Source organism: Hypomesus nipponensis, chromosome 21 (assembly GCF_054491055.1).
Source record: "Hypomesus nipponensis isolate SF chromosome 21, ASM5449105v1, whole genome shotgun sequence".
NCBI lineage: Eukaryota > Metazoa > Chordata > Actinopteri > Osmeriformes > Osmeridae > Hypomesus > Hypomesus nipponensis.
Genome location: NC_140381.1, coordinates 7,323,943 through 7,461,267, shown reverse-complemented (window position 1 = coordinate 7,461,267; position 137,325 = coordinate 7,323,943). Strand labels below are relative to the sequence as shown.

The 137,325-nt window shown below is 48.7% G+C and overlaps 11 protein-coding genes and 2 long non-coding RNA genes across 28 annotated transcripts; 3 read left to right on the top strand and 10 right to left on the bottom strand.

Annotated features, from left to right (window-relative positions):
• Nucleotides 1–218: 218 nt before the first annotated feature.
• znf207b (zinc finger protein 207, b) lies at nt 219–5,884 on the bottom strand. 3 transcript variants are annotated; one of them, XM_084685942.1, is made up of 12 exons: nt 5,729–5,884; nt 5,139–5,265; nt 4,891–5,029; nt 4,582–4,767; nt 4,284–4,359; nt 4,099–4,160; nt 3,655–3,794; nt 3,122–3,217; nt 2,061–2,306; nt 1,521–1,677; nt 877–1,072; nt 219–572 (listed from the first exon to the last, which is right to left on the bottom strand). In XM_084685942.1, exons 1-11 carry the CDS (start codon nt 5,767–5,769, stop codon nt 921–923), a joined length of 1,422 nt encoding a protein of 473 aa, XP_084542068.1. In that variant the 5' UTR covers nt 5,770–5,884; the 3' UTR covers nt 219–572; nt 877–920. The 3 variants fall into 3 exon arrangements, with proteins under 3 accessions (XP_084542068.1, XP_084542067.1, XP_084542069.1); XM_084685941.1 differs by having other exon boundaries at nt 219–1,072; XM_084685943.1 differs by lacking the exon at nt 3,122–3,217 and having other exon boundaries at nt 219–1,072.
• Nucleotides 5,885–7,370: 1,486 nt separating this feature from the next.
• Nucleotides 7,371–44,577, bottom strand: rhbdl3 (rhomboid, veinlet-like 3 (Drosophila)). 3 transcript variants are annotated; one of them, XM_084686060.1, is made up of 10 exons: nt 43,491–44,577; nt 42,635–43,241; nt 42,155–42,178; nt 24,796–24,954; nt 21,358–21,582; nt 20,925–21,073; nt 17,240–17,352; nt 11,798–11,898; nt 10,042–10,102; nt 7,371–8,982 (listed from the first exon to the last, which is right to left on the bottom strand). In XM_084686060.1, exons 2-10 carry the CDS (start codon nt 42,752–42,754, stop codon nt 8,711–8,713), a joined length of 1,224 nt encoding a protein of 407 aa, XP_084542186.1. In that variant the 5' UTR covers nt 42,755–43,241; nt 43,491–44,577; the 3' UTR covers nt 7,371–8,710. The 3 variants fall into 3 exon arrangements, with proteins under 3 accessions (XP_084542186.1, XP_084542187.1, XP_084542188.1); XM_084686061.1 differs by lacking the exon at nt 42,155–42,178 and having other exon boundaries at nt 43,491–44,575; XM_084686062.1 differs by lacking the exons at nt 42,155–42,178; nt 42,635–43,241; nt 43,491–44,577 and having other exon boundaries at nt 24,796–25,163.
• A 1,524-nt stretch (nt 44,578–46,101) lies between these two features.
• Nucleotides 46,102–56,495, bottom strand: rhot1b (ras homolog family member T1). 2 transcript variants are annotated; one of them, XM_084685449.1, is made up of 20 exons: nt 56,133–56,495; nt 55,158–55,216; nt 54,920–55,001; nt 54,721–54,764; nt 54,550–54,603; nt 54,336–54,388; nt 54,079–54,187; nt 52,897–52,998; nt 52,692–52,790; nt 52,506–52,614; nt 52,289–52,409; nt 51,644–51,728; nt 51,285–51,430; nt 50,918–51,018; nt 50,694–50,824; nt 50,428–50,511; nt 50,154–50,276; nt 49,683–49,885; nt 48,198–48,320; nt 46,102–47,172 (listed from the first exon to the last, which is right to left on the bottom strand). In XM_084685449.1, exons 1-20 carry the CDS (start codon nt 56,167–56,169, stop codon nt 47,055–47,057), a joined length of 1,983 nt encoding a protein of 660 aa, XP_084541575.1. In that variant the 5' UTR covers nt 56,170–56,495; the 3' UTR covers nt 46,102–47,054. The 2 variants fall into 2 exon arrangements, with proteins under 2 accessions (XP_084541575.1, XP_084541576.1); XM_084685450.1 differs by lacking the exon at nt 48,198–48,320.
• A 222-nt stretch (nt 56,496–56,717) lies between these two features.
• On the bottom strand, nt 56,718–58,499 carry rnf135 (ring finger protein 135). 2 transcript variants are annotated; one of them, XM_084685776.1, is made up of 4 exons: nt 58,162–58,499; nt 57,918–58,004; nt 57,694–57,814; nt 56,718–57,403 (listed from the first exon to the last, which is right to left on the bottom strand). In XM_084685776.1, exons 1-4 carry the CDS (start codon nt 58,462–58,464, stop codon nt 56,865–56,867), a joined length of 1,050 nt encoding a protein of 349 aa, XP_084541902.1. In that variant the 5' UTR covers nt 58,465–58,499; the 3' UTR covers nt 56,718–56,864. The 2 variants fall into 2 exon arrangements, with proteins under 2 accessions (XP_084541902.1, XP_084541903.1); XM_084685777.1 differs by having other exon boundaries at nt 57,918–57,992.
• A 49-nt stretch (nt 58,500–58,548) lies between these two features.
• On the bottom strand, nt 58,549–62,930 carry LOC146237706 (arf-GAP with dual PH domain-containing protein 2-like). 2 transcript variants are annotated; one of them, XM_084685128.1, is made up of 12 exons: nt 62,435–62,930; nt 62,278–62,315; nt 61,688–61,818; nt 61,448–61,539; nt 61,050–61,138; nt 60,795–60,907; nt 60,290–60,436; nt 59,969–60,052; nt 59,793–59,855; nt 59,607–59,684; nt 59,006–59,234; nt 58,549–58,915 (listed from the first exon to the last, which is right to left on the bottom strand). In XM_084685128.1, exons 2-12 carry the CDS (start codon nt 62,300–62,302, stop codon nt 58,887–58,889), a joined length of 1,080 nt encoding a protein of 359 aa, XP_084541254.1. In that variant the 5' UTR covers nt 62,303–62,315; nt 62,435–62,930; the 3' UTR covers nt 58,549–58,886. The 2 variants fall into 2 exon arrangements, with proteins under 2 accessions (XP_084541254.1, XP_084541253.1); XM_084685127.1 differs by lacking the exon at nt 62,278–62,315.
• A 133-nt stretch (nt 62,931–63,063) lies between these two features.
• Nucleotides 63,064–64,732, top strand: tefm (transcription elongation factor, mitochondrial). Its single transcript, XM_084685129.1, has 4 exons — nt 63,064–63,198; nt 63,348–63,814; nt 63,901–64,050; nt 64,139–64,732. The coding sequence occupies exons 1-4, from the start codon at nt 63,156–63,158 to the stop codon at nt 64,571–64,573; spliced, it is 1,095 nt and encodes a 364-aa protein (XP_084541255.1). The 5' UTR covers nt 63,064–63,155; the 3' UTR covers nt 64,574–64,732.
• Nucleotides 64,733–64,904: 172 nt separating this feature from the next.
• On the bottom strand, nt 64,905–70,563 carry atad5b (ATPase family AAA domain containing 5b). Of its 3 annotated transcripts, XM_084685123.1 has the most exons (13): nt 69,181–70,562; nt 68,984–69,089; nt 68,739–68,911; nt 68,551–68,650; nt 68,387–68,469; nt 67,980–68,125; nt 67,427–67,586; nt 67,013–67,293; nt 66,834–66,927; nt 66,669–66,733; nt 65,486–66,585; nt 65,187–65,339; nt 64,905–65,100 (listed from the first exon to the last, which is right to left on the bottom strand). In XM_084685123.1, the coding sequence occupies exons 1-13, from the start codon at nt 69,740–69,742 to the stop codon at nt 65,019–65,021; spliced, it is 3,105 nt and encodes a 1,034-aa protein (XP_084541249.1). In that variant the 5' UTR covers nt 69,743–70,562; the 3' UTR covers nt 64,905–65,018. The 3 variants fall into 3 exon arrangements, with proteins under 3 accessions (XP_084541249.1, XP_084541247.1, XP_084541248.1); XM_084685121.1 differs by having other exon boundaries at nt 68,739–69,089; nt 69,181–70,563; XM_084685122.1 differs by having other exon boundaries at nt 68,739–69,083; nt 69,181–70,563.
• Nucleotides 70,564–72,707: 2,144 nt separating this feature from the next.
• suz12b (SUZ12 polycomb repressive complex 2 subunit b) lies at nt 72,708–80,662 on the bottom strand. 4 transcript variants are annotated; one of them, XM_084685124.1, is made up of 17 exons: nt 80,085–80,662; nt 79,640–79,784; nt 79,244–79,290; nt 79,094–79,158; nt 78,877–78,945; nt 78,717–78,766; nt 78,528–78,613; nt 78,061–78,292; nt 77,646–77,751; nt 77,293–77,398; nt 76,963–77,140; nt 76,609–76,697; nt 76,179–76,322; nt 75,874–76,031; nt 75,332–75,530; nt 74,794–74,882; nt 72,708–74,554 (listed from the first exon to the last, which is right to left on the bottom strand). In XM_084685124.1, the coding sequence occupies exons 2-17, from the start codon at nt 79,767–79,769 to the stop codon at nt 74,248–74,250; spliced, it is 2,055 nt and encodes a 684-aa protein (XP_084541250.1). In that variant the 5' UTR covers nt 79,770–79,784; nt 80,085–80,662; the 3' UTR covers nt 72,708–74,247. The 4 variants fall into 4 exon arrangements, 2 of the variants coding, with proteins under 2 accessions (XP_084541250.1, XP_084541251.1); XM_084685125.1 differs by having other exon boundaries at nt 74,803–74,882; XR_014740556.1 differs by having other exon boundaries at nt 74,486–74,554; nt 74,803–75,021.
• Nucleotides 80,663–80,816: 154 nt separating this feature from the next.
• On the top strand, nt 80,817–86,507 carry utp6 (UTP6 small subunit processome component). The gene is made up of 19 exons (XM_084685126.1): nt 80,817–81,051; nt 81,283–81,367; nt 81,455–81,496; nt 81,605–81,697; nt 81,784–81,831; nt 81,957–82,020; nt 82,119–82,237; nt 82,409–82,486; nt 82,645–82,726; nt 82,817–82,898; nt 83,060–83,238; nt 83,431–83,510; nt 83,630–83,707; nt 83,807–83,986; nt 84,634–84,714; nt 84,950–85,059; nt 85,250–85,316; nt 85,771–85,843; nt 86,114–86,507. The coding sequence occupies exons 1-19, from the start codon at nt 80,960–80,962 to the stop codon at nt 86,266–86,268; spliced, it is 1,788 nt and encodes a 595-aa protein (XP_084541252.1). The 5' UTR covers nt 80,817–80,959; the 3' UTR covers nt 86,269–86,507.
• Nucleotides 86,364–89,327, bottom strand: LOC146237701 (uncharacterized). The gene is made up of 2 exons (XR_014740558.1): nt 89,129–89,327; nt 86,364–88,380 (listed from the first exon to the last, which is right to left on the bottom strand). It is a non-coding gene; the product is annotated as an uncharacterized LOC146237701 (long non-coding RNA).
• A 734-nt stretch (nt 89,328–90,061) lies between these two features.
• On the top strand, nt 90,062–101,978 carry LOC146237700 (uncharacterized). The gene is made up of 2 exons (XR_014740557.1): nt 90,062–90,471; nt 97,740–101,978. It is a non-coding gene; the product is annotated as an uncharacterized LOC146237700 (long non-coding RNA).
• Nucleotides 101,979–117,867: 15,889 nt separating this feature from the next.
• LOC146237699 (uncharacterized) lies at nt 117,868–122,637 on the bottom strand. 3 transcript variants are annotated; one of them, XM_084685774.1, is made up of 3 exons: nt 119,925–120,151; nt 119,398–119,832; nt 117,868–119,160 (listed from the first exon to the last, which is right to left on the bottom strand). In XM_084685774.1, exons 2-3 carry the CDS (start codon nt 119,819–119,821, stop codon nt 118,994–118,996), a joined length of 591 nt encoding a protein of 196 aa, XP_084541900.1. In that variant the 5' UTR covers nt 119,822–119,832; nt 119,925–120,151; the 3' UTR covers nt 117,868–118,993. The 3 variants fall into 3 exon arrangements, with proteins under 3 accessions (XP_084541900.1, XP_084541898.1, XP_084541899.1); XM_084685772.1 differs by lacking the exon at nt 119,925–120,151 and adding an exon at nt 120,228–120,540 and having other exon boundaries at nt 117,869–119,160; XM_084685773.1 differs by lacking the exon at nt 119,925–120,151 and adding an exon at nt 120,911–122,637 and having other exon boundaries at nt 117,873–119,160.
• Nucleotides 122,638–122,657: 20 nt separating this feature from the next.
• Nucleotides 122,658–133,773, bottom strand: rab11fip4b (RAB11 family interacting protein 4 (class II) b). 2 transcript variants are annotated; one of them, XM_084685770.1, is made up of 13 exons: nt 133,750–133,773; nt 133,044–133,232; nt 131,300–131,437; nt 129,594–129,629; nt 127,474–127,573; nt 126,891–126,994; nt 126,561–126,701; nt 125,809–125,890; nt 125,182–125,319; nt 124,668–124,826; nt 123,773–123,814; nt 123,156–123,299; nt 122,658–122,970 (listed from the first exon to the last, which is right to left on the bottom strand). In XM_084685770.1, the coding sequence occupies exons 3-13, from the start codon at nt 131,386–131,388 to the stop codon at nt 122,854–122,856; spliced, it is 1,152 nt and encodes a 383-aa protein (XP_084541896.1). In that variant the 5' UTR covers nt 131,389–131,437; nt 133,044–133,232; nt 133,750–133,773; the 3' UTR covers nt 122,658–122,853. The 2 variants fall into 2 exon arrangements, with proteins under 2 accessions (XP_084541896.1, XP_084541897.1); XM_084685771.1 differs by lacking the exon at nt 123,773–123,814 and having other exon boundaries at nt 133,750–133,771.
• Nucleotides 133,774–137,325: the final 3,552 nt, after the last annotated feature.

The following is a 137,325-nucleotide window of genomic DNA, read 5'->3' as shown; positions in this document are numbered from 1 at the left end:
CCCAGAGGACATGAGTAATTGATGTGAAGGCCAAATCTAACTGTATGGTCTCTCTGTCAACCGCACTAACATGCACGGTGCAGCATGACAGCCAGGATAAACTATCGAGATGGTGCATGAGCCCCAAATTCTACGGGTCATTCTCCAGTAGATCTCAAGTCTAATAACGGTACAAACCTTCATGTCGACTCCCATCCACAGGCCAGGAAAAACCAGCATTGGATTTTAAGTGGGTTTTATTACAACAGAAGAGTTTTAAAACAATACAGAAGACAGCACACATGTTTTCTTTTACCCTTTTTGATCATGGAATAATAAACCTGAAAAAGGAATCGAGCTAGAGGCTGGAACAGGGATTTGACTACCTAAACAGTTGGAATCATCACAGTCATCAGAGACCCTCACCAACCATAGTTGGGGACTTGGAGTCCAACAGCACCTAAACATGCTGTGAGGGCCTCAGCCATTTAACAAACAAAAAAACTAAAACAAAAAAAAAAGAAAGAAATAATCATATATTTACAGGAACTTGCCTTTCGTAAGGGGTTGGTACGATCATGTTACTCCAGCAGCTTCAAAACAATACGAACCATATTTTAAACACACATCTACAAACCTGAGTGAAACATGAAAGAATCATGTACATGCGTCAGATTATTTAAGTTGGCGTCAAAAGTTGTGTGGTGTTTGAGTTACTTCCCCTACCCCCAATAAAAGATGTAAATGTTAATGTCCGTGTGTTGCAAACATGTATTTTTTTTTTACGTTCTTCACCGTCCCTGGTCTTTAAAGCTCATTGGCTTGGGCTAGGTTTGTTTGTTTAAAACAAAAAAAAACAAAAAAGCAACAAGTTGAGAAAAGGTTTAACCTCCAAACCTAGTGAAGGGGGGGGTCGGGGCGATGGTGGTGTTGCTGGAGTTTCAGTAGCGCCCAGCTGGAGACATGACGGGAGGCCTCATGCCCATGGGAGGGCCTCCCTGGTAGGGAGGCACCATGGGAGGGCCCTGCCCATACGGGGGCATGCCTCCAGGCATGTAGCCCTGCATGGCCTGGGGGGGAGCCCCATACTGACCTGGGGAGGACAGAGACAACACTGTCAGACACGCTCAACTCGAAACACAAATCGAAAAACGGGTGTCAACGGCTGCACCAATCAACAACCATGAAAACGCATGATGGCAAAGTTGGCGAAACGGACCAAAAACGGACCAAAAGCTTGGCATCTTTAAGTAATCGAGTATCTCAGAGCATCTATTGGGCAGTATCGAATATCTTAGTATCAAGTAACTTGGAACATTAAGGCCCAGCTTTCCAGACATGGATCAAGCCTAGTCCCAAGCCCAAACACCTTTTCAATGGAGATCTTCAACCTCATCGCTCTCTCTTACTTTAGGCCTAAGCTTGGTCCATGTCTGGGGAAACTGGCCCCAGGTAACCAAGTAAGCTTGTGAACTTGGAACCCAGTGTGGACCAGGCCCGAGGTCACTTCCTTCCAGCCGGCGTGCAGCTGAAGCTCTTACCATGCATGGGGTGCCTCATGCCAGGCTGCTGTGGGGGGATGCCCTGCTGAGGGGGCATCATGCCGCCCACGGCCGCCACGGGCGGCGCAGACAGGTGTACCTGGCCGGCCCGCGGGAGGTTACGCTGGTACCGGGGCAACTGTGCCCGTCTCTCTTCCTGTTGGGAGGGAGAGACAAAGAGCCGGGGGGGGGGCACGCTCAGACTGAGGGCTACGTGGCTGTCTCCCTTGGCAGTGCAAGGACAAACACCAAGCAAGTACATGCACCTAGTTCTAGTTGACACATTAACCCTAAACCTTAGTCAAAAAAGTAGGGTGCGTTCAATTTGAGCTCACAATGCACTCCGGGTGGGTGGGGGGTTCATTTTTACCGTCCCATTTTTGGACCCATGGACATTATCAAGACTATAACAACCTCACCCATTCGGTGTACCCAGTGATCTAAAAATCCAGCAACGACTGTCTAATCACAGGAAAAAGGTAAACCTTGTCATACATTACTTACTGTGAAAGGGCAAAACGCAACGCTCAAGCAACTTACCAGCGAGATATCCTCATCAGGGTGGATCAACTTACTGGTTGCACTCGTGGTGGTGAGGGTGGCAGGCTTACTAGACACTGTGGCCGGGGGCTTGGCCACAGTGCTGCTAGAGGGGTTGGAGGAGGAAGAGGTGGAGGAGGAAGAGGCAGAGGGCTGGGTATAGGCGGGGAAGGTGGCTTTGGGAGGGTCGGAGGCGGCCGCGCTGTGGGGGTTGGTGCCCACCGCTCCTGGGGCAGTCTGCTGGGCCTGGAGATGAGAGGGAAGGAGGGGAGAACCGTAAGATGGCTGGCTGGGGTTGCAACATCACCCAGTTGTGGGCAGAGCTCTGTGCTTGCATGTGGCCCAGAAATGGTGTAAAAAGATGGTTTTGCACTTAGAAAACACCTTTTTTGGCAGTGCAAAGCACGCTGCAAGAACACTATTGTAAGCACCATGGATCCTGTTCTACACTCAAGTGAGTGGGAAGCCACGGAAAGTTTACAGATTGCCACAAAACCGTTAGTTATCATCACATCGCCAGTTAACCTTTTTCTCATTGGATCAGGTGGGGGGGCAACAAAAAAAAAGGCCTAAAATCCTAATGTCAGCCCTTTGTGAAGTAGAGAAGGGCGAAACACTTGGATGCCTGCCAGTTTGCGTAACGCAATGAAGCAACCAAACCCGGCTGTTACACAAGACGAGGAAACCGTGATGAAATCAGGTGCAGAAAATACAGGGGAAATGTTTGTGTGTTGGGGTTTTTTTTTTCTTCTTCAAAAAGCTAAATGCAAGTCATGCCAGAGATAAACAGATCAAACAAGTCTGCCATCTTACTCGTGTCTTAGTAGGATTAGGTAACGCAAAAAATAAAACACCAAAAAAACAAACATGCACAGGCCACTCGACAATTACGAGGCCTTCTTTGAGGCGCGTCAGGGCAGTCTAGCCTGTGTGAAAACACAGGTCATTAACACATGTCATCACGACATCTCCGTTAAGCCTCTACACCCAGGCCGAGTTCATTGTTAGCTGCATGCCACGAGAGCCGTGCGGAGTAGCTGGGAGACCTCCTGCCTGCGTACTTGTGCCAGGTTTGGGAACAGAGAAGGGGGAGACTGAGGGTCTGCAGACTGAGAGTCTGCAGGCGGAGGTGTTGTGCTTGGAGCATGAGAGCCCATCTGCAGCAGAGAGAGAGAGAGAGAGAGAGAGAGAGAGAGACAGACAGAGAGACAGAGAGACAGAGAGAGAGAGAGAGAGAGAGAGAGAGAGAGAGAGAGAGAGAGAGAGAGAGAGAGAGAGAGAGAGAGAGAGAGAGAGAGAGAGAGAGAGTGAGAGAGTGAGAGAGTGAGAGAGTGAGTTAGTGTGAGAGGAGGAGAAAAGGTGTGAGCGAGTACGTCCACACCGAGGTCAGGGGATAGGAGGTGAATTTGAGGAATGGGGAGAACATTTCAGATCCATGGTCGTTTTTTGGGGGACCTGAGCAGTCGGTTCAGTTGACCGACTCATTCAGGAAGCGCTTTGTGCCACAAACAGGAAGTGACTGGCGCCAAACTGCTCGCAACAGACAGGAGTTAAGACATGGGTGAGGCCCAAGCAGTTCCTTCTCCACGCCCACCTGTACGGCGCTAGGGAACAGGGGTTTGGTGACGGCGGGCTGTGCGACGGCGACGGGCGGGCGGGCCGGCATCCCTGCTACCGTGGGCGGCTGGGCCATGTGGGGCATCCCAGGCCGGTGGGCCATGTGGGGCGGCATTCCTGGGGGAAGAAGGACAAACTCAGGTTAAACTCAGGTTAAACTCAGGTTAAACTCAGGTTAAACTCAGGTTAAACTCAGGTTAAACTCAGGTTAAACTCAGGTTAAACTCAGGTTAAACTCAGGTTAAACTCAGGTTAAACTCAGGTTAAACTCAGGTTAAACTCAGGTTAAACTCAGGTTAAACTCAGGTTAAACTCAGGTTAAACACAATAACGGCGTTAAGCAATTAAAAGGGAATAAAACCCACTATGCTTAAAACTTGGAAAAAAATACATTAAAAAAAAAACGTAGACCAGCGCTCACCTGGAGGCATGCCGGGCATCCCTGACATCATCGGGGGCATCATCCCTCCCATTGACATCATCCTACAACAACACGGCACGCCCAGTTTTGAGAACACGCCCCTGACTTGCTATATGCTGGCAAAGAATGTCACATGTACGGATCCAAAGGGACGGGCTTCCCCAGGAGGTCGGCTCGGTACTCACCCGTGAGGCATGCCGTGCATCCCAGGGGGCATCCCGTGCATCATGTGGGGCATGCCTGGCATCATGGGGGGCATGCCTGAGCCAGGAGGAGGATAGAAGGGGGAAGTCATTAGTGCCAGAGTTCATTTACCTTCTTCCTTTCCCCAACTGATGCACGAGGAGCCTGTTCACTGAGGAGCGTGGACGTCAAGCGTGATTCTCTACTTCTGATTAAGATTCTGATGCGTACACACACACACACACACACACCTTCCCCAGGGAGCAAGCCCTCGGGTGGGAAGCGAGCGACCGTGTGTACCTGAGTAGTTCCCTGGCGGCATGCCCGGCCCCCCAGACCCGAGGGGCATGCCGGGCTGGCCCATGGCCGGAGCGTAGCCCGGCTGGGGCTGAGCGGCGGCGGGCTGCTGGAACGAGGGCCCCGGTTCGTCGTCGTCGTCAAACTCGTCCGAGTCGTCCGCGTTGTTCTGTTTCTTCTTCTGGCTCTCTGGGGGGGGGGGGGGGGGGGGGTTCAATGAGGAATTGACACGTTTGGCTCAGGGTGCTGCCCCCCCCCCCCTCTAAAATCTCCCTATGTGAGACGTACATGAGAGGTTAGCGTTTAGCGTACCTTGCGATTTCTGTTCCAATGTCCGTCGTCTTTCCTGCATGTCTTTTTCTGGAATTCCCTCCATGCCGTAAATCTCCAGCTCTATGTCTATCCTTCCAGGGATGGCATTTGGAACCCCGTCAATAGTTTCTTTATGAACCTGAAATGTCGAACAACGTCACAACCATGTTAACAGCGCTAGTGTATGAGCAGCGTATAGGAAGGCTTCTTGTTACACTGAACTAATAGAATTTCAAACGTATACCAACCTGCATGCAGTGAATAGCCAGACCTGGACCCGTGTACAATTTCTTGTGACATATGTGGCACTTGAAATGTTTAGCCTTTTGGTGTTGAATGAGAATCTTCTCATCGTCAAAATCTCGGTTACAATACCTAGGAAATTGAGGTCAAGGATATAAACTAGGTCTACATTAGCAACATTGGTTTAAACATGTTTAATCGATACTTCAAATACCATTACGACATAAACTCCACTTGAACAATGTTTGCCACAAACAGTGCTTAATGCTAACTAACGTGTGCGTGGTTGTAGTAATGCTAACTAAATTGCTAACGGTATGTTTTTCGGCTTTTTGAAGATTCATAATACCATCAACGCATGTCTTGAAGGACTGATATACGTCGCTTGAATAAACAATAAATAACCTTTCATTTGTACAGTGGGTTAAATTGTTAGACAACATGGATTACCCTTCTCAAACAATAACGCTAGTTAGCTAAACACAAACTGTCCAATGAGGCCTAGTAAGAGATAGCAATCCACAATAGCTAGCTGTACGACATCCTTTTCCATTTGATTCCTATTTGAGTTTTGTTCAACAAATCCAAAGGATACCAGCACCATGGCTTCATCTGCTTCTTCTTCTTCCGTCCCATTTTGGAGAGTATTCAAGTAGTTGGCGAACAAATAAACACTAAAATCCTATCGTATTATCTGGTGAAGAATAGCGACATGCTGCTTGTGACAACGCCGAAAATGGCGCTACCAGGATGAAGCCAGCCTCAATAAGGAATTCAATTTCCGGTTGACTTCTCGAGAGGAGTTAGACTTTTAAAAAACACACGGCATACTCTTATAATAACAGACAAAATATGACAAGATGTATGGAACCACACCTTCAAGTCTTTTAAAATAATTTATATTTTGACTTTGTCTTTATTTAAATCTTTATTACCGTTGTCCATTTTCGGGGACAGAAAAAAAGGAAAAACAATTTTCTTTTAACTTAGTCGTTTTTGGGTGTGTGTTTGCGTGTGATTTTTTTGACAACAGTGGGTTAAGTTATAGCACGATGTATTTACCCCTGAGAAATCGTTCAATCCAACCTGGAAGTGGATTCCGCCACTACTGGCACATTTCTGTCATTTTGATGGCATTCAAGGCTAATGTAATACCCACACATCCCACACGAGGGCGACCGCGTGTTACTTTTCATGGGCATAAGGTCCACTTTTCTGTACTCATGTTTTCGTGCTAGTTTATAAACAAATATTCAGCTGTGCCACTTTTATAATCGTATTACGTTCCTATTGTTGGCCATGCCTTCCCTTTGTCTAGTACAAAGGACAGCTTTTCACACTCCCCTTTTCCCAGGTAGCCTAAATGATGGCTGTGACATGTATGCCGGGAAATAGAAGATTTAATGCCTTCCGATGCATTTTTCATTTCATGCATTCGAGGCTGCTGCTCTTTATGAGTGACATAGGCCATAATAGCTACTGTGACAGGATCGCTTTGATGAGTTACAGCCGACTCGTGTCCACACGCATTTCATTGATCACCTTTTGATGTCCCGTTTGCGTTGCAACAACCCGTGACAAAAGACATACCTAAACAGTACTTTCAAGTTAATCTTGTTTTTGGGGACAAAACCTGCCTTATAGCCTACAAGACTTTACTTTCTGCAAAAGGCGGGTAAGACTGTCCTCGACCACAAAAAAGACCGGAGGAGATCATGACTTGTGAAGGAGGGTGAGTTTGTTTTGCCATCTTCACAGCTAAGGCTGGGTCCTGTTGGATTTTGTCTCCCATTTTGTTGTAAACAAAAAACTTGACTGCAATTTACTGAAGTCAGTTGTACTTGAAGTACTGTAGTGTGTGGTTGTGCAACAATGTTATTGTCTGGTCTAAATAGCCCCTCTGTAATAAAACAAAAGGGGATTGTGGATAAGAAAACAGGCATTTCAATAAGACAGACACTTGTCAAGAATAAATCACACTTTGTTTCATTATAAAACTGTTTAATGTATTCCAATATTTACATATCAAATCTACAAAATATGCACATGTTAAAATATTATCGATGACTCATCTTTTGTGTTTTTTTTTTCTTCTTCTTCCTTATAGCCCTTGTTATATACAATCCCAAATCCCCTTCAATCAACGTTTTAACAGGATACAAGATCACAACATCACAACGCAGACCGACTGAACACATTACAGCTAATACCGATAGGCCTATGTCCATGTTAGGAAAATCACCAGCTATTGCATGTTAAAATATCAATGTTGTTATCATTAAAGTCTTTTAGCTTGTTTTGTGCGAGCAGTTACCAGTGTACTGTACGTGTACGTTAAGGAACGGTGCAGAACAGTGAGTGGGGGGGGGGGGGGGGGGGGGTGAGGTCTGACTTGTTGGGATTTATGTGATACGAACACAGCATCCAATCCAGGAAAACGTCAGTGTGGTATTAATAGTTGCCGCTTCGTCTTGCTTTACTCCGGTCATTGGTCTGATGGTTGGAGTGGGTCAGGCAAACACCCTGGAAGAGGTTAAGCCTTCCATTCTTTCACCTGTGGATCCATGTCCGACCAGGGAAAATGATGGGTTGGAAAGCCATTTCAGACTACAGGAATGGATCAAGGGATATTTGAACCCCGTAGCTTAAATTCATTTCGTGGATGGAGGGCAACAGACTTGTTGAGAGCTTAACGAACCGACTACAAGTATCCATTTTGTCTCCCATATGCAAATGCAGGGACCAAATTATATTTGACCCAACCGATACAGGACAGTCAAAAAGGCAATAGAGAGAGCTTAAATAACACTTAAAACAGTCCTCCACTTGTGTTTTTTTGTCACTTCGATGCTAAAGGCTGTGAGATCATTTGGCAACATCCTGGAAAACAAAGGCTGAACTGTCTCTGTGTTGGTTATTTCAAAACCAAATGATTTCACAAAGTCGTTTAAGCATACCAGCACCGCCTACCACGGCGAACTGTGCATTCACAGACAGTACACACACCATACTCTACACACACATACACAAGGGCACACACACATTTGAGGTTACGACAGCGCTCAACACGACAATGTTTCTTTGAGCCAATGGCACGCATTAACCAGGAGCATCATGAACGAAAGGGCCAAATCTGGCTGCACAGACCCAAAGACTCGGCCAAGCGATATCAACTGATATCCTGTTCCACTTCTGCTATATAACACTGGTCATCTTCAGACTCATCCTGTTGTGGTACATTAGAAGTATATGGCACCAAACCCTGAAACCATATGATCCTTGGCTGAGGCTAGGTCTCCTAATCAGCTCCAGATTTGGAGAGTTTTCCTCGTCAATAGGCACCACTGGGTTGGGGGGGGGGGGTGAGAGGGGTGCAGGGCGAATGGCGCCACATTCGTATCAATCCAGTTAAGCAGAACCATTCGGAACGGAGGTACCTCGTCCTCCCTAGACTCACCAAGTGGCGGCCATCTTGCCACCCTTGCTCTGGAACGATGGGAGAGTGTGTGTGTGTGTGTGGGGGGGGGGGGGTGAGGTGGAGGGGGGAGTGTGCGGCTAAGAGAAGCCAGTCCGGAGCTCAAGGAGACGGGGGGAGCCGGACATCCAGCAGGCTGTAGGCGAAGACGTTCCAGAAGACGGCGCAGAGGACGAACAGGGCGTACACGCAGAAGAAGATCCAGAAGAGAGACTGCTCCTGCAGCCGCTGCTCGTAGTTCTGGAGGACCACCACGCCCAGGGTCAGGCCCACCGCCACACCCCCCAGGTGGGCCACGAAGCTGGGGTTGGGGCAGGGCGGGAAGGCCGGGGGGTAGAACCGGAGCCACACGGCCCGGCCGAACTCGACACTCACTGAGGGAAGGAGAGAAAGTGAGCGAGAGAGAGAAGAGAGAGAGAGAGAGAGAGAGAGAGAGAGAGAGAGAGAGAGAGAGAGAGAGAGAGAGAGAGAGAGAGAGAGAGAGAGAGAGAGAGAGAGAAAGAAAGGGAAAGAGGGAGAGAGAGAGAGAGAGCAGAGAGAGAGAGAGAGAGAGAGAGAGGGAGAGAGAGAGAGAGAGAGAGAGAGAGAGAGAGAGAGAGAGAGAGAGAGAGAGAGAGAGAGAGAGAGAGAGAGAGAGAGAGAGAGAGAGAGAGAGAGAGAGAGAGAGAGAGAGAGAGAGAGAAAGAAAGAAAGGGAAAGAGAGAGAGAGAGAGAGAGCAGAGAGAGAGAGAGAGAGAGAGAGAGAGAGAGAGAGAGAGAGAGAAAGAAAGAAAGAAAGGGAAAGAGGGAGAGAGAGAGAGAGAGAGAGAGCAGAGAGAGAGAGAGAGAGAGAGAGAGAGAGAAAGAAAGAAAGAAAGGGAAAGAGGGAGAGAGAGAGAGAGAGAGAGAGAGAGCAGAGAGAGAGAGAGAGAGAGAGAGAGAGAGAGAGAGAGAAAGAGAGAGAGAAAGAAAGAAAGGGAAAGAGGGAGAGAGAGAGAGAGAGAGAGAGCAGAGAGAGAGAGAGAGAGAGAGAGAGAGAGAGAGAAAGAAAGAAAGAAAGGAAGAAAGAAGAGGATAGCTGCCCACGACAACGTTTTGTCTATTTGTACATTCAAAGGTTGGCGAGGCAGTCCATCGCAAATGTCAGGACTATTTTCCTGAAAGAGGACATCCTTATCATCTCCAGAAATACCATTAGCACCGCTGATAAAATCCTAGAAGAGCCTATTTCTTTGGCATCTATTCATTACCAACCCACAAGGCCAGACCACTTCACAATCTAGGTCAAGATCAGCCCGTTTTATGTACAAGGTTGATGTACTGATGGTCCCACTGGCTACTTTCTTTTTCCCCCCGTAATGATCCACATAAACCAGAAAGTAGGGAGGTTCCCCAGTGCAGAGGAGAACTGACTGGAGGGGTTTACACTTTGAAAAACCCCAGGCAGGACTTACTGCACACCAGAGCCATGGCCATCCTGAACAGCTTAAACTGGCACTTCATCCCCGACCAGTTCTGAGGAGAGAAGGAGGGAGAGAGACCGAGCGAGAGACAGAGAGGAAAAAAGAGAGAGGGGGTGAGACAGAGCAAGACAGAGATAGACAGAGAGAGACAGAGAGAGAGAGAGAGAGAAATAAGTGAAGATATATGGGGGGGAGGGGGGAGAGAGGGAAGAGAGAGGGAAGAGAGAGAGACATCAGAGATGAGGAGGTTCACACTGACAGAGGAGCGCCCGGCTCCACTGTGGAAGAGAGATACGAGATGAGCCGAGGAAGAGAAAGGAAAATGGACTAGACGAGAGGGACGGCGGAAAAACTTGAGGATTGGACACCCAGATATGTTCCTCATCTTCCCCCGTCTCCTCGTGGCCTCACCCAGCACAGCCCGGCGGCACCAATATCTGAAATGATGCTCTTTGAGGAGGTCAGGGGTGAAGTGTATCCTGACCCCTGTGTGTTGAAGATCAGTGGTTCTCAACCCTGTTCTCAGGGACCCCCTGTCCTGCATGTTTTATAAATAAAAGGGGCGTTATCTAGCTCTGTAGAGGCCTGGTAACGAACGAATGCATTTGAATCAGGTGTGTTGAAGCAGGGAAACATCTAAAACAAGCAGGACAGGGGGTCCCTGAGGACAGGGTTGAGAACCACTGTTGCAGATGAACCATAAGTGTAAATATTTGACGAGGGGGGTATATCCACTTATACAGACAGAATCCCCCCCCTCCTTAGGGGCCTTTGCCCACTAAGGTCACGACCCTGGGAGTTTTTTTCTTGTGGAGGCGAGACCTCAGCTACAGTCAAGGGGGAGCAGGGAGGATAACAGGGATGCGAGGATGCAACGATGCTGAAATCAGATTCGAGGCCGATGATGAGATTCAGAGCGGGACACGCCGAATGTGCTGAACACTCGTCATCAGTATGCAGCACGCACACACACACCCTTCAGATATGCCCACACAGGAGCAGTCCTGTCGGCTTACAGGGGGGAACGTGTACCATATAGGCCAAGGCGTTAACGCAGCAGCCCGGGTTCGATTCCAGCCCAGGCCGTTTACATCACGCTCTCTGTCTCTCTGTCTCTATGTCTCTCTCTCTCTCTCTCTCCCTCTCTCCCTCTCTCCCTCTCTCCCTCTCTCCCTCTCTCCCTCCCTCCCTTCGGACTCTCTCTTTAATCCTCTGGCAGTTCCATCTTCCTCTGCACCTCCATATCCCCTCGTTCCTCTTCTTCTCTCCTCTCTAGTGGCACCACGTTTGGGAAGTGTTGACCCTCCTCATTGTCAGAGCTGTACCTCCCCCCCCTTTTCTATCATGCTGAAACGCAAGTACACAAACAGCCTCCGTCTGTGTGCAGAGTAACTGACAGGAGGTATGTGTGGAATGTGTAGACCCCATAGCACCTGCTGGGCAGAAGGCAGTGCTTTGATGCAGCCCTGCTCCTCCATGAGACAGGAGCACTGACTGATGTGATATTCATCTCCAGACAAGAGGCTTCTGCACGCACACACACACACACCTAGCACACACGCAATATACGCACAAGAAGAGAAACACACACACAGGCAGACAAACAAACATGCACACACACTCACAGAAACACAAGACACACACACACACACGCAATTTACGCACATGAAGAGAAACACACACAGGCAGAAAAACAAACATGCACACGGAAACACAAGACACACACGCGCCCACACATAACTCCTACCATGACGACGTTAGCCAGGTGTGCAGAGACCAGGGCGTAGACCCCTCCAGATGACCCCACCACCGGAGCGGTCATGTCCGTGACAGACACTGCCAGGGAGCCTGCAGGAGGGTCACACAGGGCGGAGGGCAAAGGTCAACATCAGCATTGAGCCGGCAACAGCCACGTTCGATGAATCAATGGAGCAATTCATGGCCAGCGGCCGGGGCACCATCAGTAGGGGTGCTTCAAATTCAATGGAAAGCGATTCATTCATACAGCAATGCGCCTTGTACAGTTACAGCCGTTGTTATGTTCAATAAGCACAAAGATGGCGCTATTCAGTGTGTGGGTGTGTGTGTTTGTGTGTGTGTGTGTTTGTGTGTGTGTGTGTGTGTATCTTTTGAGCAGCCAATACAAAAGCGACAACAAAAGTTACAGTGGCGCACCAGTTTAAAGGAAGACCTCTAATGGGTTGTTTATTGTATATTTCATTTTCATTTTCTCCCACTTTGTATTGCTAGTTTATGTACCCCTTAGTATAGTTAGACCACATATTTAAACGTAAGATTCCTATATGTTTATTGTATGCACCTTCCTGCCAGAGCAAATTCCTTGTCTGTGCAAACTTTCAAGGCGAATAAATCCCTTTCTAATTCTGCATGAGACGGACTTCTGATTCTGCCCTGTCGGTCCGGCCCGTGATTAGATGTCACTGAAATGAACTGGCACCAACTCTGTTTGACAGACAGTGTCACCAGATCCCTCCCGGGTGTACAAAAAGGCTCAATCAGCCCCCCGTGAAAGAGGGGAATACGGGTGCCCAGACAGAACCAATACGCAGCTGGGATTGGCAGGTAATGAGCACGAAATGTGAGGAAGACAGGGACTCTGAGAGAGAAAGAGAGCGGGAGATAGAATGAAAGACAAGAGTGTGGCGGAGATTGAGAGAGAGAGAGAGAGGGAGAGAGAGAGAGAGAGAGAGAGAGAGAAAGAGAGAGAGAGAGAGAGAGGGAGAGAGAGAGAAAGTATTGAATTACCCGCATAGAATCTTCCCAGTGTTCTTAGGGAGTGCAAACAGACAAATTCCTCGCACACTCTCCCACAGATGGACAGACACACACACACACACCCCCTGGGTGGGGGGTGCATCCCCAGTATATCCTCCCGACTCCTTAGCTCAGCGCCTGAATGAGGTGAATTATTGATGCCAACTACATAGGACACACCTGCCTACGCAGCAAAGGAACCATGAGGTGGTCAGTGACTTCTCTCTTTCACACACACACACACAAAGTGTTGAAGAAGTCTCTTTAGTACAAAGACAGACCTCTTCAGCATGCGTAGACACACATACATGTGTGCTGGGTGTTAGGAAGTAAATAAGTACTGGGCTGGTGTGGTAATCTAGCAGGCCTGTGGCTGACAGCGAGAGGCCTGCATGAGTTGTACGATGTTCAATCACTCCCTGTTGTGATGATTGGATAAGGCATCTTAATCAGGGGCGGGGCTATTTATAGCTTGGGAGACAGCTTGGGGTGATTCTACACACTGCATGAATAAGCACACACCCAGAGACACACACACACACACAGACGTACACAGAAACAGACAGTCACACAACTGCAGACACACACATGCACATAGAGGAAGAAACACACACAGACACAGAGAAACAGACACGCACACACAAAGAGCCAGAGACAGATACACAAACACACATGCCGAGTCAGTTAGCGCACAAAGGCCTTTGATTTAGTTATTCCCGAGGTGCTTCCATATTTCCAATGGCCTCTTTCTGTCAGTAAATTGAGCGAGATGAAGGAGATGGACCGACCCTGCTCTGTTCTAGAGACTTCTCTAGACTGAGAGACCAGACCAGGAGAGCACACGGAGGACCTCAAACTCAAGGACTTTCCAATTACTTTCCGAACCCGAACCCATCATTTTCGAAATGACTCGACAGCACAACCCTTTGTGAGGGACATTGTCTTTCGCACAATGTACTTTTGATCACTCTTTGAACACGGCGGGATCTCATACGTAGCACCGCTCCTCTATCTGGAAGTCGGTGAATTCTAAATGAAAAAGGGAAGACTAACAATAGTGCTCGACAAAAGAGAAAAACGCAAATGGAATCTCTTCAGGTTAGTATTCAGTAACGTTTTCAAGCACCTTCAAAGTACCACTCACATAAACGATTAAGGCCTTCATGCTTTTCTCTTCTTACAATATATCAACTGTCAAAAAACAGGCCTTGCACTGTGTGTAGACTTGTGTGCAAAGTGTCCCGGAAACTCGAGTGTCCAAGACTATTCTCGTGTGTCATTGAAATGTGTGTCGGGTGAAATTGGGTGTGTGGCCTGAGAGCCAGTGTATGTGTGTGTGTCTAATTAGTGCTATCGGTCACTGCCCAACAATCTAAGCTGATGATTACACACTACCCAGGAAACGCACGTGAACACACCCTATTTCCTGTGTCTAAGGTGCTCATGTATAAATAGACCATATCTTAGTTACCCCTGCAATTCTCCCTGTTAATATGATTGTTTCAGCCCCCCCCCACCAGCTAACACACACACCCTCAATACTCTGAATAAATCCTCAATTTTCCAGTCCCATCTCAACCCTCCCCGGGGGTCTGTTTTTGGGTTCTAAACCGACAGCTCGTTTGTCTTGCTTGTTGCGTGTTCTTTCGAACTAGGCCACAGAGGGGAGCCTGGACATGGGAGTGAGGCTGAGGCAGTCAAAGGTGAGGCTTTTCTCAAGCTGTGTGTGTGTGTGTGTGTGTGTGTGCGCGATTCTATGTCCACGTCATGCATTTGCGGATGTACATCATTGTACCGGCCCTTTGAGCAAGATTGAGTATGAGTGCGTTGGATCATTAGCGTGTCTGAGAGTGGTTAGGGTTCGACCCCTCCCCGGATCACCTGGGTCCCTCGTGACCCTTGACCTGGACCCTCCGCCCAACCACGGCCTCGCCAGTCAAAAGGAACGCAAACATCCCAGCAGGTACACCATAGCTACCGACAACCATCTAGGAGGTTACAGACACACAGAGCAAAAATAGGTTACACACACACACACAAACAGACAGACTAACACAGTTAACCCCTCCCCTGCAGTGGGTCGATATCTAATTAACACAGCAGTCCCCTGGAGACTCCCTCCTCAGTCTGATAGCTGATGTATACATGTGTGTGTGTGTGGCCCTTTTCTTGGGGGTGTCAAGCTGCAGGCCACCACAGCTGCGGCTACCAGGCTTGATTTATACACACTTGTGAATGTGCACACACACAGACAGACGGACAGACAGACAGACAGACAGACAGACAGACAGACAGACAGACACACACACAGACAGACAGACAGACAGACAGACAGACAGGCAGACAGTCAGAAAGACAGACAGAAAGACACACACACAGACAGTCAGACACACACACACAGACAGACAGATACACAGACACAGAGCCACAGGGCATCATTTCCCTGCCCAAACTTTAATCTCCCGACCCCCCTACACACACCGTTCCTGGAATATTTCCTCTCCAAATCCCCTCTAATCTGGAACAGAGTTCCGGAGGGGACTGTAAATCTCTGCCATGTTTGTTTGGCTGGAGAGGTAAAGTGGGATTAGGCCATGATATCTTACATACATGTCCTGTTTACAGCCCAGGGTCACATGATTATCAACTGAGCCGCGCTGAGCCGAATCAGGCTGGGCCAGGTCGATCCGGGCCAGGGACGCAGCCCCCCCCCCCCCCTCCTCAGGCTGCACACTGGAATGATATTAGCAGCTAATGTCACTATTGAGTGGGTGGTGACATTTCTCTTCTTCAGCTGCTCCCTCTCTCTCTCCCCCTCGCCCCCCCTCTCTCCCTCTCTCCCTCCCTCCCTTCGGACTCTCTCTTTAATCCTCTGGCAGTTCCATCTTCCTCTGCACCTCCATATCCCCTCGTTCCTCTTCTTCTCTCCTCTCTTGTGGCACCACGTTTGGGAAGTGTTGACCCTCCTCATTGTGAGAGCTGTACCCCCCCCCCCCCCCTTCCCCTCCCCCCACCCATCTGAACACAGGACCATCTGTCCCAGACGTGAGTGTTCCCTCAATGACTGGTGCCCCCACACAGTGGGGGTGTAGTCTGATGGATATGAACACACACACACACACAACACACACACACACACACACAACGAAGGAGACATGCACAGACCCAGTTCACAGATTCACCCCACCCCCTCACTCACACACACACACACACACACACACATGCAGATTGAGTGTTGTCGCGTGGGCACTCTTATGGAGATGAAAGGCTGTTACTCCCACATTCTGTGTGTGTGTGTGTGTGTGTGTGTGTGTGAGTGAGGGGGTGGGGTGAATCTGTGAACTGGGTCTGGGCATGTCTCCTTCGGTGTGTGTGTGTGTTTGTATGTGCTGCATGAGTGTATGCAAAAGGGACGGTAACATCCTCCGATTCTCAACGGTGCACCGACATTAAAGTTCAAAATGCAAATGACCGTTCAAAAAAGTGTATGTTATACTTATTATTGGAGGTATACCTGGAGGTATTCATATTTAGAAATATGAATAATAATTTGTGACCAATAGTTTGATAGTCTGAAGACTGATCCTCTCTAAACTGTTTCTCAAGTGCATTCTCTCATCGCCACAGCTGTTTGTAGCCAGTTCTCGTCAAGTGTCTTGGGCAAGTTGGAGGCGCGTTTGGGCCAGTCACAGATTATCATGGAGATGAAAGAGACACACATTCCACTGAACACCTGAGAATCACATTGATGCTACGTTCGAATTTTCAAGAGAACTGGACAATTTGGCAAAACGCAAGAAATTAGCAAAATATGCTGTGCCGCAATAAAAATGCACACGAGAAAACAAATATGTGAGGAACAATGTGCACTTTTTAATGATTTGGATGTCTTCTTCAGAAAAAAAGGCAAATGATTACAAATCTAACTATCATTCTGTACTATATTGAATTGCATGGCATCATATTATGCAGCATCACATTGCATTGCGCCAAATCACATTGTGTTGAATCAAATTGTGTCAAATCAAATTGTGTCGAATCACACCACATCAGATTAGCAGTTACTTCATTTGTATCTTTAATTTATCGGATAGTTGGAAACACATGGAGATATAGCATCAGGCCTCAGAGAAGCAGATGCACATCCTAAGAGTATATGCCTGTGTCTGTCTGTGTGGGTGTGTGCATATGACTGTGTGCATGTGTGTGTGTCTATGCCTGTGTCTGTGTGTGTGTGTGTGTGTCTATGACTGTGAGTATGTGTGTGTGTGTCTATGCCTGTGTCTGTGTGTGTCTATGTCTGTGTGTGTGTGTGTGCATGTATATGTCTTAGTGTGTCTATGTCTGTGTGTGTGTGTGAGTGTTTGTGTCTGTGCGTGTGTGTGTGTCTTGTCCTAAGGAGGCCGTCCTGTACCTGCCAGAACCCCACACACGTAGACCAGTCCGATCCTCAGGGCTCCGTGGACCATCTCCAGAGGCACGCCCACCAGCAGCTGCATGGCCATGTTCAGACCCAGGTGTTCTATCCTGCCACACACACACACACACACACACACAGACACAACATCAAATATTGTACAATGCATACATTATACAGTTCATCCGTCAGATAATTCATTTTCTACCGATGTGTTTGCAAACCCAGCACTTGGCAATATCCTGAGGACTGATATTGTCATGTACAGCCATGAAATCAGTCTGCTTTGAAAGGTTGTTCATATGTTCGTATTGATGTTTGGAGGTACTGTATACTCTACATAAGCACAAAATCCTCAGTGAGACAATCATTCTGGACCTGGCTTTATCCTCTCTCACACACACACACACACACACAGATGATGGGATTTGTATTATACTGTATATCACCTGTCCTCCCACACGGACACAAACGCACAGACACACACAGTCTCCCTCCGCCAACACATTATCCCACACACACACACACACACAGGATAGAGAGAGGTGGCTGCTGGGAGTTCACCCAAATCCCACAGCTCGCGTTCCAGGGAGAGGTCTCTTTCACACACGCACGCACACACACACACACACACACACGCTGTCTACGCAAGACCCTGTGAACACACATACACACCATCGATACATCTAAGCCTGGGACTCACAGATTCCCACACAAGCGTGCTGTACACACACACACACGCCCTTTATGCCCACACACGGTCAGCATTGTCACATTTGGGTGCCACAGCAGAATCTGAAAAATAGGAGTTAGCATATTCTCCTGCCAGTCCCTACCCCAGTCTCTCTTTCTCTCTCTCTCTCTTTCTTTCTCACATCCTTTCTCTTTCTCTCTCTCTCCACACTGAGAGCTTTAAGCTGACTATTTACAACATGAAGCGTGTAAAGGATGCCTGATCTAGACCAGAACCACCAAGGCCAGATCTGTCTCTCTCTGTCTCTCTCTGTCTCTCTCTGTCTCTCTCTGTCTCTCTCTGTCTCTCTCTCTCTGTCTCACACACACACACACACAATGAATGAACAAACACACACCAAAAACACACAAACACACTGAAACACACAGAACAAATCAAGCCTACCCATGTCGCTAGGCAGAGAATCCCCATATGGACGCGGATAACAATAGGGGATATTGATTGGCTGAAAAAGGCCTGTCTAAACACACAAGGCCGCTACACTCCAGATAACAAGAGCCATCTATTTCCCTCTCTGCTAACGAGGACATGAGGGATACTCTGTACAGTACAGGCGGCTGCTCTCCTAAGAGACCAGACATGCTACTGTCTGAACACAATAGCTAAGAGAGAGATACAAGACTCACTGCCTGTACACACAAACAACAACAAATGGATTTAATGGTGTTTTCCCACAGCGTCCTGTTTGGTTTCTGCGCGTTATAAGACTTCTTGAGCATATAGTCTTGCTATTTCTATCATGAAGTATTTTGAAAATACTTTCGTAAAGTGCCAATTTCTCATGATTTTCTAGAATTTGGCTTTAAACATCTGTTTGGCTTTAAATACTGACCATTTGAAATGGTCTGACTGTGTGTGTGTGTGCATGCACAAGTGTGCAAACATGTGTTCATGTGGTCGTCTGTGTGCGTGTGTTTAAGGGGTCGCTGGACACCAAGGTCTGTGTTTGTGGACCAACATTTGCATTCTGTGGGTGTCGTGGATAGGAAGGATCAGTGATGCTGAGCTTCTGAGGGGATTACATAGTGTAGTGTGTGAGTGTGTGTGTGTGTGTATGTGTGTGTGTGTGTGTGTGTGTGTGTAAGAGAGTGTGTGTATTGTGAGTGAGTGTGTGTGTGTGAGTATGTGTGTGTGAGAGTGTGTGTATTGTGAGTGAGTGTGTGTGAGTTAGTATGTGTGTGTGTGTGTATGAGAGTGTGTGAGAGTGTGTGTATTGTGAGTGAGAGTGTGTGCACACTCAAGTCAGTCTGATAAGTCCATGCTAGTCAGACAGATAGACAGACAGAGAGAGTGAGAGAGAGAGGCAGACGACGTATAAGCCTGTAAGTGGTCCAGCATCGTGACTAAGGATGTAGAGAGAGAGGGAGGGGAAGACAGAGAGTGAGGAATGGGGAGCGGGGATGGAGGGACAAAAGAGAGAGCATCAGAGATGTAGGAGAGCCAGTAAGAGAGACAGAGTGAGATAAATACACAGAAAGAGACAAAGAAGAGAAAGAGAGGAAGACAGAAAGAGACAGAAAGCAGGGGGTGAAGAGAGAGGGAGGGAGGGAGGGAGGGAGGGAGGGAGGGAGGGAGGGAGGGAGGGAGGGAGGGAGGGAGGGAGGGAGGGAGGGAGGGAGGGAGGGAGGGAGGGAGGGAGGGAGGGAGGGAGGGAGGGAGGGAGGGAGGGAGGGAGGGAGGGAGGGAGAGAGAGAGAGAGAGAGAGAGAGAGAGAAGGAGGGAGAGAGAAAGAGAGAGAGAGAAGGAGGGAGAGAGAGAGAGAGAGAGAGAGAGAGAAAGAGAGAGGAAGAGATGGAGAGAGAGGAAGAGGAGTCATCTGATGAGCCAGCGACTCAGTGCCAGCTCACGGCGGCTGCAGCCAAACACTGATTCAATATTGAGACATCATACTGGAGAGGCTGGAGGGCCGCAGGGGAGCGCGTCTCAAGCGCTCCCTCCATGTAGCATCCCCGAGCTTCAGAGGCTGTCGTGTGCAGGCTGGGGTTTGGGCTGGTTCAATAGCAGGCTTCGGGTTATCATAGCCCCTCTTCATCCTTTTGCATGTGTTTGCATTGATAACGGTATGTGTGTGTGTCAAATACTTTGTAGTCTGTCTGCCTGGCTAATGTATATGTATGTGCATGAGTGTGTGTGCGTGTGTGAGTACGTGTTTTGCTTACACAACCGGCATGCATGTGCACTCCCATCTGTTCTAAGTCCCCTCGGGCTCGTGATGAATGACAATTCGTTTGCCGGTGATCAATGCACATTACACATCCATCTAACCCCCCCCCCCCCCCCCACACACACACACACACACACACACACACACACACACACACACACACACACACATCCCGAGGCCAGTTTATCTTTCAGCAGCACATTGTCCATCCATCCATCCATCCATCCATCCATTCCTCTGTCGCTCACACACAGTCACTCACGACACGACCACCTGGCCCAGTCTAATTGAATTAGCATTTTATGAAGGTGTTTTACAGCCAGAGTCTCCATTTACTCAGCAATGTGATAAAACACTGACCTGGGCCATAGTGATAATGAATAGGTTGAGGTTTACTCTAGGAGAGGCTGGATGTAATGACCTTCTGATTCAATTACTGCTGATCTAGTTCTATGGCTCTCGTCTTCCAAATGGGAACCTTTTCTACATGCCTTTGGGAGCAGAGTCCTTTAAAGGATAAATACTGCGGTGCTGGTCATCCTTCCTGTTTCTCGTAGGCCCCACGGGTTCGAATCTCATCCGTCCGCGTTGGGCATTGGGCTCAAATCCCATGTCCTCAAAATAATCATGAATACATATCCTTACAATTCCCTCTCTTCCCTTACTGGTGAATCCCCCCCCCCTCCCCCGTTTTACTTTCCCTTCACCCAAAAGGGATTCGAACCCACGACCAACCCCAGCACCACGGCCATCAAGACACTCACCCTGCATGCATGAAGGCGTAGCTGAGGTAGCGCCAGGCCTGGGCTCTCAGCTGGGGGTGGTAGGGCAGAGGGCTCCGCAGGAAGGACGGGCTGGACACCTGGAGCACCCAGCGGTCCAGCTGCAGGCCATAGTACATGAACACCGCCACCTAGGGGATGGGAGGGGAAGGTCACATTTTATGGAGCGTTTATTGTAGAGTCCAGGGTGCGTACAAGCGGATTCACAGGGCATCTTCTTGTATGATCTTATGTCAAATGAAATGAGAGTTCCTGCAAAGGGAATGCTACTTTGCTAATTGCCGTCCCACCATGGATATCACAGAAATGACAAGAGACCTTGACATGAGGAGTTTGACAAACATTCACCCCCCCTCCCCCACCCAAACTTCACCATCTCTCACCCAACCCCCCGACCCCGACCCCCACCCCATACCTCAGCGATGGTGATGGCCAGGATGATCCAGGGAGGGGGGCAGTAGGTGTAGCTGTCAAAGTACCACTTGCGGTCGATCTCCCGGGGCAGGGTCTCGTAGGCCACGTGGCGCACCAGCCTCTGGGACAGGCCCAGCCCCACCTCCTCCCTCAGCCCCGCCCCCTTCAGGTGACGCCCCCCCTGCAGGATGGCCCGACGGAAACTGTTGGAGCGCTTGTTGCTCATCTGGAGGGAGGGATGGATGGATGGACAGGGTTGGGCGGAGAGAAACAGAGAGAGAGGATGGAGAGGGTGGGCGAAGAGGACGAGAGAGAGGGTGAGAGGGAAAGAGAGAGAGAGAGAGAGAGGCTAGCATTAGTACAAAAGCGATAGGATTCTATATCACAGGTTGATGTGTGTCACTGACACGCTTGTTTATGTGATGCAGCTGTTGTCACTCTCTTTTCTTGAATATAGGAGCATATTGGCTCCGCTCTACCCAAGAAATATATTTGGTAAAGAACGTTTTAACGTTTAATCTGCGACGTTTATATACAGTCTATTTCTATTTACAAAATAACTACAACTTACAAGAAACACACACACATATGCCGGCCAGCCCGCACCCACACACACACACACACACACAACTCCTCATTCTTAATGTGACAGCGACCACGCTGCAAGACCCTCCCACCTTGCCCTGGCAACAGAATGCCTCCGTCATCACCTAGCAACCGCTGAGCCCTTCTCCTCGTCCCAAACACTGCTGGCAGCTGCTGTCTAAACACAGAGTCCTCCTGCTCTCTCACACACACGCGCACACACACACACACACACAGTTCTGAGACAGTCACTCACTCACACACCCTCTTGTCTCAGACACGCACACAAATACACGCACACACCTCACACAAAGGAATGCCTTCTTCCCCCATGCTAGCCCCCAAGCCGAGCAAAATTCACAGAGCTCCTTAAGAACATGGACCGGGGATGATGTCACCACCGTTGGACCAGGATACCGCAGAAACACTACAATACCCTGGAATCTCCCCTTGACTTTCAGACACAAAGATTGCAAAAGGATGACATAGTCAGAGAGGGGAAAAAACACCCTACTAAATATCCATGGAACTATCGAAGACAGAGGAAAACGAAGCGACGGAGAATGATCCGCTCGACTGAGCAAACTAACAACCTTTGAGAATCACATTACGCCTGTCAGGAGTACAATACAGCAGAAGAGAGACTCCACGTTCGGAGGGGAGAGCGGGAGCTGTTTGGAGGCGGACCAGATGCTGGTCTCTCCTGGAGGAGACGTCTACGTCTGGGTCCAGCCTGTCTGAGTCTCTTCATTTCTTCTCTCCTCGAGTCGTTCGGCCCAGCGCAGTACCCCCTCCCTCCCTCCCTCCACCTCCCCCCATCTCCGGCCTTCCCGCTCCATAACTCCGTCTTAATGTGCTGCTGTCTGCTGCCAAACGCGACTGTTTTATCTCTGCTATTTAGAGATGATGAGACGGCTGATTGAATATATTTATGTCTGGAGGAGGTGAAGGGTCGATGAGTAACAGATTGTTTGTAATGAATACGGATGGATTGACCTTTACAAACTGGAGGGAGGGAGGCTCACAGTACACCCTCCACCGGCAGCAACAATTGTAAACAGCGTTTTTCTAATCGATGTTGTGCCCCACAAACTGAAAGGCTTTAATCTTGCCAAAACATCAGTTGCCGCTTGCGAGTTTTCGGATCAGACTGATTGAGCCTGATATATTGACATAGCTAGGGACTGAAGTTCACAACTCCGGCAAGCTGATATTTCTGATAACTCTTCTTCTGAGATAAACTTCACACAACCCCAATTACTGAGGCTGGGGAGACAGTTATGAGTGAGAGACTGTAGTTTCCATGGGCCCTCCCGACTCAGAGCCAAGCAGAGCAAGATCAAACAGTGGCACACACACAGTCTGTACTTCTTTAAACAAACACACACACATAACAACATCATATACAGTCTGTATCTCTCAAACACACACACACACACCGTAATACATAAACATACACACACACACAGAAGCCTATCAACACACACACACACACACACACACACACACACACACACACACACATTCCACTACAGACATCCCCCTCCGGGCTTCTCCACCCAGGCCCATAAAGACACAGTCTGATTCCTCTGGCAAAGCACAATTCTTCTTCTATTATCCTCTGTTCAATGAAGAAAAGAGAGAGAGAGAAAGAGAGAAAGGGAATGACGTTCTATCTATTCACCCACCGCAGAGAACAGAGGCGAGGAGAGGGGTGGAGAGATTGGCATTCAGCCAGCAGGGACAGAGTAGCGAGGACAATCTCTTTGGCTGGAAGATAAAACCAGAGGAAGGACAGAGAAAGACACAGAGAGAGAGAGAGAGAGAGAGAGGGAGCGAGCGAGCGAGAGTGAGAGGTGGGAGAGAGAGCAGAGGGGGGGTAGGAAGGAAAGAAAAAAGAGACAGGGGGAAAGAGTGAGATAGAGAGAGAGAGAGAAACAAAGAGAGAGAAAAAAGATGGAGACAGAGAGAGAGAGAGAGAGAGAGAGAGAGAGAGAGAGAGAGAGAGAGAGAGAGAGAGAGAGAGAGAGAGAGAGAGAGAGAGAGAGAGAGAGAGAGAGAGAGAGAGAGAGAGAGAGAGAGAGAGAGAGAGAGAGAGAGAGAGAGAGAGAGACAGAACCCTGGCTATTATTAACAATCTCACTGTCAGCTGCGGTGCGAAGTAAAGACAGAACGAGGCAAGAAGGCAGACTGGCTCTGTTCGTTTCACTCCTTCTCTCCTCCTCCTCCTCCTCCTCCTCTCTCCATCCGTCAGATTTCCTCCTCCCTGCTTAACTTCTGTTGTAACTGACAGTGAATGAGAGCCACAGGGGGTAAGGGTGGGTGGGTCCTACCAGGAACAATAGCCCTATGCTAAATACACACACACAGTAAACACATGCCCCTCATTCCTCGCTGTCCCACTTCCAGTTCCACGCCCTAACCTCTGACCTCTCATGTGACAGGGATCAGCCAATGGCAAACAAGCTCTTTTACCAGCTTCTGACTGCCCACAGGCAGGTTCTCAGCCCACTGTGCCAGACAATGGCTCACTCTGAAGGAAAGAGGGATAGGAGAGATAAGACAGACAGGGAGAGGAAGGAAACGAGAACATGAGAGTGAGACTCTCTTCTCACCGTTTTCCCATCAACGTAGCTTGATCTTCGTTTGTTTGTTTGTTTTTTTACTCCAACTCTCTAGACCATCTTATCACCTGGTACACTCACTCCTAAGTTGCAACTCGCAAGTCTATATGCCCACAAGTCTAAATATATATCAGCCAATCACTGAGCATTATCCATAACCGCGACGAATCACAGTACAAGGATTACATCACTTCCACCCCAACAGAGAGGAAATGACCCGAGTGACCTACCAGGTTGACAAAGTCCTGGTAGCAGATCTTCCCGTCGGCGTTGCCGTCGGCGAGGGCCAATAGGACCTCCAGCTTGTGGGGGTCGAGCTCTGAGCCGTGGGCATCCAGCAGGTCCTTGAAGCGCTCCGTACTGATGAAGCCTGAGCTCTCTGGGTCGTACTGTAACACACACACACACACATTGCTCATCGTTTAAGATTCAGCATGTGATTATAACTGTGGGTAAACCCAAAACTGATATCATTCTCGACATACAGTAGCGGTTTGAAACCCCAAAGATATTTTGATGTTACTGAGGGTAGGATATCTCTCTCCCACACACACACACGCACGCACACCAGACAGAGAAGAGCTTCTATTGTGGCTCCTTGTGACTGCGTCCTGAAGCCTTGCATTCCTGCCTTGGGGTCCCACCCCTGACCTTGGTCCCACCCACACCTCCTACAAAGTGCATCCTAGTTCATGCCCTCCCTCCCTCCCTCCCCTCCCCTCCCCTCCCCTCCCCTCCCCTCCCCTCCCCTCCCCTCCCCTCCCCTCCCCTCCCCTCCCCTCCCCTCCCCTCCCCTCCCCTCCCCTCCCCTCCCCTCCCCTCCCCTCCCCTCCCCTCCCCTCCCCTCCCCTCCCTGACATCAAGTCAGTCACATCCAGCCAGATCAACCCCACAACCCACACCCCAAATTCCTCCCACTCACTCTTTCTCTTTCTCTCTCTCTGAAAACACAGAAGGCTGCCCACCAACCAAGACAGACATCGATTTCATTCCACAGCCGGCGTCGACGGCTACTCGACTTCAGAATCGAAAAGCTTGGAAAAAAGGATTCAAGAGTGTCCATGGCATTCTTTCAGGGGAATGTCAGCCACGAGCTGCAGGGAGGACGCGCGGAGGAACCGTCTCAGCCGTCCTCGCTACGAGAGGCAGGAAGCCCTCTTGAACTCCCAACCCAACCGTCCCGCCAAGAATTTCAAAAAGGCCCACATCTGGGTCTTTGAGTTTGAAGTGTGGGCGTGGGTCTGTGCGTGTGTGTGGGGGTCTGCGTGTGGGCATGTGCAGTTGTGTGTGTGGGTCTGTGTGTGCGTGTGTGTGTGGGTCTGTGCGCGCGTGTTCAACTGACTGTGAAGGGGCCGTCCCCGGGCGTTCTCCATCCAGTCTCCTCTCTCTGTTGGCTGTGGGTGTCAGGTTGTTTGTGAACAGAGGCTGAAGACAGCTGCCGCGCGCCTCTGAGAGGTGACATTCAGACTCACTATGGTGCACACACACACACACACACACAACACACACACGCAAGCACACATACATGTACACACACACACACACACCCTCAGAGTCTTTGTGAGTGGTTGTTTGCCTTCTCCATATGCCACAGCGGGCTGGCAAATGGCTGCCGGCCGGCTGAGACAGAGAGAGTTTAGAGGAGAGACGCGTTGTGCTACTCAGAACCCAAATGTCACGGCGAGAGATAATGAGACGTGGAGGACGGCAACACGGCCACGCTTCCCGTTTCAGGAAGTCTGCGGTTAGGACCGCTGCATTGGGTAGAGCTGAGACCACGAGAATGCCTGGAGGTAAGATTTTCATGACCCCAATGACGTGCCTTATCACATGATAGCATATTATACGTACGCACACACACATCAAAACTGAAAGGGAACTAACCTTCTCCTGGAGGACCCGAGCCAGTTTCTGCCGGGGACACTTTGTCATGGTGAGCGACACACCAACTGATCCAACCTTGGTGCTCTGTGTGTGTCCTTCTGTGAGTGTGTGTGTGTGAGTGTGTTTGTCTGTGTCTCTCTCTCTCTCCGTGCTTATCTATCTGCATCAGGCAGAGGAGGTGTTATTGACGACCCAGAATGGGGGATTACAGCCCCCCTCCCCTCCCCGCCACCAACCAAACACAAACACAAACACACACCAGTCCCGCCCCCCAAACCCCCCAGAAATGAACCCCCCCAGACCCCCCCGCCCCAGCCTGAACGCCTTAGCCTACATTCAGACGCCCATCTGTGTGTGTGCGTCACTCTCTCCTATTTTCTCTATGACTCTCTCTCACACACACACACACACACACACCATTTCTCACTCGCTCGATCGCTCAGTCACACGTTCTCACCAAACACACCCGCAAACATTCCCTCGCTAACTTTGCTCCCTCGCACACGCAGTACCTTGTTGACACATACTTTCTCGACGCACACACACATTCCCACACACGCTCCCAGGATGCAGTCTTCACAGTGGAGTGCACACCCTCTGCAGTCACCAGGCGCACAGGCAAGGCGCTCGGGGGGGGAGACCCCCCTCCCCCTCTTCACAATGGGCACCGAACTGCAATTTCATGCAAGGTTTCCTCGATCTCTTTTCCCCCCCAATTAGGCCCTATTTCCCCTTCCCTGAACTAAGGACTTCCTGATGAGATGGCCAGGTTGAAGATGAGAGCGAGACAGGCTATCGGCCATCGGTCGTTCGGTCACATCTGCTTTTTTTCCAGAGGGAAATCCAGCCTGTTTTCATGCACCCACGCAGAGCGAGACCGTGTGACCGTCCGGGGGACGTTTGATTTCACTCTCTTCTGCTGACCGCAGGGATTGTTATGGGTAGAAACCAGGAGCTGTGTGAACCGAATCAAACAGCTTGAGACGGCCATCGCTTCCTGGATTCTTTGTGTAGTAGCCTGGTCTGAGGGGGCCCGCTTAAGACAAAGGCATCTATTTCACACACACACACACATTGATCCCATGATAATGGTGCACACAGGCTTTCAGTGGGAACGCCTTCATAGCTTAGTTTTAAGGTTAAGGAGAAGGGGGAGAGGGAGAGAGAGAGAGGGAGAGGGAAAGAGAGAGCGAGAGAGGGAGAGAGGGAGGGAGAGGGCGAGGAGGAGGGAGGGAGGGGTTCATTACAAGGTTCCATCCGAAGCCCACATTTCCATACTGCTGCACACGAGGAAGCTTGAGTCAGCCAAGAGAGTCAAGAGGACTCATCTAGCAGGACTGCAGCAACACAACACTCGCAACACAACACTCACAACCCCCAAGATCAGAAGGGAAACAAATCCCCCTTTTTTTTTACGTGTTAAAAAAAGACGTGTTCATCACGGAGGTAATCCAGCTCGTCTAACTACCAGGGGTGACTGAGTGTGCACCTGAGGGCGTCTGAACAAACAGGTCTGTCCGACCGTGACGGGATGGCTTTCGTGACTCCCCCCCCAACCCCACAACCACCCCCGGAACCCTTCCACTCTCTGAAAGGGGACTTCTCCTTGGTGATCCACCCCTCATTCCTCTCCTCCCCTCCTTGGCATCCGCGATTCGACAGCAAACGAGACGACATCGCATCGCAGCCATGCTCGTTCGCCCGGCTGGTTCGGGTGAAGGAGAGGGGGCAAGGAAGCCCCTCTACCCCCCCCCCCTCCTCCCCCTGCAATTCTCTACAAGGTAGCGCCGACCTTTGACCCCGAGTCGCTCGAGTCACCATGCAGACATCCAAGGGCGGCGGGGTCTTCACCGGATGGGTGAGCGCCAACATTCTCCAGCTAATTGGTTTTAACCTCCAACCCTCCTCTCTCTCTCTGAACCGCTACATTCTGCATCCCAGCAAAACTTGGGTTACTTTTACACAAAAAAAAATGGCGATACTGGCCCTGGAATTTGGTATTTCTTTTTTAAAACAGCAAGTCACATCTAACAGCACAGACACGTGCCGGCTCCTCTGTGACACCAACGGGTCTGAGCGGTAACGAGCGCAACGGGGTCCGTCGGCACGGTAACATGCGTGACATGAGATGATTGTGGTTGGGGGGAGGGGGGTGCCGGAGCCCCTCAGACAAGACGAGGGAGGGAAGCTGTGTGCTGGGGGGGTTCTGAAAGATCCAGCATGGTGACATTGACGGACGCTGTTGAAGGCAGAGGGGGGGAGGGACATTTTTGTATGGGGCTACTTCACGGTTTGGATGGTGACCATGCAGTGTCACCGACGTCTACGAAGGTCGTCTGTCGCGCGCGCGCACACACACACACACACACACACCATCCCACACACTCCATACAATTTGCATGATGGTTTCACGCATCGGGTGGCTCACCATGCAATCCCCCCTCAACCACCCACGCTCTGACATACAGACTGGGTCGATCTGTCGCCTTCTGCTCTCTGACTACATGCTAACGATACGAGTACCACCCCATCACTATACCTCTACACTCTATACACACACACACACACCATCGGCTCATCGTTCCCATAGTTGTCCTCACACCAGTCATTTACTAATTGGGCAGCTGTAGGATTGGTTAGCGCTTGAACCCAGGCTGTCAGGTCACACAGGAGAGTAACTCTCTCTCGTGTCGATCTGCGGGCGTGTTCATTGGTCTATTGACTGAGCCCATCCTCGTTAATGAAGATTGAGCAGGGCCAGGGTAGCTGTCCTGTAGGGTCGTGGAGGTCAACTCCTCAAATGCGCACACACACACACACACAAAATACACACATACAGATACACTCAAAACAATGAATCACAGACACTGTCGCACACTCTCGCGCGGACGCACACACAAGGAGGAAGTGCTTCCCTGACAAAGTCCAATTAGTGGGTCTAATTAAAAGCTACTATTACTGGGGGACGTGCTCGTTTCTCTCTCTGCTAATTACACGGGAAGACGAGAGCGTGTCAGGCCCGGTTCACTGGCCCTCGCGTGCAACACCCTCTTAAACACCCCGGCACACACAGACTCTCGCACACACACACGGGAGAACACACACACCTTCCTCTCGTCCCCTGAGCGATTTGTACAAAAGCGGTTGTGTCTCCTCAACAGGCATGGGTGTGTGCGGACGGCGGGATGGTGCGCCGCGGGGGAAAGTGAGCGGAGGGCATTCCAGTGGCACACAGCTCACACACTGGCTGCCCATCAGATCACTGACTGGAGTCATGAAGAGGTCTGTCCTGGCTTCAGACTTAGCTGGGCAGTCGTGGTGGGGGGGGGGGGGGTGAGCTGGCACCCTCTGATTTGACAGCTGGGAAGTGGTCTGGAACACATACACGGGGGGACACACGCGCCACACACACAGACAGACACACACACAGACAGACACACACACAGACAGACACACACACAGACAGACACACACACACACAGACACACACACAGACAGACACACACACACACAGACAGACACACACACACACAGACACACACAGACAGACACACACAGACAGACACACACACACACAGACACACACACAGACAGACACACACACACACAGACAGACACACACACACACAGACACACACAGACAGACACACACAGACAGACACACACACACACAGACACACACACAGACAGACACACACACACACAGACAGACACACACACACACAGACACACACAGACAGACACACACAGACAGACACACACACACACAGACACACACACAGACAGACACACACACACACAGACAGACACACACACACACACACACGCACTCACTCACATCGGCTTTCTCATGCTAATTCAGTAGTTCAAATCCACGACCTTGACACCAGTGAGGAGCCTGTCCAGGGAGAGATATAGGATGGATCTCCCTCTCTCCCTCTCTCCCCCTCTCCCCCTCTCCCCCTCTCCCCCTCTCCCTCTCTCCCTCTCTCCCCCTCTCCCCCTCTCCCTCTCTCCCTCTCTCCCTCTCTCCCTCTCTCCCTCTCTCCCTTTGTGTCCACATCAATATCGCAAGCTGCAGCTGAGAAAACACAAACGTTATCTCTCCCACACCACAGGTCAGCACCAGGAGCGAGGACTTACCAGGGTTGTCTCTTCCGGCTTGAATCGCGGCACGGCGAACCCCCTGTTCCAGGTCGTCAAGGCGACCGGGTTCAGCTGGAGTGCGGGGCAGCAGCTTGGGAGCGGGCTGGAGGGTCGCCCAAACGGACGGGGGAGGGAGCTCAGGAACCGCCGAGGGTGAAAGGTCAAAGGGTCGTAACCTCCGACTGATGTCTGACACGCCCCGCAGACAAGACGGAGCGACAGCAGGGGTTAGGGAAGGGGGGGGGGGGGCATCAGCATTCCCCTTAATCTGTAATCCCTCTCAGCCGGGAGTTCTGACTCTAATCCATCCAAAACACGACCTCACAAACCGTCTGGGGTGATGGGAACAGATGAGCAATGGATCCCCACCTCCAGGCCCAGGTTAAAAGACGGTTTTTCGGAGAAGACACGCTGCTTTGAATGGGACTCGGGGACGAAGGGATGCAGGCGGGGGGGGCTTGAAGCGGACCAGGTGGTGAACGGTGTGAGAACGTTCACCCGGAACGATCCGAGAGTGCTGCTTGGCGAGTCCGGGCACAGGTGGGCCGGCGTGAACAAAGAATCTGGACACGGAAGGACGACTACAGAGAAGGCTTTCAGCCCGCCCGCGTTTTGGACCCGCAGGTACTTCCTGTTCACTGGTGCAGAACTGTAGCACACAAGGGGCGCAATTTGAGACTACACGTGAGGCTGACGGCTCGTTTCTCCCCCCCCCCCCCATTGTGATGGACTTACACGAAGGGAGAGGGAGGGTTTCCGGTTGAAAGGCTTTTAAGAGCTGTCAGCAGACTCCATTCGATGTTTGGGTCCTGTCGGACCTGTCAGAGCCGAGCACCAAAGGAAGGGGATGGGGGAGGGTGTGCCTGTGGGCACAGCGCTGCTGCAATCCTTCAATCGGGGAAAATTACACTGCTAAAATCAAGCACGTCAGTCATCGACTTTTATCAGAAAGTCGTTTGTCTGGGGCGACGGAGCCGAACTTTGCACTTGCCTCTGCTGGGAATAGCCAGGCAGACCGTATCGATGGGCTGCCCTGTCTGGATGATCGACAGACGAGTGGCGGAGTCGGGAAGCGAGGCGGGGCGACAGGGGGGGGGGAACCGTGATGAGACACGGTCGCGGGGTCGTTAATTACCCAGACAACATCTCTCATCTCTCCCCCCCCCCCAAAAAAAAACCCTCCCCCGGTAAAAGGTCACCGTCTGGCTCTGTTCGAGATGGTTTCGGCATGCGTGTCACGGCCTGGCGGGCGAGCGGCCCACGCCGCCGGTGAGATCGATGACTAATGCTCTGACGGGACGTCTATTAGCCTGAGAAATGCCACGCCGAGGTCCGTGAACGCAGAAGCCAGCCCACACTCGCAGCAGGCGCCAGACCCCCGAGACGAAAACAGCACGGGGGAAACGAAGGGACTGGATTTAAGAGAGGGAGAACCAGATGGAGCGATGGAGGGAGGGTTCAGAGAGAAGGAGGGAGGTGGATCGAGAAGGAGGGAGGGAATGACGGAAAGGTGGAGAGATGGATGGAAGGTGCTGACGGAGAGAGGGAAGAAGGGAAGTAGGTAAAGAGGGTTCAGTAATGTGTTGTTAAGGGAGACGGGGTGAGAAAAGAGGAGGCGATGAGTGACTGGGTCTCTGTGCGACGCCTCCCCCTGAGCTCCAGAACCCGAGGGGATGGGGGAGACCTTCATAAAGAAAGAGGGAGGGAGGGAGGGAGGGAGGGAGGGAGGGAGGGAGGGAGGGAGGGAGGGAGGGAGGGAGGGAGGGAGGGAGGGAGGGAGGGAGGGAGGGAGGGAGGGAGGGAGGGAGGGAGGGAGGGAGGGAGGGAGGGAGGGAGGGGGTGGAGTGAGGAGAAATACAGTGTGGTAGTGTTGTTTGGTCAACCTAATTGGTAGCTAAAGAGGGTGTGTGTATGAGAGAGAGAGAGAGAGAGGTAGGGGGAGTGAGAGAGAGAATGACAGGCAGTCCCTGCTATACACATCCTTCTCTCTACCCTTGGATGGGAAGTGAAAAGAAAACAGATTAGCAGCCTCGAGTGATTGCTTTCTCACCGGAGGAAAACTCCCTCCCCCTCTTCGCCGACAGACCCGCTCGTTCCCCCCCCCCCCCGCCTCTGGTTTCCACAAACAGCGTCGACGCGGCTCCAGAATCTACCCTCGGCTTGTTCCCTGAGCACAAATGATGTTTTTTCCAAATCGTGTTCCTTGTAGCACGGGCAGGTGTATGTGTGTGTGTGGGGGGGGGGGGGGAGAGACACAGGAGTGAGGAAAAGGGAGCTCTGGTCATTCCCACCGTCCAGCATCCCATCTGAATGGGTCCTGGACGGTGGTGTTTCCGGGGTGTTCCCTGTCACAACGCCGGTGCTTCACCGCCGCCGAGGCCGCTGAGCGACGCTCGCGCCCCCGACTCATCGTTGTCGGAGCGAGCCACGCCTCGCAGGCCCCTCGTTCATCACGCTTGCCGCTTCCCCGCCGCAAATTAGCCTGTCGCCGCCGCCGCGCACTCCCTTGCCTCGACCGTGGCAGGTTACCAAGCAACGGGAGCATGTGATGATGTCATTAAAAGGGACAGGTACGGCTCGATCAGTACAGACGGGGGAGGGGGGGGGGGGGGGGGTCGGACGGACGGACGGACGGACGGATTTCAACGGGGCTTTCTGGTGTTACCATGGATACCAGGTCACGTCATCCCATAATAAGTCGAGCCTGGAAGGAAACACAATTGAACAAGTCATACCCTTACCTTGACCAATCCATAAAATAAGGTCGGGGGAAACGCATGACATTCTCTGACCCCAGAGGGCTTTCAATCTGAGGACGCTGTTGAGGCCCCTGCTGCACAGCCCACAGTCACTAAGCAACCAACAAACAGAAAGACATTCAGCAGCCACATCTGGATTTCAAAAACCTGGATCCCAAACCGGAGCCAGTCCATCACCGGACTCCGAAGAAGGCTACATGGATCCATCAATAATCAGGAACGAAGCGTCTCAAACCCACTCCTTCTCATACATACAGTATCTAACACACACACACACAGTATCTGACACACACATGCCGCATGCCCACACACACACAAACGCAGTCGCACACACACACACCCAGACACACAGGTGCACACACACACACAGTTCAGCCACATTCTTCCTCCAGTCTGAGGGCTTCAAACAACATCTCCCAGCTTCCTCTGTGCCTGCAGCCCTGCGCTGCACAAAGAAGTGATAAAGAAGTGTCATGGAGGGGGGAGGGGAGGTGATGATGTCGCCAGGGGCTTTGACCAATGCTGCATCGGGAGCACTGGCAAACACGAGGAGTTTGACTGGAGCATTTATCATGGGAGAGAGCTGTAATGAACTGCTGTCTGAGCGTGTGTTGGTTTAGTCACAGGGGTGCCGGTTGGCTGGTTGAGTCTCTAGGCTGCGGGGAGAACAGTTGGAGGAGAGGGCTACATGCTGAGGTTAGACAGGATAGAGAACAGAGAGGTGGGGGGAGAGAGAGGTACGGGGGAGAGAAAGAGGTAGGGGGAGAGACAGGTAGGGGAGACAGAGACAGAGACAGAGAGACAGAGAGAGAGAGAGAGAGAGAGAGAGAGAGAGAGAGAGAGAGAGAGAGAGAGAGACAGAGACAGAGAGAGAGAGAGAGAGAGAGAGAGAGAGAGAGAGAGAGAGAGAGAGAGAGAGAGAGAGAGAGAGAGAGAGAGAGAGAGAGAGAGAGAGAGAGAGAGAGAGAGAGATCAAAAGAAGCACCGTGTTGCCCCCGGGGCGGAGACAGTGGTGATGTGGGGAATCCATGCTGAGATCTGGCGGCCCGCATTGCGCTCCCCTAGCAAGTGTGCAAATAAACACCCCCCATGGCGGGTTACAAAAACCAGCACACGCAAGGGGAAGCACCCACACACACACACACACCCCAAACACTTGAGAAAGCCTGAGAAATCTTTACGCAGGAGATAAATCGCACAGAATGTACGCTGAATGCAACTAGACACAATGCACATTGTCTTTGCCAAACACACACACACACACACACAAAAGAGTAGAGGAGGAGAAAGGCGAGGTGATGGAGTGTCCATGTCGCCCAGGCATGGGGCACGGTCAGGTCAGCGTCGAGACAAAACAACGAGGCCCTAACCTCCTTCCCAGAAACAACCACATTACAGAATGTCACTCCCCCCCCCCCCACTCCCCCTCCCCCCCCCCCCCCCCACACACACACGCACACACACTCCTTCCACATAAAACAACCTTTTACAAGGGCCATCATTTAGGAGCCTCGGGGGTGAGACGAGGGGACAAAAAGAAGTGAGAAACATTTGTCGCTCACGGGGGGCGGGCTGCTGCTGGCTGTCTCTGTCCCCCATTCACGGTCCCTCTTTCTGGGGCTCGCCCTACGGTGACCCTGCCTCTCCTGGAGGGGGGGGCGGGGGGCTGGGTCCTTTCACCCAGGAGATTTATGGTCTTTGATGGAGGGGAAATGGACCCAGGGCCGGGGTGCCCAAGAGGGGGGCCTGATTTAATTTCTGCAAATCTCTGGACAGAGGGCCGGGATTGATATTGGAAGGGAGGGGGTCGAATGCTGCCTGAGATATTTTCAAGGCTGACATCTGGGGCGGGGTGGAACCCTTCAGCTGTCGGCGGGACTCAACACCACCCGCCCCCCTTCAGGCGGCTCCGGGGGAGGTTCCCAACGCACCCCGAGCACTGTAAGCGGACGGTGGGGGGAGTCGACCCCGTCTGCGTTCCCCTCGGCGTTCGGGGTTCCCTACGGGCGCCCCCTCCTTCTCTCCCGCATCACAAAGGCATCCTAGGTCTCTCCGTGCTGTTCCGTTGTCGCCGTGCGACCTGCCAATCACCCTGCTTTAATAATCCTATTTCCATAATCCTAAAGGGTCAGGAACCATACACAACACCACCTCCATCCCACCGAGGGCCCCGCGGTCGAGAGAAACTTCTAGAACCGAGTCTTCAGCGGAGATGGGTGGATATTCCCCTCTGAGACTCTAACAGAGATATAATGATGTAGTACAGCTGTCGGCGAGCAACATGAACTGTATCGCCTTGGCCAATCTGCTTCCACCGAAACCCCAAGAAACCCCGTAGGAGTCCGAGAAACGATCAAGATGGCCGTTATTCCCGTGCCCAAAAAAAAGATCTTACTTTAACCACTGAAACATTTTAAAGAGAGTCGGTATTTCAAAGACGGGGGCTATTTCACACTCCCATATCCCCACCAGACGTATACTGAGGAGCCCTCCAGCATCAGCCAGTCGGTTCATTACATTACATATAGTCATTTAGCAGACGCTCTTATCCAGAGCGACTTACAGTATGTACAGGGACATTCTCCCGAGGCAAGTAGGGTGAAGTGCCTTGCCCCAAGGACACAACATCCTTTTGCACGGCCGGGAATCGAACCAGCAAACCTTCTGATTAATAGCCCGATTCCCTTACCGCTCAGCCACCTGACCCCTTGTTCCTCAAAGAAGAAGGAAGCCTATTCTGATGATTCTAGCCACAGGTTAAAAAAAAACTGCAAAGAGGGTGTCTATAATCCTCACTTTGGCAGGCCTTCCACAAGAGGCGAGCATGCAAATCATCCTGACACTTCGAAGGAAACACCTTGACAGGCTCCTTAATGAGGGTGCCACAAATCACGCCCTTCGCGTCAACCAGACAAGAACGGTTCGATGGGGAGGGGCCTTCGCGGGTGTTCAGCCAGGCCTAGATGGAACACCCTGACGCAGGCAAGGGAACAGACACTCAGCGAATTCTGCCGGTTGGTTCCGCAGCGATGCCATGTAAGACGAGCCATGAGCCAGACTGACAGCTAAGCACCGTCACTCACCTTGGGCACCCTAGGAGGCCGCGGGGTGGCCATGATGACGGCACAAAAAAAAAAAGGGGCTTCCAGCATAATCGGGCATCGACAACAACAATTCCCCTCTGCATAGTCTAAAGCAGAATTTCTGTCGAACAGGGCAATAGGTAACGTCCCTACCAGTACAGTGCATGTTCAGCAACCTCACAACTCAAACTGCATAGGGGAGTTCTCAGTTTTTTCCTGCGGAGTGTAAATTGATTTCTCACGTGCTACACGAAGGTGTGAAAACGGCGGCGTGGAAGTGCATGAGTGAGGTCTCTGAAATCATTGTGTTGTGCCAGCCGCCCAACTCTGCAAAACAGCAACACTGAAGCAGAATACGGAAGGCACGGGAGAGGGAAATGAGATTGCGCTCTCCGTCCGAACTTCGCAATAATCTCGGCTTTGTGCGGGGGGCCGCGCGAACAGCGCTGAAGTTAATTACCTTCGAAAATAGCGCGGCTCTGCCTTTATTTAATCTAAACTGCAGATGCACTTACTTCAACGGCTCTCTCCAGGGAGGAGGGATACAAGAAGACATTGGTGGTGGTGAGGTTTCAAACAGACACACCTCTTCACAGTCTGCCACACGCGCAGTTAGAGCACACTGCGGCGATTCACAGTGGCGAATGAATCCCGCATGGCTTTCTGTGCAACTTCGGCAAAGGCTGCGACATCGGCAGAGGTTTTGTGGGGGTTTTCCCTCAATGGACCATCTGTTTGACCATAAAGACTAAACTGTGCTTCATCGGAGAAGCTGGACTGGAGAGTTTGACTCGCCGAGCTGTAACCGGTTCTGTTATAGTGTGAGTGAGTGAGTGAGTGAGTGAGTGAGTGACGTCTGGGCAGACACACACACACACAGGTGTATTGTCCACCAGTCCACCTGCCAGGCTTCAGGATGAACCTGTAAGGCCAGTGGAGCCGGAATAGGTGTGTGTGTGTTTTATCATCTTCTCCAGCATTTCAGAGACGTTTGCAATAATCAAACCTAAAAAAGGAGAAGAAAATGAGCAACAGACTCATACAAAAGCCATGCCCCCCCCCCCTCCGACGTACACACAAAAATGCACAGAAGAGGTCCTTTCCAGACAGAGAGAAAGAGGAAGAGAGACACAGAGACAAAGTGAGAGAGAGAGAGAGAGAGAGACAGAGAGAGAGAGAGAGAGAGAGAGAGAGAGAGAGAGAGACAGAGAGAGTTAAACTCCCACATCAGCCTGGTTGTAACCATAACCTGTGGGAAGGTATCCCAGTTTCAGCCGTGAGGAGTGAATGGACTGGGCCAGCTTTGATCGCCGTGGACCTGAATGACGAGCTGAAACAGGAGGCCGGAAGCTGTCGAATGTCTGCCGCTCTCAGGCCAAGCTCAGTCTTGATCGCTATGTCAAGGAGCACGCTAAGAGTTGCGCCCTGGCGTTCACGAGAGGCTATGCTGGACACGTTCAACGGCTTAGAAGCCACACACACACACACACACAGAGAGAAGCTCACACTCTTTTGGGTGTGCGCGCAGGAGAATGAGGGTGGTGGGTTGGAGAGGAAAGTTAGACTGCTCGTCAGTGAGCGCGTGCTATCTTTAGGAAGTATAATGTACTTTATACTGTATAATACGTGCTTTCCTGTTATGTAAGCTGAGAGTAAGATCAGACCTTGCGGTCACACTGACACGAGGGCCTGAACTGGCAGCTGGTGGGTGTACGCACACGCACACACACACACACACACACACACACACACACACACACACACACACACACACACACACTCCCAAGAGTGCCGCAGACTGGCATCGATTCAACTGGGCTGACCCCTCCGAACGGATTAACATATCAAAGCCAGACGCGCTGAAACATATGTAAGCGCTTGCATAAACAACAGACACACACCCAAAAATAACAGACAGAACAAGAAGAGAAAAAAAAAATGCAGAGACGAAAAACAATAAGCGCCCAACCGCAGCACATTCCACGTGCAGGAGGGGGCGCGATTCCTTCAGCCGGCTCCTCCACATCTCCTTCCCCTCTCCGGCAATCTCCGTCTGCTTCCTTTACGAGTCAACACACACGGCAGCCAATTACCACGTGCCAGGCGCCAAATCTTCCCCCTTTGCATCGGCAGATCGACAACGCGGGGGGGGGGGGGGCCTTGACGTATGGCCGGGGCTGTTTTCACACTCTTGTCGACTGGAGCTCTTCCTTTCATGATGGAAAGCTATTTAGGGGCTGTGGCGAGACGCCAGAGCAGAAAGATGCCCACTGATTATGTTTCTCAACGAGGAAACTTAAAGGCGCACTCCGTGTATATTTATTTTTTGAGGACAGGAAACAAGGTTGTTGAATAGTTAGCCCCCCCCCCCCCCAGCTCAAATGGGGCTTGTATGCTAAAAGATCTTGGGATATCGAGTGCCCATTAGCCGCAAAGGCCATTGTGCCAGGAGGGGGCTTCGTGAAGAGAGGGCCGTGAGGCGAGGGTCGTGTCAAAGGGGGGATGCATGGTGCACACATAGGGAGCCTGTCGCTCCCCTAGCCTCCTCATTGGCTTAACCAATGAGGTGCCAAGTCACCCGTCTCCTCGACCACTCACGGTGGAGTGCCATTCCAAAGGGGCGGCGGCGCTGAGAGGGCGGCAGCTGTGCCACGGCAGGGCCGGCTGCCTCCGAGACAAAAGGGAGACCGGAGAGGCCGGCTGGCCGCCCCTCTGCTCCGGCGTCGGCAGCTCCTCTCTCTCTCTCTCGTTAACGAGCTCGCCGAGGCGTCACATGTTGCCTCCAGGAACAGGTGGGCTGTGGAGCAACCAGCCAGACACCCGCCCCCCTTCCCCACCGCTTCGTCTCGATTGGCTGTTGAGGGGAGAACGAATAGCATGCGATTGTAAATCGCCGCGCCGTCAAGCGGCGACGAGAACCGCCGTGCAGAGGGTGTGACCCCGCGTCAGTGTTTTCGCCGTGACTGACCGGATCAATAGGCCACAGCCGACGAGGAGCTAAACAAATAAATTAGCGAAGGAAAGTCCTAATCCCTTGCTTGCGGTAGGCCCCCCGTAATAGGATTGCAGTTGGAACTACTGTATGCGTACAGCGTGCGCCCATGTGAACGTTCGAATCGCCTGACTCGAGACGCGTGCCCTGTGGCATGTTGGCCGGTCAATCCGGGTGGTGGGGGGGGGGGGCGTTACACCACGGTAGGATGTCAACACAATGGGTGCAGTGTGTCAGCACACACACACATAACCGCTCCGTAAAAGGATCAAAGTGGAGGTGTGGTGTGCAGGTATTGGGTGGCAATCGGTCGACGAAAGGTCATCGTTTTTTGGATACGATCCTCACTGTGGGCAGGCCCATTCACGCACACGACATGCTTTTTGCTTTTACCCAGCATGTCCATCATTGAAACCCAAATATCCATAAAGTCCAGTGGCAGCTAACATAGCCCATCGCTACCATTTGAATTACCAGCGGAAGGATTCATGTTTGACCCGCAGGGCGAAAACCAGAGCCTCAGTGTGTGCGAGTGTGTGTGTGTGTGTGTGTGTTTTGTCTCCTATAACCGTCTAGCTGGTGCTTTGTCTCAATATGTCACTCACCCCCAACACCTGAGAACCACAGGCTTCTTCTCCTGCCGACCAATGACTCAGGCAAAGTGAAGTAAGACAAGGAATATCCTGTATAGCCTTTCTAATGCGGCCTTTTACATCGTGCTGAAAAGAAACCCAATACAAAATCTCCTGGGTCACCTTCCACGCGAAGGAGAAAATCCATCAGCTAGTCTGTCTCCTGAACAGATAGAAATAGCAAGCTCTCATTAAAGTACTTTGCATGCTTAATTTCTCCAATTTTGTCCAAAAATAATGTCGACTTTTCTTTTGAGCCGGCGTTGAGTCGAGTGCGGTGGGGGGAGGGAGATCCCCTTACTGAGCGGGATGCATTTTGTTGAAGGATCCAGGCAATTATCTTTGATTAGACTAGTGGGCCTGTCCTCGAGTAGAACTGGGTGTCATGCAGCTGCCATTCTCTCGATGGGATGTCTGCTTCGTTAGGTCTATATGTGTGTGTGTAGCCGTGTTCATGCATGCATGGATGGGACACTGCGTGTGTGTGTGTGTGTGTTGTATGTGCGTGTAAGCGTGTTCAGTCATCCAGTAACGTGTGTTTAAAGAGACAGACACAAATGAAAAGCGTTTGAGGTTTATGATCTGTCTGCTCTGGGGGGGGAGAAGCACTTCCACTGCAACCGAATCCTCTCCTGAGACAGAGAAGACAGCGGACCAGAACACAGAGCCCAGGCACACTGCACCTTGATTGAAGCAGCGCTCCCGGAGGGAGGCAGCACACACATGGGCGTAACAAGCAGCACCAGATAGGCAGCCTGTGCTCCGAAATGACACAGCAGGGTTGCCAGATTTGTTATCCCCCCCCCCCTTTCCCACCCCTTCGTATTTCCAACCGCAACCGTTCTAAATCAATTTCCAACGAAGGCATCTCTTCCGTGAAATTGAGGAAGACGTCTATCTTAAGGTGAGCAATGCGATGGCGTCATATCACTGAGCCTTTTTACTTTGGAAGTAAAACTTTGTTGCCCGGTTTTGTCCTCGAAACTCCTCATTTCGGGTCAAAGCTCCATCATTTCTCTTCCACGGTCTCCACTGTGGGGACCCTGGAGGTCACCCCCATCCAGTGTTTGACAAATGGAGCAGGTCATTCAGGGGTGGCAGGGGGGGAGAGAATAAAAGAGTGAAAGGGGTGTTTGTGGCTGCCAGACCGGCCAACGACCTCACCATTTGGAAAGAACAACAGCCCCCCCCCCACCCCCCTTGTCTGAAGGCCACTTGAGGAAATTCAAAGCAGTGCCGCACGCATAAAAGCAGCGGACTGAGAGGCCCACTTAATGCCTGACCACAATGAGTATGTCCCCCCCACACTGTCCCATAATCCCCTGGGTCCCCCCCACCCAACCCTCGGTTACCCCTGGTCTCCCTCGAGTCTGAAAAAGCAAGTCTGACACGAGCCTGACTTGCCTCTGCCCCCCCCCCCCCCCACACACACACCTCTATCCCCTTCCCTAACCACCACACACACACACACCCACACTCTCCCCCTCCCTAGCTCCACGCTACTAAAAAGCCTTCGCCCGCCCTTCCATGCAGTAGGGAGTAGGGCTGAGTGGGGGGCCTGGGGTCCAGGCAGGCAGGTGCTGGGGCAGCCCCAGAGAGCGTGTGGTGGTGGAGGGGGGGGCTCCGATTGCCGTCTGGCAGCCCCCACCGGCTGGCATGTCGGCCCCTCTGCTTTCTCCCCTATAGCAGCTCCCTTGACGGGAGGCGGGTGGGGCGGGCGGGCGGATAGGATGGTGATTGTAACTGGGATTATGTATCGCTCTAATTGCATTTGCACGGGTCAGTGTCAGGGGCAACAGTGCCAGAACCTGCTCTCTCCTTCCTTCTCACTCACTCCACAGGAACAACCGAAGGCCGCGCTCTCCCCTCACCTCAAAAAAGTTTGAACTTTCTCGCAAGGGTGGGAACTGAGGCTCACTTGTTACCGAACACAGTCTGGCAACCGTCACTCCCAGCATTAGTTATTAAACCACTTCACAACACAAAACGAGAGTCGTTAACTCGCCCCTTTCACACAGCGATGACAACCTCCGCACGTTAGACTCACAAGCGCACATGCAAAATGGGTCGTGTGGGGACGGTAGAGTACATACCTTGTCAAACAGAGACTTCCATTGCTGGGACAGGGAAAGAGAAACAGAGGGAGGGAAGGCGTGAGAGAGAGAACGAGAGAGTGCTCTCAAGAAAGACGACTATAGAGAAAGGTGCCACTTATAGGCACAGCTGGATGGGAGATGAGCAGATGCCATGTGTGGGCCGTCATTACCTGAATGAATCTATAGTAATCATGCACCGCAAGCATCAATTATACATCAGCCAAGCAATATGGAACAGCTAGTTGTCTGGAGGTGCATATCATGGACACATGGGGTCAATTCCCTTTTTGAGCAGGTCAGTCACGGATCCATGCAAGGCAAGACATGTGTAACGGAAAGCAAACAGTAAATCTATAAAGCTACATATATGAAGACGTGAAGCAAAAGCAAATATAACCCAAATGGCTGAGCCGCAGAAAGACAAAACGAAAACGGATAGAAGGATGACAGGAGAGATGAGATCCAGATTGTTCTTACGTCTTCGGGGGCGACTGGAAGGACGTCGGTACTTTCCAACACCTCGATCTCTTCTCCCTCCGCGTTTGCCGCCACCGCAGGAGAGGAGTTCACCGGCACGTCCCGAGCCTTGTTCGGCATCGTAGGGCTGCCCCTCTCAATCCACGAAGCGAAGAAATTATATCCAAATCGAAAACGACTCGTAAATATCCATTATCGGCTCTTACAGCCAATGTTCGACCATATCCATACTCCCTAAATGTCAATATAGCCTAACCTTAATGTTAGCAGCCTGTTATTCACACTGATCTTTAGTCCAACGTCATTAGCCTGTCTAACTAACTATAAAGAGACTAAGAGCAACAAAAATGCATAGGTCTTCTTGCGATCCGGAAAATGGAGAAAGTTGAGTGCCAAGTGAATGATGCCAAGCGTCCGTCGAGTGCGCATCAGCGTCTCTCAACTACATTGATGGAGAAACGAAGTTCTCATTTTCCATACAGTCCACGAACAATCCTATAGCCTACTCTTGTGCCTGTCCGTGACAACTAAACACCAGTGTTGGGCACTCGCCTGTTGTCACAAGAACAGCCTGGAGTCCAAGTTTCTACACTTGTCCTAGTCTTACCTGAAAATTAAACGCATTGTAAGAACATTGTCTTTTAGAAAAATTACCATAACTTCATACAAACCCAATGTAGTATCATAGGCTACTACATAAGTCGTAGTATACAATAGCGTAACACTTGCCAGGCTCCATCAGCGATACAATGTCCTATATAGACTAGATATAACACTAGCCTGTGTTTATATTTGTGGTCGTGGACCATGGGAAAGTCATTCAAGTGTACATTTTCGGTGCGTCATTGTAGCCTACCGCTCCGTTGTTCACCGCATCGCCGCTCGGCCAGCTGCCCAACTACACTGTTTCTCAGCAGCCTCGGGGAACACACCGACTCCGCGGAGTTGGAGAGCATCCAGGAGGCACTCGGACAGAGCTCGAGCTATAACCGGCTGCTGGCTTCGGCTCTGTTCCACTGCCGCATGCGAGCCTCCGGGCGCAGAGAGAGAAAGAGAGAGAGAGACAGAGATATGGGGCTTTATTTGGACGCAAGATGAGAACACCACCCACTCACATCAACTGAAGGTCTCGAGGAACCCCTGTTCTCCCGTCACCAGCTGGCTCTTGCTTAGGGGTTCGTGCGTTCACATGAAGACAGCAAGGCGCGCGTGTGACTCAAAAGGGTGAGCTTGGCCTTAACGTGAATTCAAAAACGAAATCGATATAACATTCTGTCAGTTGCATAACTAAAGCATCATTTTGACGGACTTAAGTGTTGCTAATCCATTCATCCACAGAGCACCATCCACAAAAGACAAACGAAATACTCATCTTCAAAGCAAACAATACACGCAAAGACATACTGTATTGGGTTCCTAGACTATACATTTATATTGAAATCAACAAATTCAGCCTGTAACTGGATTGTGCTAGTGAAAAATACCCCTCAGTCTGTAAATTCCAGGTTAGTTGAACGGCCATAAACACTACCCTTCAGGTCTGGCGTAACAATCAGCCAAATGACGGTACCTCACCCAGCCATTAGACCACCAAACACTTCAAACAAACCAAGTCTTGAAGTTCCAGTGGCCTATGGGGAACCAGGCTTGTGTGTAGGTTTGTTCTACCAGACTAAATATCACTACTTCTGAGTACATGGCATTGCCATGGAAACAATATATGGACATGTGTTATTTTTAACATCTGACAGCTTCACAGGACTTTTACATGTTTTGATAACGACAGTATTCCAAGGTTCGCCACTGAAATACTATCGTGCATTTCTCAACCGACATCGAATAACAATCAAAAAAGGTTCCCCTTCAACTCTGCCCTTTCCACTTTCAGCTGTGGTTCAACTGGCACAACGAGAAGAGTTTCCAATGACACAGCTTGGCTCAGTTCAGCTTCATCCTATATTTCTCTTGGTTGTTGACTTCTACAGTCTATGCATCACCGTCCTAGCCCTTCTGAGAAGTCAGACATCAAGGGAGGTCATCAAGGCAGTCGCTGACTCAAAAGGAGACACCTTCGACACCATCGCCAGAAAGCCCGTCACACTTTTGGCCGCGGTGAGAGAGGGAGAGGAGAGTGGATCGTCCAATTAAAAGGAAAAACTGCCAACCGACAGTGCATTTCACACAATCCAACTTTCACAGGTCAGCCGCTGGTGTTGGGTTTGAAAGGGCGACACAGCCAGCAGAACTAGAGAGAGAATACCCCGACATCACACCTGCACTGCGCAGGAGTCGCTAGCAACTCTGGATAACATACCGAGGGGAGGGAGGATTAGCTGGTGGGCAGGTAGGGCACTGATGACCTGTCTCTCTCATACACACAGGAGCGCCATATAGGGGGGGAAAGTTAGGACAATTCCAAGGGCCCCTGACTGAGAGGGGCCCTAAAAAATAGAAAAACTAATAGAAAAAAAAAAAATAATAATAATAATAATCCATGTGGCCCAACATTCCTGGCGGCGCCCCTGCACACACACACACATACGGAAGCATTGCACTCTAACACTCACACTAACCTTAGTGGCTAGACAGGGCAGCTTCATTCAGCGGATTGTTGGTGCGTCTCAGATCAGTTGAGCTGCTCATTATCTGTCAGGGTGAGACAGACTCTGGATATGTCATTAGGCAGCTCACCAGACAGTCTGTGAGGTCTGTGATGCAAGCAAGGGGCGGCATTGGTATTCACTGCTCGTCGTGGAAAGGTTGCCATGGTCCAGCCGACACGAGAGAGAATTCAGGGCCTTATTAAAAAATGATTTGTGACGTAAAAACACAAGTGTCTTACAAATGTGGTTACTTGACCACATTTGGAAGGCCTTAGTGTTTTGAGATCAACGTGGGGGAAAGAAAAGGATTAGCAAAGGAAGAAATGTGCTGACTGTGTAGGTGGAACCAGCAGTAAATACCTCGTCCATGTGAATGTCAGTGACCTTTCATCTCTGGCCTGTCCACTTGTTCTTCAAAAGGCTGGTGCTCGTCAGATACTAACATGTCTAACAGACTGCTGCTAGGTGATTTATTTCCCTGACCTGCACAGCACAGGACAAAAGGCAATCTGCAGGTGGTGAGATCCAACGAGTATGTCGGACAATTCGCATTTCAGTCAATTTCGCCTCTGAACTATATTTTAACAGACAAGCGCTGGTGAAATAGTGTCATCTTATTCTCAATTCTTATGAGCTGCTCAACACTGCCACTGTGTGTCCACGGACGGAACTGCAGGAGCTACAAGTGTCTACCTCATTCTGAAGTCCTTCCATCACTGGGCTCAATGGACACGTGAGGAGGAGTAGGTGCATGACCTCACAGTGGATTCAAACATCTGATATCCCCTTTTGTCAAATCATGTAGCACAACAATATCACATAACATTCAAATGCTTCCCAAAAGAAATGTTTCCGGACACAGTATTATCATAGTTATTTATTATAAACATTTGGAAAGGCGAAGGTGATAAAAAATAACTATGCTAGTAATCTGGGAGAAGTGGGAAAGGTTACTTAACAATTGGATTATTGGAGTGAGTAGTATTGACAGGACTGTTGAAATGACACGATACGATTTTAAGCGGGGAAACGTTTGGAAGCATGCAGTTCTGTAGTTCTGACTGTACAGCGACTAGCCACACACACGATCTAGAAACTGAACTGAAGCTCTGGGAGACTGGGCAGCAGCGGAGCCTATGCTACGGGTTAAGATGCTGGAAGAATTCATTCCACAAATGACCAATGTTCTCTGAAGAGGTGTGGGCTTGTTCGGATAGGAAAATAAACAAGTGTGCGACCATGCTTCTCTCTGTTTACCAAAGGCAATCTAAAGGCCCTTTTTCAATGACAGGACGAAGGGGGCTCCCGAAACTGTGTTCGTTTAAGAACCCTTATTTGAAGCCATTGAATTAAAACGATAGTACTTTGCATTCAATGTTATGATTTGTTAGACGTTATAGCTTATGTTGGACATTTTGCCAAAAATAATACAGGCGGATAGATACAGACTGTTAACAAGTGGTTCAGTCACATCTCAAGCAGTTATTTATGTATACTGGTTCCATTGCATAATTCTAGTTACTACTTCACACTTAAGTTTATCATTTCAATTCACAGGCAACCAAAAATAGCTTTGTTACACAAGATAGCAGGATTTGTCAGCCGTTCTTACATTTTCAATATAAATATAAATATATTATCTATATTTTATCATTGACACCAACAAAAAAGAGCAATTGCCATACATTACCACAAGTAGAAAAATTAAATAAATGGTTATCCGCATTCCCACCCTCATGGGGGAAATATATTTCATGGTATTTTTGAACGTATTGCAAATGACAGGAGCTAGAGAGGAGGGTGGAGCAGGGTGGGGATCACCGGTGTTTGAGCAGGGCTCTGTACATGGCCAAGCCAAGGATGGCAAACACAGTGGCACCGACACTCGCTCTCAGCCAGAAGGTGGAGGTCTTCAGGTCTACCTGCGTCATATGTCTGAGAGAGAGAGAGACAGAGTGAGAGTGAGAGAGACAGAGAGAGAGTGAGTGAGAGAGAGAGAGACAGAGAGAGAGTGAGAGAGACAGAGAGAGAGAGTGAGAGAGAGACAGAGAGAGAGAGAGACAGAGAGAGAGAGAGAGAGAGAGAGACAGAGAGAGAGACAGAGAGATAGTGAGAGAGAGACCGAGAGAGACAGAGTGAGAGAGAGAGAGAGAGAGAGAGAGAGAGAGAGAGAGAGACAGAGAGAGAGACAGAGAGATAGTGAGAGAGAGACCGAGAGAGACAGAGTGAGAGAGAGAGAGAGAGAGAGAGAGAGAGAGAGAGAGAGAGAGAGAGAGAGAGAGAGGGAGGGAGAGAGAGGGAGGGAGAGTGAGAGAGATGGTGTGACAGAGAGAGAGTGAGAGAAAGAGTGAGATAGAGTGAGAAAGAAAGAAGTCGAAGAGACTCAAATCAGTAATGCTTTCACATAACCCCTCTAAAAGCCAGATAAAGAGACGAGCACTCAAGCCACAATAAGAAGGAATGTAATATCCACTGGGTCAAGTCTACATAGGGTCTGATGTTACAATGACGGAAGATGACGAGGCAAAAAAGGCCAAATCTGTTAAGACACAGAGGGTGCAACTGGGCAGGAATGAAGACCTGAGATATGAGAAAACAAGCCATGAAGCATGAGAACAGAAAAAGGGGAAAAACAATGAATGGGGTATGACATAGCAGAAACAGAGAGGACAAGGACAGGAAACAGTATCCACTTGACCAGGGTGACCGAGGGACTGAGGTGGAGGAAGGGATGAACGAGTGCAGAGCAACCTTGAAGGTGAACACACCGAGACAGAAAAAGCGAGAAAGGAAAAAATAAATGAATAAGTCACGGTTTGCGTTGCAATGGTGAAATGAAAGAAAGTCGAGGAAACGGGTGAAGGTTAGTCAGAGCGCTAACTGAAAAGAAAGAAAGAACGTAAAGAAAGAATTAAAGAAAGAAAGGGAAGGAGGGAAGGAAGGAAGAAGAGAGAGAGAACCTGCTGAACACGGCCGTGTAGAGCTTGGCCTTCACCGACTGCACCAGCTCCGAGTTGAGGAAGTTCTGGCACAGGCAGAAGGTGCACCTGTTACACGTGCACATGCAGCGCAGGCGCGCGTGACTGAGGAGAGAGAGAGACACACACACACACATCCGTGTACACACACACAAAGTAGGTGAACAACACACACGCAATCACGCACAGAAAGAAAAAGGAAGTTTAAACACACAATCCTCCACCGCCAAAAAGTGCGATTGAGAGTCCTGGAGCCGGCAACCATATCATCCAATAGTAACCCACAGAAGATTAGACAGGCATGGAACGTTGAGAAAAGTCACATGGTTTCACACATGGGTCCTCCTATATCAGAGACAGGCGTAACCAGGAAGCGTCTCCACCCTTATCTTCCAAACTGCTTCCCAGTCAGCGGTAGAGCTACTCTGCTAATGGCCACTTTACTCAATGAGGCAGATACGCGAGCGTCTCGGAGAGAGTCCAGGACCGCAGCTCGAAGAGGCACTGCTTCAAAAGGCTAAACGGTATCCACATGCAGGAAATGGTTTTTGGAGATACATTGAATGTGAACGCAGACTGTTCCCTGTTGAGTAAGATGGTAATAGTTTCTTTCTTTCTATGTGGGAAAATAAACGATCCAGAACTAAAATGTGAGGAGGAATCAACGAAAACGATCCGAGATTAAATGTGTGCATCTGTCAGTGCTGTCCCTTGTGCGCGTGTGCGTGTGTGTGTGTGTGCAAAGGAGGATTAGAACTGATCTGAATCCACGCTTACGTAACCGTGCGAGCTTTCCTGGGATGTTTGTTGTCCTCCTGACTGCAGGAGAGGAGCCACAAGCATACCCAGTAACCAGCTAGGTGAACGTGCCCTGTCCTCGCCACGACACGAAACCACCGCAGCATAAGCAGCTTCTATACGAATGGCAATAACATTGTTGCTCCAAAACCAGTGGGTCAGCCGTGCCATTTCATCTCGGGGATGTATAAAGCTCCATCTAGCCATCCATCTCCATGAGTGCAAGGTGAAATCAAATGCTCTGAAAACCGAGTGAGAAACGAGCATGCGAGGAAGCTGACAGGAAGTGGTCGAAGCTTCGCGCCGCGGCGGCGGCGGCTAAGCGCTTTCGGTTTGGGAGAGATCAAGAGAGGATTACAGGGCTTGAGGTAGACTTGAGAATGGACTTTGGACTCGGAGGGAGGGAGGGAGGGAGGGAGGGAGGGAGGGAGGGAGGGAGGGAGGGAGGGAGGGAGGGAGGGAGGGAGGGAGGGAGGGAGGGAGGGGGGAGGGGGGAGGGAGGGAGGGAGGGAGGGAGGGAGGGAGGGAGGGAGGGAGGGAGGGAGGGAGGGAGGGAGGGAGGGAGGGAGGGAGGGAGGGAGGGAGGGAGGGAGGGAGGGAGGGAGGGAGGGGGGGGGGGGAGGCTTTTGGGGAGTTGTCCCGCGGGGGTTTGAGGACTGGCGTACTCACGGGTGCATGGCCATGGTGGTGAGTTTGATGTAGATGTCCTTGCTGGGCGCCGCCGCCTCGTTGCAGGTGAAGGACTGGGGGGGGGGCATCTTGTGCTTGCGGCAGAACTCGAGCGGCGTGCAGCCGTACAGCTGCCTGGTCTCCTGCAGGTCGGACTTGGCCGCTATCATCATGCACGGGGTCTTGCTGTCCATGAAGTATTGCTGTGGGGGCGAGGGGGGGGGGAGACATGAGGACACTCGTTGGAAGACTGACAATGCTTTACTGTGTGTGAGAGTGTGTGTGTGCGTGTGGACTCGTGAGCGAGTTCTCACGTGAACGTGCCATGCAAATCGACAAACATTCTATATTCTCTAAGAGTGTCACTATAATATGATTTGCAGTATATGTGCATATGTGCATCAGTGATGACAAGGAAGTACAGCAGTGATCTGAAAGGCCTAAACCAATGAGCAGGTTCTGGACTCGCACCTTGAAGACTTTGGCGCAGTACTCAAACGAGTGCGGGTTGCTGGAGTCGTACACCAGACACACGATGTCACATGTTAGCTCGGCGTCCGACAGGAAGTCAAAGTCTGGGAAGACCTCGTGGAGCTGAGGGAGAGAGAGAGGGAGAGAGAGAGAGAGAAAGAAAGAGCGAGAATGAGAGAGGAGAAAAACTAGATGTCAGCGGAGACACAATGAGGAAACAAACACTCCAATCAAAGCCCAGTATGTCTGATATAGTGACCAGCTGAGGGCTCACCAGCAGGTATTTTTCCTGTCCGTACACGTAGGCTGTGCTAATAGCGTAGTAGGATCTGTGTTCCTCCTTAACCGTGTTTTGCCGCTGAGAAGAAGAAGAAAAAAAAAGTGAAAACACATACTTAGAATAACCGTGCACCACAAAACAAAAAAGTTCCAATTCCTAACATGGATTCCATCAATAAAACTGCTGAAGATGTGGCCTTGCGGTGTTTCTTCAGGTGTTTCAGCACGGTGTGGCAGCAGTGTCACCGCGGTGGGTCTCACCAGGAGGTTTCTCCCCAGGAAGGCTTGGAGGAAACCCGTCTTGCCACTGCCGCTGTCCCCGAACACGTTGCAGCGGAACACGCTCCGCTGGGTCTGCCTCTTCTGCAGGTCGATCTTCTTGTCCCTCGTCACTGGATGGCGGTGGACAGAGATGGACGGCAAAGGATTAAGCCCACGTTGCCACGGGAGACAGGCCTCGGATTGTAATGAATCCCGTTAATCACCTGTGATGCCGGCAGCCTGGGACTCTTGCTCGGAGACGATGGAGTAACCGAGGTAACCCAGGTACTCGAGGCACCTCTGGACATCCAGGTACGTGGTCAACCTTGACAGAGGGTACACGTACACACACACACACACCCACGCAGAAAGAGGTGAGCAACACATCAGCATGTAACACACTTGTAAAAAGGGCATTGCTGGGATAATTTTGCAACAACTATCCTGTGGTAAAAACTCAGTTCATGTTCAAAGTCTAAAAGTATCGGAACTCAACGCATGACCGAGCACCATTTGGTTCGCTGTACGCCTCTAAATCAATGGCGTTGGTCGGCACGTGTTTGACTGAGGTTGGCATTTTGCCGTACTCACGTCCACTGGGAGAGGTAGCCCTGGTAGGTGATCCAGCCCTGGTCATTGGTGGACACCGTGTTGTTGACGTCAGGACCCCAAGGCATGTAGGGAAACACGTCAAACAGGTCCTTCAGCTCATCAGGGGACAGTGCGCAGTCCCGGTCCTGGATCAGAAGTAAACAAACCACTGATTAATGGGAAATAAAATGGATTATTCACTCTCATACAATGATACAGGTTAGAAACTAAGACTGTGTGGCTCTCTAGTGAAACTGAAGCCAAAGCAAATATGAGCAAATATAAAAACACCAAACAGTCAAGAACGACCCGCGTTCGGCCGTGAACTGCACAGTTCTTAAGAGAAGCACCAGCCCCACCTTGTCATGCTTATCAAACACACTCTGGAGGAAGAGGTAGGCATTGTGGTTGAGCTCCGTGGTGCAGTCCGGAGGGATTTTCAACCTGAGACAAACACAAAGCCATGGTCAGATGGAGAACATCGGCGATTACTGGAACGAGCCGTATTCAATTACAGCTTACTTAATAGACGCTCTGCAGGGGGCAAGAGGGATTCCTGGGTAATTGAGGTTAGCTCCGACAGGGGGATGAGGGAGGGGTTGGACGTTAATCCTTATCGCAAGTTAGTGTATCAAAGGTGAAGGTGCCATTGATGTCCTATTGTTATAATGGACCCAGTTTACATCTGGTTAGCTGGTTGATGGGCTCAATGGCCTTATTGGCTATTATTATCTTCCAGGAATAGATGAACGGCGGTTCGTGATGTGATCAAAGGGGACAAGGCAAAGTAACTGGTACAGATACTGTACCAGCTTCAGATATAGGACAGATATAAACAGCGGACAAACAAAGAGGAAGAGACTGTGTGGGGGTGTAGAGATGGAAAAATCTCTCACCTGGGGAGACAGTTTGTGGATGGGGAGGGGTGTCGATTCTACTCACTCTGTGTGGTTTGTGTGTGTGCGTGGTTTGTGTGTGTGTGTGGTTTGTGTGTGTGTGCTCACGGAGGGAACAGGTAGTCCTGATGGAGGTCCAGGTCGTCGTCGTAGCCGAACCTCCTGAGCACGGTCCAGGTGGTCTCGTGTCTCCCCCTCTGGATGAAGAGCGTGTGCAGGAACAGGAAGCCTGGAGGAAGGAGCAGAGCCAAGCGGGCGTGTGAGGTGTGCAGGTGCGTGTGTGTCTGTGCTGTGCGTGCGCATGGGGAGGGACCGGGGCCTAGACCTTTCAGCGTGAGTCCGTTGTCGCACACTCCGTCTCGGACGTTCTTCCTCACCACGTTCTTCACGTCCTCCAGGGCCTGGTGAGCCAGTGGAGCGTTGAAGCACGTCCTCTGCAAACACACAAACGTACACGCGGTTCAACAAAAGCACCTTTCGCTTGGTTTGGATCTCTTGGCACCAGCCTCACCTGGAAGAAGTTGAGTTCATTGTCATTTAGGCTGCCATCGTTGTCCAGGTCAGACACTTTGAAGATGCGCGTCAGGGCTCTGACACAGGGAGGTTTCATCTGAGGAAAGGATGGACCAGTTTAGAGTCTCACACACACCATCCCTAAGCCAAGTGGAGGCTTCAGGTCTTTATAGGAGTTTGGTAGTACTAGAAAATGCCCTTGCCTCTTTCTCCTCAGGACAGTACAAGGGGCCAGTAGGGTGCAGAACGGCTTTTTGGGCGTAGTAAAAAAGCTCAGAGATGTTCTTCAAGTTCTTGGCTGAACACTAAAAGATACAGAATGGAGAAAGTAGTGTATTATTTATTTTAGTCACCAACCACCAGAACTGCTTGGTAATACCTTATCCAACTGAAATACGTTGATACTAAATAAACAATGAAGTTCATATTAGAACGGTAAACACATCTCTGTATGCTCAACTCCAGTTGGGAATTCAGTTTAGAAAAGACCTTTCCTTTGACTTCTGCTGTGTGTGCCATTAAAGTGGCAGTTGTTTTCGTTAGCACGTGTGTCTGAATTAGTAAACAGGCAGGGTGTGTAAAGTACCGAATCAGACTGAGGGGATTAGCCAGGTTAATTAACCAGTCCGACTAAACATGGATCCCAGAGGGCAGGAAGATAGCGCTGGGTGTGTCTGAATCAAGAGATGGATGGACACAGCAGACCATAATAGACTCACTACCTGACGGACCAGACAGGACAGATATCCTCTGGCTCCACTTAGACAGAAGGACAATACCAGACCAGGGTTTCCCAGCTAAGCGCACGATTGACACATGGTTATTTCCATTTCGGGAAAAGCACAGGCTTAGTCATGCTGAAGGTTACTCTCCCACAGAGTATCCCAGTGTCCCTGAGTGGTCACCATAAAGGCTTTATCTTAGGCTAGCAAGGCCAACCAGTGCGGTATGTAGTTAGCTGTGTGGTAAAACTCAAAGGCACAAATGACAGAGGCGACGCCATCCTGAAACCACCAGGTCGTCTAGGGTCCACTCTCATCACAACTACTAACCTTTCTAATCTCAAGTTACAAACAGTTTCCATATACCAATGGCAGATCAACACAGCCCCAGCCTTTTTGGTGATCAACAGAGAGCATTTCATTGCACAACCCATAAACGTCTGTAGATTTTCATTTTATTGCTTGGCTGCATGACTCATGACTGTCCTGCTAACACTAGCGGCCCAGTGTTCCCTCCTGAGCCACATTCCGACATCATGTTAAGACCTGATCGCAGGGCACACTCTAGGCAGCAGGGTGTGTGTAGGTACACTCGGTATCAGCAGTGCGGTTCAGTCGCATCTCTGTGAGGATGCAGCCGTGGTGCTGGTGTTGTGTTCCCACCTCCACGCAGGTCTCAATCTCTGTGTACTGGTTCATAATGGGCAGGATGGTCTCCATGCTGCTGTGTTCTACCAGGTCCGACTTGTTCCCCACCAGGATCAGAGGAACCCTGTCGGGAGGAGAACCCCAGAACGGAACGCAGTGTTTGAATGTTTGCTTGGTCTCTCCCCAAAAAGCACATTGCGCTGCCATTATCAGGATTTGTATTGTGGGAATGTGGAAACTGAACACAATGCTGCCTTGGTTAGATAGCGCACCTGCTGTCCTTGTCTGTGTTGTCAAGAATGAGTGGGATCCAATGGCTGGTGACCTAACACAAAGATGACGCAAAGTCAATTCAAGATGAGGATGTGCAAGATAGGGTCTGATGCCAAAGAAGGTTTCTCAACAAAAGAACAATATCGCAATCTACATTCAGTTAACAGGAAATGAAGGTTTGTTATGACTATGAGCTCTGTGGGCCCTGCTCACCTTCTCAATTGAGTTTTTGTTGTTGACTGAGTACACAATGCAAATCACATTTGCCTGTACAGAGAAGAGAATCATCCATTAGTATGTCTACCACTTGGCTCAGCACTTATTTCGTGGGACAGACCAAAATAATCAATATTTAAGACCATAGTTATCAATAACTCATCTCACCTTGGATATCTCTTGAAAGAGTTGCTCGTCTGTTTGCTCTGCCTCTGGATAAACAAAATATAAAACAAATCAGCATCAAGATTACAAGACTACAACTACAACAAAACAGGTCATTCAAAATCAATGAAAAGCATGTTATTTTTCAAGCACGGTAAAGAAGTGTCCATGGGAAATGTAGTCCACTGGGAGCAGGCAGCACCTGAGTAGTCTACTATGTGTGTGGGAACTCTCTCTGGGGTGACATCTGCAGGTATGGTGATCTCCTCAGCCCGATACGGAACCTGTGCAAAGACGACAAGCATCGACATCCATTTTCATTCATTTCATGAGTTTTCTTCATCACATTGCCTGATTCATCTTCAGAGAAGGTCTATACTATATATTTATTGGTACTGATAACAATCCAACAAACAAGAATGTATGAAGATTTCTCTCACCACATCTGGAAACTCCTCGCTGACCAGAGACATGATCAGGGAAGTCTTCCCTACTTTGGCTGTTGAGAGAAACAAAGAGAGACAGAGGGGGACAGAGAGACAGAGAGACAGAGAGAGAGAGACAGAGGGGAGAGAGACAGAGAGAGATCCATTCAAATGATTCATTCTCTGTTTAACATTTGGCACAGTTGGAGGCTCTTTACTCAACCTTGCACTTCTCTTGTTCAAATTAACACAGAGTATTCCCTGTGGAATTTATTAGACTATTCCAAAGATCAAGTGATATGGTACACATATGTAGCAAGTCCATAGCATTTATAAGCATTGGGTGTGACATTAATCATAGCTACCTTGTTCATTTGAACTGTCTCTCAAACTCCCTTCTACCCCTACAGAATAGTGTGGTGATACATTGGCTCCACTCCTGCTTGAGCCCGAAGTGCGCTTACTAGATAAATCACTCTTGGACATGCTCAGGTGGCTGCATTGGGCATGCTTTTGAAAAGCCAAAGGAAATGTAAACATAACTTATGATAAACATTACGAAAACAACAACTGTCCCATGTTTTATATCAGTGAAAGTGTGGGTAGTAGGTCAGCAAATTTCATAACGCTGCATGTGAGTGACGCAAGAGTATCTCGGCACATGCACACCTGAAACAGACTACTGTTTGTCATTTGAATTTGGCTACAATACAGGCAACTGTAGCCACCTAGCTAACTCCAGTAGACTAAGCAAATTGTTTGGTTACGGTATACCTATAAATATACTGGATGAACAAGGTGGTTTGTGCAAAAACATTTCACAAGGTACGGCACTATACCTGAGATCATCAACATCACGCAACCTTATGGGGACTCTACTGGCAGGCTAGCTAGCTAACAAGCTAACGTTAGCACTCAAATTGTAACGTTACGCATATTGCAGAGGTTTACAGTCATACAACACCATTCGATCATGACACATTCACTTACGCTCTCCCACTAGTAATATCCTGACGTCCTTGCGCATCTTCTCCGCTGTCAAAGACTAAATCTGTAAATATGTTGGTGAGTAACATTTATACGCTATTGTGCGCTCGGCAGAATGACAGCCCGAGACGATGTATCCCCATGGCCTGGTTTACGTTCGCATGGCAGAAAATATGGGAGCAATCCTATGCGCAATTCAATTCCAAAATTAGAATCTGTGCAGCGTTGTTTGCAATCAAAAATTGGCTACTATTCAGCCGGCTTGCTACTGCAGCTGGGGATGCTGTATGGCGCTGTTTCACATCGCTAGATCAAGCTTCAGTACACTGATTTGTCCGCACACAAACTTGTATGTTACAACACAGTATCAGCGCTCTAGCAAACCTGAAGTTACAAGTACACGCCCCCTCCAGCAGATCTCGAAATTACGAGTGGCACTAAACGACAAACGTTGCACTTCTATTATTAAAACGCATAATTGTTTCACATGAAATACTATCTAAAATCAGGGAATGGTCATTATTTATTGATAATAATACTTGCATGATAAAAAATGATCGTATGGCTGCATTATTCATTGATGGACAGTGTTCCATTTATTGATTATTCATTCATATTAACATTCATATCTTAAGTATATTTAATTCATGTTAAAAAGTGATGAGCAGTAACAGACAAATGTCCATTAAAAAAAAGTCCCTTCACCTTTTGTAAAAACCCAGTTCCATTTAGAGTTTACTGATTCCCAGGGAAGGACAGAGCATTGGGGACCTTCAGCCCAAACAGCCAGAACACGGGCCTCACTGGCTCAGAGAAGCCCTCCTGCACACAGTGCAACAGAGTATGAACGGCGGACAGGCCGTAGAACGACAGCGTCCCATTACTCATGTCCAGGACCACTCTGACTAAGTCTGGACGGCCATGTTTGAGGAGGTCCTCCACGTTGTTGTGCCAGTAGCTGAGTCTGTTCGTGCTCCACTCCACACACCAGGAGCCGGGGGTGCGGCCCAGCTGTTCCTGTCTGCCCATACCAGGGTAAGCCACGCCCACGGCCCAGCCCACACTCTCCGATGTGTCCACGTCCCAGTAATGGCAACCTTGACTGAATTCTTCCTCCGCCATACACTGGCTGATGTCGAAGCGTTCGCCGATGGTTACTGAGCTCGCCCTCCGGGTGCTGACCTTGTAGCCATTACAGACCAGGCGTCTGTGACCCAGGGCTGGGGTGAGGGTCAGTCTGGCAAATCTTGCATCAGGTAGGGGAGGGGGGATGTCTGTATATCATGAAACGTGAAAGGATATTGGCTTATTGTTTTTATTGTCAATACCAAATAGAATATTTCAACATTAAATCAAGCCTGGTCCTAATATCAATTGAGTTTTTTCATTTAAATGCCCCCCCCCCCCCCCCCCCCCCCCATTAAAAGACCAGTTCCAATAAGTCAGGCCCTATGTCAGACACGCCATCTAGAGGTTGAATTGTTAAAGGCCGATCATTATGATGCAATGAAAGCCTTTACCTTCCTGTTCATTCATTCATTACAAATGAACACATTACACTCACCTTGCGCTCTGTGCCTGTGAGTAGATGGGGAGATAGGCAACTCCTGTAATGGGCTTTCAGGGGGATATGGGACCTGTGTCGCCTCTGCACTGGGTTGAATATCAGCGTCCGGGGCCTCAGCCTACAGGACCAGATCACAGAATATGTCACTGTTCTTTTCCAATGCTCTGTGATTCTCCATACGTAGGCTTTTTATGAAACAGTGAGTTTGATGACAGATTTACCTGTTCCGGTAAAGCGTGACTTTCAAGACGGTCTTCCAAGCTGGCTGATGTCTGCAGTGCTACTTCACAGACTTTCTGACATGAATACTGATTTCAACATTTTAGTTTGATACATTTTGCTGCTGTCAAAACATTGCATTATATTGAAGACGTTTAGAGGCCATTAGAAAAACAAAGCGACGTCGAAGCACACAGCCTAGTCAGATCTGCGCATCATTAACACGTTTGTTTGCTGATATCTCACCTTTGCCGTTTGTGGTCCAGCAGATTCTTCATTTGAAACTAAATCTCTATAATCATGGTACATTTTCGCCATGTCACAAAGTGTGACATTCTTTTTGAACTGCATAGCCTGCCGAAATGTATGCCGACACTTCGGACAGTCAATCCTCGTTGATGCCTTTGTTTTCGCATGTTCAGATATACAACTATTACAATAGCTGTGACCACAAAGTAATGTTACTGGATATGTGAAAATGTCGTGACATATTGAGCATTCTAGACATTCGGCAATATTCTTTAGAAGTTCTTCAATAAGTAAATCCATTGCAATGAGTTAACTCATAGGATAGGTCTATGAAATGAAACCGAAACCAAAAATGTGAACACGACAATCGTTTTATTAGAATCTTTTTTTTTTTTTTTTTATTCTTCTCAATAGCATGTGAAAGAGGCCTAACATCAAAACGATACAAAATGTTGTTTTATTATTATTTATTTATGTTCCCCCTATTGTTTTGACGTGGCACTCAAAGGTATATTACTTATACACCTCCCCTCGACTTTCTACATGAATTATGCAAAGTTATCAGCATTTAAACTAAAAGAAATACTGAAAACAGAGAAATACCTGAATGGAAATATCATAAAAAGGTACAATTAACAGCCACTTGAAATGTTCATTAGACATGCTGATGTAAAACATGATTCTCCTCATGAGAATGGTCTCCTCCTCCATAGTTCTTGCACTCATGTTCTCCTTCTAAGGCTGGCCTCAGCTGTAAAATAAAAACAGTGAGACACTTTATTTTAACAAATTCAAACCACCATGGCAACCCACTTGTTACCATAATTAACTACAATCTTACTGGTGTAGTGTTGTGGAGTCATGGGTTGTGAGATGACTTCTCTGAAGGCCTCTAGCCACTCCTTCTGGTCCTGCTCCTGCTCACACATGAAGACAAACTGCCTGTCTGGTGTCTCCATGGAGACCCCACAGCGCCACTTGCAGCCACGGGTGTGTTTGGGCTGACACTCCGTCACAGAGTAGCCATGACTCTCTGTACCAATGAAAACAGCACCCAGCTCCACGGCATCCTTCACCCATGCAAACAGGCACAAACACACACACACACACACACACACACACACACACACACACACAGTCACCCCAATGTAAATGTGGTACACACTAGCCTCTAGTTTTAAACTCACACACACTAACCCTAACCCTAAAACCCTAACCCCAGTTTAAGTACTTTATCTCCTTCTTGTTTATGAGTCCTTCTTGTTGATGCCACTGGCCGAGACCACTCACCATTCCCTCTGCTACGCCCACTTAAAAACCACAATAGTAAAGTCTCCACTAAACTGAAACAGCTGACACAGCTGAGCTCTATAGCAAACAGATCCTGCTCATTACTTGCTAATATCAGTGCTCAGGCAGAACACATTTGGCATGGTCATTACCAGTGAGGTTTTGAAATACAGCAGCTTTCTGTCCGTGGCATTCAGTATGAACCACCTCCTTTTGAACGGTTCCCATTGCTGAGAAAAACCAGACAGACGTGGCAACAAACCAGTTAGGGTTGGTAAGAATACACATCTACAGTAAGTTATAAAGGCTATGCATGCTGAATGTGGTGGGTGACTAACCGTTGGGCCAGTTTTCTCCATGTAGCCTTCCTTTAGGCTTGTTCTGGTTATTAGCGGTATTAGCTACACACCCAAAGCAGAGGGGTGGGTTCAAATTAGACATCCGTTCAGAAAAAATTGTCAAATGAGGCATTCATTTATCTATAGGGAGTTTTGCTATGACACTAAAGTCTTACCTCTTCTTCCAGGGCACTAGGGTTGAGCCTCTTGAGGTAGGATAGCCTGGTGGCCCGAATTGCATTGAACCAGAAAACGATTTCCTTTCAGTGGACAAGTGGAAGTTGTAGTTATTTGAAACAGTTATTCCTGCACTTAGTGAACAACGACAGTATTTTACCACCTAAACAACTGTAACATACTTAATTTTGACAAAAGTAGCTACTGTAGAAAGAGTGACAAAGGTAAAAAAAAAAGAGTAAATGATCGAAAAACATGCCAACCACTTCCATAAGGTTGATTTTGACATGATTGGCATCGGCGTTGCTCCTGGTCCTTACCTGACCGTTGTCGTGGTAAACAAAGAGGTTTCTGCCCCGCCCCTCCTGTTGGTAGGAGATCTGGAGACCGTGGGCATGACCTATCTTCTCTGGCTGGAAGATGGCGTTCAGGTCCTTCATAGAGATCACCTCCTTAGGCGTTTTGGACTGTCAAAGAGCAGACGACACAACATGCTAATGAGATATGGTGGACTGCTTTCACGGACACATATCGACCCCTGAGATCCAAACCAAAGAGGGGTGTTCAGTTGAGCATCTCCCTTGGTTTAGCCTGGTCTAGACCAGGCTAACGTCATTAGAGCCCTTTAATGGGTGGAGGACGACACAACATGCTAATGAGATATGGTGGACTGCTTTCACGGACACATATCGACCCCTGAGATCCAAACCAAAGAGGGGTGTTCAGTTGAGCATCTCCCTTGGTTTAGCCTGGTCTAGACCAGGCTAACGTCATTAGAGCCCTTTAATGGGTGGAGGAGAGACGGGTGATGTGCTTCCTTCTTACGTCCTCGTTAACGAAGTACCGGAGGCTGAGGTCCTTCTGGGAAAGCAGGAATCTCCTTCTCACAAACTGCTTGTTGTCGTTGCTCTTCTTCCAAAGAGTTCCTTCATAAATGCCTTTGATGAGGTTCAATCAATATAGTCAGTCAATACCATGTAGACCTAGGCACTCATGCCCTAGAGTGTAGCAACATATCAGAGAATATTTTTTTTAATGTTTTTTCATGATGCAACCTTTTTTTTGCCAGTATGTGTTTACCTGAACTATAGGCTTGCTGGTAGCAGTTACCCTCTTCCGAGAATTCTAGTCTCTCGTACTTTGCACGTATCCACTGATCCTTAAGAATACTAGGTAGAGCATAGAAGAAGAACAAATCCACACTCTACTGTCTCTCATTTGTCCAAAATAAGCACACCAGAGGAAACATTATAACATCAACATTCTACCCTTCAACATACTTTTCGAGAATGGAATTGAAGTTCCACCAGTGCAATATCGGTCACAATTTTTTGTATTTAAAACAAAACATTTACAAAGTATCTGTTCCTCTTCTAAAAGATGACCCCCCGTCCCCTGAGATGAACTGTTGAGTCAACCATTCCACTTCCCCCAGAAAAATGAATTACTGAAAGGGGTATTGATGACAGGACACAAACCAGCAGTCCTTCTCTCGTGGTCGATAGTAGAAGGCAGGAAGACACTTCTCATATCGGGCTTTGGCTGTAGCATTTCCATTTTCCCGCATAAACTGTAATTAGACGAGAGAGAGAGAGATGCAAGACAAAGATTCTGTTGATAATTTGGGATTGATTCCTTGAATCTGTTTCCTTGTTTTCTACTAAAGCCACCATTATAATTGCACTATTAATCCTCACAGATGAAGGTTAAATTCATACTTCCACCAGTGCATCGTCCCAGAAATCCAGAAGGATGGACTTGATCTTGCTGATGTCAGGCAGGTTCCGGTGACTTCCGGAGCAGTTCACACATAAGAAGATCCCCAGAGTATAGGAGGCCCAGTCTGGCTCTGTCAAAAAATAACATTTATTTTGTTTAAATCAGTCAACTGGGATTTTATTTAGGCTCTTAATTTATTTAGGCTTAATCCCTCCCTCTAACCATCATAAGAACATACAATTTGAGGGAGAAGAGCTGGCTAATTAAAGTACAGTGCCCTTACAGTTGTTTGGATCAAGTGACTTGGGTACTTAATGGCAGGGAGGCATTTACATGTTTAAAACTATTATTTTGAAACTGGTTCAAAGCAAATATGACCGATACACTTAGTGAACTGTTAAAAAGGGATAAAACAGCATACTGCATGCACACTATGTTTGCACAATGTCCCATCTAAACATACTGTTCTTTTATGATGAGCGGCGGAAAAAAATGAGGAACTTCAGTTGGCATCACTGACAGAATGAAACATTCTATACTTCCTTCTATGACAATACTTTAAAACGTGCCTGGATTAGAAAATGTTTACCAGAAACAAAACTCCTGTGCTTCATCCCTTCCTATAGGCTTAATGAATATAGCACAAAAAAAGTAGGATACATTACGGCTTGTCCATGAAAAATATAACTTATTATTGGATGCAAAGTGCTCTATTATCTCTTTATTACAATAATTGCTAAACTTACCAGAGGCTCCACAATCAGCACATAGATTGTTGCTTGGCTGTTTCACCATTTCAAGCAGAAATCTCTTGTTTCTGTCCCAATTTGCCATAAGTAGACCAGCAGTGTCCCAACAAATAAAATGAGTCTTTTTCTAACTTGCCCTTATCATCGCTGCTTTTCTCCATGCTCGGTCGGTGAACTACTGAGCAGTTGGTTACTATATCGGACGTTTCCTCTCCTGACAATGCAACATGTAGGTTATTGTTCTGCACACAAACAATTCTTGAAATAAAACACAGGGGAAGTGAAACATTGAATTACCATATTGAGCTCTATGCTACCCCTGCCTTTAACAGGCTGATTTATATCCTACAGTCATTACTCAGTAAATCGTCTTCTCATATTTCGGGAACAAAACCACACAAAAAGTATTATTATTTGTGATTTGAATTTGATATTGTAACATTTGCGATCGAATTGATCAAATATATCTAATTGAAATACAGGAGATATGCAGAACGATGTTCTCCACATAACAATTGAATCAAACTTTTATCAATTCATGAAAATAAAATGCAATATTTTGCACTGAAGTACAAACTAAAACGATATGGGACCAAAATCGTCCCCCGGAACGCAAAGGTACGGTGCTGGGTTGCACGTCGGTAAATGGAACTTAAAACACTATAGAGGGCAAGGTTGTGCCTTCTGCTTTTGTATTTACATGTTAAACTGAAGTAATATGTGGGTTGCCAGACGATTTGTGTCTTCAGTCGCACAGAGAGGTACTTACTTTACATTAATGTCATTTGCTAGTGTTACTGTACATTCATTACTTCAAAAAGTATGCTTGGCAGACTGCAAATTTGCAAAGTTAGTAGCTATCGCGCTAGCTTCATTCAAACCTCACGTGAATATTTGTGTTATTCTGCAGGGAAACATGGCTTGTTCTTGCGTCCACAAGGCTCACTTCCAGAGTTAGAACTCCGATATCTGCAATGCACGTGTTGTTGGAGAAGCCGCATTCCCGTTGCGGGCTTTGAAACACTAAATGCTACCCTCTCATCTTCAATTCCGTGCGAAGATGACAAGTCCCTGGACGCCTGCTACTCGCCGGAGCAGCGAGCAGTCATTCTGCAGTTGCTTAACAGTGCGACCGAAACAGAACTGGCGGCTGTCAAACTCCTGCGCGGCCGCAAGTGTCATAATATTGTTGAATACAGGACAAGAAATGGCCCTTTTCAAACTTTAGAAAGCGTGATAAATGTTCCTCTCCTGAAGCACAAAAGTGCTCTGATCGTATTCGACTCGATACTAAACCCACAAATATCTCAGAAGAAAAAAGTGAAAATTCAGCTAGCCAAATTCATCCGACCAGAGGTTGACAAGTCGTGGCTAGTGGTAAGAAGCTTAAGCCTGTACCATTCCATTGGCCCCATTTACAACTTAAAACTGCAATTAAAATATTAATTTTAATTTCTCCCTAGAAAGCCAATTCAATTGTGTCTATCGTTTGTGGGATGAATAAAATAGCCTGGGCACATCTGGACAAAGATATGAGTGTGCTGCATTGGCGTCAAGAAGCATGCCATAACTTTATGACTGGGACCTACTACGCTTCCTCCTACTTGGATAATGTACGTTTATTCAACTGCGTAGGCCTATTTTACAATACGTATTATTTTAATATAACGGCACATGTGTAACAGTTGCTTTCTCCCTTAGATCTCCGCAGTGGTATCCCAACTCCCCGCTGCTGACTTCTATGTGGTGGAGAAGTCGTCCATCACTATGCAGAACACCAACCTGTTCCCCATCATGGCCCACATGCGGACCGTGGAAGCTATGTTGTTCGCCCTCCTGGAGCCCAAAGCCCCCCACCAGGACCTCGCCACCCCACCGAAGGTCCTCAACATGATGCGGGTCGCGGTGGGCCGCCATTTTGGCCTGATGCTGCGCGAGTCACGCACCAGCGGTTCCCAGTTGGTGCAACAGATGATGAGCGAGTCGTCGGTCCAGAATTCTCCGAGGGTGAAGTTCCCTACGCACCTGCTGGTGAAGTACAGGGACGCATTCCAGATGGGGAACAAACGAGAGGAGATGAGCGACGCGCTGCTGCAGGCAGTGGCGTTTTATGAGCTGCTTAATGAACCGACTTAAAATGGGACCTTTACCTCAGTGCTGGTAGATTTGTCTTTGGCTTCTGGTCTGGTTTATACAAAGGAGAGGTTGGGGGGGGTTGAGAGGGGAGAGTCACCCAAAAAATCCTTTTATGGGAGATTGAATGGACTATTAAAATAATCAAAATATTTTTTCAAATTTACTCTGGAATAGAACAAGACTCGTTATTTACCTTCTGTTTTGGTGCATTGAGTTTCAATATATTGTAAAAGACAAATGTAATGAAAATGTTTCACAAAGCCTATTGCTTTATTAACAAATATGTTCAACACTGAAATATCTCAGACATACATGCCAACTCACAGTACTGTTACATAAAGAAAATACTTAAGTTTATTTACATTTTCATGGGTTGTATCGTATTTTTCAGCGCTACTTCATAGAATCAACACTAGTGTATTACCACGCAATAAAGATGCACAGGTCAATAAGGAAAGTCTTCGGCAAGGAGCTGGATGGTTGATTTTGAGAGTCCAAGTTGAATACCGCTGAAGTAATGCTGAAACCTAGGACAAATATATATTCATGAGCAATGCTATCTAGTGCAGTGGTCATGTGCCAGCTCTTCACCGGAGTGAAAGGGTCATCTTACCTGCCGCCGGCCTGCTCCTGGGATCTTTGTGACTGACAGATGGTGCGGAGGATAGGCAGGTAGTCCACTGCAATAGCCTGCTTGTTGCCCATAGTAGAAAAGGCTCTGCTTGAGAAGACCGTCTTGCTGATGTCGTATCTTCTTTGGCTCACACTGGGGAAAAACGTTTTTGTGTGTATCAAATCGGAATTGAGTAAGTAGGGAATTAACTGCCTTGTGGATGACAATACACTTTAGTCATAAAGATTCAATAAGGAATTTTCATGTTAAGTAACCCAACATTTGCCAGGAGGACATACCTTGGTTCCAAAATTGAAGTGTGAGTGAAGCTGAAAATCTGTCTGTGTGGAGCGACAGGAGAAGTGACTTCCTCTGTGACCCCATCCTTACACCCCTCCCCCAAATCCTGCCCTCTCCCCCAAACCCCTGACACCACAGTGTGGCACGTGTGAAAGGCCAACGCTTCAAGAGCAGCCTGGATCTCAAACACCCTCTCCCCACTACAACTCCCATGATCCTCCTCTCGCATCTCATCCAGCAGTCCGTCTTTCACCTGGGCCCCTGTCCAGATGAACTCTCCTGATCCACATGGGCCAGCTGTGTGAGGGTGTGGGGTGGGAAGGGTAGAATCCAGGTGGGACATAAGGTCCATGAAGTCAGCCAGGGCACCTAAACTCTGGGATTCAAGCCTCCGTGCCTGGTTTAAAGTGGTAGGCTTGTCATTAGTGCTAGAGGTCCTTGAATGAATGTTCAACGACAGCGAGGTTCTTTGTGGTGAAACGCCGTGAATGGACCCGGGGTCGGACACCCGGGCGTGTTTCCTTCTACTCAGTCTAGAAGTCCTGGTGGGGGCGGTGCTGCTTAGCTCTGGAGTCTGGGGGTGGATGTCGGCCGGTCTGGGATGATCCCGCGGCCCAGTTTGAGCCACTTCCTCTGGGATGGAGAGCGAAGCAGGTTGGGTTCGGGCTGGTGAGAGTGAGAGGAGCTCCAGGTGTGAGTACAGCAGAGGAACGCCTCTCCTCCAACTCTCTCTAAGCACCTCCATGAGTTTTATAACTTCCAGCTCCATCCAGGATTTCTGAAAGTTTACCAGCTCTTGTCCGAGATCAGTATTCAGAAGACCCAACATGCTTGGAGTACATCCCAGCTCACAATGAGGAAGACGACATAGAGGCCTGCGGTCTTTAGACTCAGGGTCCACCATTACAGGAACCTTGGAAGTTTCCGGAGGTTCCGTCTGAGGGCTCCGCTTCTCTCTACTGCTGCCCCACAACTGCACCTGCAACACGCTACGTCTGATGTCACCACGGGTCACCTCAAGAAGGGAAGTGATGTCACCAGGCTCCGTCCTGATGTTTTCGGCCAGACACAATAGCCGTAGGTAGCTGCATGTGTTCACCTTGGGAGTACATGAGATATAAATATATGCAGGGCGGAAACAGATCAAGTATTACTAGTTTACCAGTTGCCCGTGAGACTTACCGTTGAAGGCGTTTTGAAAAGAACCGCTTCGAAGTTGGCGTTGAATATTGCACGGAATGAAGGATCTGGTGACAGTTGACTTTTAGTATGACGTATGTAGTTAACCAATGGATAATTCCTCAAATCAACTCATTCATGCTCGGCTTATTTATCAGAGGTCCTTACCATCTGTCGTCAGGATCACCGGTCTTTTGGTTGTTGACATAAAAGTCTTGATCGCCGAGAGGAATCCCACGTCGTCATCAAATATGATATCGACCTATGAATACAACACAATATTTACTGTAGGAGATAGGACACACAGACATTGTTTGACTGAGTCATGCCTCCTGCTTTTGATTTACCTCTTCAAAGAGAATAAGGGATGTGGTCGTCATCTTATGCTGTCCCCCAGTTGATGGTTCTTCATTGTCTGGTGACGGGTAGTTAGAGGAAGTCTGGATATCTGTGTTTTTAGATGACAGACCGTCTACAGCGATACACTCTGCTTTGCTCTTCATCTTGAAGAAGTTGGCCAGTGTGATGGCAGCTTGCTTGCCCTTTCCTTTATGCCTTGCACTGCAAGAGTTTTGTTTTGGAAACTTCCTGGATGAGGTGACAAGCCTTCTTGAGGAGGTTTCTGTCCCTGTAAAGAAGGTTTAATTCAATATGTAATTGCAAATCAAGAAAAACAAAGAAATCTTCTAGGTTTGAAAAAATAATTTGTACAAAATAAATGTTGTATTACTAAAGATGATTTTAGGGGTTGGGTTAATTACCAGACAAGGTGTCAGGTTTGGTGGAGCTGCTGTTGCTGAGGTAAGTAGGTTTGAGGAGGGCTTGTCCCTGAATGTCCACCAGGTGGGACTGGGTGGCCTCTTTCAGCTGAGTCAGCACGTGGCGGCCGTTGCGCTGGCAGGAAGCGTTCACCTCAAACACCTGACCACATAGGGAGTCAGGTGGCTGAGCGGTTAGGGAATCGGGCTAGTTATCAGAAGGTTGCAAGTTCGATTCCGGCTGTGCATATGACTGTGTCCTTGGGCGAGGCACCTCACCCGACGGGAAATGTCCCTGTACTTACTGTAAGTCGCTTTGGATAAGAGTATCTGCTAAATGACTAAATGTACATAAAGATCCATGAGAACTAAGCAAAGGAAAGCTCTCTCACAAAAGACAGCTTACCACACCGTAGTACCAAATACACGCTCACGACATCTCAACCATGCACTGTGGATGCACAGAAGTATGTGACAGAATCGGCAGGAGTCTGTGCTGTGTGAGAGGACCGTCACAGGAAGGTATGAGCAGGGTGGACCCTTCCCTGAAGCCCACCTTAAAGCCCAGCTCCAGGGCACAGGCGTACACAGAGGCCGTCTTGCCCACCCCGGAGGGGCCTGTGATGAGCATGGTGGTGGACAGCTGATCTCCCTCCTCTTCCACACAGGCTTCTCCCTGGAAGTCCCCGCAGTCCCACGAGTCTGCATGGGACACACACCACAGACACCTTTAAATACCATTCACTGTACTCTTGACTTACTTTAGTTTACTTTTATGACCATATTGCCTTCTATTCTTATTGTTGTTATTCTTGAGCGAGGTTGGAAACTTTTGATTCTCTGGCACAAGAATTTCTGTCGGGTTTAATCAAGTTTTATCTTATAAACGGGGCAAACACTTTTGAGTAACTGTAGTATACTGTAGTGGATAAGCGTCTGTGTAAAAGTATTTCAGGAGGTTACCGTTGCTGTTGTCTTCCTGTCTCTTCTCCAGCTCCCTTCTCCTCTCTTCACAATCCGCTCGTAGTTTCCACCTCTTGAGCCAACTGCTTAAGGTGACAGTTCATGAGAAACAGGTGGGACTCTACGTTCGTTGTGACAGGGTGAGCATTCGTTTTCAAAATCACCTGTGGAGCTTCTTCACCGATGAGGAGTTGCCGATGACCTCGCTTGAGTTCTGAGGGCAGTACTTGTCCGTCCAAAGCAAATCTTCAATGTGTTTATCTCCTACAGGAAAGGTAAATAATGATCGCAGTGCTAAGTCATTGAAAGACAAAAAAACAAAAACTAAAGATCAACCTTGAGGCACCCTTACCTCTCATGTGGCAGCTTAGAGTGGCGCCATCAGAGTCTGGTTGATGTGGCTGGTCAGGCTTTGGTTCGTCACTCGGACCCAGGCTAAGGCTCTCCTCCTGCTGCTTCAGTCTGTGGGTCCGGCTCAGCCTGTACTTCACAGGCTGGCCCCTTGCTGGAAGCACCACGGAGCTCCTACCAGATTTGGAAGGGGAACCACTGATCAGGGTAAGGGCCTCCTTCTTCGCCATCTCCTCCAAGTTATACCTCCAGCGCTTGGGAAGCTTCTCCGAGTCTCCTCTCTCGTTTTCATGACGTTTCCGCTTGGCTAGTGCTGGGTTTAGCATGGATGGAGGGTTGCTCCAAGCTGTTCCTGATGGAAACTTTGGTTACCGCAACGCTATTCTAAAACAAGATAATTACACACCAAAACAGTGAATGAAGACAGGAAACTTATATCTTACCAGGATATTTTAACACTTTACTGTGTTCGTTGTATTTCTTTTGTAGTGTGGCAAAGATTCTTTTGACTGGGAACACAGGGTTTGACTCTTGTACTTCTACAAGGCATCTATTTTGGACCAGTCCAGAAAATTCCTCTCTCCAGACAGAGTGGGTAGTTGACATTGTCTGATGGGCTGAATTTGACTCTGTGACTTCTAATTCGAAACCCTGCTTGATAGACAGGCCTATCACATTAGATTTAGTTTGTTGATGTTGTTTGTCAAAACCTGTTTGAGTCCCTTCACTCTCCAAGTGCTCTTTCTTAGTAAAAATGGATGCAAACATCTTCTCCTCTGCCCCATGTTTAGGTATTGTGTGTGCTTCGGTTATTGTTCTGTCCAAGTTTGACTCAACTGTGGTGCCGTTAACCTGAACTGTGTCACTGGAGTTGCTTGACTCTGAAATTACTATAATTCCAGTGAGCTCTGAGGGTTTATCCTTGAGTAGACTAGCAGATTTTTGTTGTTTTCTTTTGTTGTTGACTTTTTGTTGTTGCAACTTTTTGAAACCAGAAACTTCCATGTTCCAATATGTTTCAACGTGACATGGTGCATGTTCGAGTTGTTGCTTGCTCGTGGAATTCTCCTCTCAAATCCTTGTTGTTGAACCCTTCTGAAGTAGTCCTGGATGTTTTGCGATTTGGAGTGCCTAGCCACTGATTTCTTTCCCATTGTCAAGGCTGACTTCTCAAAAACAACATTTTGTTTGTCTTAAAATTGCACACGGCTGTGGAAGAAACCTTCTCAGTTACAGGTTTACTACGCAATATGTATATTATTTTCCACGCTGGTTGTCAATGTGACCGAATTCGAAAAGTATTATTAAAGAATTAGCCTGTTAGTTTTAGGTGTAACAAAGTTTCACGAGAAAAGCTTTTCCGCTATGTTGCCAAATAAAAAGTAGGCTACAATCGGTCAGCTACAACTTCATCATATACAGAGCACTAGTTATTTTCGTTGCTTTAGTCCCGAGTTTCAAGATAATCCTTGGGCATCCTACTCAGTTTCCATATTACGGCATTTCCACAAGGTTTGTTATACTATATTAACTCTAAGAATCTGGCTTTTAGACACCCGGTGAATTAGCTAAATCAACAGGCTTGCAAACGACGGATGCATAATGCTTCACCCTCGCGATGTCCTCGTCATCTAGGTGGCACTGTCTGACTTCAGCATACCCCTCTCCGATTTACTCAGTTGTCTTCTGAAGACCCCACCTGTCGTCGGTGTCAACGATGCATGGAAATGGGTTTTGCTATAGAAGTTGTGTTTTACTAGTCAATAACATAGAATGCATTGTAGTAGTTCAGATTACATGACAGTGCTTAAATTTCAACCTAAACAGGTCACATCCTCGAATAAACTGAAGGCCTACTTCATCTTAACCACATACTACTGACAAGATTTAGACCTTATCATCATCGGGTGCGTTTACTTTGTAATGCTATGAAAGTAAATGTGTATTTTATGTATTTTTGTAAAAGGAAAAGTCATTGACACTGCGGTGGATCACAACCAAACCCCCACCCCTCGGCTTGAGGCAACAGCCCCGGCGGATGTAGGTGGTATTGCATTTCCGACTTTCTACCCGACTCGTCCGGTCGTTTTTATTCTATTAACTCCTGTCAACATATCTAAAACTATCTCCCCCAATAATTTTTGTTCGATTCTCGAACCTGGCTCATACTACTAGCTTTTTCATAGAATAATTTTTCCTGATTTTTGCTAAGATTGAAACCAATCCGAAATGGGTAAACTATCAGCCCATTTATTTGCTTACGTCAAGAAAAGTTGCCTGGAAACGTGCTCGCTGATACGAACAATGAACGAGCACAAAAGGGAGTATTAACTTTTGTAACACGCCCCCGAGCGTGGTGCACGGTGGGAAGGCCAGCGGTGCAGAGCGGTAAAAAAAAGTCTGTAGTGTGAACGCACCGTTACTGCAAAGACACAGGAGAAACAACAGACGTAAAAAATGTAATCGTCCATTACATTTCATTTCATTGATTTGAATGAATCCACAACATATGGCTAAGAAGCTACAGTTAGATGAATCCATATGTAATGTATGGCGCTTGTTCACATTTCAGTAGGATATGATTATTAATATCATGGGGTTCTGTTCTGTCTCTGACACCTGAAGATTCAGTGTGTTCTCAGGCAGCTTTGCGTTAGATCTAAAAGAGTTAGTTAAAGGAAGCCTACACGTATATTACAGTCTTACACTGACATCCAGTGGACAAAAGTGGAACTCCTGAAGCAGACTGGGTTGGTTAGTGATGAAAAGATTACCATGGTGACCATCTCCAATGCAATATTACGTTGTTGTTGTTGTTTTCAGGGGGAAAACATTTGACTGTAGACATTATGACATGCTATACTAACTATCACTTATGTTTACTTAATTTGGTCCAAGTTGTGTGGATGCCACAGTGCATTGTGCCATGTGCACAGTGCATATGGTTTAAGTCCATCCATGGGTTGTAAGTTATTTCTACTTGGGGGCTTTAGCTAAAATCACACTGGATCCTGATGTATACATCTATACAGGGGTGGGACTTTAATTCATTTGTCTGTGGTGTGTTCAGGTCTCCATGTAGTCTAACAAATAGTGCATTCAAAAGTTGAAAGTTTACTTTATCGCAGCAGATTCTTCACTACATAAAACATACAAAGTCTGCGAGGGTTTAGGGCTGTCCCACAGTCAAATCGTTAGTGCTCGAGGGCTCTTTTGCAGATATTTTGAACCCCTTTGCACTCTGTTTGTTAGTCTCTCTCATAAGACAAGAAGAAGAGTGGTAAACAAACAAACAAGCATGGAAGGAGAAACCAACCCTAACGTAAACATAGTTATAAATAAAAGTTAACATGTAAACACAAAGCTCATTGATGGTTAATATAGCCAGAACTGTGTGTAGGTTGTCCTTTGATGATCAATTCCAAATATGTTTTCATCAGATTTGATCCAACAACATTACTATTTTACAGATAATGCAGCAAAGTGCTGCAATTTATAGCATGTATAGCAACTTGGAACAATCTCGCCATGAGCGCGTTCACATAAAAGCTGCAGTGTCTGTTGCTTATGACCAGTTGAAAACAGACACATTTACCAGAGTCTTGCTGTGTAAAATGTTGCGCCACACCCCGCTGCCAAAGGCAGGACAGCAAAGCAAGTGTGAAGTTTTCCAAAATACACCAGTCTGGAGTCTTTTGACTTCTGTCTTTTAGTCTTTGGTCTGCAGAACGTGTGAGTCTGAACTATATCTATGTTGACTGGAGGTCTGAAAGTCTCAGCCAGGTTACTGGCCATCAGAGAACCCCTCACCCACAAACCCACTCCTGCCTCAGCGCGCCAGCACATCAACCAATCACGTCTCGCTAAAAACACGTCATGAATGTTCATGGGATACAATGTACATGACGTCTTCACTACGTTTGGTTATACAGGTATGACACAAAGCTCTTGATAAGCCAGCACCGCCGAATATGGTCAAATGTACTTTATTTTAAATATAAAAATTCCCCATATCCAAAGTTTATAAGATAGTTCACAACAGGGTGGTTTGTTTTGACAACAGTGTTGAATTGATCACTTCTCTCCATTCCTAAAGACCAAAGCCTGCATAACAATATACGGGACAACACCAGAATTATCCATCGGGTTGTGAGAGGTCTGAAGACATAATATATTCCCCAGCAAAAACAGTATAGTTCTGTTCAGTCTGTGCACACACAATGGAACATACAATATCACTAAGGCGTTTGAACTCTTGCCATTTCAATTCTGACATCAACCAAAGGAAATAAATTGCTAAACAAAAATGCAGAACTAAGAGACTTTGATGAAAAAAAACACACTTCCCCCTTTGGCATAAACTGCACCTAATAGGCTTGAAAATAGGATCTTAACCACCCAACATACAGCATATTGCTTTGAGAAAGAAACAACCAAAACAACATTTATAACCAGTGATGATCAGATTCACAATGGGATATAGCTAAATATTGACATTATTACAATGTATACAAAGTGTTCCCATTAAGGATTGAACAACACGTCACATTTCTAACCTCAGTTTATGAACGAGCGGAGGAAAGCCGAAAAGCCTCTCGTATTTAGGGCACTCCCAAACCTACGTACCGTGACACGGAGTGCCCCGAAGGGAAAACCGACAGGTTGGTCTTGATTGAAGGTGATGTCGTCCACACAGGAGAGACACGCTGGCAGCGTGTGGGTGACTGACACGGTCGTCTTCACCTCCAGACGGACGGATCAGTGTGGGATCCCACTGAAACACCATCTATGGGTTTGGATGTCCAACCATACTAAAGGACATGACCAACATGAATACCACGCATACATGGCAAGAGTTACATGAAATGGAAAATCCAAATGAAAAAAAAAAAAAAAAAAAAAAAAAAGAGGGACTTTTCAGAGGATACTGGAGACGAGGTGCATCTGACCAATAATGCGGACCAGATTCAACAAACTGTGATTCGAGTTGTTAACAATTCACTAAATACATGTATACCAAGTGCTAAAAGAATCAGCTAGGGGGGGAGGGGGAGAAAAAACACGGGCCACCGGGTTATGTGTACAAATAATCAGAAGTGGCAATGTTACCAATATGCAGTAATTGCTTACGACACCATTACAGTCAGACGTGTGATAAGGAAGGCAGCCGCCCCATGATTAAAATCTTGAACGTGATCACCAGTTTGCCCAAACTTGGCAACAATTGGCTCACAAAATGCATAATGAGTTGGTGTCACTCAACTACTATTTTGAGTCTCACAATGCCTGCCGGCTGTATGTGTGCCCACTTGTCCATATTTGGTCGTATTCTCGTTAGTCCTGCAGAAAAAAAAAAACCTTGAATGTGTGTGTTTGTCATTTGACTTTGTCAAAGTAATCAACTTTGTTATCAAAGTTATCAACTGACAACTTCCTTCATCTAACTGAGCAACAGAGTGTGCTGAATTTAAGGAATACCAAGAAGAAAAAAAAAAAAAGAATAATAAAGATCAGTCCGTCACGGAGCTTTTCGTCCTCTTGCCGTGTTTGCCTCCGCCGGTAACCATGGCGAGGGCCCCGTTGCAGGCTCCACCAATGAGAGCCTGGTCTTCATCCCCGGCGTCGGGCAGCTCTTCCTGGATCTGCCGGAGGCGGGCCATGGCGCGGTCGATCGTGGCCACGCTCACCAGGTTGAAGTCGTGCATGCTGACCAGGTGGAGTAGGAAGTTGCGACAGAGGTTCCTGCGGGCGATGTAGGCGCCGCACTTCTCCACGAACAGCATGCTGGCCTGGTTCATCTGGTTGTCGGCGATGAAGCTGTTTGATCGGCGAGGGGAGACGGAGCGACTTTGGAATTTCGTGTCCCATTGGTAAACCTGGCATGTTTGAACTAGCGCTAGGGTCATGTTTGAGGGATCTATTGGTGTGTTTTCCACAGAGATTTTTTTTTTTTTTAATGTTTGTAATCTTCTACCTAACCCTAAGCTAGCTAGGACCTCTGCGGAGTGCGTTCTACGGTAAACTAAGAAAGGGTTGAAAGAAAGGGTTTTACATACTGAACGTACCCGTGCTCCATCACGTGCATGTTCCACAGCTTCATCACCTCCTTCTCTCCTTCGTTCACGTCGGTGAACTCTTCCAGTTGCTGCGGGGGGGGGAAACGTTCCTTTCAGACTAAACGACCACTTGGCCTGGTGCAAATAACTTATCATGGCAGATATGTTCCATTTCAAAGCCACTTACGACACGTTTTAAGGCGCCTATTTTATGCACACTGGTATACACTGGAAAACCAAAAACGTATGCATTTAGTTTGACAAAGTAACAGTAGCGCAACATTTACACTAAACGGTGGTTTTCACTGCAGAACGTCAATATTTGAAGCCAGCTCCTCTCTCCTGTACACCATCTTTTTGTGCATGCAGTGTTTCCTCTAGGATTTATTTTAGCAGTGGGGGCAGACCTATCCCGAAACGTTTTTTTTTTTAAGTCGACCCTATTCCTGATACCGTGGCGGCAGAAAATCAACAGAGGAAACACTGGCGCCTGTGTGTGTGTAAAAAGTGCAGGTGGTCTCGGGGGGGGCCCCCTCACCGTGGCGGTTTTCTCCCTCAGCCACTCGGGGTCCCTCTCGTCCTCGCTGTCCACCTCCATCTCCTGGGGCCGCAGGGGCATACAGCTGTCGCTGTGGAAGTACAGGCGGTTGTGTCCGCTGACGTAGGTCCTCTGCTGCTCCAGGTCGCCGTCCTCCGACTCCAAGAACTCAGACAGGCTGGGCTTGGTCCTCTTGGGCCTGGGGGGAGCAGCGTGGACGAGCAGGGGGTGGGGGGTGGAGAGACGTTGTAGTGGGTCTATCAGGCCCCGAGGGTCAAGGCCCACACACTGAGCACTGGGGTCGGCTTAAGCGCCACGTGAGCTGGTCTGGACACTGAACACACATTGGCCGCGTTTCCCAGATTCGTTAAGAAGCTCTTAGTGCTAAGAGCTTCCTGGGAACGTTCGAAGGGCTAACGAATCTGGGAATCCCGGCCATTGTCTGTGAACTCCCTTCGCGGACATCATGTCACGACAAGACACTATTCTAGTCGTGGGCTCCCCAAGGAAAGGTGTTTTGAAGTGTGTGTGTGTGGCTTTACCTGCAAACCAGCACGTGCGTGACGGCGGTCCTCTTGACGGGGCCGTTGCGGCTGAAGGCGAAGCCGGGCTGGCTGTGGATGTCCTGAGGGTTCCCCACGTACGAGCCGTCGTAGCTCTCGTTGATGGACACGTCTATCCGCGCTCCTTTGGGGTGAGGCTGGGGGGACAGAGACAGCAGATGAGTCCTCGGGGGGCCTATTCGCTCTGTACCGAAGCTCGAAAAGGGCGGACTACGGCTCACAAGCGCTCGGGAGAGAACGCGACGGGGGTGTAAGTCCAGGGTTGACGGCCGCGGCCCTCTCACCACATAGTTGAAGATGAAGCGGCTGTGGGAGAGCTTGAGGTGCTTCAGCAGGCTGTAGAGCTTCCTGCAGTTCAGGGTGCACCAGGGGCAGTGGAGGTCGTCCCTGGCCTCCGTCTGCTGACGCGTGTTGTTGTTGTACAGGAACTGGTCGGGGACAACAACAACAGGGCATGGGTGAAATATACAACTCCTCCCCAAACCTCAGCGGTGGTTCCGAGTGTCTGTGTGCGTGTGTGGGGGGAGGGGGAGCAAGTGCTAATGCTAGCTGATGCTAGCATTGCGAGGTGAAAACGTGTCGCTGTCGGTGTCAACGCGTGCTTGTGTCACATGGGCCAGCGCGTCTTTGGAACGCTCGGTCACAGGCGTGCCGTCGGGGGCCTCGTTTCCGAGGGCGAAATGTGTGAGCAAAATAAGCTACCCGACTTTTTACCTGGTAGAATATCCTCAGCTTCTGACGCGGCTCACACAGGATCTGCTCCCGCCTCAGCTGCACGTCCGTGCCGAGCGGCTCCTTCACAGCTGCGGGTGGGGAGAGGGGAAGAGCACACATGCCACTGAAGCCCGCCAACAAACCACTCAGTCTTCAAAGTGCAACCAAGCTCCGGGCGGTGACTCTGAACGAGTGGGCGAATGGCGCCCCCCCCAGAGTGACCCTGGCCCCCCACCGAGTGACCCTGAGTCCCATATCAGGAAACCGACCTAAACCAGAGCCCGTGCCATGTGTAAAATAAGGGAGCTGTCAACGTGAGTACGTGTGCGCGACCGGTGTCCTGCGCCGCCTCACCCAGAGGAGCAGTTTTGAGCGTGCTGGTCCTGCTCTCCATGGGGCTGGAGCTGTCCGAGTTGCGGGTGGACAGGGGCTTGGCCACGGGGGCGGTGGACTTGTCGCTGGCGTCCCCCGTCCAGCGCAGGGTGAACTGCAGAGTGGGTCCCTGAGAGAAGGTCTCAAACGGAGGCAGCCTCTGGAAGGTGAGGTGAGGGAGGAGAAACGGCGAGTTTTTAACGTTCAGTTTTGCGCTCACAGGGCTGGGCTGCATGGGGGGTGATGCTACAGGGTTAGGGTTAGGGCAGTCCTGAAGGCATTATGTGCTGTGGCAGGATCGGTCAGACCCACCTTGCCATCCAGAATGGTTTCCCATGTGGCTCTTTTCTTGCTGGGGGGGCAGTCCTCCATTCCTTGCATCGACACCTCGTATTCCCCATCCAGCAGTTGTAGTCTCCTGGAGACAGAGGGTGGGCTCATTTGTTAGCAAACAAACTATAATCAGGTAGACAACCGGACAGACATCTGGGGCTTGTAGTTCCAATTTCTTTAGCTGTATGAATGTGTTCGCTTGGTAATCGGACGGGAATTGAAGGTTTCAAAATTGTGTTTCGGATGTTATACGAGATCAGTACTACTGTCAATTTTGATAGCCTAAAACCAAGTAGAGAGAGATCCAAACAATGCTTAGCATCTGAGATTACCGGTTCTTGTCAAAGACAGTCATCTGTGCAACAAACGTCTCTGTGGTTTCCCCCTCTTCTCTGTGGGAGGAGCTTCTCTTCTTCCTGCTGGGAGGCTCTGAAACATCTAGAGGGAGACGGGGGGGGCAATTTAGCGACTTTGTCGCTAGATTTAGCAAACGTTCACCTTCCCCAGCAACACAAAATCGTATCTAACGACTTTTCAGAGCCAATAGCGACTTCTGGCAAGATTTATTTTGGGCAACACTGAGGTAGAGACGGGCAGCAAGGCTTCTAAAACCTTCTTCCCGTCTACTGGAAACCATAGAGTGGCAGCATTTTGCTTCTCTCTCTGAAAACACCGCGATGCAACGGTCGGTGGCCTCCACAGATCGCTTTCACCCACTTTCAGCAGAGCGAGGACGTTAACACTCACCTATGTTCTCGTTGGCCTCCCCGTTGACCAGGCCATTGATGTCCCTTCTCCCTGTGCGTGACACCCTGAACAGGAGCGAGTAGGACTTGACCATGTGGCTGTTGCTGGGTTCAAACTCGTTGCTGGAGACCAGGAGCGAAGGGTAGGCTCCCAGCTTGGTTTGGTTGCAGTCGGGGTTCAAAGGCACCTGCTTTTTACCTGTAGGCACTTGCTTGATCGGGCAGCTCACATCCTGTCAAATAAGGAAGACTTTATTTATATAGCACATTTCATACAAGAATTGTAGCTCAAGGTGCTTTACATAAAATCAATAAAAACAAGACGTCAAGACACACACACACACACACACACACACACACACACACGCAACAATATGTTGAAAAAGTAAAGCACAGTGGATTCATTAGTAGTTTGTGTGAGGTGTTGGGCTTTACTGCGTCGATGTGAGTCGGAGGAGAAAAAGGTACCTTTCGTTTTTTATGGCAGACTTTCACAAGTAGCACCTCGAGAGACACTGAGCTTTGTTCATTTTCTGAATTCTGAGATGGCTTTTCTGTTAGGAAAGGAAATTAGTTGTTTTTTGTTTTTTTCATCAGTGTGACGCCTTTCAACTGTCCAGCCTCGAAATTCCTTTCAAATGCACAGTAAACACCTACCATCCTTGTGGAAGAATCCAGTGAAAGTAAGCTGAAGATGTGATGACAAGCTGAAGAGAAAAATGAAACTTGTTTTTCAGTCAGGCTTTCGGCTTCCTTGAATGTGGTTAAAGTATGTGGTTTTTAAACACAATGGAAAGGCCTGCGGTACATGACCAACCTGTGAGATTCCTGTTCTCCTTTCATCTTCTCAACCTTCTGCAGCATGTCATCCACTTTGAAAGTTTTCCTGCTAATGCCAATTCAACAACTTGAGAAAAGCCCGACACAAGCTATTTGTCTACAGTTACATTAAATAGGATCAACCAATGTTACATGACATAGAAAATATGAATGCTGTCAGATTCGTGTGTGAACAACCAGGAGATATATTTGACCTTTTGGCATTTGTTCGAGTGTTTCTGTGAGACATGAAGGTCAGTGTCCTGTGCAAAAATATGGGCTGAAACAGAATCATATGTTGATTAATCATTAATGAACCCAGATGCTGAGTATGGTGTGTCAACAACAAGAATCAACTGACTTACTGCAATCAGGTTCCTTGTGCGGAGAAATCTATATATTTGAGTTGGCTCTGTAAATACAAAACACCATATTCATAAACTGTTCAAAGGTGGAAATTGTTTTATAAGATCAAAGGGGTTATTTGTTGAAACAGGCACCTTTACTTTACAAGAGGTTGTTTTATAACAAGAAATCTTAAGGGATAGACATGTACCCAGCAGCTTTGCCCATGATCAAGTTCAAAAAGGCCTAAATTCAGCCATGATGTGCATGACAAAAATCATATTGTGTTTTAAGAGGGTACACTTACACAAAAGAACCAACAAGATCCTTACTTATAAATGACTAGCTCCCACAAGAAACAACTTGGTGGAAACAATATTTGACGAATATAATTATAATATAGCTAGGCAGCTTACTCTCAAAGGCCTGTAGGAACAGCTCATGGTCGGCCTGAAGCTGTTCCATCTTCGGTTTCTTCACCGAGTTCATCACGACTGTTGAGGCCGGGTATACGGCACCGTTGGCTTTACAACTGGCCCCGCTCATAGCTTGTCCTGAGCGCTGTAAATTGGGCAACAGATGGAAAGAGGGAATATAATTTTTATCAACATAATTCCGGCTAGCTTAACATTACTAGCTAGCAGGCTAAATCAGCAAGCTAAGCTAACGTTAATCGGGATTTGAAAGATGGATGTGGTTACATGGATCTCGGCAGAAAAAATAGAGATAATAAAACATAACCCTTCATACATATTAATCGTACGCAACAGAAATACACAACTATGGGTTCAAAAAATAAATATATAGAAAGACCAACGCTAGCTAGTTAACGTTAGCCACAGTAGCTTGCTTCAGACTCACCAACAACACAGACTGCCCATGAAATAATGGCAGTGAATCAGTAGACGCCGATAGCTACGCTAGCATAGTTCCCAGAATTAAAAGTGCCTGAATAATTTCTCCAACCCTTTGATACAAAACTGACATGTATGCAAAAAAAACTACATGAAAAGGCCTAATCGACTGTATTATTTAATATAGCCTATGGAAAACTTCCTGTAAAATTTCACGTTATGGTTGAAATTCTATGGTTTTACTGGACGTCTAAGCAAGACATTTCAACCAATGGAAATTGCTATATGAAAATACAGAGTTTTGATTGGCTAGAAAGAACTGTAAATGACACTTAACGCGGTCTCTTCTCTTCTCCCTTTCAACGATTTTGCGGGAAATCGGGTCTAGTATGGGACATGAAAGTTGTTTACATATGCACGTATCTTTCTTTTTCAGGTTTCGCTGAAATAGAATAGAAAATTGCCTCAAGTATATTTGGATTGATTTACAAATACATATAATGTATAAGTATGCAGTATATTTAGTATGTAGTATATATCTACATGCATTATAATTACACTGTTAAAACGCCTTTATCGTTTGTAAATTATATATTTCGGGGTTGATAAAAGAGCAGAAATTATCGCTTGTTCGTACTGTTTTTCTGTATTTGTTTCCCCTATTCTGATAAATCGAGGGTACAAGCCGTTTCCAGTCGGAATAATGTAAGGGAGGGAACCGGAAGTGAAATTGCCACAACTTCCACACGTGTAGAACATAGTGCGATTTGGCTACATGGCAAGCTAGTTTGTGTTTTATTGTTGACACGTATTCTGCAAATAGACACAGTTCTCACAATAGCACTAAATCCGAATACGGGCACTGATCTGTTGAGGTGAAGAATGGCGGAGATTGTCCAGCACCGAATCGAAGACAGAATCCCTGAGTTGGAACAGTTAGAAAGAGTGGGATTGTTCACCAAAAAAGAAGTCAAGTAAGATCAGCTTTTCTTAATGGCAAGACAAGTCATCTCTAGCAACACAAATTGCCTGTGTGTCTCCATTCAATTAGCATTGATTATATTGTCATATACAATCGTATAAATTAACTCAAAAATTGGTTGGGTTTGGGCTGCTAAGTCACATTAGCCAAGTCTTATGTCTCTCTATTTGCAGAAGTCTTATGTCTCTCTATTTGCAGAAGTCTTATGTCTCTCTATTTGCAGATCCATGCTCAAAAGAGCAACCGCTTTGGAATACAAATTGCATCGCCTGACACTTTGCAAATATGATTTCATAGCATACATTCAAGTAAGCCAAATGTCGATCCGTTGCTTATGAAATATGCGCCTGTGAAGACGTCCAAAGATTAACTAACTGTTTCATTACTCTCCATAGTATGAAATCAACGCATTGGAGCTGATCAAAAAGAGAAGATCGGTATGTCATTCAGTCTTATTAATGTGTGAAATGTATAGTCTGTCATCTAGTAATTTGTTTTCTACAGTCCAATGAGCGTTACACTCTAACACGATGTGTGTTCTTCAGCGCATTGGCTACCATTTCAAGAGAGAAGAGATTGAGTTTCCCATCATCCACAGGATAAACAAAGTGTTCAGGAGGGCAACAAACAAATGGAAGGTACTAGACAAGCCCTTGATGTAATGACGTATGGTTAAAAAACGTGAGTTTAAACTAACTTCTGATTTTGGTTTCTATTCTCTCAGGATGACGTTCAACTGTGGCTCTCTCACATTGCGTTCTGTAAGAAATGGGTATGTGGTCGCCTTGTTTTTCAAATTCCAAAACGTACGTTGACCAAATGATGTACAAATAAACTGTCGCAGGTTCTGCTATGAATGCTATTCTTAAGATGTGACGTTTACCTGTCTTCTTACAGAACACAAAGGGTCAACTCAGCAAGGTTTTCTCCTCCATGTTGGCCATCCACCCTGATAAGCCAGGTAGAGTACATCACTAGTTACCTCACTACGTAGCTCTAGCTGTACGTGGGTAACGATGCCTGGTATCCATAGTAACAAGCAGGCCTTGCTCTCTCCAGCCCTGTGGATCATGGCTGCCAAGAGTGAGATGGAGGACAGGAACTCATCAGAGAGTGCCAGGCACATCTTCCTGCGGGCCCTGCGCTTCCATCCAGAGAACAAGAAAGTCTACCAGGAGGTGAGAACCGCAGGGCAGTGAAAGATGGGATTTGTAGTTGCAGTCAAGTCAATGTTGGCTTTCATGGCAAATAGAGACATCTTTCACTATCGAATGACGATCATATAGACAGTGGACTGTGGAGGAGGTACTTCTGATGGCACTGATCAGTGCCTGTGTTTCCCTGTACAGTACTTTCGTATGGAGCTGTTGCATGCTGAAAAATTAAGGAAAGAGCAGAAGGAGCTGGAACTAGCTAAGATGGACTTGGTGAGTACACACACACACACACACACACACACACGTGGCTGCATTTCTATCCTTCCAGCTTCCCCGTTCTATAGTAGATGGCGGGGGGGGGGGGGGCTGTACTGTCAGAAAATACACACACAGGTCCCTTGTAAAACGTTGTTTTTCCGATCCCACAGGGCGAATACGAGTTCCCCCCAGAGGTTATGAGTGGCAAGCTGGCTGAGGTGGTGTACAGAGACGCTACAGCGAAAATCCAGGGTGAGTTACATCAGCATGTCGTATCACACGTGGCCCTTGGCTGCTTTGGCCTGCGAGGTGCTTACGCATCCTCTCCTTCCGTCACCCCAGGAGCCGACCTCATCCTCTCGCTTCTCAGCATCGCCGCCATCTTTGACTTCACCAAAGAGCTGCAGGACGTCATCCTTCAAGAGTAAGACCGAATGACGCGGGGCACTGAGTAATACTGTAAATACAAAAGGCCCATGTTAAAAGGCGTCTGCAAAAATAGCGAAGACCGTGGATGACCTCAGACGTCCACGTCACGCCGTGTGAATGCGACTGTACTCACGGTGCCTGTGTCTGCGCCGCCAGCCTCCAGACCAACCACACGGACGACAGTGCCACGTGGAACTTCATGGCCATGCGGGAGCTGGACGCCCCCGGGGCGGGGGAGGAGCTGCTGAGCGCCGCGGGGCGGGCCTCCGACATCGCCCGCAGAGAGGAGCGCTGCAGCCAGGTGTACGAGGAGGGCGTCAAGAGCCTCAACACGGGTAACACGGGCACCCCTACAATTTCTACCGCATGGGATTTTGTTACTGGATTGCTTGTGCAGGAATTGACGAGACTAACGTTATTGCACTGCTCTCTCCTGCTATGGAATTCAAGGGAATGCACATCATGTCACTTCTCATAAAAAAAAAAGGATGGATTCTTTTAACAAATTTAATTTGGTTGTTTTTCAGAGGCTATGTGGACCTGCTATGTGACCTTCTGCTTGGAGAGGTTCAAGAGGAAGACTAATGTCCAGGAGCTAAAAGACAAGGTAACAACTTAGGTGTTTTGTGCAAATCCCCTCGGTGTGTTTGATGGTTCTGCAAGCAATCTCGTGGTCCGAGAGATGGCAGCAAGTGTGTGTGTGTGTGTGTGTGTGTGTATCCTCAGAGGCAGCAAAGGCTGTTGGCAGTACTTCAGCGTGCCGATGACGCCTCGCTGTTAAAGAAGGACTTTTTGAAGAGTTGGGTAAGAATGCGGCCGACAAAAACCCATAGAGGGAAAACATCTCCCAGTGCTGTGAAACAGACTCCCATGACCTCACCAATCCATCCTGCGTCCTTCCAGCTGAAGGCCCTGCTCTCCATGGGAGACTCGGAGGGGGCGGCCCGAGTTGCCACGGCAGCCACCCAGCGCCACAGCCAATCGGTGGACGTGTGGAGCCTGGCCCTGCAGACGCTGATGCAGCTGGGGAGCGGTGACACGGGGCGGCTATTCCAAGAAGCCCTCGCGCATGTGAATCCCAAGGTACACACACTCAATGTGGGCCAGCTCTCTGGCCCAATTAATGTCCTATAGAGAATGAAGTTCCTCTACCAAGATCCCTTAGTCTTTTGTTTTTGCAGCCGTTGTAAATCGAACTGGCTCCTTGTCACTAAGTTCTAATGGTTTGTGAATCTTCCTCCTTTAATGGGCTGGGGGTGGGGTCTGCAACCTAAAGAGGACTAAAGAGACTTGTGTCCTGAAGCGTGTTCTTTTCTGATGGCTTTAACTGACCTGCCGTACTGTTGCGCTGAACAACCTGTACTCTATAGGAATGCGTGAGTTATTGTTGCGAGGGCTGTTTTGCAAGTCTCACCTCACGAGAAGTTGTGTGCCAGGGATTATCCCTCATCCCCCCCCACCCCTCTACACACACGCCCGCCCGCACACACAGCCTACATAATAAACCCTTCCTCAATGTGACTGTTTATCTTGGGTGTGTGTTGGGGCACATGGTGGGTCCCGCAGGGCTTCTCTCTGGAATTTGAATGTCCTAAAAGGGGTAATAAGGGCTGTCCGTTATCCAGGTTCCCGGATCAGTGGGTAATATATGAGGAGAAGCGTCAGGGGGGGAGGAATGAGTCTGGTGTGGAGTCGTCCTGCCTGCTGACTGGTTCTCTGTGTCTTGACAGGAGAGTCTGCCGGTGTGGCAGCTCCAGATGGACTGGAGCGTGACCTCCCAGAGTTCTGAAGAGACGGAATCTCTGTTTCAGGTACCAACAAGTCAAAACGGGTCACCTTTTTATTGATCATTCGTCACAGAGCTTAACATTTCATAGTGGTCTCGTCATTCGAATAAAAACCCTCATTCCCTAAACGCAAAGTCCAGTCTTGTCTTGCCTACGTACGCAAGCAACGGGGTTACATTTACATGGACAAGGCCGTGCCTTGTTACTGTGTGACAGGACAAGACAAGCTTTACCAAATCAATTATTTGTCTGCTTGCAGAAAGGTCTACTGTCGCCAGTGGCTGCTGTTGCCATGGAGATGAAGGAGAAATACCTCGAGTGGTCTTACAAGGCTGGGGGTTACAAAAGAGCCAGAAAGGCCTTCACTAGGTACAAGCTAATGCCTGCTATTCAGTATAAATGATGCAGCACAATCAACTGAGCAGTTGGTTATTATATAAATGTTGTCAAAAGTCTTAATTTAGTTTTAAACATGCATCAATAAGAACTTAATCAATTGCGTTTTCCATGCACGCTGTCCCTTTTCATCTCAAACTGGATTTTTCATGTTTGACTTCAGTTTACACGAGAACCGGCCGTTCTCCAAGGCGTTCTTCACCACAATGATCCAGATTGAGAAGGAACAAGTGAGTGTGCCGAGTCCCACCGAGTGAGCAAACGATGCAAGGCCCTATGGGAACGCACCGTCTCTAGTGAGCAAACGATGCAAGGCCCTATGGGAACGCACCGTCTCTAGTGAGCAAACGATGCAAGGCCCGATGGGAACGCACCGTCTCTAGTGAGCAAACGATGCAAGGCCCTATGGGAACGCACCGTCTCTAGTGAGCAAACGATGCAAGGCCCTATGGGAACGCACCGTCTCTAGTGAGCAAACGATGCAAGGCCCGATGGGAACGCACCATCTCAAACCAACCCTTTGTTCAATAACACCATGTTGTGGCTTGACCTACACAAGCGACATTTGTTCTATCCATGGGCACGACTATTGGGCCTGTCGTCATGTGTCTTGTGTTGTCTGAGAAGGCTGTCGGCTGCTCGGTGTCCATTTGCTAACCGCACCGATGTTTGTCGGCGTTTCAGGAATCGCCCAAGATGAGCAACCTCAGGGATTTGTTTGAGAGGGCCCTGCGGGAGTTTGGCTCCACAGACGACGGTGAGCAAAAACGGAAAAAGACAAATGGGAACAAAAGGGATCAAAAAACAAATCAAAATCAAAACCTGTGCTGGTTCAAACAAGTACACCAACTGTGGGTTATTGCCGTGACAAGCTAAACAAACACGGCAGATATCATTACATGGAACAAAGCATGGTTTTACAAACCTGGTTCAACCACTAATGCATGATCTAAAAGGCCAAAATTCCATTTCAATATGTGGGAAGAGCATTTGAGATTTAACACAAATGTGCTCTTTTCCTCGCCAGGTCTGTGGCTGGACTACATTAGGGAGGAACTTGGACCCCTGGGCCAACCTGGGAACTGTGGGAAGATCCACTGGAGGGCCATGAAGATGCTTGAGGGGGAGAATGTGGAGAGATTCACAACACAGTACACTTTACTGCAGACGGGACACATCTAGATCACATATCTTGACCCCTGTCAAGTTTCAGAGATGGACCGCTCCAACAGTGTCTTCATTGACAGCTGATAATGTTATGAGTTATACTGTAGACATTTGTCTTATTAGTTAAAAACTGTATTTAACATTCAATTTTACAACATTTCTTATTCACTTATGACAATTCTACATTTGTTATACATTCTAGACAAACTTAGATGCTGTTAACATTAAACAACCGATGTAAGTTTCTCTCTAAAGTCTCTCATACAGTACATTTACAGTCGACAGTAAGGTAAAAGACAAATGGGATCAAAAACATATCCAAAGCGATCATGCAAAACTCTCATACAGTACAATAACCTTCGGCAGTACACAGTAGAACTGGTAGAACCAGTACACACATACAACCACCTGGTTAACATAAACTGAGTGAACCTTTTTGGTTCTTACGGGGCCATTTATGTTTGCCCTGAGCCCTGTATGACAGTGAGTCCACTGAACAACCAGTCCTGAATAAAGGAAGGAATAAAATACAGGCAGTTTTTCAGGAGTGAATAAGTGATCTATATCGTGGCAGACATTAGCATGGGGGGGTGGGGTGGGGGGTGTTTATTAGTTTAAGATGCCTTACATTCTCTAAGACTGAGTACTTATGTACTTTACTTTGCTAATTAGAACCAAATAATTTTGTTTTTAACAGTACACACTTGTACCTTTGCCTGTCACCTTTCAAAACCAATTGTCTTAAAATTTCAGAATATTATAAAATATAATGAAACGGTTTACAAACTTGAAGATTTCAATTGATGCATATTTACTGTGTTTAAGGACACTTTGATACACACTTTCCTGTTACTGCCAGGAAACACTTATAAATGTCCCGAATCTTAGTTCAAATATTAGTCATTTAAACTACTAATGATGTATGTTTCTCACACTTACAGTACAGGAGAGTTTTCCCCCCAACCTAGCAGACTGTGGTAACAGTTGCCCTAATTATTGTTAACCACTGTATGAAGAACAGCTGGAGAGTTTAAAGGTGTCTTTGAGGCCCCTCTAAATCTATTACGGAAGCCCTCGGTTCAAAACTGCATTCAGTCCCATGATGGTATTCTCTCTCCATCCTTCTCTCTTCCCTTCTCTGGGCGTACATGCTAGTTAACCTCTTTACCTCCACACCTGAGGGAGAAGAGAACGAAGCCAGCCATCTTCCTCACCCAGGACTTCCCGTGTGCTTTCAGTGGGCAGACATTCAACTCTCAGAACCCTAGATTTAAAAAGTGAATCCCCAGTTTACAGCTTCCCACGGCTCATACAGACGAGAGAAGCAATTAGTGCAAACATGACAACAAAATAATGTTATTCCTTCCATCTGGAGAGTTGAACCACATGAGGCGTATTAAGGCAGAAATTGGGCTGTGAGCGAGGGAATCAGGATTAATTCAGTTACTTAATTCCATTGAGGAAAAGACTTCAGATGGAGGAGATGTGGAAAATCTGACATCCCTATTTCAAACTGGTACTGGGTTTACTTGTAATGGAAAGAGCTCAATGACATGGCTTTAAACCAGTCACTCATGAATGACTGAGTATTCAGAACACACCCACACAAGAGTCAAGTAGCCAGACAAGCTGGTGACCAGGTAGCCGAACCATTCTTCTTGATTGGTCATGGTCCTTGCATCCCGGTCTACAGTACCCTTCTACTCCAAGCCAACATTGACAACCACAAAGCATGTCTTCCATCCGTCCTCTGTGCTTGCGTTAGCCCGTCAAGCCAAAGCCCCGGTTACCGAAATCCCATCCGTCCCCCCATCCACGTCCGTTCTCAACCTCCCTCGTGTCCCGTCTTCCACCTCCTAGACCCTCAGTGGTTCCTAAACAGTATGTAGGCGAACAGCACCACCAGGGTGGCAGACAACAGGCCTATGACGCACTGGTGCACCGTGATGACGTTCTCCAGCGCGTGGATGCGTTCCTCCATGGCGCTGGTGTGGATGTAGTCGTAGACGGAGGCCCCGATGCTCCACACCGCCCACACAGCGTCTACCACCGCCTTCATGGTGGGAGACACCATCGAGAGGGACCAGCCAGCATCCGCCGGCCAACACCCCAGCTACGCCACGCTCTCTTTGGGAGACAGACAGAGGCACAAATGGGCTAAATGAATGGCTCTCAGGTGGAAGGCTGGTCGACATGAGGATGTTTGTTTTGGAGGGTTTAGGTTGGTTCTATGGGTGTACGTGAAGCCCTCTGTGACATGCTTGCGTGTAAAAAAAGGGCTATAAAAATACATTTGATTTGGTTTGTTTTGGATGCCAAGCTAACATGGGGAGCTGGGAGTTCAACACTCCCTCTGGTGGTCTTGAAATACCCGTATACCTTTGTATCATATTGAATCATTTTAATTTTTGCCACATGTGCTACAGTTATGAGAGAGGGAGACTGTGAATGCTAAAAGAGAGTTAAGTAATGTTACTTCTGTATCGTATTATGGAGGCCATGACCCTCTCATCCTAGCACCTGTCCCGACATCAACACCGCAAAGTTTATTTCCACGTCCGTTTAAACATCACAGACGTATGCGTCATTTCACTTATTAGGCCTTTCATCTGCAGCTATTGAGTCAGAGGTTCATTTGAGACGCATTTGATTAGAAGTGGGACTTACAGCCATAACAACATAGCCGCCATGAATATGAAATTGTCATTGCCTTGTAACATGACAACCATTGGAACAATAAATGAATTTGTTTGTCAAAGCAACACATCAGCACACTCTGTCTATTTGTGTATAGTCCATTTCCTGCCAAAGTTCGCATTCTGCGATTGCTTAACGACAACTAACACTTACATGTATAGCCTAATAGCTTACTCACCGAGAGATTGCCAAAGTTAATACACTCGTTGTCGGAATAAGAATGTACATTCGTACCACTGTCGTTCCTCGAAAATGCTTGGGCTTTATTCCCCCCCAACAAACCGGTATTGCTGTCTCCGTATTCTGAACCTTGACAATTGATGCTGTTGCAGAGCGTCACCGCTCACGCAAAGTAGGGCGTGATCTTAAAATCCTTGCTCGGTATTTGTGAGTTCACTATTGCATAAATCTTCTGAACCCAAATCGTACTTTAATCATCCATCCGAGGTAGATACAAACACGTAGGCCTATTAGCCTATGGGTTAATATCGGCAAATCATTGAAATTCAAAAATGACGTATTTGTTTGATAATTCCCTGTAATAAAACTGTCAAGACACGGTGCGCACACTTTAGCCACTGGGAGTCGCAGTACACCACGAAAATGTCCAACAGTCTGAGACTGTGAGATATGAACTTACCTTCGTTGTAAACTGGTAATGAACAATTATTTTAAGATGTTGCTACAAATGTAAATTAATAAGTCGAATGAAAAGTTTCCATATGTCTATATTTTCTTAGATATTACCCATTATTGCTTGGGTTTATTTAACTCCATACCATGGGCTACTGCGCAAAAACGCCAGACCTTACATCTTGATTGCATCTAGAATGTAAACTTGTGTTTTGAAAGTCGTTTTTAATGTTAATAAGTAATATTTAAGATAATCTTGCATTGATGCGCCAAATCTTGGCGAAGGAAACCTATAATTGGAGACGAGCCGGAGTGACGCGCTCAAAATAACCAGGTTACCACTTAGCAGAAGTCCATTTTGGGGAGGTCCCAACACGAGGGCGCAACACCATATATCATATCCTTCCAGCTCTGGGTGATGTCGTGGTCATATACTGCAACATGGCAATAACATCAACGTGTCTCTTTCCAGTATGGATATTTCAGGGATTGACGCTGGTGTGTGCACACGAGGTTGCTTGGACCGGAGAACATGAAATGTATCCGAGATTTCCATTAGGCTGTGGGGATAGCCTAACCTGGCACAAGTGCTCCTCTGTTGCCTCTTAGTTATTTTGAAGACATTTCCACATTATGTCAAAAGAAAATGCAGCAATTCGTCCCAAAGGATAATCTTACTAAATATGGGATTCGTGCAATACCAGCGCAACTGATCAGAAAAAGAGGGGCGGTGGTTGAGTGATGAGCAGAGAACTTCAACTTCGCACGCAGCGACGTTCTCTCCGACAGTCTTCTGCGCGAAGTCATCTTGCCGGACAAGACAAGGGATGCAGATACCATCGCGTTTTGTGTCTGACTTGAACATGTCTGTTAACATTGGACATAAAGGTAAATACGTAACGCATCCAGACACCACCACAATAGCACATTTTAGAATGTAGGCTTTCTAAAGATTCCAAATGATTTTTGCCCCTGACAGTTCTGAGTTGGATACGGAAGTAGGCTATTTAGCCTACTTCGATCATGTTGGAAAGGATGCTTTTTGAGGCTGTACGTTCGGGTACCTTGATTTAAAAAAAGTTGATTTAAAAAATCTTAAAATGTGTGAGTTAGAAGTTGGGTCTTTGCGGGCAAGGTGAGTCCTCATTCATTCAACTGGCCTACAAAGTCCCAGTTTCTGGCTCATGTAACCAGCAAGTTCAGAAGGCAGGCTATTGCCTTGGCATCGACAGTTATAAATGTGGCATTCCTGTACAAGCAATAATACATTTCTCAGCAATGATATAAAAAAAAAACGGAAAAAAACTTTTAGGCAAAAAAGAGCTTGAGGCCTATTAAGGTTGAACAATTCATCTCTAACTTTCACACTAATATTGAAAACTAATATTGATTGATGACTCATCCAAAACGTATTTTGAATAGCTGAATTTCTTTCTTTCTGTATACTTCAGGCTTTGACACCATATAACTTTGAAAGGACAGTGAAAGCTACTTTAAGTCCTCAGAAACCATGTTTGAGTAAATGTAAATTGGGTTAAAACAGGAGGGGATGAGGACAAACAATGATCTATCTTAGATTGTTTTAACAAACCCATGTTGTTATTTAACAAGTGTTAAGTCAAGACGAAGTCATATTTGCCTGTTTCTAAATCGGTCTGGACCACAGGATGCCAAACATGCCCGACTAATGAATTTAGCATCTTGACACTAAGTGCTTTATGTAATTAATATAACTGATGGTGACATCTACATGGTGAAAGGACACATTGGTTAGACATTCACAGAGGCACATGTTGTGCTGTATTTTAGTTGAAAACATTTATAACTGCTAAAATATATTTGGCAACAGCCAATTTGGAGTGTAATAAATTATACATTTAAAGAAGAATAGGCTATGATACACCTTACTGTACATAAATTCACATCATTTGTATCAACATTTTATTTAAATGAAGAAGTTGTTTACGTGAACTACTTGTCGCTCGCATAAACACATCAGTGAGAACCAATACGTTTTTACAACCTTACTATTTCAGGCTTGTGTTGTCACTAAGCTGCTACAGTTGCCAAATGCGCTTCAACTCCGAGGGGTGTGAATATACCAATAACCAAGTGTAATCAACAGTTTTATATCAGACGACTACTGGCATTATTAACAAGAAACAATACGGACGCACCAATTGTTAAACTTCTTCAGTTATTAATACAATTTAACCGAAGGGAAAGAAAACGCATGTCGTGATAAGGTCCTCCCACTCTTCGGGCTGAAACCTTTGTGAGTGACTGTGGGAGTTCTCAGGGCCTAAACCAGGGAAGCTTTGGAGGCAGGTAGTACTAGGCCTGGTTTGAATAAGCAGAGTAGAACATTTAGGAGATCTGGGATAGTCACCAAGTGTGCTGATTATAGCTGAGATATTAAACAGTGCTTGTTGCTACTGCCTGCCAAACCTCACTCAATGGCATTTCACATTCACACGGGGTCCAAACAGACAGATCTTGCCACTCTAACACACTGAGTGTTATTGCATACACTTGTTATTGCCCTTAAACAGGGCTGTAGCAGGCTCTGGAAAACAGCACGGCTGGTTTGAAAGCCCTACCTTAGTGAGTGTGTGTCTCCTTGTTTACTTAGTCAGGCTACCGAGTTCACTTGGGTCCGTAAGTAAGAGTGCCATAATTAGAGATAATATATTGTCCTTGCATCACAACATTTAGTACAAATACCGCACTTCTGCTAATTCCAGTTGACTCATGTTTTAACTGTTCTGCAGATGCCTGATGCTCAAAACGAATAAATAAACACACTGGGACACCTACTTCTCAGAAAACTGCTCTGAACTCATTCAACCCCTCCCGAAACGTCCGCACAAATCCCAATAAAGCTTGTCCATTGTAAATACACAACTTATAAACATTGGCCACGTACGCCGCCTTTGTGTAAAAATCTCTTATCTGAAACTCCTCGCATGCTGGCAACGTCTACGGTGAGTTTGGTCACCTTTTGTGGTTGCCAGTGGCCTACCATGGTTGATCTAATGCCCAATCTGTGTACCCCGTATGAGCCAACAATTGCTCCAGTTCAACCTCAGAACCTTGGAATGAGACTTTAGAGAAAGGGAGAGATCGAGAGAAAGAGGAAAAAAGGCAGCAAGAAAAATGAGGGACTTTTAGGGGCAGCTGTGTTTTATTAACCCAGTCATAATGCCCCTAAAAATCCTTATTGCTCTTGCAATGGTCAACAAAGTCTCCTGTTGCAACATGCTGTTGGCTATACAATACCGGCTACATTCAACCCTATGCACTTCGAAGCCAAGGAAACAATAGACAAGCAGTCAATTGAGTATTACAGCCTTTCCTCACTGCGCATGGATAGTCAATACATTACTTTAACCCCCCACCCTCAAAAATGCTACTGTACAGAAGGTTCTGATCCATGTGTGTGGCCAGCGGTCATAGTAGACAACGCGTGACATCATAATGGCAGGAAGCAGCAGCCAGAGAACTTCCGTGTTCGGCCATCAAAAGTTCAAAGCATGTTCAAGGCGTAGATTCACATCATGCTCCAAGAATTGGGTAGGAATGCAGACACGAGAGTACATTTCCCCTAGACAGATTTAAGCACATCTCTCTTGCTAATGATACCAATACACCCTTCAGGCAAGCCTTATACTGTCATTATCTCCCCCCCCCCCCCATCGGTCTCTCCATTCTTTAACATGCAGAAAAATGAGCTCCATGTCCTTCAGTGTCTTGACATTGCGCCAAGAGACAGACAGACAGACAGACAGGAAGCTTCTGATCCAGGTTGAGGTGTGGTGGTATTAGTGTGGGGCCAAGGAGAAAGGACAACTCCTCATTGGTTGGTCAGCGAGCAAGTGAGTCATCCACGGAAAGCTATTGGCCAATTTCCCCCCCCTCGTGGGATCGCCACGGACCAGGAAGGATCCTCATCTACGCCACAGGCGAGGGTTAGGAAAGTGTGGGGCTCGCTGGTTGGATGACTCAGGGCTAACACACCACAGCCAGGGAGGGGAGGATGGAGGATGAGGGGGAGGGAGGGGAATTACTCATCAGAGCATGTGGAATCTCATACGGCTATCACAGGACTGACGGGCCTGTGCTTCCCCCTTAGCTACTTGAGACCAGTTTCCCTCCAGGCCAAGACGACTTACAACTAGCTTGTCCTTCCTTTCAGATCGCAGCATCATTTACACCGGAAAGAGAATGAGCCCCGAGAAGCTGAACTGATGAGCTTTCTATGGTGTCTTTCAGCGTCCATAAACTCCTTAACCTTTAGGCCCCTGGAGCGAGGCAGCATGTGCTGGGTGAACATACCAGCAGTTCTCTCCGGTATTTAAGTGCCATGGTTAGGCCGCTTACCGGACAATAGTCTCCATTGATGATGGATGATCATGAGTATTATCCTGGATTAAATCAGTAGTACTTGCTTTTGAAATGGTTTCAAAGTGTCTGCGCCAAGTTTCAGTGCAGATACGTTTGGATATGGATTTGCAGCAAGTCGGTGCAGGTTTCAGGCGAGCGCAAAAGTGAAGAAATGTTGGCAACCCTGTCAGATGTATCTCTTCAGACATTTTTCTAAGACTTCAACAATTGTTTTGAGGACTGGATGTGTTTGTTTGGGGGGGGGGGGGGGGGTTGGGGTTTTCTAGACATCTCGTTCCTCCAGTTTCTCCAAGTCAAGTGATGGATCTGCTTAGGGAGATGACCTCTGGGGATGACAAAGGCGTTATTGAGTGGTGACAAACACAGGTAGTCCAAATGGGGGTGGTGAAAGTGCTACCTGCATGACATGCACCACAGACTTCCTTTGTGTTGCCCCCCCCCCCCCTCCCTATTTGGTCCTCAAAACCTGCAGATGGGTTGGATGTGAGTGTTGATAGGTGGACCAACAGTTAAAAGTGTGGGGTGTTCAAGATTCACACAGTGCGTGTGTTTTCCAGACTGTGCGAATGGGTCTGTTGCAAGGCTAACATATGCATGGGCAAGTATGCAACAAGTGTGTGGTGTCCGTCAAATTGGCATGGGTTGTCTGCTATGTGAGCAAGTGCATTTAATACTGTTGGCTTATGCATGCAGGCTTGGAAAGTGGGGTTCCCAGTAACACAGAGACATGACTCAACAAGAGCCCCAGCCCCCCCCCCTCCCTTTGTGTGACGCCATGACACTAGCCCCACGCCCCTTCCAACAGACTAACTGAGGGTTCTGTTAGGGTGTGGGTTGAAACAGTTCCAGCACTCAAGGAACCACTCAAATCCTACTCAAACACACCACACCAAAGACAATAGGGCAAGAAATTGGAGCAGACATTCCCCGTGTGTATACCCCTGCCTTTTAGATAATGAATTCTACCGACCTGATTTCAGCCAATCGCTTTCCAAGATCTGACTTATTCAGGGCAAAAGTATCTAGAAGCAGGTAATCAAGCACTGTATCTCAATGGTCATTTTCTCAACCAATTCTCATTCATCTGAAACAATGATCATATCATCTGAAATCTCACCCTCAATCAACTGTCACTATTTAAGTCCCTTAAAATAGCCTAATTGTGGTTTATCAGAGAGTTTATGGATTTTTACCCTAGCAGACCCTAGCAGATAGCAGACTAGCATCAACAAATCATCTACATTTCAACAGCAGGCAACAATTTTAGCCACTTCATCTGAAATTGAAATCTTATAGCATATACGGCCATTATAAACAACTAAAAGTTGGCAAGTGTTGAGTAAAAAGCTTAGTTTAGGTGGAGGGTGAAAAGGTCTTTATAAACATAGGGTTCAACTATTAAGCTATCCCCCTAGTTGAGTATGTAGTAGAATATCCAAAACACACAAACTAAACTTAGATCTCAGGACTTGAGGCTATGTATCCTCTATCTTTACTGTGCACTGCTCATGAATGCACTGTTTACTTATATAATGCCAGATCACTTGTTGGAGTTGAAGGTTCCCGCGGCAACCGAGCATAAACTGAATGCAAGTCCACCTTGTACTGTTGGTCTGTGAGCTTGTTTGCCAATAGGCAGACCTCATGCATTGACTGTGTTGGCATGGGCAGGACTCTATTTCGGTTAGCTAAGCTGTGAGGTGGTCCTCACTGAGAAAATAGTCTCTATTCAGCACAAATATTTTGGAAAACCATTCTTAGACGGGTCTCTTCGCTCTTTTCCTTGCCAACCAGCCACAGGGGTGCTGAAAGACTTGTAGTTGTTTTCTGGCTGTTTGGGGTCAACGAGGCGTACTTAGCAAACTTTTCTAAGACTCTCCTTGCATTGCAAAACCCATCAGTTCAGTTCTGAATGTGGTTTGCAACATTATCCCTTGTGTAGAGTGATGGGTATTTGTCTGTTGGATTGTCACATGTCAAGTACGTTTTGTGGTGAGGGATTGGCAGATATAGTTAGCAAGCATACTTCATTTTCCAGTAATCATGGGAAATGTTACGTCTTAATTTCTCTCACCTTGAGGCTGGGCTAGAATTAAGCCATCGATTTATTCACATTTTTGTGGCTTTCTCATTGGCCAAATGGGGCTGGCAAAAAAAAATATGTTGACTGATTCAGTCAAATCTTTGGATTGTCTCTACATCCCTCAATGGTGCAAAACCATGCAAACCCAAGCTAAGCCTCTCAACCAAACTTGCTTCTTCATGCCGGTCAATGAATAGGGCATTAGAGGCAGGATAGCACACCTCCCTAAAAATGACATCAGCACAGCGAGGTCTTCCACCTTTAAGGAAACCGAAAAAGAACCCAAGTCAAGTTATTCAGTGAACATTATTATAGCTATTTTCTTTGTGTTGGGGAGAACCTCCATCTTCAACTGTGCACGTGTGTTGGGATGAAACCATTTACTACTGGGTTTAAAAGAGACATCTCAGATATGCGTATCTGAGGAGCAAGACTAATCGTACAGGATGAACAAATACTTGTTTCATCTTGGCATTGGAACGATGGCTGCAGAAAGATTTCAGGCTGACCTTGTTTGACCCTAGGCCAGCTATGCTTGTGTGGAGCCCATCCGGATCCCAAACTAATACTGCTCATATTTTGGTAATATACTTAACATCTATAACCCAAATATCGAATGTATTTTCATGACACCTAATGTCTTATATGGGTGTATAGCGCCTTTCGATGCCTCTTTTGCTTTCCTGTTTTTCTATGAATCTTTGTCCTGGCTTGTGTCCTGTGTATACATCACAGGGACCAGAGGCAGGCGCACACACATGCTCTCGTCATGGTTGTTGTTCTTGTTTGAGTTGACATCATCCCCAGAAGAACAGCTTGTAAATCGAGACTAATATTAATGCAGCAGACCTTTTTGTATGTCAGAGCTGTGAACAGGCTCCGCCATATCCAATCAATCATCTTGTTATTAGAAAAGATGTACTTAATGGGATAAACACATCATCTGGTCTCAGAGCTGGAGGGGGAGAAAAAGTGATGGAGAGTAAACTGAACCAAACTCTGTGAACTGCCTCCTTGGTGAACTCCCAGAAGAAAGCCTATTCTAAAATGGAGACCGACGCACGTGATATCGATGAGAGAAACATTAACGCATCCGTCAGCTATAAGGGCTCTTCAGCTTTAAAAGGGCTCGTCAGACACCCTTGTTAAGTCTAAGGGAAACGTTTGAGAAATGCTTTGAAAGATTTTAGACGGCCGCATTTTAATTAACACAGATAAATATGACAAAACACCTTCCCACACTCTGCTGTTGAGTGTCTGCTAAGGTGTTGATATAAGCTTGGCGTCGAGACACATGACACGGCAACTAATTAGCATACAGAGTGATTTGGGATGTAGCCTTGCTTGCCCTTTGCTAACAATAAGGATTAGCAATAGCATTGGCATACTTTTCTCTCACTTGATATAGCTTCTATATCTGTGTGTTTCGTTGACTGTATTTCCACTAGTTGCTGAGCAAACTATCCATGGCCAATGCTTTGTATGTGATCTGGCCCTGCTACACTGATATTCACAAGCTAGCTAGCCAGGTCACAGGCATGAACTTAATGAAATGGTCATGGTCTAGTTCCTGGAACCAAACTAGAGTAGTGAGAAAACAGACTAGCTTGTTTTTTTTGTTGTTTTTTTCCTCTCTGTCCTCTCTTCCTCCTTTCTGTCTTTTACACAGTGGGAACAATGAGTCAGATCTCCACCCTGAGAGCTCAGTCGTGGACGTGTGGATGAGAGGATGTGTGGTTGGCTATGGGAGTGAAACAGCTTCATTCCTGGTGCATTTGCGGGTCCAACAACAGTCATTGACTAACGGCGAGGAGGAGTGGGAGCTTTTTCTTACCTCATCATTACTTATCATGTGAAATGAGCAAGCAAGGTGCGGCGTCGCCGGGTAAAGTACAGTGAAACGCTGTGATGCTAACCTGTGTTTATTCTGTATGGGCTCCTGAGAGATTTTTCCCGACAGTTTACTGTATGCACCTGCCCACCAAAGTCAATTCCTTGTTGTGTAAACTACTAGGCGATTAAAACGTATTCTGATTCGGAGAAAATAAACCCTTTTTAAACGTCTTAAACTGTAATTTACCATGTGTTACTGCAATTTACCAAGCGTATATCTGCTGAATATTGCAACACGACGTATCACCTTATATTTTTCCTTATCTAACATGGGACTGCCACCGTTTTTTTTTTTTTTATGACTTAAGACAAATAAAAACGACTACATTGGAAATAGATGAATTGGACTCCCCCCGAGAGGCTGATAATTGCTGCTGTGAGTGAAGAGAGAATGTCTGCCTCTCATATTTAGAACGATGGACACAAGTGGAAGGAGAGAGAAGCCGGAGCTAGGTGAAGCTCGCCCGTCCTCCTCTCCCATCCTCATTTCTCCTGCTGCTGCCTGGTATGTGGGTCACACCGTGAATGTGTGTGTGTGTCCCCGCCCCTGTGTGTGTGTGTGTGTGTGTGTGAGATAAGAGAGACTGTATTTCAGAGTGACCTGCTGGCCTGCTCACTCCCATCAACAGTGAGCTCCCATCCCTGGGTCCAGGCAGGGAGGCAGGATGTTTTGGATGGGGGGCTTTATTTAGGCCCAGGCATTCTCAGTATCTGTCACCCAACTCCCATAGATCACCGACGCACAGGACGGGAAGTGTGTGCGAAGAGGCGCGCGCGTGTGTGTGACTGTTTCCTCCAAGCAGGTTACTGCTACTCCGGTAACACACATCGTCAACACCTCACCTTTCCATAAAAGACGTAACAGTTGTGAGTGGCCTCCGACGTGTTCTCTCGGAGGTGGGCCGCAAACGACACTGCTGTTTTTACCCGCATCTCAAGGGTTTCGTTTTGCCTCCGCTGTGCTTGATTGCGTATCACGCAATTTCAATGTAAGGAATCTCACGGTTTTGGATGACAAATCCCATCCATGTTATGACTAGTTTGGCTCGGTTATGGTTTCCAAGCGTCCGTCAAATAGATCCAATGTCACCGCCAGAACTGCACTCGACCATTATATCTCTCCAGCATCAGCTGCCAAAGAAAGCGCATTTAGCTTGTCTTGTAGCTTTGTTTTGTCCTCTCCTGCTCTGCTCTACGTTTGGGGCCAGGGTTCCCGGTAGCTGGAGGTAAAAACAAAACTCCTCTCCACGTCTCCTTTTCACTCTCCATTGAATGTTTAATGGTTGATGAATTAGCGAGGCTCGTACACCGGGGTATGCGGGTGCTCACAGACTGAAGCTGCTGGTCAGAAGGCCTCACGACTGGAGACCCATTCCTATAGGCTCAGACGATGTTAAGGGGAAAACATTTCACAATGTGGATCAGAGTGTTCCGGCCATAACCTCCATTCATCCCTCTCTCCTTTCTTACGTGCTTCTCTTTTGCCTCCATCACCACCTCCATTTTTCCCCCTCCCCCCTACTCCTCCCCCCCCCTCTCCTTATGTTTTGACATATGTTCCATGAGTCTTCCACAGAGGCAGTCCCCAAGATTTGCGTTGTGTGTGTGAAGGGCCCGTCGGAGCTGAGGGCAGCCCTTCTACAGACCAGAGTGACAGTCCAGCTGTCCCACCCAGGGCCTCAGCTTACAGTCAGTGTGAGTTACAACCCTCGCCTGCCACAGACACACACACACAGACTGGGCGCATATAGATATCTAGGTATAAGTATGTTTCCATAGGCATGGGCATGATTACACCCACACACACACAGAGATCACACGTGCACATTCATAAATGTACGCACACACTTACCAGGGCTATAAGGCCCCAGCCTGTGTGGACCACCTCAATCACAGCTCACATATCAAACACCCGGGGGTCGACGTAAAATGTCCCCTAAACTCTTTCTCTCTCTGTCTCTCTCTGTCTCTCTCTGTCTCTCTCTGTCTCTCTCTGTCTCTCTCTGTCTCTCTCTGTCTCTCTGTCTCTCTCTCTCAAAAGCAAGGTATTTTCTTTCACACATTTGCACACACAAGCATATAAACACACAAACAAGCACACAGAGAAAAGTGTTTGCGCACAAAACACACAACTGCACACGCCCAAGAACACACTTAATCCCTTCATGACAATCGCGTGCATGTTCGCTTGACGGTACATATTTACCTTCCCAGATCAATGCAGCTGATCCAGCAGCTGTCTGACCTTGCCCCTCCGTTCACTCTTCATGTGTGTGTGAGTGTGTGTTTGGTGTGTGTGTGTGTGTGTGTGAGTTTACCTGTGAGAGACAGAGAGAGAATGTCCATCTGTCCCAAGTATGTTTGTCGGTCAATTATGGGTACGAAAGAATGGGAGTGTGGGTGGAGATCCATGTGTGCCATATTCATACGATGAGCGTTAACAATGACTGGAATGCTTCCTGGGTCCACGGGAGAGCAGAGAGAGAGAGAGAGAGAGAGAGAGAGAGAGAGAGGGTGAGAGAGAGAAAGGGATAGAGAGAGCAGAGAGCGAGCAGAGAGAGAGAGCAGAGAGAGAGAGGGTGAGAGAGAGAGAGAGAGAGGGATAGAGAGAGCAGAGAGCGAGCAGACAGAGAGAGCAGAGAGAGAGAGCGAGCAGAGAGAGAGAGAGAGCAGAGAGAGAGAGAGAGCAGAGAGAGAGAGAGAGGGATAGAGAGAGCAGAGAGAGAGAGGCGTGGGTGTGTAGTAATGGTTCCTTGGCCATGAGAGAACATCCTGCAGTACTAAAACCTCCTGACCCAGACCATACACACCCACACACAGGGACCTAGCGCCTCTCCCGAAGTCCAGAGCATGTTTTAACACTAAACATACACTCACACACGCGCGCGCACACACACACACACACAGACAGACCCGCACATTCTTCGGGCTAACGTGAAGATGCACAAACACAGACACCCCTGTTGTCCTGTGGTCATGCCATGAGATGACACATGACACAGATCCGGTGCCAAAGCTCGACCTCTCTACCAGACAAAAGCCGCACAGAAGAGGAGGACACGCCGCCCGGACCACAGTCATGAGGTCTCCGTCTGCTTCACCATCCAGAGTCTCGTGGGTAAAAAAAAAAAAAAAGAGAGAGAGAGAGAGAGAGAGAGAGAGAGAGAGAGAGAGAGAGAGAGAAGGAGGGGTAGGCCAGAAACACATGGGATGTACTGAAGATCCCAGCTTTTATACGGGTTAATCAAAACCAGTTAGCCCTCTGTGCTCCTCGAGGGGAGTCGGAGGGACGGAGTGGGTTGAGGAAGTTGTGACTGGTTCTCCGGTTCCAACTGCTGCTCTTAAAAACATTGTTACAATTCGTGCCGTTCGCTGTAACCACAGGATGGAAGAGTCATGGTTGCCAGTAAGAACGTCATGCCCCTGCTGGAGATAACCTCCAGAAAACACAGACCTTCACCCCCTTGTACGTTCCGAACCGGAATGAGATTTATCGAAATGTACATACCCTTTAAAAATGTTCCTCAATAGGAGTTAGAATTGATTAAGGGCCGGCCTGTAGCTTCTCTAAGGCTTAGTTCATGGGCTGTGCCCAGAACCTTCAAGCTCAACAGAAGCCACAATGAATAGTGGGGATTAGGGTTGGGGGGGATCCAGTTGAGGACAAGCGGTTGCTCTTGTCGGGCCGATCACAAGGTAGCGTCATTGGGAGAACAAGCCCTCCCCAGGCCAGCTGGCGAAACCTTCGAATGAGATGAGCGTTGATCATAAACGCTTACGCCACTAGCGTTCGAGCAGGTTAGGGGATGTGGGTTAGCGAGTTCACCAACTAAGATATGAAAAGCTTGGTTTGGTTTTCTTTATATCTGGATGAAATGCAGTCTTGAAAACTAAAGCTGCGTGTGGGCTCCACGACGATGGATTCTTGATTCTACGACGGACTACGATAATTCTTGAATGTAACATACTCCTTGGTGTAATGAAATGAGTCAATAAAACGGTGATTGTCTAATAATATGATGTGTGGGACTCAGTCTGTATAAAATTGAAAGAATATCTTTCACAGAGCAATGTGTTGTTGAACAGATGAAAAAGGTATTCTGATGCATGCATGCTTCCTTTAGACTGAAAAGTTAGGCTATTCTACATGCTACACATTTTATATATTTGCATGAATTAGCCAATTGAATTAGCAACATGTTTACCACACAGTTTTGCGCAATGCACAAAGAGTGGCAGTATAGCCATTCAGTGGGATTGGAAGAGATTCGTGTCTAGTGGACGGGAGAGAATGCAGACTTATAATTTCCAGAAAGCTGTGAACACACACAATCACACACCATTTTGCAGACCAAACCTCAGTGTTCCAACTGCTATGTAAAGTGTAGATGTAAACCTCCATCTATCATGCAAAGCAAATGCTAAAAAAACAAGGCAATGGGGCCATGAGGAGAAAATAGATGTGCAAATGATCTTACCTGCCTAAGCTAGTGTGACTTCTGCCGACTCAGACGACAGGAATGGATAATGAGTCACTTGCATACCAGGAATGATAAGATAAGCAAACTCTCTCAGCCAGTAGGCATTTCATTCTGGAGCTTTAGTCACTTGGTTGGATAGTAGAGAATAATGGCTCAATATTTCCTCACAACATGCAACTTATGACCTTTAGTGGGAGGCTAGAAGGGAGCCCCACCCTGGAGCTGCATCAGGAGGACCGCTCAGAGAGACTATGAGCCCCACCCTGGAGCTGCATCAGGAGGACTGCTCAGAGAGACTATGAGCCCCACCCTGGAGCTGCATCAGGAGGACCGCTCAGAGAGACTATGAGCCCCACCCTGGAGCTGCATCAGGAGGACTGCTCAGAGAAACTACAAGCCCCACCCTGGAGCTGCATCAGGAGGACTGCTCAGAGAGACTATGAGCCCCACCCTGGAGCTGCATCAGGAGGACCGCTCAGAGAGACTATGAGCCCCACCCTGGAGCTGCATCAGGAGGACCGCTCAGAGAGACTATGAGCCCCACCCTGGAGCTGCATCAGGAGGACCGCTCAGAGAGACTATGAGCCCCACCCTGGAGCTGCATCAGGAGGACCTCTAATAGGGCCCAGCCCTGTGGGACTAGTGTTGGATTCTCAACCACGCAGACACTCCTCATCTGTGCTTCCCCCTGCGCTGCTGCCAGATGCAGAGCAGACACACACACATACAGACACACACACACATACAGACACACATATACAGACAAACACGCACACACACACACACACACACATACAGACACACACACACACACACACACAAGCACACATACAGACACACCCACATACAGACAAACACAGACACACACACATACGCAGTTCTCAAAAATATTACTCTCATTAACATCAACTCCCAAATGTGTACACACACACACAATTTGTTCAGAGTTCTGGTACACACAAACACACACTATGAAAACACAGTTCTTGGTCGACAACAGTTTTTACAAAATCGACCTTTGAATTCATTTTTGATGTGTTATTCGACCCAGGATATTTGAACGGTGTTTATCCATCTTAACTACACACAGCTGTCACACACAGACACACACCCATAAACACACACGCAGCCAACACAAAAAGCACATGAACAGACAAAGGATCGCAACCAGCCCTCAAACATCACCGTGTGCCAGAGTGTGTGTGCGCAGTGTGAATAATCACACGAATGAGCACATGCACCGGGCGCAATACAAAAATTAAATAAACGTGTGATAAGAATCGCGACAAGATCTTTATCAGATCAGAAGAATGTCAATGAACTCAGTGATTACAGTCAAGCCTGGGACTTTCACATGACAAACCCCTCCGAGTCAAAGTGTTACTGCCTGGCGTGTGCGTCAGTGTGAGGCCAAGGAAAGCCAGTCGCCGGGAGGCGACTGTAACTGGCAGGTTCAGCCTCTCCACCTGTCGATCTGGCTCCCAGAGAAGGGGGGGGGCCTGCCCAAGACACAAATCCATCTTCCCTTCATTTATTCCTCCCTTTCTTCTTTACCTCCTCCTCCTCCTTTACATTTACATTTAGTCATTTAGCAGACACTCTTATCCAGAGCGACTTACAGTAAGTACAGGGACATTCCCCCCGAGGCAAGTAGGGTGAAGTGCCTTGCCCAAGGGCACAACGTCATTTGGCACAGCGGGGAATAAATCCGGCAACCTTCTGATTACTAGCCCTACTCCCTCACCGCTCAGCCACCTGACTCCTTTCTTCCTACCATCCTGCCCCTGATCGGAGATCTAACCTGACTCGGTGGGTAAACGCACCCATCTTTTATTCGGCTGGCGTCCATCCAGCAATGTCCGATAAGGTTTTTTTTTTTTTCTCCCGCGAGTGAGTGAGCGCGGGAGGGAGGGATGCCGTTTTCAAGGAATTGGAGACCGGGGAGATTTCTCTGGCTTCAGAGAAAGCAGGGAGTGCGAGCTGACAAAGGGTGCTGCAAATCAGACCCCCTTGGAGAATCTCAACACACGCACGCCCACACACCACAGGGCCCCAGCGCCACTCACGCTGCCTGCTCGTCGTGATAGACCCGTAAGAGTCACTGGGCCAGAGCCGAGGAACCTTCCCTGGGTGTCTTGACCGGACAAGACGACGATCAGAGATGACTCTGATAGTACTGTGGGTGAAAGGACACACTGTATCCTCACTCTGGCCTGGGGGGGGGGGGGGGGCACACAGCGTGTGTGTTAGTGAGGCCTCCCCTCACTAACACACACACACACACACACCCCAGGTCCCACTTAGCAGTCCCCAGTGTTGGTCTTATTTTCCGATGGCCACTGCAGAGAGCATACGGTTTTGCCATCCCTCGCTCAAAATAGCCCAGAGTTAGCACACCGCAGTCAGATGGTTTTGAAACGTCCATGGCAAACGCCCCCAAGGGGCCAAAGGCACGTGTGTGTGCGTGTGTGTCTGTCTTTCTCCCTCTGAGTGGTGGCCCTCCCCCCCCTCTCCCCCATCACCCCCCCCCTCCACCCTTCCCCCCCCCTCCCCCATCACCCCCCACCATCAGTAAGTGTCAAAAAGTGGTTTTCACACCAGGCTAACAATGAGAAGTCTGGGGTGACAGAGGGTAACAGAGGGCAGGGGTGGGGCTAAAAAAAGCTAACTAGGATGAGATCCCCCCCCCCCCCCCTCCTCCCCATACCTCCCATAGGGCCAAGAAAACACCTGTGCTCCCAATACCTCCTCGATAGAGAGACGATGAAAGCACTCGAAGGTCCTCAAACAGACTAAATATACACCGCCGGTGAAAAAAAAAAAACGTCTTGCTTGTTTGTCTGACAGGGCGGAGTGGGGTGTGTGTGTGTGTGTGTGTCTTTGTGTGGAGTAATGCTTCTCTCCATGTGACTCATAACTTATTCATTGACTTTTTGACTGAATGAAAAGAGGAACGTGGTGAAACTGCATTTTGTGATTCAAGATGCAACATTTTTTCCAACTGTCACTACGTAGGAAATGATCTTCACAATTAACCGTGAAGTGGCTTCACGGTGCACTGACAAAATCACATGGTAAACGTTTGGCATGCCTCTGTCCTGTTGCATGTCAATGAGAGCAGAGTGGTCTTAAGACAATGCAGATCTGGAATTAGGCTCAGCTGGATGGTCGTGCCTGCACTGACTTAGAGAAGCCCCAGCCAGCCAGGCAAGCCTATTGATTGGTCAGAGCAGTGGGACTCTTCATAGCATAGCTATAGAACATCCCGTCTAATTATCTAACCACATCAACTTGATCTCTCTCTCTCTCCACCTCCTCTCTTTGTTCCTCACTCCTTCACCTCTCTCTCTCTCTCTCTCTCTCTCTCTCTCTCTCTCTCTCTCTCTCTCTCTCTCTCGCTCTCTCTCTCTCTCTCTCTCTCTCTCTCGCTCTCTCTCGCTCTCTCTCGCTCTCTCTCGCTCTCTCTCTTGCTCTCTCTCGCTCCTTTTCCCACTTTCTCTCCAGATTTCTCTCCTTTTCCCTCTCCCCTCAGGGCCCTAACTCTGTAGCAGACTCGGCAGTGAGTCACGTTGAAACAAACAGGCCCTTTCAAAACTCCCAACAACTGATCAACTCTTTAACCAAACAGTCGCTCCATAAAAAAACTCCCTCCCTTCTTAATCCACCCCCCTTTCTCCCCACCCATGTTTCTCTTTCCCGCTCCCACCCCCCCCCCCCCCCCCCGCCCGCCCGCCCGTCCCCCCCAACCCTGTCACCAGGCAGAACCAGATCACCGTGGCTACGGTAAGGTCGGACGCAGCCAATCCGACTTCGCCATTCGTGCCAGTGTTAGGTGTCCCCGTCTGCCAGAAACCACCAGGAGGCCAGCCTTGTGAGGTCTCTACACCACATCAGACGTGCAGCTGGTTGGTCAAAACAGAGAGATAGGGAGAGAGAGAGGGAGAGAGAGAGAGGGAGAGAGAGAGGACTAAAGGAAAGAAGGACGAGAGAAACACACACCTAAACAGAACCAGGAAGGGAGGCGGCGTCCGCCAAATCTATCAGCCAATCCAACGCTTCCACAGAGCTCTCTCTCCTCTCCCATTGGCCCCTTGCCCGCCCACACTGGCCCGGACCAACCCGTTTCAGTTTTCCGGGCGCTTTATTGTCTCTACTGACGTCATAGCCGCCATTACAGAGAGGGACAGTCCTTATCTTCCCTCAAATGAAAATGTTGAGCTGTAGAGGCAGCGACACACAGAGCATGCCGGTACGCTTATATAAAAGGTATAGGTTATGAAACCTAATAGGAGATTAAGAGACACACAATATCCATGATGAGAGCTGACCTGCGGACTACCTTGATGGGGAGGGGGACTCCCAGAGGTCACAACGTCTTGAATGTCTTCCAACGCCAACACGGCGAAGCTCGACGTGCTATCATAGAACGCGGGGGGGGGGGGGGGGGGGAAGGGGGGTCGCTCGTTTGGCTTTTCCTTAAAAAAGAAAAAGAAAAGTATCCTCTGGTAACGAGCGTGGATATATCGCAAGATTATCCTGCCTGGACTATTCTGCCTGGCAACTGGCTGGGCCGTCTCTCCGTTCTGTGGCCTATCCCGAGACGGCGGGCCCGCCTCGGGGGACGAGGAGAGGAGTGGAGGAGACTTCCAGCAGTCGTCAAGGACGCCTGGCGAGAGCAACCGTGTCATCTGTTTGATCGGCGCGAGGCTACCGGAGCGTGAGAGGCTAACCTACATTTCGCTCGGCGGCGGCGAGGGGGGGGGGGGGGGGAGAGGGCGAACCGAAGGGAATTCTCCACTGACAGTTTCGAACGATTCATGTTTTGCCTACCTTCTCCCCCCCCCCCCCCCCCCCGACAGGTAAAATGTCTGTACATGTCTGACGCTGCACTGGTGCTGGGAAACAGACGCCTGGAGAGACACTCCGGGCCCATGTGGGTGGAAAATACAACCATGTATAGCTGAGAAATTTTTCCTCATTAAAACTATACAGTATTTGCATCTATTAGACTGTATGTAAAAGAATGCATTTCAATCATGGTGGAAGGTGTCAAATCTGCCAAAAATGAGCTTAGCATGGGATGGGTTTTGAATCGAAGATTTGATAAGAAAAGTGTGTTTGATATTCAGTTTATAGTGCATCTGGTCGACAACAGCAGTCCCTGGTGAAAAGTCAGCGACTGCTGTTTGCTATGGGGCAGAGGTCCAAACAGATCTCATTGACTTTCCGTAGCCGAGTTTGACATGCGGACGGTTCATCTTAACGGCTAGAGGTCTTCTACCTCTATGTTGGTCACGACCCAAAGCCCACAGTCTGCCTTCCCCCGTCCTGGCAGGTTGTAGTGTTTGTGTGTACGTGTTTGTGTGTGTCGGTTTGTGTGTTTGTGTATGTGTGTGTTTGTGTGTGGTTGCGTGGTGCGCGAGCATTCCGAGCACCTTGTGGAGTGGGAGAATAATGAGCTCGGCGCTTCAGGGAGGGGGGGGGAGGGGGGGGGGTGATGACTCACTCCCCCCTCACAAACCCACAGTGCGGAGCAACTCCCAAAGCTGGGCGGCATTCGAAAAAACCCAGTCTGGTCCCACAGTGAGGGACGAGGATGAGAAAAGGCTGCACCTGTACCACCCTCTGAGAACCACAGCCAGGCCACTCAAAGCTCCTCGCACGCATCAAGTCTCCCTGGTTAAGTCCCAGCGCTCAATCACACCTTGGCTGGCGGCTCCCTGTTGGAAGGTCTGAAGCTCAACGAGCACAAAGCCCGCAGGGCAAACAGACAGAGCCGACATACCAATGCCCCTTTGGCTTTACTTCTTGCAAACGGTGACTAAACTGAATTGGAAATGTCACGTCCAATCACAACCGTTTTCCCCGAGCAACGTCCTGGACTTCGGCATTAGATTGACACCTTCCATCGACGACGCCTTTGGGGCCAGGGTAAAAACAAACAGAGAATACATCTATGGTAAAAACACTGATTCATCTCTTCCCTCCCACAACACTGGCACCTCTGCCTCACCCTCCCACCTCGTTCTCTGTGGCTCTCTCCTGACCAATGATTACCAAGTGCGGCAGGTTTTGCGGACAAAATGGCCGCCGTGCAGGAGCTTTTGAAGCTGTTTACCCGTTGACTGAGTCACCTGTGTGCGTGGGGAGAGGGGATCAGGGCGGGCGAGCAGTGGCCGGACGTCGGGGGCGGAGCCTGCTGTGATGCGGGGCAGACAGCTGAGGAGTCTGTGTTTGATGCTGGTGTCAGTCGAGAGGCTTCCGACAAGCAGTGTGTCTCTCTGTGTCTCCCTCTCGCCCTTCCTCTCTCTGTCTCTCTCCCGCCTTCTCTCTCTCCCTCTCGCCCTTCCTCTCTCTGTCTCTCCCCCCTTCTCTCTCTCCCTCTCGCCCTTCCTCTCTGTCTCTCCCCCTTCTCTCTCTCTCTCTCCCTCTCTCTCTCTCCCTCTCGCCCTTCCTCTCTGTCTCTCCCCCCTTCGCTCTCTCTCTCTCCCTCTCGCCCTTCCTCTCTGTCTCTCCCCCCATCTCTCTCTACCCCTCTCGCCCCTTCCTCTCTCCGTCTCTCCCCCCATCTCTCTCTACCCCTCTCGCCCTTAATCTCTCTGTCTCTCCCCCTTCCTCTCTGTCTCACACTGGGAGCTCCTGCAGCGGTGGGGCCGCCCATATTAAACACCTCGGAGCCGCCTGACGCACAGACGCACGCACGTAGACACATGCAGCGAGATGGAGACACAGATAATAATGACACACAAAAGATACATGCCCAACTCCGCGGGCACTAGGCACACGCACACACGCACACACTGTGAGGACAGAGGGAAATGCAGATGTGCTTCAGGTGTGCTGGCTGGGATATCCAGAGCTGAACCCGAGCAGGTTCGTCTGAGCCAGGAGCTGCGTAATGCATGTCGACATTCACGGGGCGGCAATGCTGCAATTTTGCTGTGGAACACCTACACACACACACAAACAAGTATTGTATACACGCTACCACACACACACACACACGCAGGTACGACGTCTGAGATGCCGAGCGCCCACCTCACAAGGACACGTCCGCGCGGCCAGAAAACGACCGACGACTTTCCTCTCTCCCACACTTGGGAGTCGCACCACACCGCGCGCGCCCGCACAACCGACCGTCGACAGTCCCCTCGTGGCGCAGTCTCGCGGCACGCTGGTGCCACGGACAAAGACTCACTGAAACAACAAGCCCTCCAAACACGTCGGGCCGCATGGCTGTGCGTACACACACGCACGCTAACTGGACAGCATCAGTAGCAGGGATGTCCTGGTGCCCTGTTGTTCCTTTGCCCTCGGCAGGGCCGAGCCGTTTCCTTGTACTGATTTATTGCCGCTGCGACCGAAGCTGTGACACAGAGTTAGTGCGTGTGTGTGTGTGTCTGTGTGCGTCTGTGCGAGTGAATGTTTATGTTTATATCCTTGTGTCTGTTTACATTTACGTGACATGTAGTCATTTAGCAGACGCTCTCATCCAGAGCGACTTACAGCGAGTACAGGGACGTCCCCCCGAAGCGAGTAGGGTGAAGTGCCTTGCCCAAGGACGCAACGTCATTTTGCACAGCCGGGAGTCGAACCGGCAACCTTCCGATTAGTAGCCCGATTCCCTTAGAAATTGTAAAAGAGTCAGGTGGCTGAGCGGGTAAGCCTAACCGCTCAGCAATCTGACTCTTTTACAATTTTTAAGTGTACACAAGCAGTGTACACTCCCTTCTCTCTTTTATGTCTGTCTGTGTCTGTGTGTGTGTGTGTGTGTGCGTGAGAGCAAGGCTGAGGTTACAGCACTCAAGAGCGGTTTCTTATAACCGTTAACAATATAGAACCCGGAGAGGGATGATTCAACGGAGCACAAAGAGGAAAAAAACTCAAACAAGCAGCAGCTCGTTGATGAGAAGACATAACCCTGCTACCCGACCTTTGACCTCCGCGAGCTCTGTAGCCACCAGCTACAGCAACCCCAGCACACGGTGAAGACATCCCAGATTAATAACCATACTTCGGGACCATCTCAGGGTGCAGCCAGCTTGCGTTTTAGCTGAAGGGAGTGTTTCTTTGGGGGAGGGGGGCTAAACAAAACAGCTTGGGTTGGTTCCAGAGAGTGGCTAGCTCCTTCATGCGGTTCAGTAACGTCTGGAGGGGGGAAGGAGAAATTAGGTTGGGAGGGGGGTGGGAGAGTAAGAGAGGACAGGTGACACCGACGGATTCGGTGACATGCTACCAAGGGGGCCAGCAAAGGTTTGGACTGGTCACCCATTCCAAGACTTCTCACAGTCACGCTGCATAGTCACACTAGTAGCCCTGACAGACAAACAGAGAGAGAGAGAAAGAAAGAGAGACGGAAGAGAGAGAGAGAAGAGAGAGAGCGAGGAAAGACGGGGAGAAGAGAGGAGAGAGAAAGAATAAGTGAGAATGAGAGAAATACAGTTTGAGCTGGCAAGCAGGCATGGATTTTGACTAAGCAACGCAGGATACCAGCAAGGCCCATAGCTGGCGTGTGGCGACGTGGAAGTCTTGTAAATCCTCAAACGACTATGCTCCTTTTACCTCAACAAGAACAATGACACCGACAGCAGCCCTACGAAAAGTGCTGAACTCGCCCGACAAGTATGAACGAGTAGGCCTGACGGAGCGTGCGTCAGTACCGTACTTTGACCCCTTACATGCAGTACGGCACAAGAGAACCTTCTGGGCACGAAGCCTCCTGTTTACGGTGACATGCTCCTACAGCACACCGACACTCTCACGGGCAACTTCAACAAGACTTCCCCTGACATTCCCCTGGCTCTCATCCAGCAGGACACTACCAAGCTGAAACTCCACGTTATGAAGGAGCTGAGAACCCATTTTGAGCCTTTGTGGCGCAGTTGGTCGATGGCGAACCATCCCGCTTCTTTTTCCCCCCCCACCCCTCGCGAAACGTGCGCGCGACGGAAATCCCGGGGGAGAGGGAAACACATACGATTTTCATTAAAGGAGCACTCCTGTCAATTTCCCTCTTGTTTTCAGAGCGCTGGTGCTGCTTGGCTTGGGAGGAAGCCAAGCACATTTCTCTGAGTCATCACACAGGGGGGAGGGGGGAGGGCAGAGGGGGAAGGGAGAGGGGGGGAGAGACAGCCGAGGGTGGGATGAAGGGGTGGAGGAGGGGGTCTGGAGTTCCCCCTCCTCGCAGGCGGAAGAGCGAGGGAGCAGAGCAGCAACAGGCGTGCTCCATTGTTCCGGGCCGTTCTGTGGAAAAGAAGAACCCTTCCAGGCGACATCACGGGGACGGGGAGAGAGAGACAGAGAGAGAGAGACAGAGAGACAGAGAGAGAGAGAGAGAGAGAGAGAGAGAGAGAGAGAGAGAGAGAGAGAGAGAACACGCCGAGAGGCCGGCGGACGTTCTCCACGGGCCGCCACGCACACTCTCCGAACAGCGCTGAAATTGTTCTTTCAGCTTTCAACGTGACCTTTTTTATATTATTACACTGACAGCATTTTTAGGTTGACATCCCTAAGAAATAGAAACATCTAGATACTGACAATCCGTTGTTTTCACGAGGGGAAACCAGGCTTCATCTAACCAGGCATGAGAAGCAGCAGCTTAAAGGGGCGAGCATTCAAATACGTCAGACTGATTTACAGTAACAAGGAAGCATGAAAAGAGACGCCGAGTTGTTGGAGTCCAACTCCAAGATAAGGGTTAAAAAAAAACACAAAAACAAACCTACAAGCGAGGCTGTAGAGTGTAGTCACAGGCCTTTTTTTAACTCGACCACCTCGTGTCAGGTCAGGAGACCCGGCCACCGTCTGGTGTGGAAAGAAGCGGGTGTGACTTCACACTGTCATAGGTGCACCCTCTTAAAAGGGCACGACGATGACGTCACTCAGATGGTGATTGGCTGCCGTTTCCAGGAAGTGGCGACGTTTCTCCAAGAACCCAGGAGGAACAAACTCGACTTAGAAACGTGGAACAGCCAAACCCTGTTAAAGCTGCCGACAAAAGGTTCCTCTGTTGAGCCAGAATGACTCAGCAGATGTTCCCTGCCGTTGAGAACAATCTAGAAAGGCCGAACGCCTTGGCGTTGGTGTTCGAAGGTTTATGGGGCAGAGCTCTGAAATGATATATTGGGGCGGGATGACGTAAGGATGAAGGTGGAGGCGGGATTCTTAAGTCGCACTGACAGACTAATCACCTAGATAGTTTGGCCTTCTTTGGGGGGGGGGGGGGGGGAATTATGTTTCGACGGGCAGCGAATGGTGAATGGTGATACAGGGGAGTGAGACTCGGGGGAAACGCAAGACTCTGCTGAGCCTCCCTAACAGTCTGTGTGTCCCCCTGGCCTGGCAGCTTGTGTGTGTGTGTGTGTGTGTGTGTGCGTGTGTGTGTCCCAACCCCCACCAGAGGAGAGGGTCGAGGGTCAGGAGGGGTGGACATATTTGGACGAGACCCACGTGTCTATTTTCTCCACCTGGGGAGCCTGAGGGCGGAGGAAACCCAAGCCGGGTCCCAGCTTTTCCTGCTTCCGGGAAACGGCCTCGCTCGCTCCGTCCACGCCGAGAATGCGAGCGAATAGGAGAAACGCGAGCGTTAGCCGATGGCCGCGCAGATCTCTTTACAGTGCACTCATTGAACCCCGCCCCCTCCCCCCCCCCCCCCCCCCCCCAGCCCGCCGAGCGAGCGAGCGAGGAAGTAGAGGTGCCACACAGGTGCACAGGCCCTTCGTACCAGACGTCGGTAGTAGCCCGCAGAAAAAGCAACGAGGGCAGGGGGACGGAGAATAATCTGGAAGGTTTTTGTTAGGAAGTCAGATAAACAACCTCGAGCATCCCTCTCACCATACCAGATTGCTGGAATGGAAAGGCGAAGGGGTGACCTCTCTATACGCACAAGGTTTAAAATATGTGTGTGTGTGTGTGCGCGTGTGTGTGTGGGGAAGATAAAAACACGCAGGAGAGAAGTGTGGGAGTCTCCTGACTGGTGCCAGGATCTTTAGGCCCAGAGAGAGGGGGAGAGAAGGGAGGGGCAGAGACAGGGATGGGGGAGAGGAGGGGAGAGAAAGGGTGGGTATAAACGAGGAGGGGGAAGCGAGAGAGAGCAAGAGAGAGAGAGAGGTTCCAGAAAACGAGAGAAAAAGGCAGATAGAGATACAAAGGACAACTCCACCCCTCTTTCTTCATCTCCGAGCAAACATCCAGCCCCCCCTGCCCACCACCCCCTCCCCTGCCCTCTACAGATAAGAGTTGTCCTTTTCACGTGGTACGCCATGTCAAAAAGAGCCCACCCAGCACATTTCAAAGGAGCGCGACCCCCCCCCCCCCCCCCGGTGGACCACTCGCTCTCATTCGTTCGGGTCTGTCACATAGGTGACCACGTATGTACCGCCGCTCAGGAACAAACGACCCCGGGAGAGCTGAGCTGAGCGGAGGAGAGAAAAATGGACATTGACACGATAACGGCAGGGTGTGACCGCTTCACGTCGCTCCCATGTTAGAAGTGTGTGTGGGTGTGTGCGCGCATACCAACTCCATGTATGATTGATTACATGGAGGGGGGGGTGTGAGTTTGTGTCTTTACTCGAGACACTGCAGATTGCATGATACAGTAAATCCTTGGAGAGGGGAAAAGAGAGAGAGAGAGAGGGAGAGGGGGGTAAAGAAAGAGAGAGAACGAGATAGAGAGGGAGGGAGAGAACGAGAGAGACAGAGACAGAGAGAGAGAGAGAGAGAGAGAGAGGGGGGGGGGGAGGGAGAGAGAGAGAACTGGGACAGACGGCACCAGTGATTTGAGCTCTTCCCTTCGTCTTTGTTGCCGTGGAGAGGAAGGGAAGGAGGTCACCCACACCTACGAGCGCTCAATCAACCGCCGACGACCTTGTGTCGCCCTGGATACGGGCGCCCGCCCGCCACTGCCGTGCCACACGTGCCAAGTTACACCGGCACAGAGGTGCCATCCTGCCTCCGTTGTGCCAACTGCCGACGACCCCAATCACTGCCAAGAGCTCAATAGGTCTCCTTCAGGAAACTGCCATTACTTTGGCATGCATCCACAACCTCGAAAGTGATACATTGATACTGTGTGTGTGTGTGGGGGGGGGGGTGTGCGCGGAGAGAGGCAACGGTAAGGTTTCAGTGAATGACACAGTAAATGTATCCGAAAGAGGAAACTAGCTTCCGAACATACCCCATCTTCCAAACAGCAGAAACAGCCCATATGAAATGAATAGGCTTGTTAGCTTCCAGTCGGACAAAAGACACATACTGTATATCCACTAACCTATTTCAGCTGGACCCCCCCAACCACCAACCCCCCCACCCCCCCTCCAAAAAAGGGCCCACCATTTTCTGTCAATACGTTTTTTGCACCTTTTTTATGTTCGTAGGGGAGTCAGATGGCTGAGCGTTTAGGGAGTCGGGCTATTAATCAGAAGGTTGCTAGTCAGGTTTGATTGATTCCCAATCGTGCCAAATAACATTGTGGCCTTGGGCAAGGCACTTCACCCTACTTGCCTTGGGGGGAATGTCCCTGTACTCACTGTAAGTTGCTCTGGATAAGAGCGTCTGCTAAATGAACAATGTAAATGTCCTAGGAAGCGGGGAATTGGTCCTTCTTTGTTGGAGCTAGCGTGAGGTCGCAGCTGAGAGCCCCACCTGCTAGGGCTGACCACCCCGGCAGGAGCCGCCCACACCAAAGACGTATCCATGAGCCATGGCACATACCGGTGTAATGTGCCGTTCAAACTCAGCCCCTATGGGACGCTCAACCTGGGCAGCTGTATCAAGACCTCGGCTGACAGCTTGCTACTGATGACCGAGGGAGAACAAGAAAAGAAAGGTTGAAGAGAGGGCAAGAGGAGGAGGAGGAGGAGGAGTGTGAGTGGAGTAAAGGAAGAAAGGAGATATTTTCAGAATGAAAGCAAGAAGCAAGAATTATGGGCTGAACCTGGACTGTGCTCCTGTCTGTGCTGAGTGCAAGGGAGGGTGTGTGTTTTGGTGTGTAAAAAAAGTCAGTCAAGAGGAGGAAGAAAGAAAAAAAAAAGGTGCATTCTTGGGCGATGTGTGTGTAGGAGTGAGAGTGGTCTTATCGTCAGGCAGAGCAGAGAATGAGGATGCAGCCCTGCTTAGCAAAGGACCAGGCCGGTAAAGAGACTCATAGCTAACCCAGCGCTAACGCAGTAGGTGATATGGCAGGGGTGAGATAGCCAAGCCACCTGAGAAAATGCTCGACTAAGCCTACTCACCAACAAATGGGAAGATATGGAAGATGTTGAGCAGAAACACTATCAATTATCGAGACAAACCACTTTTTTTATAAAGCCTATCTAACATATATAGAATAGAACATAGCATCAAATAATCAACAACACTGATTATACTGATTATATACTGACATCAAAAATGTGATGTCAGTATCTAAAGAAGGAATCAGCAATTCAGTGCACCCCCCTCCCCCCGACAATGACAGTGCAGACGCTGTCGATCCGTCGCCCGAGTGCACTCCCTCCCAAGGCATGTGTGTGTGTGTGTGTGTGTGCACCCTCTATTCAATAATCCAGAACAAGACGACAAGCTTTTCAATCAGCAGTGTGCCTCATCTTCGTCCAGCCATCAGCCTCTCTGCCGCCGTCACTCTCTCCGTCTATACATAATGCTCGCTCTACCTTTCCATCCCCCTCACCCTCCACCCATCCATCCCTGCTCCAATACCTCTGCCGCTAGCCGTCTCTCTCTGCCTCCCTGCCTGTCTCCCAACCTTCCCACCTAGTTCTGTGTGTGTGTGTGTGTGTGTCTGTGTGTGTGGCAGTCTGAGGGGGGCTCGTTATCAAGCACCTTGACCCAGACATCGCACGGGCGGCCAGGGAGAGAGAAAGGGAGAGAGAGAGAGAGAGAGAGACAGAGATAGAGAGATGAGACAGGCGTCACAGTCCGGTGCACCGCCGCCAGGCTACGAGCCCTGCATCCTAACAGGCCAGAGGCCACACACACACAGAAAAACAGACAGCAGGACGGCTGCAACTACACTGACCCCTACTGGGCCTGTAGAGGTACTGCAGCCTCAAAAGACACCAGTTACGCGTTTCGGTATGCATTTGATGTCCTCGAGATGGTGCGCCGCAACATTTGAATTGAAGGTATACGTCAAAGGTCACCGGTAAACGCAAGTGATTCACTTGTGGAATCCTTCTGGAGAGTTAAACTGGCCCAGTTGGAAGACCCCGGCTCATTCCTGAAACCAGGACAACTGAAAGCCAAGATGGGTCTGAGACACCATCTGCTGCATTGCACCACAAGCTTAGTTTGGAAGTTAGGAAACTCAGTTGATGCCATGAGGAAACTTGTCTCATTTAGTCATCGGGCTAACTTTTAGCATGTAGCGGCTTGCCAACTCATATCACAGGTTGCTGTATTTCCCACAGTGTGCACTGTCACCTAAAACCCTATGCCCTGTCGGCTAGCCATCTGTTACAACTCACAATATGAGGAAACGGGGGAGCCGTTGGTATTTCTTGGACCATGGCTGGATAATCAAGTACTTCCTGTTGTCCAGTTCCCCCCCCCAAAAAACGACTTGACGTGGTCCACCATTTTGGTAACCTCAATATCACATGCTGGAGTCTGGTTCCACTTTGTAAATCATTTCTCCCTCATTTCAATCGGAACGCTTGTTGTGGACATGTTACGAGATCTGGGGAACATCTTTGATCTGCGAAGGAACTTCAAACGGCTCCTCAAATACCACCCGGGCCGCGCGGTCCTGTCCAGGAAATGGAGCGCCCCCGTTTGTGTGTTCTGTTTCTGGTGAAGGTTGGCTCTGGCTAACCACAGTGACTTCCTGTGTGAGGCTAACATCCCATTACCAGATCCCCCAGCCAGGCCGGTTGACCAGAGGTCCTGTGTGGATGGAAAAACCGCCACGGAAGTGTGACTCACGGGGGAGGAGCAGGTCCCGATCAGAATCTTTTTGATCAGTAAGTGGAGTCAGGTGGCTGAGCGGGTAGAGCTAGATCGGGCTAGTAATCTGAAGGTCGCCAGTTCGATTCCCGGCCGGTGCACATGACGTTGTGTCCTTGGGCAAGGCACTTCACCCAGCTCGCCTTGGGGAGAATACTTACTTACGACGTACTAACTGTAAGTCGCTCTTGATAAGAGCGTCTGCTAAATGACTACATGCAATGACTAAATGCAATGATGAATTTGTCCACTTCCCAAAAAAATACAAATTTTCATGCACGTGTTTAATGACGGACCGTTGACTCTTTTGACACCAACACCCCCCCCCCCCCTCCCTACTCATTTGAGTCACACATTTCACAAGGATGAGTGATAAAGTCTCCCTGGTCTCCTTGGGTGAAGATGAGTTCAATCGTCGTTTATTCGAATTTGTGTGTTTTTGACTGAAACCAAGAGAATCCCCCCCACCACCACGCCAAGCCCAACTCCAAACCCAGGATATGGTTGGCCGTGTGGGATGTATGGATAAAACCCACATTAATCACTAGCCAGGATGCTAACTGACAATAAATGCCTCTTCTGACGATGCGATGGCTGCTGTTAACACAGAAGACGCACGCTGAGGACTTTGCAGTCAGACAGACACGGACACGCCAACATAAACATCTGCAGTTAACACAGAAAACACTACTTTTCAACAAGCTTACAAACAAAACAAATAACTTCTTTGTGTGTCAAACTACCAACTGTCCTCCTTCTTCCAAAGGCACATTCCATTGCAAACTGGCCTCCAGCAAACCTTTACACACTTGCACACAAATGTTCGTACACACAATCCTTGGAGTAACACTGAAGCTATCACAGGTAGGAGAACATCCAAAGAGGGCACACCTCTTAGCTGGGTCTGATCTTATAAATCATTCTCTTTCAAACTTCTCCAGAACCTTCTGGCAGTAAATTCCAAAGTAGTTACTCACAAAGTATTCCAAATTAAATGATATTTTGTTTAAATGCTAATTGCTTCATCATAAGCCTCTTAAGCACACATGCATGCGTGTTAGTGTTTAAACACACACACACTTTTACAGCCAGGAAATGCATCCACACCTCTGAGGTCTTCACCATGAACCCAATGAACTCCCTAAGCTTTCCACAGCTCACTCAGCTGAGCTGAGACAACAGAAAGTTAGCCAACAGCGCCACCCTGTGGATGTTTCACTCCCTTAACCCTTAACCAGGGTTACAAAGACGAGCTAACAGAATGAGGGGAATTTCGAAATATTGTAGGTTTATTGTTAGAAAACAGTGAAGGGAATGCAATAATAAAACTGTTATACTCAAAATATCTACACTGGACTGGTTTAAAACAAGGCCAGAAACCAAAAAATCATCCAACTGAAATCATGAATTTTCTTTCAATAAAAGAAGTTAATAAAATGTACAACCCAACCGAAGTCCAGAAACGTCATCATTATTATCCCCATGATAACCACTCGAGGAACATGTGGAACTAAGACATTTCAAAACTAAAATCCTATGTTTGTAGAAAGGCCCCCTGTCTAAAAGGACGGCTGTATGACGGCTGTGTGAGGGCTGATGACCTTTAGTCTTCGGCTTCGTCAAACTGCCCGTCCACGGTCTGGAGGACGTGTCGGACCCACTTGAAGGGAGGAGGGTGGGAGGACGCAGGGCTGTAGTCTGTCGTAGCGGGTAGCGCGGGGGGGACGGTATGACCGAAGGTCAAGCCCTGGAAAGACACATCCTCTGGGTCTGGGAGGGAGGGAGGGAGGGAGGGAGGGGGGAGGGGGGAGGGGGGGAGGGGGGGAGGGAGGGAGGGAGGGAGGGGGGGAGGGAGGGAGGGAGGGGGGAGGGGGGAGGGAGGGGGAGGGAGGGGGGGAGGGAGGGGGGAGGGAGGGGGGTGGAACACAGAACATGCTACTTAGAAGGCCCGATAGGACACACAGCCTGCATGCGACCGTCGTCGGGGTCATGGACGACGCGTCCTACCGTAGGGTTCCTCCTGTCGAGAGACACTGCCCGCAGAGTCGAGGAGCTCCTTCTCCCAGTCTTCGCTATCTCGCACGGTCAGCGGAGGAGCCTCGGACCTCCATTTCCTGTTCTTGTTCCTGGGGCCGTGCCTCCAGCGGTCCCTCCTCCGCCCGACCTGCGGGGCGTGGCCGTCAGCGGGCGCGGCTGGAGCGGCGCCGCCGTCTGTGGGACGACGGTTTCCTGTGCCCCGGGTACAGCTGTTGGTGGTAACCGGTTTACGAGTATTGACGGGAGTGTGTCTGTTGACCAGGGGGGAACTGTTGACCAGCGCAGTACCATTGACCATGCCCATATGTTTACTGGCTTTCTGGTTCACAGTGCCCTTGCGAACCCTGGGAGGGTTGCTGACTGTCTGTGGCATTGCACTGTCTAGGTTCACCATGCTTTGGAGACCTGGGTGAAAGAGAACATCATGATTTAAATAGTGTACACTTCCTCCATCAACATAAGAAGCATTATGGGCATTTGTAGCTTTAGTATTTTACTTTATTGCCAATTTTGAGGTCTGCTATTGTAGTCTTGAACTGATTACCAGACTACGGTCTCCACGCACAACACTATGCTAGCCACATCGTGGTGACAGTGATTGAGTAAAGTCAACCCTTAATGTACGCGCTAGGCTAATTGTGATTGTTTGCCAGCAGTAGGCTATGTCGAAAAAGACTCGCTAATGTAAACACTATTAAAAGTAACTAACTTAAAATAATAAGTAACTAAAAGGCAAAACGTATCAAACGTAACTACAATTTTAGTTAGCGTTAGAAGTGGTAGGTTATAGCGACTTTTACCTGCGTCTATGAAGGGCAATGGATCAATATGGCATTTCATCCACATGGGAGTGCATGTCAATAGTCTGACCTCTACCGTCGTAAATTAAGAATGGTTCTACAACGTCTTTATTCAATGCAGAATAAACTATAGCCGGGTTAAAGCAAACCTGACTTGGACTGTTTTTATATAATCCCCATAGTCCTAAACATTTTTCTAATTGGAAAATGTAGCTTGGTTCGCGTGAGATGGTCTAATATCATCGGGATTGGGTTAAAATGAATGAAGAATGGAAGTCTCTGGACTGGGACAGCAGTATTTTAGCAAAGGCACAGTAGACCAATGCCACACAATAGCCTATAGTAACTAGTCACTGTGGGATGTTATCATGCCAAGGTAATTGTCTTTATTGACTGTACAACATAAGTATGTACACCAACATCGCATTTAAACCTCACATTAGTAGCGTACACAGTACAGCCACATACAGCAAGTGGTTACGGCGTTTAACACGGCTAGGGTTCAAAGGAAAGTAACAGAATATAACCCTCAAATAACCTCTAATCACCGTGTCTCACTGTAATTACCTCTATTGATGGAAATTCTAGGTACATAACTATCACAAGGAGGACCATAGGAAGACGGGATAAATATCCCAAAAGTTAGGATAGCAAACGAAAAACCTGAAAAGCAACGGACTCACCATTTCTAAAACGAACAAATTCAGTATTCAAACAAAAAAGCATTCATAAACAGGGCATCACAAAAAATAAAAATGCGTATTAGCTTAGATACAAAGCATTGTGCTATCGGTCTACTTTTTAAATTTGCGGTACAGTAGATGTCTCAGACAATCTTGCTATTTCCTGACGAACGTTAAAAAAAGTCATCATAGGCTACTGGCCAGTAAAAGAGTTGTGAGTGGCACGTGGAAATCACTAGTTCTGTACAAGCCATGTAGGCCTACTGTATTTTAGTTAGGCATACTTGAATGCAATGTAGCATCGATGAGCTGGCTAAACAGTAGCCCATAACTTATACTGAAAGTAAAATAAAATTGTTTTAAAGGCACATATATCAGAAAAGGTGAAAGCATGCACAAATAAACACTTGTGCAAGGAGCAAAACTAGAGGTAAGTTTACATCAGTTATAACGGTTCACCTTTCCCTATAGACGCCCTGACAAATCCACTTTACTGAATAACTTTTGAAAAAGTACCTCAACAAATTGAAGATTTGTACAGTGAGAGCCTTTAGGATTTACAAAAATGCAAAGTGATACATTCATGAGATTTACAGTATTGAAATTAATAAGCACACGTGACAGTGCAACCCAAATACAGCCCGTTAACATTGCTTTTCCAGTATTTCATTCCAAACGGTAGTCAGTCTCTTCAGTGCATACCGCATGTTACTGCTGTATGTATGGGGTTGTGGGGGGTGACTGAAAAACTTACTGTAGAACTGAGAAAAGTCTAAACAGCGACAGTCCCATTGTTAAGACGCAGAATACATTCTGTACCTTCCTATCCACTGTGTAAATTGTACATTCCTGTGCACGTATTGCTATTGCAAGCCCCTGCTAGATAAACAGTTACCCTCAATTAGTCAGACACCTGGGTCACACTGGGCCCATGTATATCAAGTAGGCCTAACCGTCTGCTGACTAAGGAGGGCAATCCTGTCATCGGGTGAGCAGTAGTGGGCCATTGGTCAACGCCCTGTAGACATTCCATGTCTAACTGAACTATTTCCTGTGTCTCGGCATGAACACTGCACATTTACAGGCCTCAGACTTCAGAGGCCTTTGAATGACACTCTCTTTTTCTCCCTTCCTTTTCCTCGAAACGATATTCCTCATACACGGTTGTTTATCTTTCTGGTTGGTCCTCTCTCGCTCAACCTTTCTATCTCTCTCCCTCTTTTCTTCCCTCTCTGTACTTCCCTGTCTCTCTCAAACTTCCTTTAGCACAGTCAGAAACACCTGCTTCTTTACGTTCGTCATCAACGTGCCCTCTACTGCGTGGGCACTCTCCCACCGCTTGTTTACAGTCGTGTCAGCAGAAATGATAGGGTTTGAAATGTCAAGAGCCTACAATTGTCAGCTGGCCTGACTCCCTCCATCTTTCTGCTCTTCTGTGGGTCTTTGCATATATCTAATTAGAGATACTAAATACAACATATGATGTTGCGGTCGGGTACAGTAGATACACACGGTTTCTATTCACATTGTTCCAGCTACATATTCAACCCGTGGTAAACGACGAAAGCCCTCAATATTGAAAGGCCCCCCTTTTCACAATTTCCCAGAATTGTTTTTGAGACATAAGCCAAGGGGAATGACAGATGACAGACGGAGTAAAAAGTGCACAAGAGATTTCACACACCTGTCCACAAGACAGTCACGGACAAATCACAAGTTCGGTACCCCCCACCCCCCAACAGCCCACCCCCAACAACTCCCTTTAGTTGTCGAGTTAACGAAATGAAGTCCCTGGTCAGCCTCTGATGGATCGCCAAAGTTCACTTTCACCACCTTGGCAGTAGGGGGCGATGTGGAACTATTTCAGTGCATTTCCTCTTCCTTTCCCTTATTCATCCCAGAAGGAGAGAGAGGGACGGGAGGGTGGAGGAAAGGGGGTGATCCTAGGTCTTGATCTCCAGGATGGAGGGGTTGTGGTCCAGGATGGACAGGATGATCTTGTCCATGTACTGTCGAAGGCGGAAGTTGATTTCCTCCTGCTCCTTGAGGGCTTCCATAAGCTGTGGAAAAACATCAAACCAATGTCATTCTTACCCCGACATTCATACCTTTACTCGATCTCAAGCTCTGAAACAAGTTGGGGCAAATTGGTGGTGGGGGGGGGGGGGGGGGGTGCAGTGCAATGCTCTGATTGAGTAATAATCGTGAAAGTAAATAGGCAGTTGAAGTGGCTGTGAATTCGTACATCGTCTCTGGAGGCGTTGTCGATCTCGGCGGCCAGTGATTGGGCCTTGGTCTGGGTGGCAAACAGGTTCTTGGCCTCGTATAGACTCAGGCTGAGGATCTGTCCGTTCAGGTCGTCGTTCTGCTCTCTCAGCTTCTGGTTCTCCTGAAGACAGGGGTGGAGGGAGGGAGGGATGGAGAGAAGGAGGTAGGGGAGAGAGAAAAAGATAAAGGGGAGCTTTGTGGTTGGAAGGTTTCCAGAGTAACTGGGTTTAGCAAGCTTTCACAAAATGGCCACTCTCGCTCTCACGCAGCACATAATTGTCAGTCCACTTCATTCACACGTAGTGAGTATATGACAGAACTACTCAAGCCTCAAATGGCGAACACTCACGGCAAATCAACCCTCTCTCTCTCTCTTTGTAACTCTCTCAGACTTCCTCTCACATCCACGCACGCCACACGTAGCTACGCTAACACCTTCGGGACAGAACGCGGGTTACGGGGTGTTACGGCACAAACTGCTCGCCTGTGTCTGTGGCGAAGCTCTACAAATGTCCGGTGGCGGTGGTGTTATTAGGGGTTAATGGGAAGGTCGAAGGTCAATGGAAGTCGTGCTTTGTTTTGTTTTTCTTTTACCCGTGGACAAGGACGGAGTCTCGCCCCGGCAGACACCAGGAGCTGGAGGTCAGAGGGAAAGTCCTGGTTGACATACCGCTGGACACACACACACACACACACATGCACAGAGGAGTACAGGAAAGACTTGATTCAAGCCTTCCCATCCAGAACGCAGATCTGCATCCCTGACAGGATTTCGAGACTGTGCCTCAGTCTGGCAACGTGGAGAGTGCGACTGGGAGAGTCCACCGTTTTGAGGGGAAGAAAACGAGAACACGCGAGACAGAAAGGAGACAAAGTACTCGCAGGAGAGAGAGAGAGATTATGCAACAAAACAACAAAATGAGTGGTAGAGTGAGCGAGGGAGAGAGAAATGGATACAGATGAAAGCTGAGAGCAATGCAGGGTAGAGTGCACCATCCTGTCAGAGCTGTACTGAGTTTGATGAGTGGACCCAAGCGGGCTCCCAGCCCCATCCCCAGATTCACTGTGGGAGACACACTGGCATGATTCAGTATAATTATTTCCTGGTTGGGTGGCTTGCCTCAAGGCCAGGAGCTTGGCCACAGTACTTTAACTATACTGTATATGAGGAAACTCATCTTATCTGTGTTTACACTGGGGACTAGCGTACTGCAAAGTCTGTAAAAAGATAACATTCTTGCCCCTGACAGGTAGATATCCCTATCTGGTTAGGGATTTCTCTATTATGCCTCACTCTAGGGAACTCTAAGGGAAGCACTATACCTGTTGTTTAATGCTGAGGTGTGAAGTGGGCCGACCCATGCACGGTGTCCATAAATATTGTATGGCTATATCACCACATTAGCTAGCGTTAGCCGCTAGCATTAGCCGCTAGCATTAGCCGCTAGCATTAGCCGCTAGCATTAGCAGCTAGCGCGGGGGAGCTAACCTGTTTGAGTCTCTTGACCTCGTGCTCCAGCTCCATCTCCCGGGTCCTGCTGTTGAACTCAGACAGGCTGGAGGAGGAGCTGCGGCCACGGCCCGGCTTCTCCGCCTCCAGCTTGAACATCTGCAGGTTCTCCAGTTCACGCCTCAGGTCCTCGATCAGCTGCGCACAGGGGGGAGGGCAGGAGGGAGGGAGGTGGGGAGAAAAAGACAGAGGGGGAGGGAGGAGGGAGGGAGTCGGGGAGAAAAAGACAGAGGGGGAGGGAGGGAGGGAGGCGGGGAGGGGGGAGGGAGGCGGGGAGAAAAAGACAGAGGGGGTGGGAGGAGGGAGGGTCGGAGGGACGGAGGGAAAGACAGAGGGAGAGAGAGAGAAAGACAGAGAGAGTGAGTGTTATGTACTGTACTGACCAAACGTTAGCGTGCCGAGGTGTTTCTACAGCGATTCCATAACGACACCGTATCTATGAGTATTTCGTTTCCCCTGGCGTTCTCAAAGTAGCGCGTGCGTGCTTCCTCACCTCCTGCATGGCCTCCCTCTCCTTCTGGAACTCGTGTCTGTTCTGCCTCAGCTTGTCCATCATCTTCCTGTAGAGGTCCATCTCATCCTTCAGACGCAGGCTGGTGTCCTCCAGCTTGTCTGTCATCCGCTGCTTCTCCTGCGGGGCGGACACACACACAAACACACACACACACAAACACACACACAAACATACATCCATATGCACAAATACAAAGGCACACACAGACAGATACACACAGACACGCACAAACAAACAAACAAAAGCACACACACAGAAAGAAAGAAAATATTTTTTTTTCGATTCCTTCTACAGCAAGTCCATCATCATTCGACGGAGTCGCTGTTCTGTGAGTCTACTCCCAAAAACACCACGAGGTCCACAGAGGCGTGGGCTCTTCACATGACAGGCTGAGGAAAGACGTGTTGATGAGGGCCCCGCCTCAGCCTTCGCCCTCGCTAATGAAACTCTGCTGATGCACGGATGGCTGTTTGTCTGAGTGTGTGTGCGTGTGTGCACCTGCTCTCATGTTTCATGAAGGGACAAATGATCTGTAGATATGGCAAGCCACATGACTGAACATGAACGCGTGTGTGCGTGCGCGTGTGTGTGTGTTGGGACCCACACCTCGTCTAGTCTCTCCGTCTGACTCTTGAGCCGGCACATGGACATTGCTATCTCTCCGTTCTCCTCCTCAAGCTGCTGAAGTCTGTGCTGGTCAGAGGGAAACTCATTCAAATACGTTCAAATACATTCAGACAGTGGCTGGCATCTGTCATTTCCAAGCCTGATGCAACACTCATTCAAATACATTCCACGGCGGTGGTTTGAGAGCAGCGTGTGTGTTCTCCATGACTGTGTGTGTGTGTTCTTCTCCATGACTGTGTGTGTGTTCTTCTCCATGACTGTGTGTGTGTGTGTTCTTCTCCATGACTGTGTGTGTGTGTTCTTCTCCATGACTGTGTGTGTGTGTTCTTCTCCATGACTGTGTGTGTGTGTTCTTCTCCATGACTGTGTGTGTTCTTCTCCATGACTGTGTGTGTGTGTTCTTCTCCATGACTGTGTGTGTGTGTGTGTTCTTCTCCATGACTGTGTGTGTGTGTTCTTCTCCATGACTGTGTGTGTTCTTCTCCATGACTGTGTGTGTGTGTTCTTCTCCATGACTGTGTGTGTGTGTTCTTCTCCATGACTGTGTGTGTGTGTGTGTTCTTCTCCATGACTGTGTGTGTGTGTGTGTTCTTCTCCATGACTGTGTGTGTGTGTGTGTTCTTCTCCATGTGTGTGTGTGTGTTCTTCTCCATGACTGTGTGTGTGTGTGTGTTCTTCTCCATGACTGTGTGTGTGTGTGTTCTTCTCCATGACTGTGTGTGTGTGTTGACCTGTTAGACAGCAGCTCGTTCTCAGTGCTCTTGTCCCTCTCCATCTTGCTGAAGGCCTCTCTGTGTCTCCTCAGCTCCTCCTCCATGGTCTGCTCCGCCCGCGTCTCCTGGTCCTTCAGCTGCTCCTCCAGCTCGTGGACCCTGGAGACGCACACACACACACACACACACACACACACACACATGAACACACACACACACACATGAACACACACACGAACACACACATACAGCTTTTGGTGACAGGACTTATTGGAGATGTTGTACATGTGGGGCGTGGGTTTTGTGTGTGTTCGTGTGTGTTTGTGTGTGTGTGTCTGAGCACGTTACCTGTGAACCAGCTGGGTGTTCTCCTGCTTCAGCTTGGACTTGAGATCTCCGCTCATAAGATTGTCGTTCTCCAATTCGGCCACCTTCTTCTCCAGGTAACTCACCTGGGAAGGAGACAGAGAGCGTGTGTGAGAGAGAGAGAGAGAGAGAGAGAGAGATGAAAAGGGTGAAAGAGAAAAAGAAGGATTAGCTGACACTGCAAAATGACGATGCAACCATGCGTGGTAATCTTATTGAACACAGTCAGCATATCGACCGTACAGCGTCTGATGCTCATCTTTGATACGATTCACACACATTCACACACACACGCACACACACACACATTCACACACACACACACACATTCACACACACACACACGCACACACACACATTCACAGACACACACTGCCCACCCAAACACTATACACACAAAGACAAGGAGAGAAAGTGTGAGTGGCTACAGTACAAAGAAAAACAGCGTGAGACAGAGAGAGAGAGAGAGAGAGAGAGAGAGAGAGAGAGAGAGAGAGAGAGAGAGAGAGAGAGAGAGAGAGAGAGAGAGAGAGAGAGAGAATGTGAGTGTGTGTGCCAGACCTACCCTCTCGGTGATGTCGATGTCACAGGAGTCGATACTGTCTCTGAACAAGTCCTCTGTGCTGCCGTTGCTGCTGCTGATGTTGCTGTTGTGGAGCAGCTGCCTGCAGGACCAACAAGACAGGCAAGAGAACGTCACACACACACACACATGCACACATACAGACACAGACACACGTGTGTCTGTGTGTGTCCAAGTATGCGCTCCGGCAGTGAGACTGCCGCAGGATCCGACAGATATAAGACCATAAGTGTATGTGTGTTTGGTGTGTGTGGTGTGTCTGTGTGTGGTGTGTGTGTGGTGTGTGTGTGTGGGGGGGGTGGTGTGTGGGGGGGTGGGGGGGTGGTGTGTGTGTGTGGTGTGTGTGTGTGGGGGTGTGTGGGGGTGTGTGTGTGGGGGTGTGTGGGTGGGGGTGGGAGGCAGAGGGTGGTCTATGACACTCATTGCTGACACACACACACACACACACAAAAGTGACATTCACACCGTTGTCACTGCAGTGAACTCACTAATGGAATGACTTCACACCAGCCTACCTCCGCTTTCTATTAGCAATATTGTGAAGAGAGGAGAGGAGGAAAGGAGGGGTGGAGAGGAGAGGAGGAAAGGAGGGGTGGAGAGGAGAGGAGGAAAGGAGGGGTGGAGAGGAGAGGAGGAAAGGAGGGGTGGAGAGGAGAGGAGGAAAGGAGGGGTGGAGAGGAGAGGAGGAAAGGAGGGGTGGAGAGGAGAGGAGGAAAGGAGGGGTGGAGAGGAGAGGAGGAAAGGAGGGGTGGAGAGGAGAGGAGGAAAGGAGGGGTGGAGAGGAGAGGAGGAAAGGAGGGGTGGAGAGGAGGAAAGGAGGGGTGGAGAGGAGGAAAGGAGGGGTGGAGAGGAGAGGAGGAAAGGAGGGGTGGAGAGGAGAGGAGGAAAGGAGGGGTGGAGAGGAGAGGAGGAAAGGAGGGGTGGAGAGGAGAGGAGGAAAGGAGGGGTGGAGAGGAGAGGAGGAAAGGAGGGATGGAGAGGAGAGGAGGAAAGGAGGGGTGGAGAGATGAAAACAGATGAGAACACAAGAGAGGGTGAAAGAAAAGAGAAGAGAACACAGAGCAGAGAAGGACAGAGAAGGAGGGCAGCACTCTTCAGCATTATAGATCAGGTCTGGCAGGCCCATTTTCACTCTGCCACTATAACTCAAAAAGCAGGTGGAGAGAGAGAGGGAGACAGAGAAAGAGATACAGAGAGAGGGGAGGGAGGGAGAGAGAGAGAGACATAGAAAGAGATACAGAGAGCGGGAGGGAGAGAGAGAGAAAGATAGAAAGAGATACAGAGAGAGGGAGGGAGAGAGAGGGAGACAGAGAAAGAGATACAGAGAGAGGGAGGGAGGGTGAGAGAGAGGGAGACAGAGAAAGATATACAGAGAGAGGGAGGGAGGGTGAGAGAGAGAGAGAGAGAGAGACATAGAAAGAGATACAGAGAGAGGGAGGGAGAGAGAGGGAGACAGAGAAAGAGATACAGAGAGAGGGAGGGAGGGTGAAAGAGAGAGAGAGAGACATAGAAAGAGATACAGAGAGAGGGAGGGAGAGAGAGGGAGACAGAGAAAGAGATACAGAGAGAGGGAGGGAGGGTGAAAGAGAGAGAGAGAGACATAGAAAGAGATACAGAGAGAGGGAGGGAGAGAGAGAGAGAAAGATAGAAAGAGATGCAGAGAGAGGGAGGGAGAAAAGGAGACAGGGAGCGAGGACAAAGAGCTTGATAGATGAAGCACAAAGATACTGCTGTAACTGCACTGAGATGGCTCCTATGAAACCACTGTACACAGAATATGCAAATTATTCATGAGGTAACTCTGGAAAACAAGGCTGACACACACACACACGCACACACACTCACACACAGTGTCAACATATACCAAATGAAAGGCTATCGAAGAGCGAGTAATGGTTGAGGAAAAGGAGAAGAGACTACTGTTGATGAGTGTGTTCCCGGAAGTGTGTGTTCAGTGTGTTCATTAACCAACGACCTGCCTAAGCCAACACACAGAGTAAACAGGCGTCACAAACACACACACACACACACACACACATGCACAGACACACACGCGCACACACGCGCACACACGCGCACACACACCTCAATAGGTAACTCACCTTCCAAAGGCTGTGCTGGAGATTTTCCTATTAGGGCTGGAAGGGAAATGAACACAAGTAATATCAACGTTTTATTTGAACCTGGATTTCATGGATGGTGGATATCTAGAATTCCGTTGAAATGACTCCAGCCAAATCACAAAGCACTTAATTGCTGTTTGATAGGAGTTCAGATAGTGTGGTTTGAGTTTGTAGGGAGGAAAAGTGAGCGAGAGCAGAGAGAGAGAGAGAGAGAGAGAGAGATAGAGAGAGAGAGAGCGAGAGAGAGAGAGAGAGAGAGAGAGAGAGAGAGAGAGAGAGAGAGAGAGAGGGCATCTCAATGTTAATGGATTCTTCCCTTGTGAAAGTTCTGGTGAGCTCAGCAATAGTCTTGTTAAGATAACTCTGTTTCAGTATTGTGAGTCTCTGGGTCTTAATTACGTCAACGTGTACTACTACACATACACACACACACAGACACACACACACACACTGTTAAAACAGGGTTATCTAAACGATCTGTCTTCTCTCCATCTCCCCATCCCTACATGTCTCTCTCTCCGACATGCCCTCCACCTCAACTCATAGCGTTGTTCTCTCCCCCTCCGTGACTCTCACAAGACCCATCCATCCTGACCCAACGTCCACACCACTGTCATCCCACCTTCTCACCCTCCACTCAACAAAATCCCATTCTCTTGTCAGCCCTCTCTCTCTCCCTTGTCTTCTCTGCACTTTCCCATTCACCCTTTTGTTTGCCCTCCCTCCCTCCCTCCCTCCCTCCCTCCCTCCCTCCCTCCCTCCCTCCCTCCCTCCCTCCCTCCCTCCCTCCCTCCCTCCCTCCCTCCCTCCCTCCCTCCCTCCCTCCCTCCCTCCCCCTCTTTTTTTTGACTTCTCTCTCCACCTCAGTGCAGATGGGAGTCTAATGATTCTTAAAGGTTTCCCTCAGCAGGGAGAGAGAGGGAGAGGAAGAGAGAGAAGGGGGGGCCGGGGGGGGGGGGAGAAACGGAGGGAGAGGGAAGTGCAGAGGGTCAAAGTTCAGTCAGCAGAGAGGGAGCGAGAGACCGAGAAAGGGAGATATAGAAAGGGGGAGAGTTTGCATTGAAGACAGACCCGCATACTGTTCATTGGAATCGTCGTGAGGTCTGCAGCCCCTGCTGCCACACGGGCATGCGTACGCAACATCAATAAGCACAATTAGTGTGTGTGTGTGTGTGTGTGAAAGAGAGAGAGCAACACACAAAGAAAAGAGAGTGGATGCTCAGATGTTTCCTACCTTACTCATAACTACAGACGTATCGTGTCCAGTATATACCATGAGCGCGGGTGTGTGTGTGTTGTGCACCTTGTTTGTGATTAAAGGGATTGACTACATAATGGGACTGAGTGTATAAATAGACCGCGACTCTCACATGCAGCTGATCCCGTCTATTCCCAACAATGAAGACTTACATAACACAGTGTGTGTGCGTAGATGATTGATAGAGGGGCGGTTACCCGGGTCTAAGCCCTGTGTAATGACATGACGCAATTCTTACAGTAAAACAGATAACAAAGAACTATCCCCGGTCGATGCGGGGTCAAATTGCCTGGAGTGCCATTGTGCGTGCGCTTCTGCGTGCACGAGTGTGTCTCTGTGCACGCGCGTTGAGCACAAGTGCCGGTGCGCGTGTGAGTGAGCGTGTCTCGCGTGCGTGTCTGTGATTGTGTGTGTGTGTCCTTCCCACCTGTTGGCTTTCAGGTTCTTGAGCCTGGCCTCCAGGTCGTTGAGCAGGTTGACCTTCTTGCAGCACTGGGAGCAGTAGACGTCAGACATCAGCTCGCTGCTACACAGCTGGCGGACCTTCCGGGGAGTCTGACCCGCGCTGCACACACACGCACGCACGCACACACACACACACACACACATGGAGAGAACACACATACACCACATCAGGATAACAAGCAAACAGAAGGCAACGTACACACACACAAGCATAAGAACCACCCTCCCCGACACCCCCCCCCCTCCTCACATGACCACGATGCACAGCCAGCAGTGTGTACTGTACTGTGATTAGGCTTGATGTGCCAATCACTCAACCAGTCAATTGGGTATGTGTCTGTCTCTCTGTGTGTCTTTGGCGGTGACCTTGACACTGAAATACGGCCATTACTGTAAGTGTCTGCAGTGCAGTGCAGTGAGGCGCACAGGGTGCATATTAAACCTTGTAGTGAAACCAAGATGTATGGTAGATTGATCTGACCACCTGCCCAGGGTGATCAATCACAACATCTTTAATAGCTGATTGGCAGACTACCAAGATGGAGGGAGGGAGGGGGGAAGGGGAGGAGAGGGTGGATGGTCCAGAAAGAAAAAAAGAAAAAAAAGCGAGAAACAGAGGAGAGAGAGAGAGAGAGAGAGAGAGAGGGGGGGGGGGATACAATAGACCATTTATTGAGAAAGAGAGATCAAGATAGAATTGAAAGAGAGAAGGGGGAGAGAGATGATTGAAAGAGAGAAAGTGAGAGAGAGAGAGAGAGAGAGAGAGAGAGAGAGAGAGAGAGAGAGAGAGAGAGAGAGAGAGAGAGAGAGAGAGAGGAGCAAGAAAACAGACAGAACTTTGAGACAGCTCGATTAGAAAAAAAAACCTTTATTGGGACCTCGAGTATCATTTTAATAGTTGGTATCATTACATTCAATACCACACCACACTGTGTATATCTCTCTCTCTCTCTCACACGCACACACACACACACACACACACTGTGTTCCGTGGAAAGTTACCCAGCACTCTCTCCTGGCCAGGCTCTCTTCAGAGACAAAGGCCAGAGTAATGAGTCGGGGTACTTAGTATTCGGGGCAGGGGCAAGGAGCCTAAAGGCGTGAGTCAGTTTGATTGGAGGACAGATCCCTCTGAAATTAGACTGGATGAATATTTATCGAGGGGCCCTCAAGGGCCAAATCTAGCCTGTTGCGTTCAGGAGTTTAAAGTAATTAGTTTGGAAAATCCCTGAGAATGTGTATGGGACACACACATACTCACATGCGTGCATGTACACACACGTGTACACACACACACACACACACACACACACAGGGGAGTAGTCAGGATTAGGTAACAGGCTTACAGGTGAGGTATCATGTGCAAGTTGAGACTGAAGGACAGCTATGTGTGTGTTTCGTGAAAAGCAGCTTCCATCGCTTCGAGATCGCTGTTCGCTTGACATAGTCTTTCCAGGTGGGCACTTGCACTAGCATGCTTCACTGTATGACTCAAGGACGGACACGCCAGCACGTAGCCTGCACATTCTTGTTAAGTTTTTTGCAGCCTGTATTTCAGTTGTGTGTGTGTGTGTGTATATGGGTGTCAGTGGGCATGTGTGTGTGTGCACGCGTCTGTGTGTGTATGTGCCTCTGTGTGTATAGATGTGTGTGTCTGTGTGTGTGTGTGTGTGTGTGTACAGCATGTATGTGTGTGTGTGTCTCACCTAGAGGGCACAGAGGACCCCAGGTCAGAGTAACCGTTGGTGCGGTTCTCGTCGTCGGGGCTGGGGCTGCTGGGAGTGTAGTCTGCATCCTCCCCCTCGCCGTAGTCCTCAAACTGTTCCTCGCTGATCGAGGCCGAGGAGCGCGTGGACAGGTCAGAGGTCACCGACGGGTTGGCGTTCTGGCCTAACCTGGCAGGGCGAGGGTGGAGGGTTAACCAGCAGGACTGGCACAGTGGGTGATGTGGTTCTGGAGACAGAGGCTTCTTGTTGTGTGTGTGTCTGTGTGTGTGTGTGTGGCCCTGTGGATCAGAGCGGTGCTTCACAGCACTCAGTGAGTCTCTCTTACTGTAAGTAACTAAAGGTCTGATATAGCAGTGCTGTAAGAACAGCAGCCAGGGACAGAAAGCAGGACGGACTGATGGAGACAGAAACAGAGAGAGAGAGAGAGAGAGAGAGAGAGAGAGAGAGAGAGAGAGAGAGAGAGAGAGAGAGAGAGAGAGAGAGAGAGAGAGACAGGGACAGGGACAAAGAGACAGAGAGAGACAGAGAGAGAGAGAGACTGATGGAGAGAGAGAGAGAGAGAGAGACTGATGGAGAGAGAAAGAGAGAGAGAGAGAAAGAGAGAGAGAGACTGATGGAGAGAGAGAGAGACAAAGAAAGCGACAGGAAAGAGAACCTAAACAGGACAAAGCAGTCCCACACTCACTTGTCTCCGGGAAAGAAGAGCCCCCCCAGGCCGTCCTCCTTGTCCCCCCCCCCGCCCCCCCTCGGAGGTGTCCGACCCCACGGTGCTCTCCACGGCGCTGTCCCGGTCCGACTCCCTCTCTCTGGCCTCGCCCTCTTCCTCCTCCCCGGGGGAGGGCGGGCGCTCAGGGGCGGCGGGGCACGCCCTTGTGCACATGATGACCGGGCGGACCTCCTCACCCCGCTAGAGGAGAGAGGGGAGGAGGGAGGTGGAGATAAAAAGGGAGGGAGGGAGAGAGAGATAGAGAAAGAGAGAGAGGGAGAGAGAGATAGAGAAGAGAGAGAGAGAGAGAGAGAGAGAGAGAGAGAGAGAGAGAGAGAGAGAGAGAGAGAGAAAGAAAGAGAGAGAGAGAGAGAGAGAGAGAGAGAGAGAGGGGGGGGGAGAAAGAATGACAGATAAACATATACATTTTATTATTCTAGAATTGAATACTGTTTTATCTTTCAATGTTTGAAATTCACCAGTCAAATGACACACACAGTACAGTACACTCTATTCCAATACACCCTGATAAGTGGACAACGTTCAAGACTACAAAACTTGGCTTTTCTTCCGTAGAACTCGACATCATTAAAACCTCATTAAAACACCCTCAACCAGCCTTAGTTTCAACCACTGCCAGTGCACACCCTCGGTAATTTGCAGTAAGTGACTCTTGGACAACGCATTGCTCTTTCTGAGAGACAGGTGGAGGCCCTCCCTGTGGGAGTAACCTCAAGGTCATGGTGGCTGGGAAGGGCAGCGGTCGAAGGTCAACGGAGACAGTCGATTAGATAATCCCATCTCACTCTGCTGAAACATGGGTTTGCCTCAGAATGGTCCGACAGACATCCATTCCATACATACATTTTCATGAGAGAAAAAGGACGGGGGGGAGGGGGGTGGGGCTACGATGGGGACAGAGATAGAAAGGAGGGAGAGAAATGAAGTGAGTTGAGGTGGGTAAGAAGAGACAGCCAGAGGGAGGTGTAGAGGGAGAGCATAGGTTGGGGGGAAGAAAACGAGTTATTTGAAAAGAGAAAAAATAGAGACAAGAAGAAAAGAAACTGAGAGCACAGGGAGGTAGGGAGGAGAGCGAGAGAGAAAGAGAGAGAGAGAGGGAGAGAGAGAGAGAGAGACAGAGAGAGAGAGAGAAAGAGAGAGAGAGAGAGGGAGAGAGAGAGGGAGGGAGAGAGGGAGAGAGAGAGAGAGAGAGAGAGAGAGAGAGAGAGAGAGAGGAAGGAGGTGGGGGTGGAGGGAGAGAGCAGCCAGGTGTGTCACCTGCAGCATGAGGCAGCGTGAGTCTTAAAAACCGCTTCACCACTTCATTTGATATGATACTGGTTCAACTGCTAACGGACTCCAGAACAGGGCTACGCGCCAGGACACTGTTAATGACAGCATTAAAGCCCTGTTGGAGCCTGTATTCCTTCTTAAACACACCCACACACATTCACACACATGCACACAATCCTGCCTTGATACAAACATGCACACAAAACGTACACATTCCTGCCCTGAAACACACACACACACACAGAGACACACAAAGCGGCCCTTTAGTATTATTAGAGAATTCTCAGCAGGAGGCCCTGCTGGGGCAGGGCCAGCAACAATACAAGCAGAACAGCCTGGTTTTGTATTCCACAGAAACAGACCCGGGGGGTGTTCATATACCCTTAGCCAAAGAATACTACTCTGTATGGGGCAAGGCAATAACCCAAGGCATCCCCTCTCACCTCTGGCTACTGTAGTAAGAATATAAACTAATAAATATTAGTTCAATACAAGCTCAAAAAATTAAAGCTTGCTCATTACAAGCTGACATGAAGCTAAGTACCAATACAAACTAACATGAAGTTAGCTCCATACAAGCTAGCATGATGCTGAATGCAAGCTAAGCTAAAGCTAGCCCAGTGGGGATGTTGTGAGTTGGTTTTAGCTCTTATGTTACGTAAGTACCTGAGAGAAAAAAATGGTTTTGCATAAGTATCATGCTGTGTGGGAGGATGTGTGATACAGTTAGCTTCAAGTGCTGCTATGGTGTGTAAATGCATTTTGTGTGTGTGTGTTTGTGTGTGTGTGTGTGTGTTTTTGTTTGCTATCTTTTGTATTTCCAATGATAGTGGATTCTGTCTTTGACTTACAGGGTAAGGTCCAAAGTCTTGACAGAAAAACTATTTGGATATACATTTGCATCACAATGAGTGGTTGAACACAGACAGACAGGCACACACACACAAGCTCAGTGGGGAGTATTTATAGTAATGCTGAGGGAATTAGCCTTCCTCACAATAAGTCTGAAAGCTGTCCTGTCAAGAACAGACAGACAGACTGGCTGGCAAACAGGCTGGCAGACAGACAGACAGACAGGAAGACAGACAGACAGACAGGCTGGCTGGCAAACAGGCAAGCAGACAGACAGGAAGACAGAGCGGCAGACAGACAAAAAGTTTGGCAGCCCAGTACAATACAGTTGGGACAGTTAGAATTACATGCTTTATATTGATAAAGCTGGTAGCTTAGGTCAGAGGAGGGGAATCTGTGTGTGTGTGTGTGTATGTAAGTGTGTGTTGTATGTGTGTATGTGGGGGAGGTATAAAAGGCGGCTTGTTTTGTACAGAGTTCAGTTGGCACTCCTCCAGTCTCTCCTGAGCTGCATTGACAACAGTGGGAACAGGCTGTCCAAAGGGGACGAGAGCGTGCGTGTGGACGCCAATGTGTTTCCATCTGAAGCAGGTAGCAAACGCGTGTTACAATACTGGCTCCTCTCCACCCAGAACCCCAATAAAGGGCCCCTGCCGAGGCTGGTGGACACCACTGTCCTTAGGCAGGTCAGGCCACCAGAGTTGGCCCAGCAGGGTGCCAGCCCTTCTGCTCTCCTGCCTGTCTGAGGGTGTCCAGGGACCAGCCATGCCACCGCGCGACTGTACACTCCTGCTTATCTCCTGCCAGCTGTTGTCTGATTGGTGCATACTGTACTGTGTGTGTGCATGTGTGTGTGAGTCCCTTCCCCCATCCCTGAGTGCCTCTCATGTCTTTAACGCACTACAGATTGCCACGTTTAGTCGTTGGAATCATTGTTTCTATTGGCAGCACTGTTAGATCTTTGACTGGCTTCCATTCTCTCTCTCTCTCTCTCTCTCTCTCTCTCTCTCTCTCTCTCTCTCTCTCTCTCTCTCTCTCTCTCTCTCTCTCTCTCTCTCTCTCTCTCTCTCTCTCTCTCTCTCTCTCTCTCTCTCTCTGTCTCTCTCTCTCTCTGTCTCTCTCTCTCTCTGTCTCTCTCTCTCTCTCTCCCCTTCCCGATTCTTCACCGCTCTTTTGCTTCTCGCACCATTTTTTTCCTTCTCCCCCTCTGTCTCTCTCTCTCTCTCTTCCACTCTCAGTCTCTCTCTCCCTCTCTCCCTGGCTCTCTCTGAGACAAATCACAGAGATTCACAGCGGAGCCCTCAGTAACCCGAAGGGGGAACCCCATGGGTCCTGGCCTATTTTCCCGCCATCCTATCATTTCTGTCTCCCTCCACCTTCCCTCCATCTTCCCTCCCAGGTGAGGTCAAG

Bases quoted from the DNA above. Each gene is read 5' to 3' on its own strand.
- tefm (XM_084685129.1), top strand. From the start codon at position 63,156: ATGTGGGTTGCCAGACGATTTGTGTCTTCAGTCGCACAGAGAG. The intron at 63,199-63,347 runs GTACTTACTTTA...GTTATTCTGCAG, and splicing joins GTCTTCAGTCGCACAGAGAG to GGAAACATGGCTTGTTCTTG. The intron at 63,815-63,900 runs GTAAGAAGCTTA...ATTTCTCCCTAG, and splicing joins TTGACAAGTCGTGGCTAGTG to AAAGCCAATTCAATTGTGTC.
- LOC146237706 (XM_084685127.1), bottom strand. From the start codon at position 62,522: ATGGCAAATTGGGACAGAAACAAGAGATTTCTGCTTGAAATGGTGAAA. The intron at 61,139-61,447 runs GTTTGTGTCCTG...TGCTCTACCTAG, and splicing joins CCACGAGAGAAGGACTGCTG to TATTCTTAAGGATCAGTGGA. The intron at 59,235-59,606 runs GTAATGACCATG...GCATGGGTGAAG, and splicing joins TGTATTTCAAAACCTCACTG to GATGCCGTGGAGCTGGGTGC.
- LOC146237699 (XM_084685772.1), bottom strand. From the start codon at position 120,273: ATGTGGATGAAATGCCATATTGATCCATTGCCCTTCATAGACGCAG. The intron at 119,833-120,227 runs GTAAAAGTCGCT...TCTTTCACCCAG, and splicing joins ATTGCCCTTCATAGACGCAG to GTCTCCAAAGCATGGTGAAC. The intron at 119,161-119,397 runs GTAGGACGCGTC...CCTCCCTCCCAG, and splicing joins TCGACAGGAGGAACCCTACG to ACCCAGAGGATGTGTCTTTC.
- suz12b (XM_084685124.1), bottom strand. From the start codon at position 79,769: ATGAGCGGGGCCAGTTGTAAAGCCAACGGTGCCGTATACCCGGCCTCA. The intron at 74,883-75,331 runs GTGAGGGGGCCC...CCCCCCCCGCAG, and splicing joins TGAGGGAGAAAACCGCCACG to CAACTGGAAGAGTTCACCGA. The intron at 74,555-74,793 runs GTATGTAAAACC...CCGATCAAACAG, and splicing joins ATGGAGCACGGGTACGTTCA to CTTCATCGCCGACAACCAGA.
- atad5b (XM_084685121.1), bottom strand. From the start codon at position 69,742: ATGGAAGTTTCTGGTTTCAAAAAGTTGCAACAACAAAAAGTCAACAAC. The intron at 67,294-67,426 runs GTAATTAACCCA...CCTTCTTTACAG, and splicing joins CAAACCTGACACCTTGTCTG to GGACAGAAACCTCCTCAAGA. The intron at 66,586-66,668 runs GTAAGTCTCACG...TGTACTCCCAAG, and splicing joins TTTTCAAAACGCCTTCAACG to GTGAACACATGCAGCTACCT.
- rhot1b (XM_084685449.1), bottom strand. From the start codon at position 56,169: ATGCGCAAGGACGTCAGGATATTACTAGTGGGAGAGC. The intron at 54,389-54,549 runs GTGAGCAGGGCC...TCTTTGTGTTAG, and splicing joins ACAAAAACTCAATTGAGAAG to GTCACCAGCCATTGGATCCC. The intron at 47,173-48,197 runs GTTCTCTCTCTC...TCTCTCTCTCAG, and splicing joins TACACGGCCGTGTTCAGCAG to ACATATGACGCAGGTAGACC.
- rab11fip4b (XM_084685770.1), bottom strand. From the start codon at position 131,388: ATGTCTGACGTCTACTGCTCCCAGTGCTGCAAGAAGGTCAACCTGCTC. The intron at 127,574-129,593 runs GTGAGTTACCTA...TTGGTCCTGCAG, and splicing joins TCCAGCACAGCCTTTGGAAG to GCAGCTGCTCCACAACAGCA. The intron at 126,702-126,890 runs GTAACGTGCTCA...GTGCGTCTCCAG, and splicing joins AACACCCAGCTGGTTCACAG to GGTCCACGAGCTGGAGGAGC.
- rhbdl3 (XM_084686060.1), bottom strand. From the start codon at position 42,754: ATGCCGAACAAGGCTCGGGACGTGCCGGTGAACTCCTCTCCTGCGGTG. The intron at 42,179-42,634 runs GTAAGAACAATC...TCCCTGTCCCAG, and splicing joins TTCCAGTCGCCCCCGAAGAC to CAATGGAAGTCTCTGTTTGA. The intron at 24,955-42,154 runs GTATGTACTCTA...TGTGTGTTACAG, and splicing joins GGAAGTCTCTGTTTGACAAG to TACGACCCAGAGAGCTCAGG.
- znf207b (XM_084685941.1), bottom strand. From the start codon at position 5,769: ATGGGACGGAAGAAGAAGAAGCAGATGAAGCCATGGTGCTG. The intron at 5,266-5,728 runs GTATCCTTTGGA...TCAATTTCCTAG, and splicing joins CAGATGAAGCCATGGTGCTG to GTATTGTAACCGAGATTTTG. The intron at 3,218-3,654 runs GTGGGCGTGGAG...TCTCTGCTGCAG, and splicing joins TGTTCCCTAGCGCCGTACAG to ATGGGCTCTCATGCTCCAAG.
- rnf135 (XM_084685776.1), bottom strand. From the start codon at position 58,464: ATGGATTTACTTATTGAAGAACTTCTAAAGAATATTGCCGAATGTCTA. The intron at 58,005-58,161 runs GTGAGATATCAG...TGTTGAAATCAG, and splicing joins CTGGACCACAAACGGCAAAG to TATTCATGTCAGAAAGTCTG. The intron at 57,404-57,693 runs GTGAGTGTAATG...CATGATATACAG, and splicing joins TCACAGGCACAGAGCGCAAG to ACATCCCCCCTCCCCTACCT.
- utp6 (XM_084685126.1), top strand. From the start codon at position 80,960: ATGGCGGAGATTGTCCAGCACCGAATCGAAGACAGAATCCCTGAGTTG. The intron at 82,487-82,644 runs GTGAGTACACAC...CCGATCCCACAG, and splicing joins AACTAGCTAAGATGGACTTG to GGCGAATACGAGTTCCCCCC. The intron at 85,317-85,770 runs GTGAGTGTGCCG...TCGGCGTTTCAG, and splicing joins TCCAGATTGAGAAGGAACAA to GAATCGCCCAAGATGAGCAA.